Source organism: Panthera tigris, chromosome B2, assembly GCF_018350195.1.
Source record: "Panthera tigris isolate Pti1 chromosome B2, P.tigris_Pti1_mat1.1, whole genome shotgun sequence".
Classification (NCBI taxonomy): Eukaryota; Metazoa; Chordata; class Mammalia; order Carnivora; family Felidae; genus Panthera; species Panthera tigris.
Genome location: NC_056664.1, coordinates 112,228,402 through 112,372,580, shown reverse-complemented (window position 1 = coordinate 112,372,580; position 144,179 = coordinate 112,228,402). Strand labels below are relative to the sequence as shown.

The window sequence follows — 144,179 nt, the reverse complement described above, 5'->3', positions numbered from 1 at the left end:
ACAGATTTACCCTGTTATATATGTTTCATTTGGGATATTATTAAGTTATTTTGCATTACTTCCTAATCAGTGGCTTGATGATGGAGAGAAGCATTCTGCACTTGATTGGGTAATGATAAGACTCTATTTAAAATTTTCAGTAGATAAAACATAAAGGAAGAAACTCTAATTCAGTTGTCTCAGTGAAGTTGCCCAAAGGGAGCTCCTCAGACAGGGTTTCATTCCTATGTGAATCCAGTCTTGGGGAAACTCTTGTGAGGGAGAGTGTGGAGCAAGTTAAGGAAGGGGAAGGAGAAAGAAGCCAGGCAAGGAGGTGATCCTTGATCTGACTGTGGGAAGTTTAAATCTCAATGCAGGGTTGCCCCACCTTGACACAAAGGGACCAGCCTTTCTCATCTTCGTATCAGTATTGGTCATCTGCTGGGAATGAGGAGGAAGGTTGTGGGTGTAATAACAGTGGGGAAGGTGGTGATGGCTGTGATGGCAGTGACAATGGTGGCCATTGTGAAGGAGGTGATGGCGGTAAGAATTGTGGCTGTGGTGAAGGCGGTGATGGCAATGATGGTGGCTGTGGTGAAGGCGATGTAGGCAGTGACATGGTGATGGGGGTGATGTGACCTCCCTACGCTTCCTAGTGAAGTGGCACCAGAGAGCCCAAGGCAAGTGTCTGGAGACTATAACAGAGGTCAGTCTTTACCTCACCACTGGCAGCAGCTGAGGGAATGGGCACCCTGGCCGGTAACGGCAATTTGGGAGAGTCACCAACAGCACCCGCTAACAACATTTAATTCTTTCTGTGTTTAACTATGTCTCTGAAAATTTTGAAAGTCAATAAATGATCAAATACATATTGAGAGTCTATTATGTGCAAGATATTTTAAATTTAATAAAAATGACCTCTTAGTAGAAGTATGACTATCATTTGTTAAACTGTTGAAAGTTAACGATCTCATTTTAAGTCATCTTTTGGTCTCTCTGGGCTGTGTGCCGTGCTGACAAAAGCGATAAGTATTAAAAGGGGCTGGTGTGCTTTGGTAAAATCGTGCATATTCTATCTGAGAAATCCCTGCCTTAGGCTTCAATTTATCGAGGACAATGGTTTGTAAATTTTAGCATGCATCAAAATCACCTAGAGGGCTTTTCAAAACCTGGGTTTCAGTCTCCCCCCCCCCCCCCCCACCACCCTGGTTTCTGGTTCAGTAGGGTCTGGGATGGGGCTGGAGACTTTGAGTTGCTAATATGTTCCTAGATGCTGCTGCTCCTGATTGTCTCTCTATATTAGCGCTCCAGCAATGACATAGCTCTTATTTCAAGCTATCAAAGACATTTGAGACAGTCTCTTCTTAGTTCTACTTGTAGACACTCACACACACTCACACACACACACACACACACACACACACACACACACACAGTGACAGTTTACTTAGTTGTACTTGTTTATTGTTGTGTGCTTAAGTTTACAAGCTCTATCCAGGTGGGCATTGCAGAGACAATTAGAAAACTGAATAGTTTTCCTGAGGGTAACATAAAGATTTAGATCAGCACCATAGAATGAAATATGATGCAAGCCACATATGTAATTTAAATATTTCCAGTAGGCACATTAAAAAAAAATTTTTAAAAAGGGCACCTGGGTGGCTCAGTTGGTTGAGCATCGGTCTCTTGATTTTGGCTCAGGCCTTGATCCCAGAGTTATGGGATTGAGCCCCATATTGGGCTCTGCACTGAATATGGATCCTGCTTGGGATTCTCTTTCTCCCTCTCTCTCTCTGCCCTTCCCCTGTTCACGTGCACTCTCTTTTTCTCTCTCTCTCAAAACAAATAAGCATTTTAAAGAGAGAAAGAAAGAAAAAAGAAAATGGTGAAATTAGCTTAAAAATGTATTTCATTTTATACAAGAAACCAAAATATTACCATTTTAACGTGTATAAAATTAGTGATTTATTTTGTATTCTTCTTTTTGAAACTAGCTCTTAGAAGTCGGGTGTATTGTGCATCACAATTTTTTACTAGCCACTTTTCAAATGCTTAATATCCACCCATAGGTAGTGGCTACTATACTGAACAGTGCAGAATATGGTCTGCTTTTGCCAGAATTATTTAACTTGTGATCTGGTTAATTCAAGAAAAAGTGTGATTTCTCTCTTTTGTTGTCTAAATTATCCAATTTTCCTTTGGTAGGTAGAAATCTGCTCTTTAAGGTCTTAACAATGTGCAGTAATAATAAGAGGTCCACAAAGGCTGCTGAGGATACCAAAGAGTCTCTGAGTGTGTTTACCTACAGAATGCAAGGGAGAAGTGGCATTTTTCAAAATAAATTTATGATTTTGATAAATGAGTCAGGAGCCCTTTGTCATTAAGGACACAATGCTTCCCAATAATTGCAAATTTTGAGTCAATCCAGTGTACCAGGGGAAGACAAGATCGCCTGCTTTACTATAGCCATTCTACCAGCCTGAGGGGGTAACAAGGCAAGTCTGAGGACTCCATCACACATGGAAGCAAGCCAATGGGAAGCTGTCAAAGGTTGGTTCCAATTAGTCTGAGGTTAGCTAGAGGTTTAGCCTCATTTCTGACTACTGGCAGGGTGCTAAAACTCATGTAATGCAAATGAAAAAAATAATGAAAGACAATTTATATGTATAGGGCTTCCTAGAAAATGCCTTGATATGTGTTATTTCTCCCTTTGACTTGGTGTCTAGAGGTAGGTAGCATTTGTATTCTTTGCCCCCCATTCTACAGATCACTGGGGACAATGACTTGCCCCTGGTTGCATGGTTACTGGTGCATGAGCCCGGATTTGAATCCATGCTCTGATTGTCACCTAGTCCCATTGCACCCAGACACTGCCTGTGAAATACATGTAATGTGGGTGCCTGGAGCTGTGAGAGACGGAGAAAGCAAGACCTCAAGTCATTTTTACAATTGAATGATGTCAGATATTTCCTAGCATTTAAACAGTTTCTTTTTCTGGTAAACTGTAAGTGGAAGGACCTTCCAGTACTCTGACTTAACCTCTGGAAACTTGAAAAATTCTGGACCTTATATTGATGCTGATAATACACATATATGTTCTTTTCTGAGCTTTCACAAAAGCCCCTAATGTGAAGACCAAGCAGCTGAGAAATTGTCACTTGGCCTGCTTTTGGCAGAGCTTACCCACTCCTACTTACCTGGGCCTCTGTTACCTATATGTAAGACAGGGAACTTGAATTGGGATCCAGTGTCCCCTTGCCTCTCTTTAGGTAGGCTGTGTGCAAGAACTGAGAGAAGTTAGCCTCCCCTTGAGTGAGACATTTTGGCACAGAAGGATGAGATATTTCCAAGTTTTCAAATACAAAAATGAGGCCATCACACTGCTTTTTAATGTCCCTATGGCTTGTGGGACAATGCAGAATGCAAGGGAGAGGTAACATTTCTTTAAAAAAATAATTTATGTTTTTGATAAATATGAGTCAGTTCCAAACACTGTGCCCAAGCCTGGCTGGACATTAGAAACACCTGAGGTAAAGGCGCCTGGGTGGCTCAGTTGGTTAAGCGTCCACCTGACTCTTGGTTTTGGCTCAGGTCATAATCTCACTGCCGTGAGATCGAGCCCCGCATCTGGCTCTGTGCTGACAGTGAGGATCTTGCTTGGGATTCTCTATCCCCCTCTCTTTCTGCCCCTCCCCCTCATGCATGCTCTCTTTCTGTCTCTCTCTCTCTCAAAATAAATATACATTAAAAAAAAAGAGAAACACCTGCGGTAGAAGGTATTTTTTAAAATATGGGGAGGCCAAGGTCTATCACACAGAGATTCTGATTTCACTGATCTAGGGTGAGATCCTGGCACTGGTGTCTCAGGTGATCCTCATGTGAGACCTGAGTTAAGAGGCAGTGTAAAGTGAAATTTTAAGTTCATGTCATTCCTCTCATCCATATACAATTTTCAGGTTTTCTGGGAAACTCAAACTTCATCTTAGAAGTGCAATTTGAAGTTTAAAAAGAGGATAAATGGCTTTCTTATTTACGTCTGCAAATGCATTTGGAAGGCAGATGACACAGGAGATAATTGGCCCTGCTGTCTTGAAATGACCCTGGAGAACTGTGAGGCAGGACAAGCATTGTGAAGTGGAGACTGCTCACCAGCTGTTCCCCACTTTTTAAAAACTTGCAACACTACTTTTAATGCTTTGGGAGGAGCCCCACTGGAATAAAAAATACTGAGAAGGGGTAACCCCCTCACCCCTGGAGCACATTTTACTCTTCCCTCTCTCTGTTCCCCTCTCACACTCAGTTTCTCTCTGTTAACTGGGGGATTTATTTTATTATTATTTTTTTATGTTTATTTTTGAGAGAGAGAGAGAGAGAGAGAGAGACACTAAGCGTGAGTGGGGGAGGGGAAGAGAGAAAGGGAGACACAGAATCGGAAGCAGGCTCCAGGCTCTGAGCTGTCAGCACAGAGCCTGACTTGGGGCTTGAACCCAGGAATGTGAGATCGTGACGTGAGCTGAAGTCGGTCACTTAATTACTGAGCCACCCAGGGGCCCCAACTGGAGACTTTAAATGCTAAGTAGGAGTTTGGGACTCATAGTATTTGCCATTTTTGTAGAATGGAGCTTTATATTCTTGGTCCAGTTTTGGATAAGTGACCGATTAAGAAAGACCTGAGTTAAAGTCCCAACTGTTCCTCTTCCATGCTGTGTGTCAACAGGCAAATTCTTTACGTCTCTAGTTGCCAATGTCCTCATCTATAAAATGGGGATGGCAATATTTATATCATTTGGTTGTTGTGAAGGTTAGATTAAATTTTGTATGAAGACTGTATAACCCTGAGTAGGGAGACTTGCATTTAATGAAGTATCAATAAGGAACAGCTATTACTACTCTCCTATGAATTGTGAGCTTTCTCATTACAGTAAATAAACATATATCATCCCCACCTGATGCCCCACCATCTTGGTTTCTCCTAGTCCTCTTCCCCACCTGACTTCTCTTTAAGAAACCCCAAACAGGATCTCTCCATGTACACCAACCGTCTCTCCAACCCTAACAAATTTCTGCCATTATTTAATATGGCTCTGTTTCTTCTGAAGGTCAATGTTGCTTAATAGTAAAACTGCCCATTATAGCAATTTTACTTACTTGACCCCTCATTTTGCTCTATGTAAAATCCAATGTTTGTTTGTATTGTTGACTGGGTTTTTCCATTCTTTACCAGTTTGGCCAATATCGCTGGGATCTGCAAGTGTGAATCACACTTGTCCCCGTTTTCATTTCTAGATTTTTATACAGCAGTCAGCTGGCAACACTGATTTCTTGGTCTCCATAATGGCATATCTTGTTCAGTTTTCAGATATGTTATTCTCACCAGCTCCTGCCTGCACCCCAGCTACATCCTTTTCTTCGTCTCAAAACCAACTTTCTTAGGAAGGTTTGCCACATGAGGTTACCCAGATTATGTTTTTTTGCATTTCTGGGAGCCAACCATGAACACAGACCAGGATGTGAATGGTGCTCCCTAGTAGTTTGCTGTGACTGCTGTATAACCATATAATGGTGTGCCTTTAGTATGCCTCCAGGCTTATTCTCATGGATTTATTAAGAGCCCTTGTTTTCCAAAGTGGTTGTACCATTTTACATTCTCACCAATATAGGTGTATGAGAGTTCCAGTTTCTCCACATTCTGACTAATACTTGTATAATTGGGTTTTCTAATTTTAGCTCTTCTAATAGGTATATAGTGGTATCCCAATATGGTTTTAAACTTAAAAAAAAAGTTTATGAATGTATGTATGTATTTATTTTGAGAGAGAGAGTGAGAGAGCGAACATGGGAGAGGCAGAGAGAGAGGGAGAGAGAAAAAAATCTCAAGCAGGCTCCCCACTGTCAGCGTGGAGCCCAGTGTGGGGCTCGAACTCACAAACCAGGAGATCTTGATGTAAGTCAGATGCTTAACCAACTGAGCCACCCAGGTGCCCCTCCCATATGATTTTAATTTGTATTTCCCTAACGATCAGTGATGTTAAGCATTTTCTTCTGCTTGCTTGCTATTCATAAATCTTTGGTAAAGTGTTTATTCCAATCTTTTGCGCATTTAAAAAATTAGGTTGTTTTCTCAGTATTGACTTTTTTTTAAATATGAAATTTATTGTCAGATTGGTTTCCACACAACACCCAGTGCTCATCCCAAAAGGTGGCTTCCTCAATACCCCTCACCCACACTCAGTATTGACTTTTGAGACACACACATTACATATGTTTATACATAATATATATACTTTTGAATTTTGATAATGTCTCCTTGACAACTTGTAAATTCCTTAGAACAGAGGAGTTCCTTGAGAACAGAGACACATTATAATATGTAAATATGTGGCATCCATTTGAGATTCAAGTACTTGATCGATACTTCTTAAGCATTTCATGGTGGTGAGGACCAGTCCACATGTCTCTGTGACACATTTGGAGACCATGCTACCCAGAGTCAATACTTTTTAACATTAAGCCTTTGGATTAACCTAATCCTATTTAAAGAGTTCTGTATGCATAGCATATGTTATAGAATTTGCAGCAGAAGAAGTACTTTTAAGGTTTTGTTAGAGAATGAAAATTTGGTAGTTTCACCCAGGTGGTGAAATCAGGAAGCATTTCCTTCTAAATTATTAGCAACCTGCTTGGAGTACCAGTTTAATATTTCCAGCAGACTGTCTTTGTAGGTAATTTTAAATAATAAATAAACAATTTTAAAGAAACTAGTGTCTGTTTACCAAATGCAGAATGTGTTAGTCAGTTATATTGCCAAGGGGCAGAGCCATGGTTTCTGAAAATAACTTTAATAAGTTCAGACCAACTGGCAACCTAAACTGAATTATCTACAAAGCACAATGTCCTTTGGGATAAATGTCATTTGAAAAGTGAATACGAATAACATATTAAACCTCTCAAAGTAGTTCTGCCTTCTTCTCGGGTTGACTTATGTACAAGTTGGTAGCAGCAACTCCCTAAGCTGTGAGAAAAGATTATTCTATTGGATCAAATGATACCCCATGCAGCATTGGAACATACAATACTAGTCCTTGTAATTTGAGCTTAATTTCATTTTTAGACTTAATGGACAATCTCCAGCAGGTCAGTGGCACCTTGACGGATCCCCTAGTTCTTCCTCCCTCTTCTGGGCGGCTGTCAGCTAACCAGAACCAGAACTTCCACTCACTGAACCACCCAAGGAACTAGCTCAGTTTTGTTTTATCCTGACTCTGATGTCTCACATCCAGTGATCTTTCTGGTTAATATTTTAAGTCTATTTCCTTTTGTCTCATTCCCAGAGCCCAGTACTTTCATTCTACCTGAACGGCACAGCTTCATCTTGGAATTTTTTTTAACTTTGTTAACTACGTGTTTGCAGGCTCTACACACTTCATGAGAGGGGATTATTTTGTTGAGGCTTTCTTATTTTCCTGATATGATTTACATATGGGATTCTATGTTTTTTTCTGTTATTTGAATGTTAAATTAAACCACCAAAATCTTATAATAATCACCATCGTCCCATGGCAATTCAGAGAGTGTCCCAGACACTTTTCATATGTTATCTTTAATTTTGATAATAATTTTGTGAAATAGGTGTTAATTCACTCATTTTACAGATGAGAGAATAAGTTGTCTGCCCAAGATCACACAGCCACAAGTAAGTGGCAGAGTTTATTATCGTTCTAACCAGCAGCAGCAATAATTTTTCTTTAGTTGTTAAAGCTTTGTGCTAGAATTTGGAAAAAGTAAATGGAAGAACTTCCATCATTATCATCAATACATTTTGAAAAAAGTCTATTATACACATGGGAATATGGTGTAACTTAATTCTTTGACAGATTTTAAAAGATGTGAAATGGAGACTAAGAACTGTAAGGTCACCCGAACTTCTACAGTCTCTTGAAGAATCAAGTATTTTGACATCTACTATCATCCATTTTTTTCCAATTGGTAAAGAGAGAAAAGTTTTGTTTATTACATACATGAATTTCCAAAATTCGTTATTTTGATCTTTCATCTTCTGGAGTGAATGGGTACTTTTGCTATTAATTAATTTTTAGAATGATCGATAGAAATTTTACTAGTTTACAGATTTCATAAGTGTATATTATTTCATGTACAGGCATTGGAAAGTGGCCATTTAGAAGATTTACCTCCAGTCATCCCATTCAGATACAAATACAGAAGGCAACTTCCTAAGGCTGAAGGTAACCTTCCAGTAAAGTGTATTTCAGAAGCTGGGATGGACAATGCTATTATAATGTGGACATCATTGTGTGTGGGAGGTGGCAAGTTCAGATCAGATAGAAATTAATACCGTACAAATATATTAATTCCTCTTACATATAGAAATGAAAGAAATTGATATTGTATTACTGGATTGTAACAGAAGTTTATAAATGGCGAGTATATAATCTTTATCAAATTCAAGAGGGGCATAGTACTGGGGAAGCTTTTCTCAATGAATTGATATGTATTATGCATTCAAGTTATCCACCCCCCCTGCAAATCTGTGTTATGCACTGTATGAGAGCACTTCTGAGATATGTATTTGGAAACCCTTATATCCTCATGACATTCTATAACATCTCTTCACAGCACTTGCCAGTTTTAAAGTTGTCCATTTATTTCAATGATCAATTGACGAATGGCGAGCTCTCTCTCTGGACTGCAAACTTCTGTTTTTTGAAAATGTTTTATTTATTTATTTATTTATTTATTTATTTATTTATTTATTTATGAGACACAGAAAGACACATTCCAGCAGGGGAGGGGCAGAGAGAGGAGACACAGAATCTGAAGCAGGCTCCAGGCTCCAAGCTGTCTGCACAGAGCCCCACATGGGGCTCAAACCCACAAACTGTGAGATCATGACCTGAGCTGGTCTGACACTCAACCGACTGAGCCACCCAGGTGCCCCTCTTTTTTTTTTAAGTTTATTTATTATTGAGAGAGAAAGAGAGAGAGAGAGAGAACAAGAGAGAGAGAGCATGAGTGGAGGAGGGGCAGACGGAGAGAAAGGGAGACAGAATCTAAAACAGGCTCTAGGTTCTGACCCGTCAGCACGGAGCCTGATGCGGGGCTTGAACTCACACATCATGAGATCATGACCTGGGCCGAAGTCGGATGCTTAACTGACTGAGCCACTGGACTGCAAACTTCTTGATGGCACGGACCACACCTGCTTTGCTTACCATTGTATCTGCCTGACATGGTTTCTGGCACATAACACGTGCTCATGTACATAGTTGTTAAAAAATTATTAAGTGAGTGAACAAATTCTTGCTCTCCTGTGATTACAGTCTGAGAAGGAGGCAAGTTAGACACAACACCTATATGCCTTTTAGCCTCATAGGGGGAAGAGGACAGTGCTGGTGGCTTGTGTGCTCCAAGAATCTCTAAGTCCTCCCAGTTCTTTCCATGAAGTGGAAGAAGAGGGGTGGGATAAAGCATCTAGCATGTCCATTTACAGTCAGAGTGAGGAAAGTGCCTTTCAGCTTCTTGGGGAAAAAAAGGGATTTTTTTCATCTGAGTTGAGGGTAGGTAACCCAGGGTGTTCAGTACCATTTTTAGGAGACTGACTATGAGGCTCCATATTATAAGCTCCTGGGAGGCCACTCGCTTCTGCTGTACTCCTACCTAGCTAAGGGATCCCCTGTTCAAAACAGAGATGTAAGTTTCTAACGTGGAAATCAGTGGGGAAGTAAGCTCCAAAAAGGACTTTAGCCATATAGCCATAGAGCCATCTTAGATAAAATATTGACTACATTTTCTGTATATTGAGAGATGATTTGCAACAGGAAGCTAACTTGAATAATAATTCAGTCCAATTAAAGAAGGATGTATGGAAAAAAAAAGTAGTTTTAGCTCTCAGTGTAGGAAACTTCATGTTGGAGAGAGAACCTGTTATAAACAGGCTCTAGGTCTATATTTATATTTTAGAGGACATGATTAATTCTTAAAATAATGAACAAAGTAATAAAACTTGCATAAAATAAACCACATGTGCTAAAACTTGCTTTTCCCCCCAGACATATATTCAGGTAAAATACACAGATAACAGAAAGCTTTAATTCCAGTGAAGTTCTGGCAGCATTGACATCATGCATCATAACTTGGTATGTAACATTTTAAGTGATCTTAGTCTAAAAGGCCTTGGGAATGACATGTCAGGAAAAGAGGAGATGTACAGGAACAGAGAAAGCAGTAAGTTCCCCATGTGGATATCACAGTGCTCCAGATCACTGAAGTCTGAATGTGGGAAGAAGGACCCTGGCTGCTTCCATTTGCCATGGATCTGCTGGGAGAAGCAAGACGACCCTGGAGGCTTGTAGTTCTGAAGAAAGGGCATCAGGGCTCTCCCAGTTCCCTCCAGACTCTTTTGTTGTGCAGTTTCTCTCTCAATCCCTTTATCCAGGTTGTCATTTCTACTCTCCCTAGATTCAAATGATGATTTCAATGATTTCTTCACAATAATCCTTGGGTCCTGGCTCTGATCAGCAAACTGGTTGTTTGTTTCATTTTTCAGATATTCCTTTGATTGGTTCCTGGTTCCTAGTCTCCATATTTTGCATTTTTTTTCTAAAAGAACAGCATCTGCCACATGCCATATCAATCCTATAATTGATCCAAGTCCTTTTATATTTGATTAGTCTTCTGAAAGCAATGAGAGTGTCATTTGCTCTCTTAAAAAGTTATTTTCTCTGGATGTCTGTCTGAACTCCAATGCAGCTAAAATCCTTGAATTTGTGATGCCGCAAATGGGCACACCCACTGGAAAGAATAGATACTCATTTATATCCTTGTGTTATCCTCATTTGAAAATTCAATGGCTAAAATGCAATACTTACAAATTCTAATTCCCAAAGTAAGGGATTTGTGGACGTAATAGTTGACGGTTTCACTCCTCTACATGTGCTTCTTTGTGTTTCTGTTCAAAAGTGTATTCTGTTTGGGTGTAAGTTTTCCAAAAAATAAGCCATTACCATGAAAAAGGTTTAATTAAGTGCATAAAAATATGTTTAATTAAGTGTAACTAACTGGCAAATTCATTGACCTCTGATACATAGAGGAGAAAGTAAGCCTCATTAATGGAAATTGACATAGAATCAGAATTTCAGAACAAGAAGACATTTTTGAGCATCTGGTCTTACATTCTTGTTCTTTGAAGAAATAGTGTCTTGTTATTTCTCAGTCTCTTGGCTAGTAATGGAGAATAGATATGTCCAAGTTTATAGAGTTATTGGTATCAGAGCTGAAATTAGGCCAATTTCTCCAGACTCTTCAGTCATCATCCTACTTCACTGGTTACACAGATACATGGATTCATTTGGTAAACATGTGATCGTTCTGTACAAGCAGATCAGGTGAGTTATGAATAGGTGTGTAAGGAGGTGAGTAACTATATTTTTTCCCCATTCTTTTTTTTGTATAATGAAATTTTCAAACTCAAAGGGATCGTCTTGACTATGTTTGGAAAATTGGATGATGAAACTTCATGGGCCCTGTTAAGGTTTGTGTGAAAGTTATGTAGGTTCAAGTCTCTCCTCAAATTTAAAATCTTGTTTGTTAGTTTTTTTGAAAAGTGGACAGATGTTCAAGAAGTTTTCTAATAATTCATTTCCTGGTGTTGATGTAAGAGGAAGCCAGACTGAGCTTACACTGAAAAACTGATTCAAAGGAACCACTTTTCTAACAAAGTAACCTTTTATCTAATAAAAAAAATAGTTTTGACAGGGAGGAAAATGGTTATCAAAAGAGGCATGAATCTCTAGACGATACCTGACCATCTTCCAGCTATACATTTAAATACACATTTCAACAATCATTTAAAAGACAATGGTTTTAAGTGCACAATTTAAATTTCACATGCATGGAGACTTCAAACCATTCTGAATCTTCTTCTCCAACACGGTCCTCCAAACCTTCTTAGTCTTTCTTTAGCCCCCTATTCAGTCCCTATGTCTTCGAAGCTCACCAACCTTGCAGGTCATGTTCAGAGACAGCAGCTATGGGAGGCAAAAATGCCAGGCCTTCAACTTGGTCCAAGTTCAAGTGAACACAAGATCACATGAACAAGAGTGGACATGAGGTGTTTGCAGACATAGCATACAGGACCAGGTTAGCGGAACTTTCCAAGTAGTTCCTTTAGGTTGATTTTATGTCTAGGAGCACATGGGTTGTTTTTGTTTAAGTAAACATAAAATAATAAAACCACGTTTCAGGGCATTAAGTAGATAAATTGAAGAAAAATGTTTAACCAGAAATAATTATGCCTCATTTAGATCTCACGAGCTATTACTATTTGACAAAGCAGCTGCAGTTTTAAGTAATGGCCAAGTGGGAGCTATATACACATTCTATGGTAGGAGTTGATTATAAATACCGACCTTTTGCTTTAAGTAACATATTAGCCAATCCTTCCTTTGATGGAAAAATACGTACATAAAATCCTTTTAAAACCCCTATGGGGTATGTGTGTGTATGTGCGTGTATGTGTGTGTGCGTGTGCGTGTGCGTGTGTGTGTGTGTGTGGTGGGAACAGAGAAGTGAGGGGTACTGTGTATATGTGTGTATATTTAAGGGGTAGATTGGGGGGGGGCATGAAAGGACCCTAGTATAGGCAGTCTTTGTTGTGGTGACAACAATATATTGAATATTCCTAAGTTCAAATTGGTGAATCTCAAATAAATTCATGTCATAACAAGGCTCTTAACATTTTAACATAATTTTAGGAGGTTGAGTTGATTTAAAAACTTTCATGACTTGAACAGTTGTCAGATACAATGTAGCACACCTAGCTAAATTTGAATTTCAAATAAACAGCAAATAAATTTTTAGCATAAGTTTATCCCAAATATTGCATGGCATATACTTACACTAAAAATTCATCATTGTTTAGCTGACATTCGAATTTAACTGGGTGTCCTGAATCTTTATTTGCTAAGCCCGGTAAGCAATAGCTAAGTAAATATATGGAAGCCATTCCTTCAAAATTATTTAGTACAGCATAACTCGAATGTGCTATTTCAAAGTAAAGGAGCTGTTTCATCAACACTCGAGAAAGTTACGATCTGCAGTTGTGTCAATACCAAAAAGCTCATGTGCCTGACTTTTGCCTCCCCCTTGTTTTATTTTATTAAACAATACCACTCCAAAGCCCAATGCATTCACTTTGAGGGAGGATGCCACATTTTAGCTATTCCCTTATCCTTGAAGACAAAAGCTTTGAAAAATTAGGACCATGTTTGGGTCCTAGATACATAAAGTATGCTTGCCAGCAAAATGCAATGTATTGCTTCAAGCTGATTTCCCCCCTTTTCCTTGGGAGAAAAGTACAGCATCTTAAACTAAAGCACACTTCAGCCGTTCCCCCTGTGCTAGCCTGGTGCCAGCAGCCACAACACAGGGTTTTCATCTTGGCTTCAAAGTGTGGTGGAGGGAGTTTGGGGGAGGGGAGTGGGGAAGAAAAGGGAGGGCAAGTTGAATGCAAAAAAGGAAACAAACAAACAAAAAAGAAAAATGGAATGGGGTGAGTAGAAGGAGAAGTCTCCTATCTTTCAATTATCACGTCCCGTGGCCAGGCTGTGAGATGCAAAACCTTCACCGTTTTCCCTGTTGTGTATTGTTTTTGTTACTGCCACTTCCCATGCTGGGAAGATTCTTGTCATCCCTCACATATTTTATCCACAGAAAAGGCTGCCCTGCCCTGGGCTTGGTGATTGAGGCTGTGCCCCTGGTGTGCCACTCTATCACTGGTTCCCAAGGCTGTCTAGCCTGGGAAAAGCTGCGTGGACACGTTCCAAAATCAGCATTACATGCATCATTGTTCTTACCCTCCCTGATTAGAGTGCACACAATGAAAACAACAGCAACAGCCTCGTTTTCTAGCCCTCCTCCCCACAAGGCAGTTCTTAGTCTGTTTTTCTTTCTCTAGGTCTTCCTACAAGTTAACTGCTTCAGTGCTGGGGGAGTCCCAGACCTCACAGCAACTGCCCTGCCAAGTTGTTTTGTGCTTCTGGGAGGTCACTCCCAGCGCTGGGGCAGTGGGGAGGCGGGCAGAGCTTTCCTGTCTCCTGGAAATCTGGGCAAAGTAACTAACAGGGCGAAAAGTCAAAAGCTGTGTGTGGTGCTGCTGGGTCAGCTGTGGGCATGCATTCCAGGACAGCTCTTCACAGCCCTGAGGTTGGTTAGGGGCTCTGAGTTTCTCATCTGTAAAGTGGGGACAGATGTAAAGAGGTGGGGCTCCTGGTGGAGGTGGGGGTCCTGGTGTTTTAACTCTGAAAGCCACAAAAATCTATTTGCATCAAACCTGTTGGATTTAGTGGTTGAGTCTCAATTATCCATAGGAAACTCTTCTCAACCGTCTTTGGAGCTTTTGAATAAGATCTTTATAAACATTTGCAGGTATGTGGGGATACTGGGTGGGGAATGATAATTTTTACTTTAAAAGCTATTGGGCAAATCCAAGTCCTATTATAATAAATACTAAAATGAAAGTTCTGTTACAAAAATAAAAAAAGAAGGAAAAAGACATCCAATATGCAGCTTGTGACTTCTTCTTTATTTTAAATAGCGAAGGGTACGTGATATTTCAGGATAACTGAAGAATTTGTTCCTCTGGATTATATTGTAACATAATTGGTCTGGCTTTTATTAAGAGCGTGAGCGGATGAAGGGGCTATGTGAGGCTATGTGAGCGTGTGTCAGTACACTCAAAGCTGTAACTCTAACTGTTCACAGATTGCACACCTATCATGAAGCTGGAGAGCCCTTCCACACACCCAGAGTCACAGCCACAGTGGAGAAGGACTTTAATGCAGATGTGGAGACAGACATTATTTGCTGTGTTTCTGGTATCTGTCCTGAGACCAAGCATTATGTACATTTATGGTCTGGATGGGGGACTGGTCATGAACTTGCTTTCAGCCCACTCAGAAAGATGAAAGGCTGAGGTTTACTTTTGAGTCACTATCCTTGACTTTAAGTACTTTTAGGACGTAAAACAAATAGAAAATGACCCTAAGCATTGTGAGTTCTTAGAATGCAGAGATTCACTGGTGCTGTGCAAAGGTTTCCTCCTGGTTGAAGCTGGATGTCACTTTCCTGCTACTTTAATAAAGAGCCACAAGACTGCTAGTAGAAAACCAATGTCTTTTATTGACCTATACAAGTGAAGAGGCTTCCTTCCTCTTCCTCCCCCCCCACCCCCCGCTTCTTCCACATGAGGCCAGAGGCATGATGGCTGTAATTAACCATAATGCTGTTAGCCAATTTCTGATAAATTGTATTTTTGAGGTCCACACATCACATCCGTTTTCCAGAAGTTTGACTGTTGGCCAATTACTTGTCTCCCTGCAAATATCTATACAGGATGCCCAGTGTCTCAAAAACAAATAAGTGAGCCAAACTCCAAATCAAAAACTGAATTGTATCACTTGCCCAAGACATGATTTTTCTTACCAACCATAAAAATCTCACAATGAGAATTGAGGTAGAAAATCATAGTATGATGCTAGGGACAAGAGTAGATCTAGTCTGTCTACTAGACAAATTAGAGAATTTGAATTCTAGAAGAATTTGAATTTGAATAGAAATTGAATACCAGAAGCTGAATTGGTTCTGGTTTTCAAGGCTGTAAAGGTCCCTTTTGTAAGGAAAGCTTATTTCTTTGGACTCAGGATACAAGTAGGGAGGAAATGCAACATCATATCCTCTTACAGGCTTTTTTACTACTCCCAAACACTCTGAGAATAAATGTTTGTGGGGATGAGTTAGACTATTTACATTATTACATTGTATCAGTAGCATTTCTTTCCTTGAAGTAAAACTGCTTGCTGGCATTTGCAGTAGTATCTCATGTCGACTCTTCCTGAGTCGACATATGTAAGCAATCTCAGTGCAGGGATCTTCCTTGTCCATATCCCCAGCTGATCCTGAAAGGTTCTCACCAGAGAGGAGCTGTCAAAGCCACTAACGGAGCAGAATGCAGGCAAGAGCACAGGATCTGGTGCTTGAAATCTTGTAATTTGACTGTGGCTCCATCACTTGGAAACTTTGGGACAACCAACCACTTTCTCACTGTTCCTACTTCTCAGAACTGATGTGAGGATTAAATGAGATAATGGGTAAGAATGCCATATAAAGTGTAGTTAAATTTTAGTTGCTGAAGTCTTATCATTGTGTAAAAACTGTGAAAATGAGATTTGCCACTGAACCAAATTGATTTACAGTGTGTAATGCTTAGCGAGTTTTATTGTTTTTTTAAGTGTAGCTCTGCATTAGGCAATTGCTTTGAAGCTATTTCAGAGGGGGCTTTGCACACACAGACACAAAACATTTAAACTTTAACAATATCTGAATTAGTTTCCTTGGGTTGCCATACAAAGTACTACAAACAGGTAGCTTAAAGCAACAGGAATGTGTTCTCTTGTAGTTGTTAAGGCTAAGGTCTGAGATCAAGGTGCCGGCAGGATCATGCTCCCCCTGAGATTCTGGGTAGAATCTTCCTGACTCATTCCTAACTTCTGCTGGTAGCCATCAGTCTTTGGCCTTCATCAGCTTGCAGTTGAATAACTTCAATCTCTGTCTCCATGTTCACATGGCTTTCTCCCTGTATCTTTATGTCTTCCCATGGTTATCTCCTTCTTCTTGTAAGGACACCAGTCATGTTGGATTGGGCCCATTCTAATGACCTCATCTTGTTTATATTTGTACAGACTCTATTTCTAAATAAGGTCACATTTGTGGGCACTAGGGGTTAGGACTTAAACATGTCTTTTTTGTGGATACAATTCAACTGGTAACAATATCCTACAAAACAACCCAGTGTCTCACTGACTGGGGACCTGGCTGCCAGCCTCAAATTTGCAATTAAGTAGCCAATAACTTATAGGTAAAATGAGGGAGTTGGAATAGATCTAAGGATGCTTTTCAATTTTAATGTCCTGTAATCCTAGCATTAGCATTTCTTTCTAGAAACATGAAGGTTCTCTTTACTCGCTTACAAATCTATGTACACCAAAACCCAAAAGTCTGGCTGCAGAAGGAATGAGTGAACCGTTGTAATTTCTATGAGCCCAGCAAGCAGAATGTTCCTTCTTCAGCATCCTCAGGCCAGCTCTCACTTCCTTTTGCCTGGACTATTACGATAGTCTGTCAGCTTCCTTGAGTCTCCTCCTTGAAGAGCTGCCAGAGTGAGATTTTAGAAAACAACTTGATCATGTCACACCCTATATGACAACTGTTTCATGGCTCCCCAGGTATGCCGTATGGGATACCATTCTGAGCTTGGCACCCAAGGTTCTATAAGCAAGAACCAAACTCACCTACACAAGATTTACCCTCAATAAATCTAATGTATTAATTTCTCTCCCATCATTTTTCACATTTTCATACTTTAGCGTAGGATGTTTCCTCTGACTGTTAGGATTTCCCCCCCTCTCTTCTGCCTAGAGAATTTCGATTTATCCTACAAAGTCTAAGTAACGTCACCTCTGGGAAGTCATTCCTGACTGCCCTTCTCGGATGTAACCATTTTCTTTTCTGTATCACCATATAGTTCATATTTATTTCTAGTCTTTCACCTATCATAGAATTATAACATTGGTGTATGTGTGTGTGGGGGGGGGGGTTCATACTAGTTAAGATGTTGCCTAAGGTTTGGGTGATGTCCCTCCATCAAGGTATGTATCTTCTTTATTTCCAGGTGTCAAACACATAGTCGGTACTCAGAAACATTTTATTAAATTGAATTAAATAACCAGTTCTTGACAAGGAACTGAAACCAGCAGTCATGGTCAAATGGCTTTTTTATATGTGTTGTTGAATTAATGAAACAGGAAGGCGTGCTTTGGCACAGCTGTCTGGCATACCTGGGTTAAATTCTAGTGCAAACAGCTGCGTTGCTGTAACTTGCTGTAAAACATCCACTTCACACGGTGCCGTGTGCTGTGGGGCCCATGGAAGGCAGCCAGGCCCAAGGCTAGCAGTTACCTGAAAACACTTGGGTTAAGTTTCTATTGTCATGGTGGTTAGGCAGCCCCTTGTAATTATTCCCTTCACCTGGCAACCTTGCCTCACAGAACATATTCTGATAGGGCTGGACTCCCAGACAAGTTGCTCTTGGTTACCACCTTAAATGTTTCACCTCTGAGAGCTCTGCCCAGGTTGCTTGGAAGCTGCCTTGCAAATAGCCTAAGCCCATGTCACAGGACTGCAAGTTGTAAATTATCAACCACATTAAGAGACATGTTGGCCAACTTGGGGGCTGAGAACCCCAATGGGGTTATCGCTATGGGTGTGCTCACTTGTATTCTCCCATTAAATTGGCCTCTTTCTAATGCTGCTACAGAACTCTGGGAAGTGAAATACCAAGCTCCTGTAGAGAGTTCGGCAAGGCCAGGATAGGAAAAAAGGAAAGGGGTAAAGCCTTGGGCACTGCTGAGGGTGATGCAGGAGAAAGAAGATAGTGATACCAGAGTTGGAAGAAGCTGGGGGATGGATGCTGAGCCTCAATTTTGGTTATAAATCTTGTATGGGATGAGCTAATCTTTTTGTATATAGTCTCTGTTATCTAAAGAGTGGATGAGGGGCACCTGGGTGGCTCAGTCTGTTAAGCATCCGACTTCGGCTCAGGTCGTGATTTCACAGTTGGTGAGTTCAAGCCCCATGTCAGGCTCTGTGCTGACAGCTCAGAGCCTGGAGCCTGCTTCAGATTCTGTGTCTCCCTCTCTCTCTGCCCCTCCCCCATTCGCACTGTCTCTCTCTCTCTCAAAAATAAATAAACATTAAAAAATTTAAAACGAAAAAGTGGATGAAAAGACACAATTATCAATCCTCTTTTTTTTTTTTTTTTTGTCAATATGGACAGTCAAACCTCTATTCCAACAATAGTGCTTTCAAATACCACTAACTGGTCATTGATAAGTGCTACTGCCTGTATTTGTGTTTGTCTTGATTCTACAATGAGAGTGAAGCTCTTTGAGAGCAGGATCCATATCTCATCCCTCTCCGCTATACCTAACACCTGATTTTCCTACACCTGATCACACATGAAAACTTTTGTGATTAGAGAACCTTCAACATAAACACTGCAAGTAAGATTCCTCATAATCCAGGTGGGTAAAAGACCGCCTATGGCTTTATCCCATTACTGCTGTTGGCAATGAAAGTACAACAATTATGCAAACTGGAGACGCGTAATGGCCAGACTTTGGAAAACAATAATAAATCATAGTGGGTAAATGGATCATTAGAGATATGTTACCAGAGAGCTCACGATTTACTTTATCTTACATATTCCGGCTTGGTAAATGCATGAATTTGTTGAAAATTCATATTATAAAGGCCTACTAAGTGTAAAGCACTCTGCTAGGTCTTATTATTAAGGATTAAGAGAGTCAACATACTTGAGAGGCTGTTTCTAAAAGTTTTCTGTGAGGAAATGCCATACTACAGGAAGGAACATCACCTAAACACAGGACTCAAATCACTTGGAAAGGAGCGTCTGTCAGGGGGGCAGCATGGCCCTCTAAGTACTAATGGGTCCCCAATGATGTTTCTCAACCAACAAAGCTGACAAAATACAACAGACTCATAGAATCTACAAATCATTTCCTTCCTTGTGCAAAATGCCAGTGCCATCTGACTACCTTTCACACACAGTACACGATTTCTGGCACTCCATTATGTTAGGAAGCCTGCCTATCACAAAGACCCCTGAGTCCATCCCATGAAATGTCAAAAATATTGTACATATTAGTGATGGGCCAGCCTCAGAAGTGTTAGAGCTTTAGTCTGGGAAAAGATCCAAGATTTTGTAAGCCTATATAAACACTTTTGATCTTGAAAAATTGGTCTGTAAATCTTACAAGAACAGGTCTCTCCCAGGATTTACAGTATGATTTTGGTTTGGTGTTCCTTATGTGGTAATTTTTAGGGAAATTTTCTTATTTATACCTTTTTATTTTTACCATTCTGACCAGGAAAAAAAATGTACCGCGATATATGTGTTTTATAAGGGAAACAAATTGATTTTAATTTTGCACAAAAGTCACTTTATCTCTGAAAATAGGACAAGAATGTATCCACCAATCCTTATCTTACTAAAATTAATTCAACATTTCCAATGAATTATACACATATGCTATATTTAGGAAGAAAATAAATACACATTGGATTTCTCATGATGGATATGAACAAATGTGAACTGATATTAAAACTAAAACAACACTTTGTCAGCACTTTGTATATTGCTTTTAATTCACACTTATTTGGACATATGTGCATAATATTTTCTATAACATGCAAACACAATATGTGTATAGATAGAGTACATTTGATTTAATACATCACAGAGATCACATTTTCTCAAGCTCCATTTTAAATAAACCATGGAAACATTGGTTGTAAAGAAGATTCTACTACAGTTCAGTTTCAAATCTAGTAAAGTTTTGGGGAGGAGAGGTATAGGAAAGAATTTCGCCAGTTGTGTTCTTTTTTTTTTTAATTTTTTTTCATGTTTATTTATTTTTAAGAGAGAGAGACAGAGACAGAGACAGAGCGTGAGCAGGGGAGGGGCAGAGAGAGAGGGAGACACAGAATCTGAAGCAGGCTCCAGGCTCTGAGCTGTCAGCACAGAGCCTAACGTGGGGCTCAAACCCACAAACTGTGAGATTATGACCTGAGCCAAAGTAGGACCCTCAACCAACTGAGCTATCCAGGTGCCCCAAGCCAGTTGTGTTCTTTGGGGTGTAAACATGTATGACTTGAATAGTATTCTATGGTAATTTCTGGAACTGTCATCTAAACACATTTTTTCTTTCACTATAACACTTTTTAGAACCTTTAAAATGCAAATGTTTAGTTGGATTTTTCAAGTGGAATCTTTCCCAAGAGAGTAGGTATTCATGAACTAAATTTGGGGCATACTAATATAGAGGAAAATATATTATAACTGAGGCAAGAAGACTCAGATTCATGTCCTGATTCTGCCATTTACTTGAAATGTGGCTTTAAGAAGACTATTAAACTCTAAAACAAGTAGGCTAGATTGGATGATCTTCAGTGTTTTTTGTTTTAGCATTTTATATGAGGTTTCTACTTAGGGTTATATGCTATTTTCTTTATTCCCTGGAGGTCTAGCATAGTGCCTTATGTTTTGTTGGCCTCTAATAAATGTTGATTAAATTGAACATAGCCTTTTAAGTTTTACAAATCATTAATGGAGCCATTTTTTTTTTTTTTTTACTAGCTATGTTACTTTGAGCAAATCATTTCTTCTCTCTGAACTTGTTTCCCTGCTTATAAAATTTAGGACCATTGGATTTCACATCTTTTTTATTATTAGAAATATTTTTCATATTCCTGGTAACACATGGATATTTCTTCAAATGAAACCTTACACAGAAGTCCAATGTGTAAAGCAGATCGGAAGTGGAGCTGCTCTGGTTGGGTGTACAACCAGGTCCACCCTCCCCCATCCCAGCCTACCCTTGACTTTTTTTCTTGCCCCTGTCCTCAGGTGTGGGGAGGAACCCCTAGAGCTCCTCAAAGCACAATCTGAGAAAACATCTTAGATTTTTCTGGAAAATATATAGAACTCTTATTGCTGAGCCTTAATATGCATTGGGGTAAGTAAAATATAATCAACCCCCTCTCTACGTGGAAAAATTTTTTTACATTTTTCATGAAGCACAGTCTCAAACAAATGCCATAAAAATCAAGCGTTTATAAAAACTACAAATGACAGACCCAATTTTGGCTTTAGTAACATATTTGAAAATCAAAAACGATTTTTATTTCATATGTAGACAAGATTAACAACCTATAATAAATCCCTATTTATCCTTGGAGTAATCTTTATGGTCCAAACTGAAATAATTGTACTTTATCATGGTTTAATAGTCTTTCATCTCTATGATTCATATAACCAAGACCAGAAACAGGTAAATATTTCATGTAGATTTATGAAGTCAAAAATAGAAATTAAGTTATTAATTATCAGTGAATGCAAGGATAGCTAAAAATGTAGCTTAGCATTTCAAAAACATCTGGTTAAATGCTAATGAAAAAATATATCTGGAGAACCAGTAGCTGCTAGAAACCATCAGGAAACATTTCAGTGACATGTTTATAAGAGACCTTAGGGCTTTCTACCTGATGCGTGTATTTTTTAAAAGATAAACAAGACTGAAATTTGTGTCTGAAGAAGACAAGCTCTTTTTTAAAAAAAAAAAAATATTTTGAGAGAGAGAGAAAGAGAGAGCGCTTGGGGGAGGGGAAGATAGAGAGGGAGAGAGAGAATCCTAAGCAGACTCCACGAACCATGAGATCAAAATCAAGAGTTGGATGCCTAACTGATTGAGCCACCTCAGAGCCCCAGAAGAAGACAAGTTCTTGAAGATTCAAGGGTGAGTGTCACTGATACTGCAACAGAAAGAAACCCTGCATGAAGCCAAGAACCCCTACCTTTCTCCTCCTCTGCACTTAGAAGCTGTGGGAATTGTGTGTGTTTACAATCTCTGCCTTCCTCCCTCTAGATAGAGCAGAGTTGAGGCAAGGCTGGTGTGTGATTGATGCAATCAACTTCATCAAGCCCAGCTTTCTTATTTGCAAATGACACCAAATTTTCTAGGAGTTTGTTGATCTAGAAAACAAGTGGCATAGCATAGCATTTATTTCCATACTAAAATCCACACCAGCTACATTTGGGGACTGGGCTACAACAAACATCATTACTAGATCACTGTGTTATCCTGGGGAAATATTTATTCTATAGGTTATGATTCTGGGATCATGCTTAAAGTGAAAGTCTGGACTAAGGGAACAGAGCAAATACGAAGTATTCAGATGCCTTCGAACTGAGCGTCAGGCAAAAACAAAACCTACCTCGGTTTGAGATTAAGGGGGCAAGGCAAAATGGTCTGATTCAAAAAGAAAACCAGACTGTGCACTTGCAAATTTTAACCAATGTGTTCAAAAACAAAAATCTGGGAATTATTTTTTGTGCTAAAGAGGAAACATGTTAGAGTATGGTGCTTTGTTGAGCACAACATGGAGAATTCAGAATACAAGAAGATGATGTAGAATCCTTAGCCTCCATGTCTTACTCAGTGATGGTTAAGTTGTGCCCATTTCTGGCTTCACAAACTTGAGAGAAACAGAGAACTTGGAGGGTCTTCAAAGGTGATTAAAAGGATGGAAAATAAGCCTTTGGAAGAAAGGATTAAAGAAATGGGCATGAATTTAAAGGAAAGTAAAAGAAAAAGCCCTTTGAACATGCACATATTTGAATAATTTTAAAGAATTCATTTTCGTTTCTAGCTCCAGATTATTTTATGGAGAATTTCCTTTCAATAGAAGATCACTAATATGTTATAACATTTCCATAACCAAAGTAAGAGTAACCAAACACAGCAAAGAAATTAAACTAAGTTCCAGCAGTACCTACCATGGTTTTATAATTTTTATTTGTGTAGAACATGGAATTTGCCAACTTCTATTTGATGAGAAAATATGTTTATACCATGTTGTGAATTTGCTGTTGGATCTGCTTTTCTAAAATTATGTTGTGTTCAGAGACCATATCAGGTTAACTTCCCTATGTGTCAGTATCAGTCTACAACAGATCACTGGAAGGAGAATGCAAAAATTTATTTTTAAAAATCTGTATAACAGTTTAGAAATAACCCAGCTTTAAGGACTGGCTAGATGAGGCAAGTATCCAACAGAATCAAAGCCACTTTTCTATGGATTTATGCAATATAGCTAAATGGGTTGCTATATACGGATATGGGTCTTCCACATATGGATATGTGAATCTTGGTTTTTGGTCCTTGGCCTTGAGCGAGGTGCTTAAAACTTTCTGAACCTTAGAATTATCATCTGTATAGTAAGGATCACAATATAAATCTATGAAGTTATTCTTGGTAAGTGAAAGAAAATGTCTCATAGGATAATTATAAGAAATTTCATCAAGTATTTCAACAATGCCTAGTGTGCAGTAAGCACATAAGTGTTAGGTACGATGATGATGATGATGAAGGTTATGGTGATGATGGTGATGATAAAGAATCTAACTCAGTTCCCAGAATATAGTGGGAACTCAAAAACATTAGTTAAAGCTGCATCTAATAGGACATATTAAAAAGAAGTGGTGGGATTCTGCAACATAGGTATAGATATTTAAGTATTAAGTGAAATACATTAGAAATGTATAAAATCTTGAAGAGAACATTTGGAATAACTTACCGTCAAATTGCCAAACTGAGATGTATATTGAAAAATGGAAAGAGACAATGATAAAATTAATAAAAGAAAACTTACACATAGTATATATTAAAACTGAATTCTCATTACTCCAAGATACAGTAGAGGATAAACTTATAAATAGTTTCAGGGAGGGCTCAGCAAGTCACAGACTCATGACAGGCTAACACAGAAGCCACCGTCTCCTGCTGGAGGCTGCTCTCAAGGAGAATAACCATGTCATTGTAGTCTGACCCTGGTACACTGGATGGCCAAGGATGGCACATAGACTGGCAATTCCTGGTCATGGCTGTGACAGATCACCTTAGGCCATTGGTCCTTGAGGATGGCAGACTGAAACTTTCAGGGCAAGTTTCACAAGAACTCTTTGCATGTTGATTACTTAGTGGACACTTCCCATATACAAAAGGATAGGCAGCCTGCTTCTCTGTCCAGTTTGATATAAGTTCACCTTCTGAATCTAGATGTATTAAGTAGAAAGCAGAATAATGGAAGTATAAAAAGCCTTTCTCAAAAATGAGGAATTCAAGCTTAAAGACACAGAAACACGACAACCAGTAAACATAAGAAATGACTCTTAACAGTCTCCCGAGGCCTGTTTTGTTATTTGAGCAGATACCTTCATCACAGATCCACACTATGCATCAGATCACACATTTATCTTAGTATAGAAGAACTATAAAGATACTAAAAGAAGAAAGGATGGGATTGTGAATTCGTGATCTTTCTGCAGAAATGCTCATCACTTTGGTAACATTTGAGAGAAGGCAAGCAGAGATATAACCAAAGCAGCCAGGGGTGCAAAAAGTCAGCAAGAGAATTCCTTCCTCTAACTCCATACCCAGAACTGGAGACAATTCACACTTGAGAATTGTCTCCAAAGTGCCATTGCTATCCTTCCAGCCAGCTGGGGGAAAGACAGCAAAAATTGTAGCTGGTGCCTGCAGGCTTCCAGTCTGTAGCGGAGTTTCTTTTTGCCACACCTGAGCATTAAGCCTTACCAGTGTGCAGAGCATACTGTGCTATATTGTTAAGCCTCACACTCCCACACCAGAATGAAAAGAGCCACACCAGTGTGCCAGTACAAGCATTAGTAGATAACTGAAAGCACTCCCGTCAATCATCTGCATTCCGGTTGGCTTCCAAGTCTTGTCTAGGTCATATTATGACTCCTTTATTAGTGTTTAAGGTCACCAGGAGACAGGCAAGTGCATCCTATATCAGGAAGTGTAGTGAGCCTCAGGAGTGAGATATTTGGCTTTCATAGGCACTGTGGCCAAGACTCGGAAATCCAGGGAAATGAGTTAAGCTCAGTCAGACTCCAGGCGCCGTGCTGCCTCACAGCAGATAGAATGAAGTAGAATAATAGAAGCTTTCCTGCCATTCTCAACATTAGATTGAATTCCGGTCAGCCCTTCCAGTTGAGTTTCTGAAGACTGTTTTCTATTCAGCCCCCACACTGCAGGCTGTAACTCACGGGAAGGGGCTCTAGAGAAAGGTTGGCCCCAAATTCAGGCTGGATGGTGCCAGGGAAGCCCTCCTGCAGGAAGAAAGATTAAGGGGCGTGTGTACCCATTTGGTGGGTGAGTGCAAAATTTAGTGCCTACATTGGGCTCCCACAGAATTTACTGCCTTGCTGACTTAGATCTGGTGACCACACATAAACATGAATATTTACACATTTCCACACGCTTCCTTGCACGGTGACTAACCACATCTGTTTAACTCTAGTGGAGAAGGAAACAAAAGGCAGCAATGGTCATCTCCTCCACCCACTGGCGAGCCTATGTCCTCGTAAGATAAGCTCTCAGCTTGTCTGGTTTGAGCTAGGCTCGTTCTTTTCACAATATGACTCCTATTCAAAGTCCTAAAAATTCAGATGACCTCACTGCAATATGAATCGGTAGCCCAAAAACTTTTCCTTTGTGGTATGATAGTAAAACACAGGGCGGTGGAAAAGCTAGCAAAAGGCAGTTCAAAAAGAAGAAACTTTCTATTTCGATTAACTGATAAAAGTAAATATCACATTGGCAAAGTTGCTGGTAATGGATTACTACCTTCTCACCTCTAAGAATTCCACATTCACATGAAGAGGTAAAAGCACCAGCAAAATCTTCAACATATAGAAGGTTGAGACATAATGATGCACTGTGATATCTGTACTACTAGAGTTTATGTAAATGTTCATGCATTTGGTCTTTGATGTTGCAAAAGAAGAATGATTTTAAACTTAGGAGGCCATTTTTTTTCTGTTGATTTTATTTCATTTTTTTTCTTTAATTTTATTTTTTATTTTTTAAAATTTACATCCAAATTAGTTAGCATATAGTGCAACAATGATTTCAGGAGTAGATTCCTTAGTGCCCCTTACCCATTTAGCCCATTCCCCTCCCACAAGCCCTCCAGTAACCCTCAGTTTGTTCTCCGAGGCCATCTTTAAGAAAAAGCAAGAGGCATTTGTCACTGAGCCAGCCCTTTACCTCCTATCTGCTTTGTCCCAGTGTGCATACACATAAAGCTGGTTCTCAAAGACACAGTGGAGAAGGACTCTGAGCTGTTAGCTTTCAGTAGGCAGAGAATGCATGTGTAGCTTTTGCAAGGGTAGGGTCGTTTGCTTGAAGAGAAAACCTCAGCGTCTAGCAGATTGCCCAGCGCAATGTAGGTGGTCAATAAGTGTTTTCAAGTGACTGGTGAATGGAGGAGCCAACTAAGGCCATGACCACATGTCACTACATATTTAAAAGAAAGAACAAATGCAGAAATAAAATGGACAAGTTACTGTACAGAGATTTATGGATAGTTGACATTTTAAAGATGACGTGATTTTAAAGACCACTTCCAGGGCTAAAATTCTGCAACATTTTGTGAAACAATAGATTGAGTTTTCTTATCATGAGAGCTATTTAAGCTCTACTATTGAAGATATTCTATGGGGAAGAAAAAAAGATATTCTGTTACCCTCCTTTGAAAGACTTCAAGAAGTGCCAAGCCTTGAGAAGACTGTAGAAAATTTTCTATTGGTAGAATTTGGAAGAGCAAGAACAATAGAGAATGTTGTTTTCCTGATACAGCAGGGCTTTACTGAGTTAATGGCTTGTTTCGAAGTAATCATAAAGACTGCGTGCATGATGAAAAAGCTTTGTCTTGGGACCCTGCGTGCGCTACAGGCATGGGAGTGTTGTGGCATCATGTGTGTGAGCACTAGATGAAAGAGGTTTCAGAACGCTGCTCCTGGTGCCTAGGGACATCCGCTGCACACACAGACTCCAAGTCAGGGGACAGCACAGAGTGTGTGGCCTTGCCTGCTGAGCAGCAAGGCCCTGCTGAGCACATACAGCCCCCAGTAACCTGCCACCCAGGGCCTTACACTTTATCACACTCCAAAATCGTGACTACAGAGGGCTGAGGGCTTTGACATTTGGTCAAGTACTCATTTCTGATGATTTGAAACTATGTCAGGTAAATAAAATACAGCCTCTTGATTATGACCAGTGCTGTGGAGGGGTAGATAGGCAGGTGGGGGAGGGGTGGGGAGAATCTTCATAACGACCTAAAAACCCACAAGGCATTCTGGACATCAAACATCAATTACCAAGTACCACTTTGATGAGTTAAGAGTAAATGAATCAGAACCAGATGGATTAAATTCCTCTTGAAATATACACAGGATTAAAAATTAAGGGAAGCAGTGCTAGACACAAGCGTTTAAAATGAGAATCGGAGCATTTGCAATGAATAAACAAAATTCACTAAAGACATTTGACAATTAAGTGATTGTCTACCTCTAGACTCTGAATTCTAATCTGGGAACATAAATAGTTGGAGAGAGTTTTACGTGTATGAATATAAAAATGTTTACTAGAATACCAAAAGCGGGCAAAAGAGAAAAAAAATCTTTCAGCATTTATTTTATTTACTGGCTTAGGTAAATAAGGTAACATGAAGTTCCATAGAAAATATTTATTAAGTTACAAGTGTGTAGAAATGAACAGTTGCATATATGTGCATACAGACTGGCCCAGGCACTTAATTAAAGACACTTGATCATGTTTGACAGATCTTAATAGGTCCTTAAAACACGCACACACACACACACAAAGGCATCCACATGTCCATGTGATGCATCCTGACCCTGATGTGTTGATCAGTCCTTCAGAGAGTTGCTTTTCTTAGTGATTACTCACTGCCACATGACCCTCTACATGGGCTCCTTGTCCCACTTGCTTGTGACAGCAAACAGGGCTGAACGGCAGGCACTTCTCAAGCACAATCCCAGAATCTCAGTGCCCTCTGGATTCCATGCATGGGCTGCCAAATAAACAAACAAAGGGTTCCAATTTTATGCCTAGTAGCCTTGGTGGTGTTCCTGCAGCAGGGTTTGCTCTGTTTATTTACTCACAGTTCCGCAGAGCTCCCTTGGGAATGTCTGAGGCAAAGGTTTTGGATTCCCAGACAGTCTGTGAAAGAAGTAGTGATTCTTGCCTTATTAGCCCTATGCATAAAATTTCAGTTTATGCATGGATATGACACCAAAAAAGCAGGCAACAAAAAAAAGTAGATAAATTGGGCTACATCAAAATGAGAGACTCTGTGGAACAAAGGGCATAATCAACAGAGAGAAAAGGCAACCCATATATTGGGGGAAAATAATTGCAAATCCTATACCTGATACGATGTTATTTTATAAAGAACTCCTACAAGTAAACAGCAAAAACAACAAACAACAACAACAACAACAACAAAAACCCCAATCTGATTAAAAATGAATAAAGGACTTGAATAGATATTTCTCCAAAGAAGATATGCGGATGACCACGAAGCACATGAAAAGATGCTCACCATCACTAATCATTAGGGAAATGCAAATCAAAACCACACCGAAATACCATCTCATACCATTAGGATGGCTACAATCAAAAACCAGAAAATAGTAAGTGTTGATGATTATTGAGCCCTTACTGTGTCCTAGGGGCTATGCTAGGAATTTTTTAAATAACATGTCATGTAATATAGTAACATAGTAAGAGAGACTTGATTGCTCCCATTTACCCTTGAGGAAACTGAAGGTGCCAGAGCTTAAGTGACACAGCTAGTAAGTTTTAGAGTCATTGGACCAATTCTCTGACTCCAAAAATAGACCCTCAACCTATATGCTCCAGTGTTCCTAAATTATATTCTACGATCACCGACAGGATTCAAAATAGGTTCAGAAAGCAGATAATCAGTTATCTAAGTCTCTATAACCCAAACTGCAATTATCCTAAGTTAGTAAAAAGTTTTCAAAGGAAATAAAATGATACATATTTGAAGTAGAAGAATCACAGAATTGGAAAGGACCTTAGAAGTCACTTAATTTGGGGCTCCTGGGTGACTTAGTCAGTTAAGCATCTGACTCTTGATTTCAGCTCAGGTCATGATCTCATGGTTTGTGGGTTCAAGTCCAGCATTGCCCCCATGCTGACAGTGCAAAACCTGCTTGGGATTTTCTCTCTCTCTCCCTCTCTTTCTTCCACTTTCCCCTACTTGTTCTCTCTCTCTCTCTCTCTCTCTCTCTCTCTCTCTCTCTCTCTCTCAAAGTAAATAACTAAACTTAAAGAAAAAAGAAGTCACTGAATTCACTTTTCATTGCAAGAAATTCAGATGAATGTTTGCCAAGCCTCTGCATGAATACCCTCAATGCTGTGGAACTTACTACCATGTGTGGTAAACTGACACTATTATCAGACAGCTGGGGCTGGTGGAAAACTTCTGTTCCTTCTCAAAATAAATCTACTTTTTAGTGCCTTCCTTCCACTTTTTCTGGCTCTTTTAGAACCACACAAAATAATATAATCTCTGCTCCACAAGATGATCCCCACTTATCATGTACACTTTGGTCTCCCCATATGACTGTAAGGCAAATTATCCCTGGCATAGCTGGAGGCAGCACAGTACAAAGGAAAGAATATAGATTTTACAGTCAGAATGTCTGTTCACATTCTGGCTCAATCACTCATTACTTACGAGATCACAGGCAAGTTACTTAACTTCTCTGAGGGTCAGTTTCCACATCTTCATAAAGACTTATAGGACAGCTCTAACAGTTATGTGAGATGATAATATCAAATACTAGCAGGTAGTAAGCATACAACAATGATCAGCAATTATTCCAAGGTAATATTTTCTCTGGTAAAGGGGCTAAGTGTTTTGCTAACCTGAGTTATTCTCAGAGTGTTGGTTAAACTAGAGCCTTCTCTGGTCCATAGCACATGGGCAAGTGACCTGTCCTGTGGTTAAGTGGTACAAAAATAGCAACTTTTCAAGACAGATGTTAAATTTGCTATTGTGGGTGTGGTGTGGTGTGGTGGTGGTATGTGTGTGTGTGTGTGTGTGTGTGTGTGTGTGTGTGTGTGTGTGTTTAGTTTCTCCAGCTATATCTAACTAATTTATTTTGGCTACCCAGGCTATACACATTGATAGTCAAGTGTCCAAATAAATTGGGATCCTGGGATACTAGTGTCTGAGGTGGGGCTCAAGGTCAGGTTCTTTAACTTAACTCCCTGATAATCTGAAAGGTCTCCTTAGAGAACTTCAGGGAATGTCTGCTCTTTGTATAGTTCTTCTTAGGTTAGGAGAGTGGTTTTACAGAGCACAGCTTTCTTCAGACAGATGTCTTACCTTCCCTGTAGCTCAGGGCATATTTCCCAGTCTACCTCAAAGTAAAGAATGCTGTTGAGGTGGAAATAGCTAATTGCCTTCCAAACTGTGTTCTTGTCTTCTTCCATAATAACAGAACTGTAGCTGGCATGTGCCTACCCAGTCAGGACTGCATTCCTCAGCATCCTCTGTAGCAAAAGTTGGGTATGTATCTTGGCTCTTGCCAATGAAATGTGAAGAGAAAGGAAGTGCACAATTTCTGCTTCACTTGTTTTAGAGGAATTCCCTGACCTTGAACTTCTAATTTTCCCCCCTTTCTCCAGGAATTGTGACTTTGAATACCTTATTTGCAAGATGGCAGAGCTACCATCAGCCTGGGTTTCTGAATGGCTACAAGGATCAGAGTTGCCTGCAGGCATGAAATTCTGACCTTGGAGTTGTTACATAAGAAAGGAGTAAATTTATTTGCTCTTTGAGTCACATGATTGTTAGGTCTCTTCTTTTTTAAAATTTTAATTATTTTATTTGATATAGTTGACACACGATGTTACACTAGTTTTCAGTGTACAACACAGTGATTCAACACAATAATGATTGGCAATTATTCATAGCATAACTTATGCTATGCTCATGTAGTTCTCATAAAGCCACTTACTTATCCACCTGCTTTATTTAATGCAGCTTTGAAATTCCATTTAATTTCTGGAGACAAAGCAGTCAGTAGTTTCTTCTATATTCAACAAGAATTAATTATCTATTTTATTGGAGCCACTGTTCCAAAGAGAAGAACAGAGGAAAACATTCCTTTGTCCTAGGAGTAACTAGGACAGAATTTTCAGAGTTCAGTTTTCAGAATCTTCCGTGAGTTCACCCCTTGGGCAATACCAACTCAGACCTAATTTACAGAATTGGCTAAGATTAAACTCAAGGGCTGAAGGGGCAGAGCAGCTAGATATTTTCTTTGTTCCACCCTTCTTGTAGTCCCACAAAAACTACCTACCCCATAGAGTTGCTTCCTTGAGCTTCCAGACATTTCCTGTGTGTTTTACCATGAGAGACTGTGTTTCATCCAACCATGAAGGCTTTTTGCTCCTACTACTTCAAGCGTAAGCATGGACTATTTTGGAATGGAAACTATCAGTTTGGGGGGAAAGCCCTATTTCTCTGATCTACGCTCTAATTCTGGCAGGTCCTCTAGGCTTTCCCAAAGAGCCACAACTGTGAGCCTTGACGTGTTGTCTTATCTCTACTATGCTCTGTGCACAGGAAATCCTGTGTGAGGCTGGCAGGAGGACAGAGGGGATAAAGAAATCACATTCTTCAGAACAAGCTGGTCAATTTCCCTAAGTAAGGAGCTTGTCTAACATCCAGTGGTTTCCTCCGAAAAAGATAGTGTACTTTCTTAACTTACTGATAAGATTAGTGCATAGAATCACTGTCTGCAGATCCCTAGGCTACTTTTCAGCTTTATTCTTCCCAACTAGACAGGTACAAAGTGCAAATCTCAACGTTTACAATCTGTAAAATCATAGGATAACATATAATATTATTGTAATTGTATTGTAATCATTATTAAATGATAGAAATCTATTAAACTCAATGTATATTAAAATAAACTTCTGATCTTTCTAATCTGACTTCTGCTGCCCTCTGCCTTCACCCATCTCAGGTGGTGGTAACTCCATCTTTACAGTTTCAGGTTAACAACCCCCGCCATCTTTGACTCCTTTTATTCTCATCTCACAACCAATCCATCTGAGCTCTTGCCAGCTCTACTTTCAGAATCTTTCCAGAATCTTATTCCTTTGTACCATGTCCACTGCTACCAGTCTGGTGGAGCTGCCAATATCTCTTGCTTGGATTAAGTGCCCTCCTAACTCCTCTCACTGCCTCCTCCACTCACCCTCCAACACACACACACACACACACACACACACACACACACACACACACAGTCTATTCTCAACAGAGCAGCCAGAGAGATCTTTTGAAAATGGAAGTTAGGTCATTGAATTCATCTATTCAAAAACTTTTAGATGATTCTCCACTTTGCTCTGAATAAAATTCCAAGTCCATGAAAGAGTCAAAAAAGCCTTTGTTACCTTTCTGACTACATTGCCTACTACTCTCCTCCTCTTAGATCTCACCCTGGTGACTTCCTTGTTGTTTCTGGATCACAATAGTCATGCTCTTGTCATAGGGCATTTGCTCTAGGTCATTCTTTTTTTTATTAAAATTAAAAAAAAATTAATTTAATTTTTGAAAGAGAGAGAGATAGAATATGAATGGGGGAGGGGCAGAGAGAGAGGGAAACACAGAGTCCAAAGCAGGCTCCAGGCTCTGAGCTGTCAGCATAGAGCCTGACGTGGGGCTCAAACTCGTGAACCATGAGATCATGACCTGAGCAGAAGTTGGGACACTTAGCTGACTGAGCCACCCAGGCGCCCTTGCTCTAGCTCTTTCTTAATGCTCTGTCCTGAATGTCTGCTTGGAAACTCTCTCACCTTCCTTAAGACTTGGCTCAAGCATCTCCTCCTTCATAAGATCCACTCTGATGACCCATTTGTACTGCCACTTCCTTCTCCACCAACTCAACCTTTTTAATTGTTTGATATCACTTCTTGCCTTCTAACACAATGAAGTAATTTACTTACTGTGCTTATTGTCCCTCCCACTCACTACTAGAACATAAACTCCCTGAAGGCAAGATTCACTGATATACTTCCCTGCACCTATAACACTGTGGCACTTAGTAAGGACTTTCTATTTGTTTGGTGAAAGAATTAATGAATGAAACATACACATGATGAAGTTGATCCCTGGATGACTGTGAAGTCAACTGAGGTCATCAACTTCCCTAGAGACTGAGGCTACAGAGATTACTTTCATTCCTAACAGCAAGGATGTGGTGGCAGGAAAGCATTGGACCCTGAGGACAAGACTTTCCTGAACATGAACCAAAAAGTATAGAAAGGAATCTTGAGATGGCAGCCCTGGTAAACTCTCCTAGGTAAGATTTTGGGATGACTGACCCGGGAGGTTGAGAACACTGTTTTTGGAGTTAGGACTTGGCCTGCTGTTAATAAGAATCTTAGTGATGGAGAAAAGCGGTGTGGATCGAGTTCCCCGCCTCCTGCACAAATATTTCCTGGTCTGGTTTCAGGGTATCTCTTTCCTTGGGTGGCTTTACCATTGAGGGATTAAAGTGCTTGCGATTCAGAGCTTGGACTGCCACAGCAGTGCTGACGCACGTGCAGTATCTTGGATCTCTATTCTGTTCCTCAATCACATTCACCTTTGGGCTGAAACAGCAAACTTGGTTCGTGGAACCAAATACCCGAACCTGAGTAGCCCAGGGTGTTTGCTGTCTGTCCACTTCTCTGGTCCCAGGACTGCCCTGCCTCTGGTAGCATTAAAGCGAGGGGGGAAGGGCAAGGAACATAGAAAAGCAATGGCTGGAAGAAGGTGAATAAATGGGAAGAACAGATGGGTTGAAGACAAAAGAGAAGAAAATAGGCTGACCACCGTGTTGTTACATTGCTGTGTGTGCCCCTTACTCTCTGGCTTTTTCGTGCATTATGCTCTCTGGTGACACGAGGAACACACTATTTACTTTGCTCCATGAAATATGGAAAAAGCTACTTCATCATTCAAATTTGAAATCACTGCCAATAGGGGAAGAATATACTTTGCCAAAGTTTGCAAGCACGAATTGCTCTAAAATGTGAAGATTAAAAGGCTCTCAAATGACCCTCTGACCACTAACACGCTTTCCAAGGCATTCCATATTAGACTTCTAACCTAAAGGAGATGTATTCTTTTACATGTTCAACCCCAGGCACTCCGCACCACCTTTCTTAAGCTGGTTTCAGTCATCAGGAAATTTATGAACCGCAAATTAGCTTTGCTCAGTTGTCTTCTGAAAATGTACACTACAGGAATAGCAGTAATTGTGAGGCAGCAATGCAGGGACAGAAGGTTAAAAAACAAAACAAAATCCGTTTTCTCCAAAAAAGGAAGAATCTGCATGAAAGAGACTTTTCAGATCTAGGGAGTGTCCGGTTGAGTTCCCAGCAGCCTGTTGAAAGGCCCCGTGTTGTCTAAACAGCCTCCTGTAGGGTAATTGCCAGAGCAGCCCATATAAAAGGAACAGTGGAAAGGTGCAAAAGTCATTAACACGGAGAAATAGGAAGCAATCAGCAACACTTTAAACAAATTATTGCCATGAAATTACAGTCTCAGCTTGAGATAAGTGTCCTGGGTCTGTTAAAGCTATATACACCTCACTGGCTTAAATGAGATGAGGAAAGTTTTCCTCTCTGGTTATTTATGAAGTGTGAGACCAGGATGGATTGCGATGCCTGAGTCAAGGGGGCTGCCTACTTCTTCCCAGGCTTCTTGAAAACACATGCATTACCTGCACTGGAGCTGGGGCAGAGAGGCTTTTCAGATAGGCACCTGGACAAGATGCTACCTTTTTGGGTGAAATGGAAACGTATTGGGCCTCCCGTGTTTTATTCAGAAGTCGTTTTGAGGAGAAGAGTCCAAGACTTTCCGGGGTTATTAGCGGGAATGTGGGCGTTCGCTGCTGCTGCCAGATCTCGCTTGGCACCTGGGCCCTCCCTCCCACGCGTCCCAGCATCCGCCTGCAGTAGAGGGCTGCTTTCCCCTTTCCAAGAGTCTTGTCCCTCCCCAGATCCATTCCTCTGCGTGGAATGTTCCTGCGTCTTGGCCTTATTTTAAGTCCCATAATCCTCTCTGGCTCCGCTTTGGAGTCTGCTTTTCAAAATGCCCTCAGTTGGCAGTGACTCAGACTCGGGATGCTGTTTGCTTCTCCACCCACCACCCTGTAAAGTTCCGGATGAGGAACTGCTGGCTGATCAGGGACCTCCGGCCCCTGCCACCCCATCAACACCAGCCTGGACCATTGCACTTGGCCTGAGGTTAGAGCACCTCACCCCTTTAGGAAGCGTCACTCTGCATTACTGTTGTCTGTTTTTGAACCTCTTATCTGTTTGTCTGTGCTTGGACCCAATGGGCTATATATCTGGTGTGCTCCACAAGGGACCAAGATGTGCTCTTGGCGCCCTAGATGCTTGGATATGCAAAGGTGTTTTTGGGGTTTTGTTTTTTTGTTTTTTTGTTTTTTTTTTTTTCTGGCAGGCACCTTGTTTTTTTTCCCCTAGATGCCCTAGGCATGTGCCCAACACTCTCCCGTTATATTTGTTTCCTGGATGCATCATTGCGGCTCTCAGCAGCCAGCCCAGAGGTAGTGCTAATTCTCAGTTACAGTTTCTTTTTTTGCATTCTCATTTTAATCACAAGGAAATCTGTGAGAAAATAAAGTTCTGATTTTTTAAAAAAGATTTTAAGTTGAATCTTGGATGCTCGCTTTTGCTGAAAGGTGAGAACGGGGTTGTGGTACACTCAGTGCACAACGAATTGAGACTATAGAAAGAAGAAGACTTTAAAGGTATCATGAATAAAACTAATGAATGTTGATGTTATTGTAATAGGGACTCTTCTTATCTATACTCACAATTATCTATACTTAGAATCATGTTAGCATTGAAATGGAATGTAGAAAATAGTGTGTCTAATCTAAAAATGAATACAACAGTAACTATCTATACACACTTGAACTGTTGTCATCCAGACTCTTAAACCTTCTAGAAACTTTCAAACTTACAAAGAAGCCCATTCCAGTTAAAATAGCCCAACATTGTTAGATTCATTCATTCTCATATTTAAATGCCTCCCTGTAATATCATTCTACTGCATTGTTTTGCCTTCTAGATATTAGTAAAAATCAATTCAATCTTAGAGTTGAAAGAGACATAGAGAAAACCCTATTGCATATTACAATTCTTCAAATGTTCCCCCCTCTCCCCAAGTGAAGCCTCTCTACTTCTTTCAACTCTTCATTATGTGACATGGTTTCTGATTGTTCTACATTTTGGTCTGTACCTTTGGGTTCAATTCCCATTAAAATTTGGTGCCCAGGGGTGATTATGGTGACAGTCACAGACTTTGACTGCTAAGGAAGATTCACAGGACCCCAAATAGCAATACAATATAGCAAGAACATTAAAATAAAGATACCCATCATACCCAAAAGTTACCCCACAGTAAAGAGTCTGGAAAGTCTGGCCCAGGCTCTAATTTTCCTCCTTCTGTAAAGACCATTTTAGACATGCTTTCTTTTTAAAGCTGGAACCAACAATGTGGGCACAGAACACCTTGGAACCAGGGAGCTCAGAATGGACTCCTGACTGGACTTCTTATACATTGCTGGTCACATAGGCATGTTTCTTGCTGTGTAACCAGATGCAAGGACAAAGCCTACTAGGCTCTCGTCAAGACCAGGTACACATCATCAATCTCAGTGTTATCAGTAAACAATGTTGACAAACTGGAAGAACCACTCTGAAATTTGCCTTGAACTCATAGTTACCAAGCAACACTATTATTCAGCACATTTCACATCTTGGCCAGGGGTCAGATCTGTGTGGATACATCACTTACTTCAAGCAAAACATCCCAGGCCAACTCCAGTCCTGCTGGAATAACTCCTAACAATAAACCAGGACTGAACACTCACTTCAAAAAGTGAACTGACTGACTCAGTATATGGTAGGATAATGTCTGCCATATTCTGGACACTATCATCCACATATTATTTTAAAATAGTCTCCGTGAGTTTCTCTTTGGGTATAAATCCCTGATGCCTCCCTCTGTAGGTTCAGACTAAGGCTGAGCCAATCTTATTGAGGAAGAAAGTTCAACTAAAGCTTCATTTCCCTAGCCAGTAAGATCTGAAATAGGTCTTGTCTAGCAATTCAGAGCTATTGGGGTGATTTCCAAAGGGCCTCCTGTCTGTTTGCTTTTCCCTTATTTCTAGCATAATCTTAACCTTGTTTTGTATTCCCTTTCTAGCTATCCGATTCTTTGTTTGCACTGTAGTCATTCCTTAAGGCCCTAGTTGAAATGGTTGGGTACTAGTGTCCCACAACATTCTTGCCAGCTCCATCCATAATTTGGGATCCTGCTGAGAATAAACTTTTGTACTAAATTGTGACTCTAACACCCACTTGACAGGAGACTGCCCTCTTTTTAGCCCCAGGGGCAGAACTCTTTGGATGGCCCACACTAGCCTGAATCAATCCCTGTGGACCTGAAGTCTTAGAACATTCAGCTGCCCTCATGGGGCTACCCTTCTGCTCTTAATCAACAGAATTCTAGGTCCCTCCCTCTTACCACTTACTTTTATTGATAAAACCCCAGCATCCCTCATGTTTGAGCAAGGCTGGATTAAAATAGTTCAAACAAGAATAATCCTTGAGAAGGAAAGCTAAATTAACTTTGTAAACTAGCTGCAAAACAATCTTAGAATTTTAGAACTGGAAGACTCCTTAGAGATGATCTAGGCTGGTGGTTTTTAAAGTTTCTTTTCTTCTGGGGCATCTGGGTGGCTCAGTCAGCTAGGCATCTGACTTTCGCTCAGGTCATGATCTCGTGGTTCGTGAGTTGGAGCCTGGAGTCAGGCTCTGTGCTGACAGCTCAGCTCTGTCTCTCTCTGACCCTCTATCTCTCTCTTTCTCTCAAATTAATAAGCATTAAAAATGTAAAGTTTCTTTTCTTTTTTTTAAGTGGAATATTACATGTAAATTCACATGCAATTAATCAAAATATATCTGCTTGGAGGAGGGATTAGGGGTAGGAATTATAATCAGACATATAGGCTATTTGGGATCTCCTCATGCTTCCTCCTTTGAGGAAGCATTAGGGAACCCCGGTAGTGTAGTCTGAGAATTATTAATCTATTCCAATGCATTTATTTTATAGAGAAGTATTTGAGGATCACAGATATTAGAGAGTTCCATAACATTAGTCTGAATGCTGATTTTATTTTACTGTGTTTGTACCTCTTATGGTACAGGAAAGCAGAAATATCAGGTTATCAATTGACCAAATATAAATGACTTATTTATTTCCATTCTAGTAAATTTAAACAAACTTGCATTTTTGAGTACCTGCTGCATGCAGGATACTACCCTAGTGCTGCAGGAGAGGCAAAGGGGACCAAAACACAGGTGCTGCATTCTGGAAGCTCAAACATTAATAGTACATCTATAATTATAAATCCAGGTGTCAAAATTAGTTTAATAAAAAAATACAAAAAATGTTGAGCTTTTAAGATGAGTGTATCCATCAGGGTTTTCCAGAACCAATTTGTATGTCTGCTGCATACATATAATATATATGACATATATGTGATATATCTATATATTTATGATATGTGTGTGTGTGTGTGTGTATATATATATATATATATATATATATACACACACACACCCAGGGAGAGAGAGACAGAAAGAGAGAGAGAGAGAGAGAGAGAGAGAGAGAGAGAGAGACTGACTTTAAGGAATTGGTCCATGCACCTGTACAGGCTATAGGGTAGGCTGGAGACTTAGGAAAGGATTGATGCTGAAGCTTAAGTTTGAAGACTGTCTGAAGACAGAATTCTCTGTCTCTTGGAGGAAATCAGTCTTTTTCTTCTTTAGGCCTTCAACTGATTGGATGAGGTCCACTCACAGTTTGGAGGGTAATCTGCTTTACTCAAGTCTATTGACTTAATGTTATTCCATCTGAAACATACCTTCATAGGGACATTTAGAGTGGTGTTTGATGAATCATGAGGGTACCATGGCCTAGCCAAGTGACACATAAAATTAAGCATCATAGTGGGAAAACTATGTTTTGAAGGAAAAACAAGGAAGTCCTCAGACATAATATAGTGTTTGAGGGTTGGGAGTTAGGAAGTGAAGGCATTATTAGTGTGGGGAGTAGCAGGAACTAATACACACATCTGGGAAAACAAGAGGCCCTCATGACACTAAGTGGTCTACTTAAAAACCCAACTTAGGCAGTAGATTGTCATTATTCCTGATGCATGGACTGAAGGCAGTTCCATACAGACAAGTTTCAAAAACCATTGCATTCAAGTAGTAATTAGAATCTGATTAATTTTACTGAATTCTACTATTCTCCTCTTTCCTTGCCTTTAATTGGTTAATGTGTGACATTGTTTCCTACTCTTATCCATAGAAATGAGACTGACCAGCCACAAACTTTTCATTTGTACAGGAAGTAATTGCAAAATCTTTGTGAAAAAGAAGACTGAATTAGAAAGGGGAAGCCTTAGGTCTCCTTCCCAGTTTGCTGTGTAATTGTGCCTTATAAGAAACTGTATATATCTTACCTATTTTCCTGATCTTCCATAGCAATTCTCTTTCAAAGGCAGGCAACTACTAACTTTATCATATGTGAATTTCTGGGGTGAAAATTTTACTTACTTTTTATAGGCAGATTAGCAAGTCATTCGTATTCCTTTTTCCCCCCAAAGTTGTCCTTGTTTTTATTTTCAGTGTTATCAAATAGTTGTTTTTACTATTTGTGTGTGTGTGTGTGTGTGTGTATATATATATATATATATATATATATATATATATATATATAATTTCTAATTAAGAAAGCATTAAAATTTTAGTAACAGCAACAATGCTTTGATATTTATGGCAAAAATGTTCTGTGGTACTTTCTTGGGTAGTGACTGAAAGAGGTAAGGTAGATGCTTTTTATCACATTTCAACCATATTTTTAGGCTCTCCCATGTTCTAGCCTTTAGGGGAGTTCCTGGGAAAGAGATGGAAATTAAAAGTGGACTTATTTTTAAGGAGTTTGGCATGGGAAAAGTACTACAAGAGAAATAGGATCCCAGAACCTGGGGGCATGGGGCAGGGGTGACATGCTGTATTGGTCTCAGGTCGGCTGGCCACCACAGGAGAGGTCAGGGGCAACTTTACAGAGCATGTGATGTCGGCTGGGTGTTAGAGGATGAATGTGATTTCACTAGGAAAAGGATGGGATGGTCTTCCAGGCAGAGGAGCCAATGTGAGTACTGTCAGGCAGGTGTGAGGGTCCTGGTGTAATCAAGAAAGGCCAGCAAGTTCCTTACAGGGAAGGTGAGTGAGACCTGAATAGCTGGGAGGGTATGTGGAGGTAGAAGAGAAGGAAATGAGACTGAAAAGGTAGATGAGCCAATAGAGTCTGATTGCTGATCATTTCAATACTATTTTAATCTATTTTACACATTTATTTATTTAATCATTGATTTTTACAAAAGTGATGTTTGCTATCTGTAAAAATCGCTATTTCCTTTAAGCTTACTTGTTCTGTAAGGTAAAGGTGGTCAAAGACCCAAAGGTTGCAGTTCTCATAGTTCTATCTGCTTAGGTCAGTGCAGCCCTGATTAGCTGCTTTAACCCAGAAATATGCACATTTCCACCTCTCAGAGAAATCCTTATACCTTATCTAACTGAAATGGTAGAGACAACAGATGAATGCTAAGCAGCATTTGGTTGGTAGAAAGGAATTGCCAAATGTTTGCAAGTAAGTTCTTATCAGAGAGCCATTGCACTGCCTTAAATAGCTAATAAAAACAGTTAAATAGCAGTTTATAAGTGATTAAGTGCAACATAAATATTCTCTAGTACTGCAATAACAATTCCTATGCAATGGGAAACAACCGTATTTGTTTGAAATTATTTGAATATGAATATAGTCTTGAGTTATTTTTAACATTAAAAAAATATTTTATTATTGTTGGGAGAGTGCAAGTGGGAAAGGGGCAGAGAGAGGGGAACAAAGCATCCAAAGCAGGCTCTGCACTTATAGGCTGACATCAGTGAGCCTGATGCGGGGCTTGAGCTCACGAGCTGTGAGATCATGACCTGAGCTGAAGTTGGGTGCTCAACCGACTGAGCCACCCAGGTGCCCCTTGAATTATTTTTAACATTTTAAACCATTTTACTGAAGTAAAGGAAAGTAATAAAGAAATAAAGTTGGAAGTATCCTTAGGAATTCCTCCTACTATTATTTGGTTACATCCTCATTAATGGAATAAGCATCCAGTTACAACTACAGGGAAATAGATTCTATGTCTTTCACAAGTCTCTTAAATAATCTCCACAGATATAAGCATTTATTTCACTTCACCCAACTGTGCTATGCTATAGCTGAGATCTCTTACATCTTTTAATCAAATCTTAATAGGGACTGAGTATATTGGTTTGGATCCTCTGTAACAAGATCACTGTATCTGTTTGTTACTACTACCCGTCTTCCCTCATGCAAAAGAACACCAGTGCTCACTGGACAATGCTTAATTGTAACGTCCACTTCTAACCATCTCACTTTGAGAATGACACACACACGAGTATCCTTTCCACAGGTGAAGAAACTAAGCCACCACAGTAGGTCCATTTACACCAGCCAATCTTGCAAATCTCTTCAAAGAACAAAAAATTGTGTCTTTAGTATCTAAGCAGATCGACCCCTACATTAGCAGCCCCTGAGAATCTCAGACTATGGAATAATAAACAAGTCTCCCTGCTGACTGCTTTCTCTATGAGGTAAGTTGTAGAAGGAATGTGTAGAAGTTACAGAAGGAGCAATGGTAGAGGTAGACTATGGAATTCTGTTAGTGCTGGTGTATTTTAAAACTATTGCAAGGCCAAACTGCTACAGAATTTGTTCCCAGACTATCATCCGTGGAAAAGCTTCTATTTGTGTAGTCGTGTTTCAGGGCAATCAAGAGACACTCTTGAACCATTATGCAGTATATTCTTTTCTTAACATGGAAGGATCTTAACTATGAAGATTTCAAAATCAATTTGTTAAAAGTTCAGTCATGTTATTTTCTTAGACTCTAGGCAACAGAAACAGAAAATATATTGATTGAACTAAAAAAAAAAACGAGAAAACGAGAAACGAGAAAAACGAGAAAATGAGAAAAACCCCCAAAAATACAAAAAATTCAGAGGAATAGCCCATATCCTATCACATATTTAAATAATTCAAGAAAAAGTCTTGATGCTGCCTTTCCTTCCCCTTTATACCAATGCCCTGTGGTACTCGTTCTCATTTGTTTCTCAAGGTTATGATATATTGCTATGTTTTGAAAAGTATAATTACCCTATATTGTACCCAGAACTCCTAATAGAGATTTTGAAAGCACCAGCATGGTAATGGAGAGTGAGGTAAGAGAACAAGGGGATGGGTCCTGTGTGAAAAATGGAGGCAGGAGGTCCTGAGCATTGTTCTTCCCCCTCAAACTAGCAGGTATGTCTCAAATGTGCTCTAACCTTGTTGGGTATCATATGTGGTGTGGTTTGCAGAGGAAAAGCCAATGAAGCCCCACCAGAGAATCCATCTCTATCCATTAAAGCCTTTTTCCAGAGAAGGTATTTCTCCTTAGTTAAAATAGGATCTGGATCAAAGGAGCAGAATCTGAAGACTTGTTGGTGTAATTCTTGCTGTTCTAATAAGCCATGTGATTGCCCAGCTCATTCCATCAAGCTGTGTGTCTGCTTCTTCTTCTTACATATGTCTCTGAGACGTGACCATGAGATCTTCTTCTGAAGCACTTACATGGTTGTAGCAGCGAAGGTCAGAGTGCTTAGAGACTGAGGGATTTCATGTGCCTAGAAATATAGAACAATCTCCATGCTCTTGTTTCCGTGATAACGAGACAAACAAGATGGCAGATGCAGGATTCCTGTCCATTGTGTGTGTGTGTTGGGGGGAGGGTTTGGTGTGGGAATGAGGTGGAGAGTGGAGTGAAGGCAAGGAATGGGTAGAGGAAGGAGACTTAAGGAGGAGGAGGAGGCACTGGGAAGTAAGCCTAGGGCTGGTGTCTGGGGAAAGGAGAACCAATACCTCTTTTGTTGTCAGGAAAGCCCTGGGCACAAAGGGTGAGTTTGAGTTTCACTTCAGGTCAGTTCAGGGCATTGTGAAAAGGCAGCTCTCAGACAGTGAGCTTAACTGACTGACTCTGAGGTAATTAAATCACTACATTAGGCTGCTGACCATGAAAGCAGAAAAATACAAGCACACAAAAAATAAAGAAGAAAAAAAGCCCTTACATTTGTTTCTAATTATATAATTAAAATGTTTACTGTTCCATGTAATAATTATGTGGCTCATATTTGATCATGATGGAGTTTCTCTAATTAGTTAAAAGTTTTACCCATTCTTCTTGTGGGACAAAATTTGGTTTTATTTAGTCATTTTTCATTCAGGCATGTAAGGCTTCCATGCCATCTGACTTTGTTTTATTCTGGCTGGGGTCTTGGCAAATTCTGTGGTAATTTTCAGTTTTATTTCCTCTCTTCAGTGATGTCTGTAATTTTGGACAGCCAGTTACCTGAGGAAAGGATTGTTTCTTAGTCCTCCATTTACTTTCCTAATGTAAATTTTATTTCTCAGACTCCATGATGCATGGTAGGTGTCAAACCAGAACGGTCATTCTGCAGTGCTGAGAAGGTCCCCTACAGAGGACTTGGTGGCCTCCACAGTTCCATTGTGACTGGCTCATTTTTCCTCTTTGAACCGCTATTACCTTGAGCTTCCTGTAGCTTTAGATCTTGATTATTCAGGGGCTGATTCATTACATCGCAAATTATCTAGGCACTTTATTTCTCTTCCTCCTCATCTCCTATCTCCTTTTTATTTTTTATTTATCTTTGTGTTTTGGCATTTTACAGATGACCGCCAACAGTCATCAGAATAATGCATGTGGAAAGAAAAAGGACAAAAGGAAAACCAGTTACATATTGTTCTTGTTCATTGTTCTGGCTAATGGTGGTAGCAGAGAGAACGCTGAAGTTTAGGACTAAAATTAGATTTTACTTTTAGTTATGTAATTCAATGATGTATTTATTGTCTGTTACTTCAAATAAGTAGTTTGGTGGGATAAGTGGGTTTATAGCGGTATTGAGAATCATTATGAATCTAATACAGGACAAAGATGGATTTCTTTCTATAAGACAAGCACCACACTGATAATCTGTAATGAGGTGTCCAGAGAGGAAAACGAAAACAGCTCGAGCTGGGAATACAATTGGCTAGTCAGTCATAAAACGTACTAGTTCTCTTGGGAGAAGGGCGTTGTGTCACTTCCGGGATCCCGAAAAGTCTGTCCAATCAGAGAGAGCTCAGACCATAGAGGTGGGCCAGCTGGCCACACCACTGCATTCTGGGAGTCGGGTGGGGCCACGTGGAGGGGCGGCAAGATGGCGGACAGGTTCAGGTAGCTGTTGGATGAGTTGGAGAAACAGTTGGGGTTTTCGTTCTAGTGTACAGCTTCCATTTATCCTGGCTCTATAGTAGGCTACCCACTTCACAGAAGACACTTGGTACCTGTCAAGGTGACAGTAAACTGATAAACTATTTTTCCCCCTCCTCCAATGTGCTAATAAGAAAATATTACAGCATTAGCTCTAAACCCCAGGGCAATTGTGCCCCCCATGGGGAAGTAATATCCAGGGACAGTTTTATTTGCTACAGCTAAGGTCACTACTGGCATTGAGTGGTTAGAGAGCAGGAATGATGCTAAACATACCTGTACAGCACAGAACACTGTTGAGGTTAGGAGTTTCTGGATAGAGGCATCTGTTTAGAATTCCCTAATTCTCCTTCTAGGTAATAGAGACACTTGTTTAAAAAAATGCTGTTCTGGAGGCACCCATCCATCCCTCTCTCAGTGTGGTCAAGAAAACAAAAATATTCCAGAGAAATAGAGGCTCTTGAGGAAAACTCCTGGGTGTCACAATGGCATGTCTTCATGTGAAGTTAGTTTATGTAGTGATTACAGTCACCACTATGCACCCAGGAGAGCCCAACAGAGAAAATAAAGCATTTGGTGTGGTTTGCTGTAACTCAGTTGGCTTGTAGTGGGCAAAGCAGTGTGCTAGGTGCAGCCAAGTTTACAAAATCCTGGACATACAGTGAGTAAGAAGCCACTGACGCCAAGGACTGTGGTCAATGGGAGAGAAAAAGATAGCTAGGTAAGAAAACAGGGAGGTGAGGGTGCGTGGGCACACATCGAAGAGGCATATGTTCTGCACTTTAGGGGCTAGAGAAGGCATCATGAAGAAAAGATGGATAAATTGATAAATTGTAGTTAGCTGCTCTTGGTGGGTTGTGGCAGATAGTCACTCAGATCGGTAATAATCTTGTTTGGCACAGTCTATGGAGAGTGAAAACACAAACCTCCTTTACTGTCTCTCTGGGGATGTTGAAAGTTGTTTTTCCTCCTTGTCACATTATTTGGAAATGTGCCCTGTAGTGATTTCAAATGATTTATAATTAGCTAGGATGCTAATTCTAGCATCTCTTAGATTATTGTTGCTATCATACTTCATGCATTTGCTTTCTGCCTTCTCATTTTTAGCTTCTATAGAATTTCAAGAACAAGAAACTGTAATGTTTTCAGCATAATGTTTTGTTGGCTAAAATGTCCTGGCCCTCCTAAGTCTGTTGAAAAAAAAAATACATAAAGAAATTTATTTATATACAAAAGGAAGTAAAACTAGGGGGTGCTTTTATCTTGAAATGAAAGTAAGTTCACTAAGAGAAGTTCATATGTGGTTATTAATATAGAGAGATTGGTTTTCTTTTAATGTGGAAATAAGATTTTTTTTAAGTTCATTTATTTTTGAGAGAGAGCACAAGGGAGGGGAAGAGAGAGACAGAATCCCAAGCCGACTCCACACTGTCAGCACAGAGCCCTATGTGGGGGTCAAACTCACAAAACTATGAGATTGTGACCTGAGCTGAAATCGAGTCAGATGCTTAACTGACTAAGCCACTGAGGCGCCCTGGAAATAAGATATTTATTATTATTATTGAAATCTGGTTATTGACACACACCTCTGAATGCTAAAATAAGAAAATCTTTTTGACATAATTTAGTTGAAACTCTTGATTTTATAGGTGATAAAAATAGGGACTGGAGAAGCAAAGTGACTTGCACAGATCACCAGTTATGTCACAGTTAATTCCCTTTTTAAACACATCACATTATTAGAAGGCTAGAACCCTCTAGTAATAGACACAAACTTTTTTTTTTTTTTTAATTTGGGAAACTATCTTGGGAGACTTAATTCATGAGTGAAATTTTGAAAAAATGGAAAAAAATATCTTATATCTTACACTGGGCAAAAGAAAAAAGAGACCTAAGGATGTTTTGTTGTTCTGAGGGGGCATATATGTATCTGAGGGAAGTCTGTGCTTTTTCCTTGAAGGAAAATTTGTATGTCATCAGTTTATGAAAAAAGTCAGTCTGCCAAACTCATTGGTGATTCCTAAGAATCCAATCCATCTTAAAACTCTTCCTTAGACTAATTGACTGCATAATTTTATCTGTTCTACCTTCTAGTCACCCAGTGTCTTCAGCAAAAAATCTTGTAGCCTCAGGGGAGATGCGCAAGCACCAGACTCTCATAGTTTCCTTGGTTGCCATAACGAATACTACAAAACTGGGTGGCTAAAAACAACAGCAATTTATTCTGCCACAGCTCTGGAGACCAGAAGTCCAAAACTCAACATGTTGGCAGGGCTATGTTCCCTCCAAAGGCTCTCAGTGGATTCTGTTTCTTTCTTCTTTCACTTTCTGGTGAGTGTTAGCATCACTCCAATCTCCGCCTCCGTTTTCACATCACCTTCTCCTATGTGTCTCTGTGTGCTCTCTGTCTCTCATAAAGACAGCTGTCATTGGACAGAGGGCCCACCCTAAATCCGGGATGAGCTCAGGTCTTTAATTACATTTGCAAAGGCCTTTTTTCCCCAAGTAAGGTCACATTCACAGGTTCTGGGGATTAGGGTGTGGGAATTTTTTGGCAGGGGGGGGGCGGTGTTGGGGGGACACCATTCAATCCACTATACTTATCTTTCTACAAATAGCACAGTCAACTGTTCAGTCTTGCTGTCCCACAGCTGAGGTGACCAATTGTCCTGGTTTTCCCTGCATGACAGATTTTTCTGGAAGTGAGACTTCCGTGCTGAAGCAGAGGAAGGTGCATCCCAGGGAGACTAGGATGGTTGGTTACCCTGTAACAGAACAAAGAGCCTGAATGACCAATATCCCCATCCTGGAGGCTTGGAAGTCATTGTTAAACAATGTCGATGTCAAAGCACCAGAAAGCAAATGTCTCTGAGAAAAGGTGGGTTGTCCCCAGGTGCCCCTTCTTCTCCTTTTGACCTCTGCTTTGACAGCTGTGATGAGTGAGTCACAGGCTTCTGCTGGAAGGAGAGGCCTTAGGAGAGCAGTTCTGTCTGTCAGAGCCACTCTCCAGACTTCATTTCTGCTCATCTCATGACCAGTGACCAGTGATCCCTCAGCAAAGTTTCTTGTGGAGCTAGTAATGATTTACATTGTGCTAAAATGCCCTTCCTTTTTTCTCCCCCACCCCCTCCCTCATTAACCACCCCTTCAGCCTCCACAGCAGGAGAGTCAAGAGAAGCAGTGAGTAAAGCTAGGGCTTTGATCTTCTAAGAGGCAGTGTCCCTTTTTCTGTCTGTTTGGACCAGGGGTCACTGGGCGAGCAGCAGCACAGCTGACCTCTCTTTGAAGAGTTTACCACAGTCAAGGACACTGAATGAGGTCTGGCATCCACTTGCTGTGGAGATGTCTATGTGCAGTGGCCATCCACCTTGTTCTAATGACTTTGGTCTTGAGAGAATAAGATAAACCTGCCTTTAAACCAACTTTATGAGCTTCTGGCACTGCACATACCCTCTTCCGACCTGTAGCTTCATGGAGATGGGCTATATCTGGTTGCATCTTTAACCCCATTTTATTCTCCAGGCTGAAAAAGATAAGACTCGTAGGGGAACAGCTGCTTTGGATCAAGTTAGAAGCAGTAAATTAAAAACAAAGTAACATGAATGAAATGATAGGATCAGGACATGATCTTAATGATGAAATGACTACACTTTTTGCTTTTGTCACATTAATTTCATCTTTCATTTACACTGATTTTACACATTTTCATGATTAAAAATTTTAATACCTAATTCAGTGATTTACAAAAAACTCTTTTGATCATTATCACTTGTAATTGTGATGGTTTAAACATGCAACATGCAGTATTATGCAATAATTTTTTGTTGAAAGCAATTTTTTTCTTTTTTTTGGAAATGAGATATTTCTGAGAACCAATTTTCATTTATTTATTAATTTATTAATTCATTCCATCTTGATTTATTTATAGTGTTTTGGAGTGTTTAGCTTTGTATACTTTTCTTAGTGGTTCTCTGATTACACGTGCATATGTCATTTACAACAGTCTATTGGTATCAACTTATGTTTTACTACCTCCTTTTAAGATACAATTCCCTTTATATACATTGACCACCACAAAGATGGCTTTATTATTTTTGTTTTAAACATCAAATATGATATAGGAAACTCATGAAAAGAAGGATAGTCTATTATACTTGCTCATTTTGCCTGTTACCTATTTTTACCCATTCTCATGTTCTATTTTTCCTTTCTGGAATTCCAAGCCTTCTTCTGTTATCATTTCCTTTATGTATAGAGAACATTCTTTAGCCATGCTTTATGGCTGGATTTTCTTGTTTTTCTTCATCTGAAAATGTCTTTATTTTTCCTTTGTTGCTGAACCATATTTTCACCAGATATAGAAAAGAAGGTTGACAGTTCTTTTCTTCCAGGGCTTGAAAAATATTGTTGTGTCCTTTGGGGTTTTAGATGAGGAATCCCTTGTAATGTGTCATTTTTTTTTTTCTGGATACTTTCAAGACTTTTTTTCGTTTTTAGTTTTCAGAAGTTTAATTATGGTATGTCTTAGTGTAGATTTCTTTGGGTTTATTCTATTTGGGGTTCACCCTCCTGAATGTGTAAGTTTATGTCTGTCTCCAAATTTGGCAAGTTTTCAGTCATTATGTATTTGAAAACTTTCCAGCCTCACTCTCTCCTTTCCTTCTGGGACTTAAATGATCCAACTATTAGCTTTAAAAAATATATATTTTACAGATTCCTGAGACTCTGTTAATTTTTTACCCTATTCCATTTTTCTTCATATTGTTCAGAATAGGTAAATCATTTTGACCTGTCCTCAAGTTCAATGATTTTATCCTGTCATCTCCACTCTACAATAGAACATATCCAGGGAATTTTTAATTTCTGCTATTGAAGTTATTTCTATTCTTTGTAATTTCTATTATGTTGCTGATATTTTCTGTATTTTTCATTTGTTTCAAGAGAATTCATAATTGCTAGTTGAAACATTTTTATGATGGCTTCTTTAAAATTCTTGTCAGATAATTCCTTCTGATTCATCTTAGTGTTGCCATCTGTTGACTGTGTTTTGTCATTCAAGTTGTGATTTTTCTTGGTGTGATCCAAGATTGATTTCTTTCTTTCTTATTTATTTATTCATTGGAGTCATGGAACTTGAAGTATTATATTATGAAGCTCCTATTTAATCTTTCTTATTTAGCAGGTAGTCTCTTGTTGAGGTGTAGCTTGAGGGCTGGGTAAGTGCCTGTGTTGAGCTTCATGCTGGGTCCCACTGACACCACCCACCCAAGTGGAACACTTGTTCACACTGCCTTGTTGCAGACAAATGGGATGGTACTTCAGTTACCCCTCATCCCAATAACACCTTCCAAGAGAAAGTGGGGCATGGCATTTTTGTTTTTGAGTCAAGGTGTAAGCTTAGCTCCTTGGGCCCTGTTAACAACAAAGAAGAGAATGGAGGGTTGAGTGGGAAAGGACTCTTTCTGATACCTCTTACCACCTCATTGGTGCTGATTGGGGGGTAGAGGCTTAGCTTCTCAGGGAACCAACTGATAGACGGAGAAATGGGGAGCTAGACAGTGGACCAGCCTTGCTTTGCACTATCTTATTCTGTCTCAATTATGCCAGCTGGTTTTGTTTATTGCTCAGCCCCACCAACACTACCTGGGAGGGGAATCAGAATGTCTCATTCATTCACTTATTCAAGTAGAGTTTATTAAACACATATTATGTCTTCCAGACATTAAAGAAGATTCATAAGGTCAGTGAGGAACCAAGAAAAGGTTGGTTCTCTTCCTTTGTGGACCTTGCAGTCTAGTGAGGGAGATAGACATTAAAGAAATAAATTTCTAAATAAATATTTAAATCAGGAAAAGTGCCAAAAAGGACTTACAAAGGAAAAAGTAGAGATGTCTTAATACAGAAAGTGAATTTTATTTTTATTTATTTATTATTTAACTTCAAGTTAGTTAACATACAGTGTAGTCTTGGTTCCATGTCTTACATATAACACCCAGTACTCTTCCCTAAAAGTGCCCTCCTTTATGCCTATCACACATTTAACCCATCCCTCCCACCTCCCCTCCAGCAACCTTCCCGATGTTTATAACAACATTATCAAAAATGGCCAAATTATGGAAAGAAACCAAATGTCCATCGGCTGATGAATGGATAAAGAAGATGTGATATATATATATATATATATATATATATATATATATACACACAATGGAATACTACCCAGTGATCACAAAGAATGAAATCTTGCCATTTGCAACAATGTGGATGAAACTAGAGTGTATTATGCTAAGCAATATAAGTCAGTCAGAGAAAGACAAATATCAGAAAGTGAATTTTAATTAAACCTTGAATGAATGGGAGTTCACTTGCTGAAAGAAGTTCCAGGGAGAAGGAAAGAATAGCTGGTGCAAAGGTCACAAATTGAGAAGGACCTGGCACCAAGGTAGCACTGTCAAAGAAAACTTTAATACAAGGAGCATGCACAATTTTAAATTGTCTAGTAGCCACAATAAGAAAAAAGGGAGGGAGGGAACAAAGGAAGTTAATTTTAAAAGATACATTTTATTTAACCTCAGCTGTCCCCCAATGTTATCATTTCAACATGTGATGAGCCTAAAAGATTAATGAAATATTTTATATTCTTGTTTTCATACCAAGTCTTTGAAATCTGGCATGTCTTATGCACTGTAGCACGTCGAAATTTGGACTAGCCATGTTTCAAGTGCTCAAGAGTCACATGTCTCTAGTGGCTATTGGATTGGACAGCAGAGTTCTAGGGTATGATAGATCTCAGCTGAGTGATGGATGTGGAAAGTTTAAGCTCAAATCAGGGGTACAGTCATAATTTCTTTTTTCTTTCTTTCTTTCTTTCTTTCTTTCTTTCTTTCTTTCTTTCTTTTGAGAGAAGAGCAGGTGCAAGTGAGCAAGGGGCAGAGAGAGAGAGAGAGAATCCAGGAGGGGCAGAGAGGGAGACAGAGAGAGAGAGAAAAGCGGGGCTTACCTGAAGTGGGTCTCATCCTCACCCGAAGCGGGGCTTGAGCTCACCCAATGTGGGACTCGAACTCATGAACCATGAGATCATGACCTGTGCCAAAGTCAGATGCTTAATGACTGAGCTACTCAAGTGCCCTAGAATCATAATTTCTATGTCACTGAGGTGGTTGGACTTGGAGAGACTGGACATGGGGAGATTTAGGCTAGGCAGTTGCAATAGGCCAGGTGAGAGGAGACTAAGCAGTGAAGATGACAACAAGAGAATAGTTTGGAGGAATATTTCAAAGGGAGAATTACCTGAATCCACAAGATTCGGAAACTGATTTTCTGTGGTGATGGCTACAGTTCTGGTATGAGCATATTTTCAATCAGTGCTGTGAGCACTAGAGCAAGAGCAGGCGAGGGTAAGAGAGATGTTTGTTTTAGACAAATTGAGACTGAGGTGCCCATAAGATATCTTGTGAACTAAGACCCTGGACAGAAAGAGATAATTAGTGCTTCTCCCACAAGTCTGCACAGACATGGCTGAGAGGTGACTCTGTCACTGGGCCACTTCTCTACATGTCCTTGGTTTAGTACCAATTACCCAGGAGGCATGGAATAAAAGAATTGACTCCTGAAATGCCACCTTCATGAAACAACAGCAACAACAATAAATCGACCACATGATGACATGGACCGAGATGGGAATCTATTTCCTTTTTTAAAGTCTTTAAGTGCAAGATAGATGCTCAGGTAACTGACAATAGTTGTTTCGAGCAACAGAGAGGACTAGTTCATTTCTCAAAGCTTTTCCCAACCCATGAGTCACAGAGCTGCTGAGAAAGAAGAGGTTGTGTGCCTGTCCCTGTGTGGGGCACTTCTCCTGATGTCCAGCTGTGCCAGTGTTTCCAGCACTGCCTGCTGCTTTGCTCTTGACTCTGCCTCCTCTTAGTTACAGTTCACCAGCTGGGCTGGTTGGCCATAGATATAGGAAAAAAACAAACAAAAAACATGCAGCCTTGGCTTTTTAGGAGTAAAGGTAGCATTAGAAAAATAAATGTAGGATTTATTTTCTCAATGTTTACTTATTTATTTTGAGATGTGGGGAAGGGGCAGAGAGAAAGGGAGAAAGAATCTCAAAGAGGCTCCACACTCAGTGCAGAGCCCAACGCAGGGCTTGATCTCAGGAACTGTGAGATCATGACCTGAGCCAAATCAAGAGCCAGATGCTTAACTGATTGAGCTGCCCAGGTGCCCCTAGATGTGAGATTCTAAGTGCAGAACTTCCATTGCAATCTGGGAGCTCACTGAACATGGTATACACCCTCTGTTAGTGCTTCACATGGGAGAAGAGCCAGGAAATAGTAATAGAGTACATTTAAGAAGCATTTACTAGTATCACACCCTACCCTAGGGGCTTACAAACACTGTCCCATTTAATTCTCACAATACTGTAACATAATTACCATTTTCTGCTTTTTAATGATAAAGAAATTGAAGTTTAAAAAGCTGGGTACCTTGTCATAGGTTGTGGATCCAGAAAGTGTCAGAAACTCAGAGCTGAACCTAGTCCTAACTGATTGCAAAGCTCTCACTCTATGCTGCACTCTTCATGTTTGGGGAAGGCTTGCCATCTAAGGGCAAACATCACAGCTTGCGGATCTCTTGTGTAACCACTGCCCGAGGGGACACGGTACCGTATCGATGTGAGGATCTGATATGGTGATGTGAGCAAAGGCAGTTAGAAAATCTGTAGGTTCTAAGGTCTGACTCCCAGAATGAAGAGTTTTGGGGGGAAAAAGTGAAGGTGTGGAAGGGGGTTCGATGTTGGATAAAGGCTTGTGCCCTGCGTAGGCAGGTAGCTCTGCTGGTGAAATATAAGACATTCCCGGAGACTGAAGTATATTGGCTGAAGGATGCTTTTTGGAAGAACACTATATGGTATCCACTGAAATATCCTTCCACTGATCTTCAGGGGGAAAAATATCCCCCTCAATTCCTTTAGGAGAGGGAAATAGAGCAGAACTGGATGCTGTAAGAAAACTGAAAGAGTGGGACACCTGATTTGGAAGCCTAGTTAAAAAATTGCAACCAGTTCCAAGGGGAGAACTCTAAAGGATTATCTATAGCTATGTGACCTCAGTAACCTGCTTAACCAACCTAAAGCCTAATTTCTCTACTTGTGAAATGGGGAGAGTAATCATGACATTGTGTAGTGATTGTTGGGATTAAATGAGAATATACATGAACCACTTGGTACAATAAACCTAATTCTCCTTTCTCTTGCTTTTCTTGCCTTTCTCTGTCTTTCCCCTCCTTTGGTAAACAGCACTTTTGTATACTAGTGCCAGAACTCCTACAGTCACCACTATTTGAAATTTTTAGCTTTGAATACACAAGCTTTATTCGGTTGGAAACTTGTTGATTTAGTATGAGGCATCCCTGGTTTATAATCAGAATAATTCATGATAACCCATCTTAGTTACAGTGTTTCAGGCCAGAAGTCTTGGGGTTATCATGACACACCTCTTCTTGAACCCCACATCCAAAATGAACCAATCTTGTAGGTTTTATCTATTCAGAATCTGGTTACAGAATCACCTCTACAGCTAACACGCTGGTGATAGGCACCATCACCTTTTACTTGGCATTGAATAGAAGATTCCAAATTGCTCTCTTCTTTTCTGCCTTGTTCTCCTTTAGTCCATCCATTCTCAACACAGCAGCCAGAGGTGCCTTTTTACCCTTCACATAGAATTCATATCATGGTTTCTGCTCCACACACTCCCAATAACTTGCCATTTCACTCAGAGTAAATGTCAGAGTCCTTACAATGGTCCACAAGGCCTTATATAGGCTGGCTTCTTTGTTACTTCTCATCTTTCACCCTTTTCTACTGCTGTCCTCACTCCCATTCAGTTCCAGCTACATTGGTCTTGTATTTCCAGGACCGTGACCAGGCACCCTCCTATCTTCGGGCATTTGTACTTTCCTCTACCTGGGAAGCCCTGCATGATGGGTTGGTTCCTTTTTTATGCCTGGGCTGGAAAGATGCCTTCTCAGTGAGGTTGCCCCTGACCACACTGTTACAATTCCTCTCCTCTCCATTCTTCTTTTTGAAAGTGTTTGTAACTTTCTACCACTCTACTATATTTTGTTGAATTCTGAATGTTATCACTTAAGGCTTATATCACTGTTTCATGGCCTGCCACAAAGAAAAAAGATCACCAATTAAAATATTATTTACCATCAATTTAAAAATGCATCCCAATTTACATACATCAAAATATGGGAAAGGTATATGTTAAAAACTAATGAAACATAATACCCAATTTTCTCATTTAACTTTGTTTAATGCCTATTTTGTTACTATTTTGTAAACTCCATGAGAGCAAGGATTTCACTCTGTTTATTCACTGTCTAAAACAGGGCTTGGCACCTAGCAGGTCCTTAATGTATAGCTATTGAATGAATATAAGACATGACTCCCACCAAAACGTAAGTACAGTGATAAGACATGGACATTTAGAAATAGGCATTGCAGGGTGCCTGGGTGACTCAGTCGGTTAAGTGCCTGGCTTCATCTCAGGTCATGATCTCACAGTTCGTGAGTTCCAGTCCTGATGAGGGCTGTCTGCTGTCAGCACGGAACTTGCTTTGGATCCTCTGCCCCCCCCCCTTTCTGTCCCTCCCCTGCTTGAGCTCTCTCTCTCCCTCAGAAAGAAATAAACATAAAAAAAAAATAGGCATTCCATGATGAAGGTCAGTTCAGTAGCTTGCTTTTGCTTTGTGAACACCTCTAAGCAAGAGAGCAGAATATTCTTGCTAAAGCTTTTATTTTAATTACAAACATATTGTGTAGCTTAACCTGATACGTGTTAATAAATAGCATCAAGACCCACCTCCATTCTTCCCATCACAGGACCAAAGGATATTTAAAAAAGAAAAGGAGAGAGGATTTAGGAGTAGATTAAGGATTCATTTTCCTTCCACTATACCACACAAACTTTTTTTTTTTTTTTTTTTTTTTAACTCATGTGCCCACACTTGACCTCTTGTTTCCCTCTTTCACCCCGGACTTCTGTAGCAGCTCCATGACAAGGGCATCTAATCATTTCTAGCATGCGACAACATTTGGTTCAGATTCCCTTATCAGCATTACCTTTTCTTCTCTCCTATTTGCCCCACCTCCACCTTAAAGGGGACCTGGAATGGACCTCAGGGATCATTGACATGTCCACCACTCTTCTTCAGACACTTCATGCAGAAAATCTTTCAGAGATGTGATTGTGGGAAAGTAGACCTGGAAAATAACTGTCATCAAGACCTTTACATCTCTTAAAGGAATTTACTCCAGTGACATTGCCCGGCCCTAAATTTATTGTTCAAAAATTAAGAATCTACATATACAACTGTGGGTTTTATTACACATTTACAGGAAACTCATCTAAACTCCACTTATTTCCATTATAAATCAGTTCAGTTAAACAACTTGAGAACTCCAATTTGTATTGGAGTAAAAGGCAGTTTCAGTTAGATTTTTGAAAAGTTGTTTTTTTGCCTTTGAAAAATGTGTGGATAGCATTATGGTAGTTTTTAAATATGTTGCATATATTTGACGTATTTTCATTATATAAATGCATATTCAGTGATATGAGTGTTAACGTTCACAGCTCCAACTAAATGAAATATTAACTATGGCTTTTAATTAACACTTAGAAACTTCAAGCTTCAGAAAATGTTACCTTTTAAAATCAGAATTACTTCCAGATTTCTATAGTAGTCTGACTACAAAAATACTTTTAAATATACCAAATTATTGTGGTGGGAGCAAAATCTGAAATTTCTCTTTTTGTTGACCTTTGAAGACTTTAGGATTCACTTGAGAAAGTATCACTCCTTTGAAAGTCGAGCTATTTTCTAAAGCTCTGTGTAAATCAATGTTTGCTGATTCACTGTGATCCAGGGTACTTAATCAGAAGCAAGTGTTAGGAAAATTCTTCACATGAAAATGTAAATTTTTCCTGCCCCAACCCAACTTTGTAAATAAGGTGGCAATAGAAAACACAATGAATATATAAGCAATGTGTTCAGTTCACACAATTCTCAGAGAAATTTAGAAAATCAAATCCTCTATTTTTTATGAAGTTATACAATGAGATACATGTACTTCTTAATATTAATTGTGTAATTTGCTTGAATGTTATATTTCCTCTAATTTGTTTTCTGGAATATAACAAAGTGACAACAGACAGGTGGAAGAAATATGAAGGAATTTGAAACACAAAAAAATTGAGGTCATTCAAACAAGTATTGTATTTTGGCAAAATTTTTAAATTTGAAGTTTTCTTCATTTATTATAATGGTGTCTGCTCTGAAAACTGTTTTAATTTAAAAAAAAATGTTTATTTATTTATTTCTGAGAGAGAGAGAGAGAGAGAGAGACACACACACACACAGAACCCAAAGCAGGTTCCAGGCTCTGAGCTGTCAGCACAGAGGCCGATCCAGGGCTTGAACTCACAAACCATGAGATCATGACCTGAGCTGACGTCAGACACTTAACTGACTGAACCACCCAGGCACCCTTGTTTTAATTTTATTTTTTAAACCACTCTATTGTAGTATGATTAACATAACATTAATTTAATTAAAATAATTTTTTTACATTTATTTATTTTTGAGAGACAGAAAGAGACAGCAGGAGCAGGGGAGGGGCAGAGAGAAAGGGAGACAGAGAATCAGAAGCAGGCTCCAGGCTCCAGGCTCTGAGCTGTCAGCACAGAGCCTGATGCGGGACTTGAACCCACAAACTGTGACATCATGACCTGAGCCAAACTTGGACGCTAAACCAACTGAGCCACCCAGGTGCCCCTAACATTAATTTAATTTTAAATCTACCTCCAACCTTAAATGTTTTTACATATTGTTTCAACTGCTGCTAAATATTTTCTAATCATATTAAATTTTTTTATAAAGATAAAACAAAAACCAAATTCTAAAATTAAGGTGCATGTAACATCCTCTAAAATAATATCAAATATAAATTTAAAAGAGAAAGGCCCTGTGAGTGAAATAAATGTGTATCTTGATGACATTTTAATCTCAAAATGTTTCTCTTGAGCAAAGACTTATAGATACAGTTTTTTGAAAGTTTTAAGTTACCACAATCATCTTCTTTTGATGTTAGAATTAAGTAGCATTATTTACTACACAACATCTATTTCTTTTGTAAGTGTATTTTCTTTTTTTTTTTAATTTTTTTTTTTTCAGCGTTTTTTATTTATTTTTGGGACAGAGAGAGACAGAGCATGAACGGGGGAGGGGCAGAGAGAGAGGGAGACACAGAATCGGAAACAGGCTCCAGGCTCTGAGCCATCAGCCCAGAGCCTGACGCGGGGCTCGAACTCACGGACCGCGAGATCGTGACCTGGCTGAAGTCGGACGCTTAACCGACTGTGCCACCCAGGCGCCCCTGTAAGTGTATTTTCTAAATTTTGGCATGTTAGAAATCATAAGAATGTTTTATTTATGTATTAGACACATTTACTGAGTGAAGTTTATTTTGGGCAATAATATAATAATTTAATTTTAGAAGACATGGGATTATATGGTTTTCGAAGGAAGATATTTTCAAATTTAAATGTTAAATATTGATGCTGTAAAGTCTGAATATAATTACCAATACATAAGTTAATGAAAGTGTGTGTAAGAATCCCCCTCCAAAAGAGTACTCTGTAAAGTTACTATTATTTTCACCAAAATAGTAAAAAGACACTTTGACTATTTGATTATAATTATTAGACTGTATCATGTATCAGATTATAATTGGTGCACACTTTATCTTTTCAGTTTCTTAACTACATATTTCGGTAGCCCTTTGCTCTCCATAATTTTTATAACATTTCTATTGATTGATTAGAAAAAGCCTAAAAGTTCTAACAATACCATACTTCAAGATTTTGATGATATTAATAGTTGGAACAAAATGGAACACATGGAAATAAAGTGCAATTTAAAATTAATTACCTTTCTTTTATTTTTTTAAAAAAATTTTTATTAAAAAAAATTTTTTTTTAATGTTTACATTTATTTTTGAGACAGAGTGTGAGCAGGGGAGGGGCAGAGAGAGAGGGAGACACAGAATCTGAAGCAGGTTCCAGGCTCTGAGCTGTCAGCACAGAGTCGGGTGCAGGGCTCAAACCCACAAGCTGTGTGATCATGACCTGAGCTGAAGTCAGCCGCTTAACCCACTGAGCCACTCAGGCCCCTTAATTGCCTTCTTTTAAAGTGGTTTTATGGTCTATTATAAACCTAATAGCTATGTAGCTTACTAAAACATATCACTGATAAGAACTCCAATGTTTCTAAGTTAAGTGTATTGTAGTACATTTAAAAATGCAATTGTCCAAAAAAAATTTAGCTGTGAACTACAGTTACATTTTCGTGATGTATTTATATCATTAAAAACTCTTCAAGTAATCTTTACTATTTTGTTAGTGATATTTTTGTTGGTTTGATGTCTTTGTCTTTCTGTAAACTAACGAGGCCTTTCTAGTCGATACAGCACTAATCCAATCTTTTGAATTAACAGCTTGGGGTGCCTGGGTGGCTCAGTCAGTTCAGCCTTTGACTCCTGATTTTGGCTCAGGTCCTGATCTCAACAGTTCGTGAAATCAAACCCCTCCGTTGAGCCAAAAACAGAGCCTGCTTGAGATTCTCTCTCTCTCCCTTTCTGCCTCTCACCCTGCTTGTGCTCTTTCACTCTCAAGATAAAGAAATAAACATTAAAAAAATAAACAGCTATATTGAGATATAATTCACATACCATATAATTCATTTGTTTAAAGTGTACAATTCAATGGTTTTTAGCATATTCACAGAACTGGGCAACCATCGCCGCAATCAGTTTTTTAAGACATTCTCATCACTCCAAAAAGGAACCCTGTACCCATTGACCACTTCCTATTTCCCCCCTAGTCTTCCCAGCCCTAAGCAACCATGAATTTGCTTTCTGTTTCTATGAATTTGCCTATTCGGAACACTTCATATAAATGGAATCACATAATACTTGGCTTTTTGTGACTGGCTTCTTTCACCTGACATATTTGCAAGATTCATTCATATTATTGCATTTATCAGTACTTTATTTTTTCCACTGCTGAATAATTATTGTTAGCTATATCGCATTTTGTTTAACCATGCATCATTTGAGGAACATTTGTGTTATTTCCACTTTTTGGCTATTATTAATACTGCTGCTATGAACATCTGTGTACAAGCTTTTATGTGGACATATGTTTGCATTTCCTGGGGTATGTTCCCAAGAGTGGAATTGCTGGCTCATATGGTAGCTTTGATGCTAATTCTAATGCTAACTCTTAAAATTTTGAGGACTTTCTAGTCTGTTTTCCAAAGTGACTGCTCCATTTTACATTCCCACCGGTGGTGAATGAGGATTCCAAATTTCCTCTACTGCCTCACCAAGACTGATTATTGTCTGTCTTTTTGATTACAGTCATCCCAGTAGATATGGTGTTACCTCATGGTGGTTTTGATTTGCATTTCCCTGATGGTAACTTATCCGATTTTAGTCTAAACCAGAAAGGCATGCGTTTCAACAAACTAAACATATGTTTTCTAGAATCTTAAACATTTTTTATCAGAAAAATATATGCATTAAATATGTTCTTATATGGGCTATTTGGGCTATATGTTCTACTTAATTTTCAAAATGTGAAGATTGGGTTGGTGGACTAGGAGACTGTCAGGCTAAATTCTCATTTCTTTTTCTTTGTGGACATTTTAATCTATCCTTCTCATATAGTGGCCTACTCAATCCTAGAACACAAAATTGTTGGACTCTTAGAAGGAGTAACAACTACCATTTGGTTCAGTGTAAGTTTTTGCCTGTATTGATTCCTTTCATTACCACAACACTGGAGCAGGTATTATTATTCTCATTTGGAGTTAATAGAGTGATGTAATTTGGCCAAGGCCACACATCTTGTAAGAGGTGGAGTAGACATCCAAACCAAGGTCTGTCTGACTCCAAAACCTGTGTTCATCATCACTGCCCACTCTTGACTCTTAAATATTGTTGCTTACTTGGAAATGTCATTTTGTATGGGGCTTGAAATATTCTTTTGAAGTCCTATATGATTATTGCTCAAGGGAGTCTTCAAATAATATCCCACAGTGTGGTGTTTCCTACTTGAAATAGCTAATTGATAACTTGTTGTATATACTCTGGACCAAAATCTATGTTAGGCCCTCTGAAAAAAAAATAATTACTATTTATTGAGCTCTTACCATGTGCTAGATACTATACTATGTCTTTAATACATATCATCTCATTTAACAAGCTCTTAAATAGTCCTGAAGTGATTTACAGTCTAGTTGAAGAAATCAGACATATATTTGCATATAAAAAATTAAATTTAAAAAGAGGCAAATAATAATACATGACACCATTAAACAGCATGTGATTAATTTCTATATAAACAAGTGAATCATATAAACAACATATGCAATGTTTGGAGAGGGGGTATGAACTCTGTGGACTGGCCTAAGCTACTGTGGACACATTAAATGTGACTGTCTTACTGCATTAAATGGCAAAGTTTTCTTCATTTACTAAACTATCGAACATGAGATTTAAAGACACCCTTAAGAAGTCATTGCCTAGTGTGTTCATAGGCAGAACATCTCCTTTATCACCTTATATGGTAATAGCTTATTATTCATATAATCTTTAATGGATAGTATACACAGCACTTTCAATTACATTGTTCTTTACATCACTCCATTTAATTTTTGCACATCCAGATGCAAAAAGAAGACCTAGGAATATTATCTATGTTTTCCAGATGAGAATGTGCATCTCTGGGAATTCAATGATTTGCTTCTAGTCACAAGGTAAAAGAGAGATTAAAATTAGTTCTGGCGTTCTTTCTGCTGCTAATCCTTTCCTATGTAGAAAGAACCTAAATGCATGGTAGTTGACCATACTCTGTCCACTTCTGTAGTCATAATTTCCATATGGACACTGGAACACTTTCTTGGAAATAAATATAGCATAAAGATTCTTTGTTTTATGGATGTGGAAGTACTCCTAAAGATGGAAACTCAGGAAATAAATAAATGAATTTGTCACTAATGGCAACCCTTCAGTCACCAGCTTTGTTGAGATGTGCTTTCTGTCTGAGGTGATAGGAGGGGATACCGGCTGCTTTCCCAGAGGATACTCTTTGGTGTAATTGAGTAACCCGAGCATTGATAAGTTACCAGCACTCCAAGCCCTCTCCCCAGCCAGATGTGATCTGGATCTCCAAGTGTTTGCAGGATGGGCTAGTTGGAATTTATTTTCATCACCTCTAACCCCACCCCCAAGATTGTGGGCTTGCCTTTGTTGAACTCAGTAAATGAGGAAAATCTCATTGATTCCTCTCTTAGATTGTACCAGGGGTAGGAAGCCTGGGGCTGGTGGTGGGGGTCAAGGGTAGTTAGAGGTAAAGAACAAAGTCTTTCAAGATAGAGGAAAAAGGGTCTGCAAAGGGCTCTGGCCTTTCTAATGTGGAGGATCTGAAGAGGATGAGTTTCCATGTGAACCAGTACTCTGTCCCCACTATCGTCCTAGTAGGGGTCTGTCATGATAGGAAGTAACCGTGTCCAGAATTCGAGTATGCAGGGAAAGACTCCACACTGGACTAAGCTTTTGTAAAGTATGCTTTTCTTCATCACTCCTCAGTCAAGCCCCAGCTGATGCCTCTAGGAAACAATTATGATCACAGGAAAATCTGGAGGCATAGCAGTAGTTTAACCGCCTAAACTTGAGGGTCAGGAGAAGATAAACTACTTCTCTCTTCAATTTTATTTAGATATGAATTATGGTCATTTTTCAAAGAGATGCTTGTAGGGCTTACAAAAGCCAGTAGATGCTTTTATTTACAGTTATGGCCTTTCTCCTTTCCAGTTGTGACCATCTTAGGTACAGGGTAAGATCCCAGATGGAGTCTGAAAAAGCATTACTGTGTACATCTTAAGAGCATTGCAGCTAATTGAAAGCCTTGGGTAAATTACCAAACTCTCTGGCTCTCTGTAATGGCTTTCCATGTCTGTAAAATGGGGCAGTAATAAATAGTGCCTTACCTGGTAAGGACTATATTAAGAATGAAGGGTATGTTAAGAATGAAATGGTATTTGTGTTAGATGATTTTGCCCAACTCGAGGCAAGTACAAGTAAGCACTTGGGACAGTGCCTGGCTCAGAGTAAGTGGTCCAGACATTTTAGCTGCTCTTAGATGTTAATATATTTATATTAATATTATACATATACTATTTTAATTTTTTGTGTGTTTAAGATGGTTTCTCCAATTCTTTAACATATTCTTATAGCTGTTATAACATTTTATTTACACTTGTTTGTGTTTTCATTTAATTTCTGTCAAGAAGCAAGTTGAGTTTTGTGGGCTTCTTGTGGGGGTAGGGGTGGGGACAGGAATTGATTTTATAAACAAAGCAAGATTTTATGTTTCAAAGGTAGTTCTAAAAGGTTGAGTTCTGTATTTTAGACTCTTTTGCACCATTTGCTTTATTTATAGAATTGAAATACAATTGCTATTTTCATCTCTATGTAAACAATTCATTTTCTTAATTTTAATTTATATACTACATGGGGCGCCTGGGTGGCTCAGTTGGTTAAGCATCTGACTTCAGCTCTGTCTGTACGTTCAAGTCCCATCACAGGCTCTGTGATGACAGCTCAGAGACTGGAGCCTGCTTTGGATTCTGTGTCTTCTTTCTCTGCCTCAATCCCACTTGAGCTCTCTTTCTCTCTCTCTCTCTCTCTCTCTCTCTCTCTCTCTCTCTCCCCCTCTCTCTCTCAAAAAATGAATAAACTTTAAAAAAAAATTAATTTACATACTACATTTCCAGAAATACGCTGATGACAGAATGCAGGGTACATGTGCAGTAACTTTGCCTGTAGGCAGAGTTCGAACCAAGTCTCTCAGTCACCAGACAGTAGTGAAACCGCAGCTGCTATTCTTCTGGTTTTCTTTTTTCAAATATATTATGTTCATGCCTGGACAGACGGCCCCTGGGTTACGATGGGTCCCCTTATGGTTTTTCGACTTTGCGATCCTGTGAAAGTGATACGCATTCAATAGAAACTATACTTCAGATTTTGAATTTGGATCTTTTCCCGGCTAGAGAGATATGGTAAGACCCTCTCTGGTGACGCTGGGCAGAAGCAGTGGCAGCGGCAGGTCCCAGTAGCCACCCGATCGCGAGGATGAACAACCAATATGCTTACCACGATTCTGTCCCCATCCAACCATTGTTTCTCACTTTCAGTACAGGATTCGGTAAGTTACATGAGATATGCAACACTTTATTATAAAATGGTATTTGTGTTAGATGATTTTGCCCAACTTGAGGCTAACGTAAGTGTTCTGATCACATTCAAGGTAGGCCAGACAAGCTATGATATTCAGTAGGTTAAGTGAATTAAATGCATTTTCAACTTATGATGGGTTTGTTGGGACAACACCCCATCATAAACTGAGGAAGATCTGTACTCACATTGCTGCTAATTTAAAAGAAGATCTGGGGCAGAGTTTATGAGTTCTCAGATAATTTGAAGTTCCCAGCAGCTAGGGGACTATGGCAGATTCATTACAGGTTGGTTAACAGATAGCAGGAGGCTCAGTAAACTCAAGGAAAAACCAGAAGAGCTCCATTGCTATTTTTGGAGGGGGTCGGTATGAGGGGTATAAAATATAATATAATATAATATAATATAATATAATATAATATATATAAAATTTTACCATTTTAACTTTTTTAACTACAAATGTTCTGTGGCATTAGATATATTCACATTTTTGTACAACCATCACCACATTCATCTCCAGAACTTTTTCTCCATTGCTTTTTGAGGCAGCACTACACCAATTGGGGGACCTGGAGATTGAGAGTTGAGCAAAATAGACACATAGTTCTGTTCTTTTCAGTTTGAGAGGGATTTATTTTTTTTTCCCTTCAGACACCTGCTCAAATAGAGAAAACATGGATGTTATTTATTTATTTATTTGTTTATTTATTTAACGTTTATTTATTTCTGAGACAGAGACAGAGCATGAATGGGGGAGGGTCAGAGAGAGAGGGAGACACAGAATCTGAAACAGGCTCCAGGCTCTGAGCTGTCAGCACAGAGCCCGACGCAGGGCTCAAACTCAGGGACCGTGAGATCATGACCTGAGCCGAAGTCGGATGCATAACCGACTGAGCCACCCAGGCGCCCCGGACTTTAATTTTTTTTATTGAGCTTTTCATGTCCTCTTTTTTGTCTTACAGTATTTGAACATAATAACTTGGAAAGGAAAGTGGATTTTCGGATAAGTTTTTTAAGCATTATGAGGACTCAGATACATCCCTTCTGCAGAAAATACTAAAGTGTAACAGTCTTTACTTGTCACATTTTAAATCTATCAGAGAGTAGCTGAAGGCTGTTGTGTTCCATCTATGTGACAACCTCATTCCCAATTATATAGAATTGTGAAAATAACCCTGTTTTATTGTAGAAGACAATGTAGCCTCATAATATGTTGTAGGTTTATAATATGTTTTTAAAAAAATGTTGGCATTCAGAAGAACTTGCCAGATAATCAATCATATGAGTGATTAGACAAGGCAACCTACCAGGAGCAATGTGTGAAAGGAATGACTAAATCTTAAAATAGCTTAAAAATTAAAGTGAACTTTCAGTGCTGTCGATGGTGGTAAAATGGACATTTAAAAATATTACTAATGGGGGGCACCTGCGTGGCTCAGTTGGTTGAGCGTCCCACTTTGGCTCAGGTCATGATTTCATGGTTTGTGGGTTCAATTCCCCCTCAGACTTTGTGCTGACAGCACGGAGCCTGCTTCAGATTTTCTGTCTCTTTCTCTGCCTGTCTTCTGCTCATTCTCTCTATCTATCTCTCAAAAATAAACATTAAAAATATTAAAATAAAAATACTACTAATGGAGAATAAATTGGTAAACTTGTGGGGGAAATTATACACACACAGCACTTATTGATATATGTTACTGATATATTTGTATCATATATATATATATATATATATATATATACATATAAAAGAATAAATAGGTAAACTTGTGGAGATATTATATCCAGAACCAAATATTTTAGCCTTTTTTTCCAGTTTTATTGGGCTATAACTGACATATAACATTGTATAAGTTTAAGGTGTACAATCTAAAAATTTAATATATGTATATTGTGTGAAATGATTACCACAATCAGTTTAGTTAATATCCAAGAACCAAACACTTTAATTGCAATTCCATTTCTAGTGAATTATTTTAAGGAAATGAGTAGACAAAGATTAACACATTAAAATTATCACAACAATATTTAGAAGAGCTAAATGATAGAAACAGTTTTTTTAATGTACAAACATGAGAAGTTATATATTACAAACTAACCTATTTGACATAATATTATATAGCAATTATAACTTGTTAATAAAGGATTTCAATGACATGTAAAGAGTCTCATGATGCACAGACTGTTGAGTGAAAAGAGAAGAGTATAATTTTTGAGTGTAGCATCATCTCAACCATGTCAAAATATGTACATAAAAAAAGCTGATTATATCTGGACATGGGAATCCAGGTTTCTACATCTAGATTCCCACGTTCAAACCAATAGGACTTCTTTTTTCATACACCGAGCTTCATTTTACGAGAAAGAAATAAATCACAAGTAACTAAGTGAATGTGAAGAATTTGTTTAAAAGTGTACATCCCAGGGTAGGTCTGTGGGGCGTCAGTTTATTCTTCTATAGCTCTTAAAAATGACATGTTTAATGGTGACCCTAAGCCCCATTACATTCTAAGGCACTTCGGAACCAAGAATGGTTTTACTCAGTATAGTTTTCATACTAGATGAACATGTTGCCCTCCATTTTTTGGAGTTGGTGGTCTGTGTATGGGATATACACAACTCTGTGTAAGTAGAAGATCCAATTAACATAACACTGCATTCTGCCTTCTTTATGGATAATCTGGGGCTTAAAATCTTGTGGCCGCAAGCTTTATTGACTTAAAGAATTCATTTTCATTAATAATTAATTAATGGATCTCACATGGCCTCAAATAGTCTCCCACATGAGAAAGTCTACATCTAAATGATGAGAATACAGTAGTTTCCAAGTTTCTTTAGGCAACATAAAAATACCAATTCATGCCAACTGAAGGAACAACTTCCACCATTAATATGTTGGCAGTGAGAAAGGAGACAGACCACCAATGTGTTTCACACAGTCCACTGCGTTTTCCCCAGGAGCCTCTTCTGTGGCAGAGCTTCTCAGTGCTACCAACAGAAGACTGGCATCTCTCCAGGAAGTGAAAGGCTCCTTTTCATACCCTGTGCTGCCATATGTTTTGAGTTGAAATTGGTACTTTAAAGGTTTTGTGAAGTGGCCACGGGGCTTTCCTTATACATGTGCCTTTGGATCTGTCTCTAAAGACTAGCCCCCATGGTCCTTCTGATATTTTAACAGCTTTGTTTGCAATTTTGGATACATATTTTGGTCTAGGATCAAATATGAGTTCTGAATCGAAGACAAACACTGAAACTGGCCACCAAAAATGTTTTCCTTCAAAGCGTGTCCAAAACAGCAGCTTAATTTTGGCACGTTTCTGGATCCCATAGGCAGGACCTCCGAGCTTTCCTGATCCAGGTATTTCAAAAATCCTCTTTTCCAATTGGTGACCTGACGTGACATGTCAGAGTATTTTAAGTGACTCTCAACTATTCTGTAGCTTCCCTAGGTGTGGCCCCTTTGAATTTAACTGTGTTAGAGTGCGTGTATCATTGGGGGTCTGTGCTAGACTGGAACAAAGACAGTGGTTGTCCTTGTAGTGAACTTCTTCTAGGAGAGGAGATGCTTTCATTTAGCCTGTCAGATGGCAAATACTTTGCTGAATGTCTAATGAACAATGTATTCATTCCAGGGGGAATGAGCTTAGAGAGAAATGATGGAGGCCTTTTACATTTGAGTTAGAGGGATGTAGGTCTCAGAATCACAGTGGACCCAGTAGAGGGTTCTATGCTCAGCAGAATAATGAGTAAATAAATGAATAAGTGTACTTTCCATGAGAAAAAAAAATTGATGACATAGTGTCTGTGTGGGCAATATACATAGTACAAATGGACAGTTTGAGAAAATTAAGACTGTAGACGTGTTTGAAATAGGGCTAGATTTACACGCAGCAGTAGTGAGGAGATTGGAAGCACGTCTTAAAGGAGCAAAGCTAAGTCTACTGTTTGCAGTATCTGTCAGAACAGAAGTATCTATTGGTTGCAACACAACAATGCAAAAGTACCTTCTATAGGACAGAATGCCCTCCTTATTGTGACGAGGCCTTTCTAGTCATGAGCACGACAAAGAGCGCACACGTACACAGCACAACTCCAGTGTGCAGATGAGTTGTTTTCATGGATTCTTTCGAAACTCATCCTACCACGTCAAAATGTAGCTTTTCTTAGTACAGAAATAAAAATAATCCCTCCTTCAACTGAGTCTCCATTACACTTATCTTTTTTCATAAATAAATACATTAATTAATTCTATAACTATTTATTGAGAATTTACTCAGTCCCAGACACTGTGATCAGTGCTGGGAATACAAAAAAGACTTGATCCCTGAACCCAAGAGTCTTGGAGTCCAGGGAATAGAAGCAAATAGATAATTAAAATACAATGTTCCTGAAGTATCTCTATTGTACTTATTTGTTTAGATGTCTACTTTATTTAGATGACCGAATTTGAACTATGGGAGCACAGAGACTGGATCTTATATTTATTTGATTCCCTAGTATCTGGGATGCATCCTATATATTTAAATATATTTATTGAATTTAACTTAATTGAGTAAAGTCTGGCATATGATTTATCTTGAAGTAGTAACCATTACTTGTTTTTTGCTCGTATTATTATAGAAGTTACATATGTTGGAAGAATACTGCATTTGCTTGGTCCAGATTGATCCAAGCCTGATTCTAAAATGTCATATTAAAAAAAAACAACTCTTATTTTTAAGGTAATGATGTTATATAATGGAAAGAGATTGAAGTTTATACTGGATCTGGATTTCAGTTCTGTATAAGTACACCTTTTCTTAGACCCAATTGCCTTCTCTCTAAAAGGAAAATATAAAAAAAATGAAGTCAGGAGTTTTAAAATGAGATTAAAGTAGATAGTATATGTGAAAAACATTTTGTCAACAATAAAGTGAGATGAAATGTTAATGGTGAATCAAAGAGTCAATTAATTACATAGAAAGAGCTATTGGGTGGGCATTGTAGTAGGCAATTATTACTTTTTTTTTCTATTCATCATCTTCTCCTTGGGGAAATGCCTTTTCTCCATTTTTATGTGAGGCACATAACAGCCTCACTCGGATACTTTTTCACAAATGTCCACTACATTCCCTTTGCAAACTCTGGTACATCTGATGAGGACAGTGGGGGAGGGGGGGAGGGGATGGCACCTGAGAGTTTTTTCCAGGTAAACTAGTCTAGTTCCTACTGATTAAACCTAGAATTTTTTTGAGATATGTGGATCAATCAATACCCTGGTAACCTGCCCATCTTTCCCTTTCCCAAGGACTCTGTGATAAGTAAGTAACCACCAGATTTTTCCAGGTCTGACAGTCTGATCAGCTCTCCCTGTTTCTGCAGTCTGTTATGGTAATTACTCCTTTCAAGTCCACCAGGATTACATACTGCCATTGAAATCAGGACCCAACTGTGCAATAACATCCCCCCTCCCTCTATCTCTAGCATAAAGACATTCTGCATCTTTGTAGAGCTTTCTAAGGTAGAGCTTTCTTTCCCTAAGGCATTTCTTAATAAGGGGAGCATCATATGGGTCTTCCAAAGTGGGAGTGGGGCATGACAGGGGTGAGGGTACTTGGGTGGTTTACACATAATAAATTCACTCCAACACTTCCATCTTTTGATGTGTATGGACCCCTTATTCTTCCAAGAACAACTGTGATATTTCAGCCTCATTTACTGGTCCAATTAACTGGGTAAGGAAACTGCTTTACAGGGGTTCTCAACCTTGGTACCTATCTGGGGCAACTAAAAACTTTCTGATGCCCTTGAGGCACCTGTGTGCTCAGTTGGTTAAGCATCTGACTCTTGATCTCAGCTCAGGTCATGAACTCACAGTTCTTGAGTTCAAGCCCCATATCGAGCTCTGCACTGGTGGCACTGAGACTGCTTGGGATTCTCTCTCACCCTCTCTCTCTATGCCCCTCCCTGACTCTCACACACTCTCTTTCTCAAAATAAATTAACTTAAAAAAATTTTTTTTCTGATGCCCAGGCTATACCCCAGAAAAATTAAATTAGAATCTTTGGGGTTGGACTCCAACATCACCAGTATTTTTTGAAGGTTGTACCTGCCAAATGTGCTGTCAAGGTTGAGAACTACTATGTTAGGCTCAGGTAAGTGCACTCATATCAATATATTCAATCCTATCCAACTATATTTTGTCTTCCTTGGTCCAATCTATTTCTACCCATGTTTCCCAAGATTCTGCTTGTTATGGATTGAATCATGTCAACCCCAAATTCATATGTTGAATTTCTAACCCTCAGTGCCCCAGAATGCGATTGTATTTGGAAATAAGGCATTTACAGAGATAACTGAGATAAAATGAAGACTTATGAGTGGGTCCTAAACCAATATGACTGAAATTCTTATAATAAGAGAAGATTAAGACACAGACATGCACAGAGGAGAGACTATATAAAGACACAGAGAGAAGATGGCCATCTAGAAGCCAACACATCAGAATGTAATTAGCCCTGCTAAGACCTCGATCTTGGACTTTTCACCTCTAGAACTGTGAGAAAATAAGTTTGTTTTGTTTAAGCCATTCAGTCTGTGGTAATTGTTATGAAAGCCCTAACAAATTAATACACTCTTTGTAAAAATTTGCAAGATATTATAACTCCTTTAGTTAGAATGAGTTGGGTTTCCTTCAGGAGCAAATCTTGAAATTCTTCTAAACCACACTGGCATTTAACTCTCCTAGTGAGTCTGTTGGGAGTGTGTGTGTGCATGTGTGTGCACATGTGTGTGTGGGGGGGAGGTGCTGGGTGTTGGGGGGATTTGAGTAGGTTTTGAGGAGAATTGACATTACCTCAAACAGAATGTGCTGTGGGTGAACTCACTGGAAGATCTATACGTGAGGGAAAGCTTCCTTTTTCTTAGCAAGAGAAAGAGACACTTGGCTTTTGATCTAGAGCTGTAGTTTTCTTTCCTTTTTTGTGTGTGTTAATTTTTTTTTAATGTTAATTTATTTTTGAGAGAGGGAGACAGAATATGAGTGGGGAGGAACAAAGAGAGAGGGAGAAACAGAATTCGAAGCAGGTTCCAGGCTCCAGTCTCTGAGCTGTCAGCACAGAACCTGATGGGGGGCTTGAACTCATGAACTGTGAGATCATGACCTGAGCCAAAGTTGGATGCTTATCCAACTGAGCCACCCAGGTGCCCCAGAGAGCTGTAGTTTTCAATTTGTACTTTTGCGATGAGCAGCTAAGCCCTCATGTGTGTTAGAAATGCACAGTGTTGGACCCTACCACCTAACCTACTGAACCAGAGACTTAGGGTCAGTTCTAGCAATCTCCTCTCTGGCAGTGACTCTCAAACTTTATTGAGTGTCAGAATCATCCAAGATCTTGTTAAAAATAGAAATGACTAGATCCCACCCTCTAAATTTCTCATTCAGTAAATCTGAGGCAGGGCCTGCGAATGTTCTAACAAGTTCCCAGGTGATACTAATGTTGCTGGTCTGGGGACGATACTTTGAGAACTGCATCTCTCAAAGAATTAGCACCATTAGGACTGAAACGACAAGGGAAGATCATGTTACTGGAGTCCAGTGACTGCTGGGATTTTGTAGAAGAGTCTGCCCAGTAGGAAGGAGACAGTAGGGAACAAATACCCCAGTTTCTCTCTCCTCTCTTGCTCTCATCTCTGCCTCCCTCCCATTGGCAGAGAGGAAGACAGCTGGAGGAGAATCTAGTGATTCTCCATAGGGGTCAGCATTCCAGGACACAGGCAGGTCATAGAATAGATTTAGATCATAGGGCTAAGGGAAAATGAGTAGCAGATTGGGTCACCTGGGTGTGAACCTGGGACCCCACCTTCACTCAACTTACAGCTTAATCTAGTTCAGACTTTCAATTCAACCTTTTCTCTAACTCAACCAAAGTCAAAGAACTAGAGTCAGCCATAGAGCCAGCACTAGAACCAGGTCTTTTGACCCCATGCACTTTGCTCTTTTCACTACACCAGCAGGAGTTTAGGCTGATAAATCTGGATCCACCATAGGAAATACCCTGGGAGGTGTGTTTGTGATTCAATCTTTCTGTGTTGGGATGGTGGGTAAGAGTGGGGCTCTGGGAACTAGGGAAGCAGTTCAGAACTTGTTGCAAGAACTTGGATATGAAACTATAAAACACAGCACCAGGTTGGAGGCAGCAGGAGTAGAAATGAGGGAATGGATCATGAAAATCTTTGAAAGGAAGAATGGCTGGGATGTCTTGGGCAAGGGGAAAGAAGTATGATCATTTACCAAAGGTGAATAAATCCTGGAGAGGAGCCTAGTAAGGCACATGGGAGGGAAGAGTTTGCAGGTTAGTTTTCGCAACTGAAGCACAGTGAAGAGAGCCAGGGTTCCGAAAGAACAGAGAAACAGAAGTCAGCCCTGCTGCCTCATTCCCAGAGTGTGCACCCTCTGGCACTGATTCTAGCAGGGCTGTGTGTATTGCTCTCCCTCTCACTTTTCCAGCTGGCACCATTTGTGACAACAGCACACTCTGGAAGGACAGCTGGCCAGGCGTCAGGTGAAGTGAATGACAAAAGGTGACTGGTTCCCACAAGGCCAGTCCATGGTTCCGACCTCCGTATACCAATGTGGTTATCAGATCCACCTGGGCTTGAGTTTCAGGTCTGCCACCAATGACCAGGCAACCTTGGGCACATCCAGAATCTCCGGGAGCCTTTGAAGCCTCAATTCTGGACTGGGAGTAAAAAATAATATCCACCTTTTTTCTTGTTATTTTAAGCTTTCTAACCAAGTTGACCAACTTGTCTCAGATTTACAACAGTGACTCAGTGTGAAATAAAGAAAGTATTGGCATCTGGGTTTCCAGCCCAGGAAGTGGACAAGTTTTGACTTTTACATGAAAAGCACAAGGTGACTAAAAGAAGAATTTGTTAAATTAAATTGTGAGAGACTGGATCTTTGAGGAGAGAGCAATCACCAGTATAAGAATAGGTCAAGGGGCGCCTGGGTGGCGCAGTCGGTTAAGCGTCCGACTTCAGCCAGGTCACGATCTCGCGGTCCGTGAGTTCGAGCCCCGCGTCGGGCTCTGGGCTGATGGCTCGGAGCCTGAAGCCTGTTTCCGATTCTGTGTCTCCCTCTCTCTCTGCCCCTCCCCCGTTCATGCTCTGTCTCTCTCTGTCCCAAAAATAAATAAAAAACGTTGAAAAAAAAAAATTAAAAAAAAAAAAAAAGAATAGGTCAAGGTTTTAGTCAAATAGATTTCCCTTCCTGATATGCTTAAAGAATCAATAAATGTTATCTTTTCCCAAGGTGTGCTTAGATAACTACTTTTACATATAAATAGGACATTTCACCAGATCACACACTCATGGATATTTTAGGATCCTCTGGAATTGTCAAAAAGCAGGGAAAGTTTAGGTTTGTTACTTGGGAAGACTTCTTTTACAGTGAGCCTTATCACTTCATAATGAATATTTTTAAGGGGCTGGTTGGAAAGTTCAATGTTTATGCTATTTAAAAATTATACTAGCCATTAAATTCAAAATTTTAGTGTGGAGGCAATTTTTGCCTTCAGCAGGAAGAGTGATATTAAGACATTTTTTTTTTTACTTTCTCCATATTTTCCATTTATTTTTAAGTTTCTAATGATACACACGAGGTAGCCCAGAATAAGCTAAAAAAATGGCTGTCAAATGGTTTAAGTATCTAAGTTTCCTAGCACCTAAAGTCAAGAAGTAGGCTGCTCTTTGCTAGTTCTGCAGTGTTGAATGAAGCAATTATTAATGGAAAATGAGAAGTGACCAGCAAGTTAACCCATATTTACTGCAGGCAGATGACTTTTATGTTCAAAGCTGTGATTCAAGTAACTACTGGTATACCTAGCTTTAAAAGCAAACTACCAAACAACTATATGTGTTGTCTCATTTACCTTATTCGGCAACTTGGAAGTAAGTGATATATTCCCATTTTACAGATGAGGAAGCTGAGGGCTCAAAGAATTTAATAACTTGCCAATGTCATCAGGCTAGCAGGTGGTTGAGGTGAGCATGGAATTCAAGTCTGCCTGATTCTAAAGTTGGGGCTCTTTCCATTACATCATACTGTCACCCCGAGTGGACAGAAGCAGCACTGACAGCTATCTGGATCTGGAATGATGAGTTCCATCTGAAATGAGGGTGAACAATGTACAATTTTGGGGAAAGCTGATGGGAAACAAATCAGAATCAGCCCTACAGAGCAAGGGCTGGCTGTATTATATGGAAATAAGTGACAGGAAAGGACAATTCATCACTAAATAATTTTTTCTTGGGCCAGTCGTCTCCCAGGGTACTTGAGAATTCTGGTATAAAAACATTTCTTATGTTTACATCACTCGATCACACATGTAGCCCTGTTTATCTGTTGACATCTTTGTGTTAATTAGTATTTGAAACTTGTTTTTCATGGGACAAGTGACTGGGATGGGACAGAAAGAAATGCTATGCAAAGAGAGTAGATTTTGATGGTCTGAAAGGTGAAAAAAAGGTTTCAGAGAAGAAACTACCCAAGAATGGGAGGACAAGGTGAGGGGTCACAGTGAGAGACCTCTCCTACTCTCTGAGTTCCTGTGAGGGTATGGGGAACGGAGGGGCCAGGTCAGGGACAGGGGCCACCAAAGGTTTACGTATCCTTGGTGTTATAATTTTTAGCTAAGGGTGACTCTGAATTAGGGTTTGAGGCACAAATGATGGGAAAATCAGATTGTGAGCAGAGTAGGAATTAATCTTAGTAACTGTCCAGGTTAACTTGGAAATGGGTTGAAGGCCTGGAGCTATTGCTGTCCCTGAAAGTGGACCCTGGGAGCCGGCAGGCCTAGAGGCTGATAACAGAAAATCCAGGCAGGCGGGAAGATTGCAAGACCTTCACCAGCTTGTGGCACAGGTGGGGGCTGCCTCCTGGGGTGAGATGGGAAGTCAGTGAGACAGCATCATAAGACCACCCTGAAAAGGAAAGGATGTGCAGAGAAGGAAGACTAGGAAACTGAGCTTCATGCCTGCATTCAAAAGGAAAAATAACCTTGTTGCTGTGTAGTGAGGAAGGATGTTTCTGTTAACACGGAGAGCTGGGAAGAGCCACAGAGGCTGTGGGAGGCCTTCTGGCGTGTTCCGCTTGACCTCCCACTTGACTCGTGGCACCTCGCCTGTGATGGACACCAGGAGCCACTCCCAGGCCTCCACTTGTGAGTGTTGAAGTGTTAGTCCCATAATCCAGCCTACAAGTGGCCAGTAAGATGGAGTGCATGGGGCACAGTGCAAATTCCAGCCCCTTCGATAAGTCGTCCATGGTCTGGGGCTTGCCTGATCAAAAGGTGCAGACTGGAATTAAGATTCCAGATAAGCAGAATGAGTGTCTGGGGAGAGGCCTATTCAATTCTTTGAGGCCAACTGCTGCAACTTGTGGTCTTTATTTAACCCACACAGAGGCAGGGATTTTTTTTTTTTTCTATTTTGGCTAGTTTAGTGGACAGCTTGTGTCTCTAATGGCCCAAAATATAAATACAGTGCACACCAAAGTGAGGTATCTCCCCATGCAAGGCTGAGGGCCCATGGTTGAATCTCCTCTGGGAGGGCAAACTCTAAATATCATACAGGTTTAGTTACAAAAATATTGGGTCATGTTATCTGCTTCGCATCTGGATCACATATTATAATTGATTAACTGCCTCTGGGCCAGGATCCTAACTCACTTTTGCCTATGTGGTCTACTTGCTGGCCATAGAATCTTTCATGGGACAACTTGAAATGAGAAAATTATCTCAATGATTTATTGTTTAGTGCATTCTTTGAATATGTGTACATAAATGTAATTTGGGTAAAATAGATAAAAGAAAAATAAAATATCCTAGGAAGGAAATGTTGTAATATCTGATTGGCAAACCCGCAATGGAAAAATCTTGATTCTTAAGACTTTGTTCTCAGCAGTACAGAGAAGGAACACTGACAAGAGTCTGAGATGCAGTCCCAGAAAATACAGATTTACATAAATCAAGAATTGTCTCTGGAAGTAAAATGACTCTTCCTCGTTCACATGCTAAAGAAGCTTTCCCTTTTCATAAATGGACCTCCACCCACTGAAGCCCATGATGGAACACTCCTGGCAAAGCTTGTCTATATTTGCTTGTTCTAGAGCCAGAGATGGAAAAAGCTCATTTCTCAGATTTATTCACCAGTATTGTTTTTTCTCAGATTTTCCCTATAAATTTTATTCTAGGGAATAAGTGAATTCTGAGTTAATAATATCAAGTAATTTGCATGCAGTCATGTAATTTGTATTTCTTTCATTGGACATCTGAAAAATGATGGACCTGCTCAGATTTCTGGCTTTCCAACAGTTTCGATACATCTGATCCCTGTAAGAAGACAGCATCAGAGTGGCATGCTACTAAAGTGTTACTTGATTAGAGAATTTAAATGAAGAAATAATACCAGTTAACTCTCTTTAGAAAAAAAAATATTTTTGACTCCCGTTGTTCTTTTTTTTGTTTGTTTTTTTGCCAATTGTTAGTTTAGTTGAAGCATAGATTAGTTGAAGCATGTAAAAGAGACAGATTGCTGTGATGAACCCTCCTTTACTCGTCACCCACAGACATTTCTAAGTCTTCATTGGTCGAGCTTCATATAAACTCCACCAACCATCTTTCCCTTTATTTCGAAGCACAACTCAAAAATCATTGCATCTCATCCTTAAATATTTCAATATGCTTGCGCGTTTATTTTGTTTTATTTAAAAAAAATTTTTAAGTTTATTTATTTATTTTGAGAAAGAGTGCAAGTGGGGGAGGGGCAGAGAGAGAGGGAAACACAGAATCCCAAGCAGGCTCCACTTTCAGTGTGGAGCCAGACATGGGGATTGATCTCACGACCCTGGGATCATGACCTGAGCTGAAGTTGGACGCTCAACCTACTGAGCCACTTAAGCACCCAGAGACTGGTCGATATAATTTATTTATTTATTTTAAATGTTTATTTATTTTTGAGACACAGAGTGTGAGTGGGGGAGGGGCAGAAAGAGAGGGAGACAGAGAATCTGAAGCAGGCTCCTGGCTCTGAGCTATGAACACAGAGCTCGACGCAGGGCTCAAACCCAGGAACCATGAGATCATGACGTGAGCCAAAGTCCAACGCTCAACCAACTGAACCACCCAGGCACCCCAAGACTGGTTGATATTTAAATTGTGTCCCAAGCAGCTTTGCAGCACATGCGTGGCATAGTGCATGGTTAAATCCTTTAATGAAAAACAACAAACTTTATTTGAAATAAGGGAATTTGATACCTTTGTGCTTTATAACTGTCTACTGTTCGAACAGAAATCTGGAGGTTTAACATGTTTCTGGCAACCATGTTGTCCTTTAAAACTTGAAATAAACAAAACTTCTTTGATGAGGGAGTCTCAGTGTCATAACTGATGGGAACAGTGTAATAAAAGAAGCTGGCAAAACCCATGAAAGTTTTATGAAACAAATACTACCAAAATAGAACCACAAACTTCTGCTAGGTGATAGTCAACAAAATAAATGTGCTTTTCAATACTTCTCTTAGGAAAACCAAGCTGAAATCCTATATCAAATCTTGCTCAGTTCACTTTGTTGAAATTTCACTAAAAAAAAAAAAAAAAAAAAAAAAAAAAAGCTTTGGTTTTCAAAACTAAGGCAGTGTTCCCAAACTAAGCCAACGTGACACTTAGTCATTAATGGGATATGGACCTCAGGGTTCCTCCCATTTGTATTTGGAAATCAACACATACACAGGCATTGAACATTTCAATGGTAAATAAAAAGCATCACATTCCTCTTTCCCCAGGCCAGCTACTTTTACAGTTGTCTCTCCCTGGGCTCAGGAAAACAACTCAGGATCTGAGCTCCTGTGAGAACCTGTTTGATTCAAGCTCTGCCAAGAAAACACCAAGTCGTTTACCTTACACTACAATGCAGGCTGCCTGAATAGTGGGCTGATCAAAAGGGATAACAGGTCAGAGCACTGAATAGAACCACAAAGAAATCCATCCCTAAGTGCATTTCACTGGGCATCCATGTGTCCTGCTCCTGGTTTCAGACCTCTGTTTAGCTCCCCTTTTAAATAAGGCTCAGTTGATTTTCCAGTTAATTTAAAAGCAGTAAGAACATGTCAGAAAACCCGAAAGCAAATGGGACAGTCATAGCTTCCTTTCCCAAAGATGGTTATCAGCGCTATCAGACATCTCTGGTCTTCACCCCTGGGAACTTGCCTTTGCCTCCATTTGGACAGTGTCTAAGGATTAATTGGCAAGAAGCTGTCTCCTGATATTGAGTTTCTTCCTTCCCTCGCTGACAATCGAACATCACTCCCGCCAGTTTACTGTGATATTGTGGTGCTTGAGAGTGGTTCTGAAACAGCCCAGGCAGACCTGCCTTCCTCCACATTGTCCCGTACCTACTGTCCATTCCCAGGGACTAGAATGTGGTTAGAAAGAAAAACAATGGGCCTCAGTGCCATGGTGCAGAATGGCAATGGGAGGAAATGACAGAGACACAGGAAACAGGGAGAGAGGTTTTCTTACACAAACAAGCCCAGGGAGGAACAGACTAGCAAAACAAAGGTAAAACCGGAGAAAGCAGCCACTGGGCCCCGGGGAGAATGTGGTCAGGGCAGGGCCTCTGCCAGAGCAGTGGAGCCAGGGACCTTGGCGCCTGTGCCACCTTGGTGACCAAGTCTACAGGGGCTCCTGAAGTCTGAGGCAGTAGAGGGGCCAAGAAAGAAACCTAAGAAAATACTGACCTCTGGGCTTTAGAGTCTTGGTGAAGGGCTCACCCTGTCCCTGTGGGAGTCAGGAGCAAGCTGCCTCATCCCTCTGTCCCCTCCCTCCCTCTGCCCTCCCACACAACACAGTGGGGGAATATTCACAACTGTGAGCATAGCTCCTGCCTTGGGATGGGGACTACTCTCTGGAACAGCCTGCTCACTAGCTCTCTTCTGCCAAAAGATGGAAGTCCGGGCCTCTCTAACTGATGCTGCACCCTTGCTTTGTCCTTCCTGGTTAAAGAACTGGTTGCTCTGGGATGGATCCCTGCCTCAGTTGCTCCTGCATCTCCATTCCCATAATGCCTGGTAGGCATCCTTATAACAGATCCTGTGTGCTCCCTTATCATCCCTTGTTGCTTGCACAGCGCTGTGATCCGTGACCTCTGCACAGTGCCCAAGCTTAGTAGGTGCCCAGGAAAGGCATGGGACATGAAGTTAATTGAATCCTTGCCTGTACTCTTGCTCCCAGGTAGAATCTTCCTGTTCTGGGGCTTCTGATGCTGGCTCCTCCCTGATGACACCTCTTGGCCACTTGCAGATTCTACTTGCTCTTTTTTTCTACAACTTTCTTCCAGAAAGGGGCCAGGGAGTGTTCTGACAGAGCAATAGGAAATGCCTTCTGCCTACTCCCTAACTATTTTGAGGGTAGCATTTAGGAGTAGGACCACTGTCTGGAGAATGCTGCCATTTCTAATATTCCTCTGTGGAATTATTTTTGGAAGGTGTCCCCATCCCATCCCCCAACCCCCAGTGGAAACGATTCAGCCAGAGGCAGCTCCAAGGGTTGCTTGGGGGATGGTAATGGCTAGAGCTGTCCTATAATCTCCACTGCCCTCTCTCCTAAGCCACCATGAGTAAGACAATACATTTTTATGTGCACTATTTTTTGTGTGACTATTGCTATTTTTCTAAATGTGGTATTAATAAAATAATAATTTTAAAAAATCTATGCCCATCTGAGCTGAAGTTTCCTAAAAGGTACATGGAGACTTTAAGAGGTACTCTCAGAGACCAGGAGGATGTGTTTCAGAAAAAGTTTACCCTCTTAGAGAGGGCTTCGCTTTGGGGCTCATCTCCCCTTGAGCTATGAAGTCACATTTAGCATTTAGTTTGACATCCAGTTATTCAGTGACATCTACGTGCCCCCACATCTTGGTGTGGTGAAGTTATGAAGAAAGGAAGAAATGAGGCAGTAAATGGAGGTGAGGCCTGCCTCATACACTTCTGTCTTCCTCATGAGCCCTTGGCGGGGAAGAGAATTTTACAGGGGTTCTCAATAGATAGCAGCCACATTAAGTCATGGCCCATGGCTCATGGTAGAGTAGGAAGGGGCCCTCAGGTCAAGGAACAGTGGTCAACTGGATGACTTGAAGGCAGGTGCGAGACAGAGGGGAGTGATCCTAGGATGGAGGGGAAAAACCACCACTGCAGGTACAAAGTACTTGTGTGATTAGTTAACCAATGTACGTCCCTCTCATTGAATTATAAACTTCAAGTGGGCAGGGACTGTGTCCAGAGTTATTTGCAATAACTGTTTGTTGAGCAGGTGAATAGATACATTTATAACACTATTGATTTTTTTAGAAGTTTCTAATTTACGCATTCAGTCATTAAAAAAGAAAAGTTCACAAAATACATTGAATCTTGTCTCTGAGCTGAGCACTGGACAGACACCTTGGAGTAATGCAAAGCAAACAAATAAACGAAGCTTCCCCATCAGGATATGGTTCCCCATAGGATAGAGCTTGCCCACAGAATTCAGCGCTGCAAAAAGTTAATTCCTTCATCATGCTAAAAACCAGCCCCTGGAAATTCTGCTCATATTTACTGGACTTACTGATGATGTCTCAGTTTCTCTCCATTGGAATTATCTCTTTCTTGCATCTTTCCAAAAGATACTTAGGATTCTTAGGAACGTTAGTTCATTTATCTCTCAAACTCCCAGCCCATGTACAACAATGCAAGTTTGGTTGAATTAAAGTGACTTTCTTTTTTTTTTTTTTTTTTAGTGTTTATTTTTGAGAGTGAGAGAGACAGAACACGAGTAGGGGAGGAACAGAGAGAGAGGGAGTCACAGAATCCGAAGCAGCTTCAGGCTCCAGGCTGTCAGCACAGAGCCTGACACAGGACTTGAACCACGAACCGTGAGATCATGACCTGAGCTGAAGTCGGACGCTTAACTGACTGAGCCACCCAGGTGCCCTTAATTAAAGTGAATTTCTAAAATTTGGACCTGTCGTCTCCAGACATGTGAAGGTGGAGGTGGGTCTAGATTTGACAATAAGCTAATGAACACAGCACTGTTTTCAAAATGCTCTGAAAGCTGATAAAGCTGATTACCTCTTAGTCTTGGGCTACGACATACAGGGATTTTGAAACTAGAAAGAAACTTGCAAGTAACCTTCAAATTTTTCTCATTTTATAAAGAAAGGTAGAAGACAGAGTAAGAGTTAGCTTCTATTGTTAGCTCTATTACTCCATATATCTACCGATTCTAAAGAGATTATAGATATGGAAGTTTAAAGTGCCATGTAAATGAGATGCTTCTGGCAAGGCTGGGTGGACACTCATTTAATTTTCTAGTACCTGGGAAGTGGTTTCAGATAAAGCAAATCATGACTGTTTCTTTAAATCAGATGATGTATGTAAGGCTCCATTATAGTCCCAGTCTCGTAGTGAGTGCTCAATAAATGTTTGCTATTATTATTATGATTTCTTTAATATCTCAGAAAGTATCATCATTTCAGAGTACTACATGGACCAATTGCACTTGAAAATACACGTGTATTGGGTTTATACGGAACGCAATATGTGATGGGATATCTTTATCTTGATTAATACAACAAGCCAAAAAAGCGAGATTTTCTGGTTGAAGGAATAAAATCCATGCATTTAAATCTGGAATTAATCCCAGAGAGCAAATTTTATCCCCTCAATTAGTCTTCATCTTTCTTCATCTACATTACTTATTTAGAGTATCTTGGTTAAAACTTTGTTTTTAAGGATCAGATCTGAATGGATACTCAGTGGTATTTGTATAATCACTATACATATTTACATCAGTTTTCCTACAGAATTTGAGAGGAACTGAGATAATTATGATACTTCCAACTTACCCATAACATTTAAATAACTAGAATACAAAGAGGAGATAATTTTTACCAAATAGTTGGAGCTTCAAAAAACAAATTCCTTATTTAAAAAAAAAATCTCACTTTAACAAGAGGTTTGCATCAATTTTTTTTTTTTTTACTTCAAAATATTTTATTTCCATCATTTTTTTTTTTTTTTTTTTTTATCTAACAGCAGAAGCTGCTGAATGAAAATATTCATTCTCTGGATGGGGACATGCAAAGGCCATGTGAATGTGTAACTTAGAAGTGATTCTAAGGGGGGGAGCACCTGAGTGGCTCCATGGGTTGAGCATTGGGCTCTTGATTTTGGCTCAGGCCATGATCCTGGGGCTCCACACTGAGCATAGAGCCTGTTTAAGATTCTCTCTTTCTCTCTCTCGCTCTCCCCCTTCTGTCCTACCCCACTCACACACATTCTCACTCTCAAAAAAAAAAAAAAAAAAGTGATTCTAAGGGAAAATTATAAATAAACATCTCAGACCATTGTGACCCATTCTACTCTACAAACTTCCCAATTTGTGCTTTTCCTTTTATCCATGAACTGATGTTTACTTTAGAGCTGTGCTATTACTCGCAGTGCTTCTAATTGAATATTTGACTTCAACTGGATTTTAATTAAAATGGATTCAAACTGGAATGGGAGGCCTTGTGAGAGAGTAAAGCCCATCGCTAGATGTTTGGTCAGATCCCCGATGGCTGTACGCTGAGGATGCTGAAGAGAGCATCCTTTGGGAATTTGCCTATATGGCTAATAGAATCGTTTCCAATTCCTGAGATTTTATTCTAAAGATCTAAGTTAACATAATCATATTTATTTTTTGCATTTATTGTGTAACTATTCCATTTGTATGAGATATTTGGCATTTTACTTAATTTTATGCTGCCTGTTCCTTTTGTATTTATGCAGCTTCACACTTGATTTTAAAATCACTTGAGATTTGCTGGTCGTGCCTTAGGCAGTTGTCACCAAGACCCTCCCCACACCCTCCAACACAACTCACTGGAGGAACAGCCTCCCTAGGGGGAAGATGAGCAAGTCTGGAGTTAAAACAGGACTATAGATTCTGGAAACTCATTTTAGGGAGTTTGATGCAAGGAGGCAGAAAAGGGAACAGAGGGACAATAAGAATGATTTATATTGCTATTTAGGAAGCAGAGAGTGAGATTTGTAAAAATAGTCAAGTGTTTTCTCAAAGAAAGTGAAAGAGGCACATCCCAGTCAGTGACTAATGGGATTGCGTTGGCTCCATACAGCCTTGTTCACGATGAAAATGAGTAAGAGTCTAAACTGCCTAGTAGGGTTGTTTGACTGCTGTGTTCTCTTTTCCTCATGGCTGCTATTTCAGTGGAGTTCTTTGTTTTTCTTGGGTAGGTTCAGCTCATGAATATGCACCTGCTTTAATCCTCCCAGAGCCCTCCAAACTTACACGCCTTGTGAAAGTTGGTCCCTAGGTGTTGAGCAACGCTCAATTACCTGCATTTATGTCGCAGAGTGGGAAAAGTAACAGTTGGCCACTTGCTGAATTTCTTTCTCCATCAATTTCAGAATGATGTGGAGGCTAGTAAGGAGCTGTGAATCAAGTCTTTAGGTAAATGAGAGAAAGATTAACAGAGATGGATGTTAACCAGACTTACTGTGATTATTTTTGTGATATACACAAATATTGAATCATTATGTTGTACACTTGAATCTAATACATTGTATGTCAATTACATCTCAATTATAAAAAAAAAATGGAGAAACTTGGACCCTGAACTATGGAAATGTAACATTTTAGAACCAGCAGATGCCTTAGAGATTGTCTTGTTAACCGATTTTCTACCCTGATTGTGCGTTAGAACCATCTTGGTTGCTTTCAAAAACAATGGCAATATTGGGACTCTACCCCAGACCAATTAATTTCCTTGAATTGGCCTCAGGGAAACTACCTTATTTTTCTGATAAACAAAAGGAGGACTGCAGTTTCTGTTAATTACACCACGTTCCACAGCAAGTGGTGGCAGAGGGATACCAGTGCCTGCCTCAGGGCAGTGAGCTCCCACCAGGAAACATTTTGGTAAAATCTCATTTCTCTCCTTAATTTCAGTTTTTTTTTTCTTCAGTTCCAGATGGAAATAGTAATCTTCTATTTCTTTATGGCATTTCTTTGCCTCCATGGTCACCAAACACCAACTACATCTTTGAAGGATTTCTCTTGCAAAATAACTTGGAAACTCCAGGCTGTGTTGTTTATTTAAAGAGTCCCTGACCAGAGACACTTGGGATAAACCAAGATCATGTGGAGTTGATGAAGTTCCCCACATAAACACACACACACACACACACACACACACGCACACACACACACAAACACACACATCTTGAGCTGAAATTGACCAAGCTGGTGGGTTCAAAAGGGTAAGAAATTCGGTTGGAATGGGTTAAATGTACAGGAAGGCATTCTTGTCTTCTCCCCTCTCCCTTAATTCCAACCCCTAAGCTACACTGTGGTTAAGTGGGTCACATGAGAGCCTCCCAGGTGGCCCAGCCACCCTCAGGAGGAGACACTTGTGGTCCTCTGACCTGAGGGCAGCGTTTTCCATTACAGAAGTGAAATGAGGCTATAAGGCTGGAAAGGGGACATTGTTGTTGAATGGTGGCTGACTTTTACAACCCAGAGCAGAAACTCAAAGCTTTCAGTCTTCCCTTGTCCCTCCCTGCCACATTTCTTTTCACAAAGCAACAAATTCTGGCTGGTTATCACTTATGCTCCACCCCATTCTTCTAAGTTAGCTTTTGTGCAGGAAAATAGAGAACTGTTTTCATTGCCTTATCAGTGTCCCAGGAAAGGGGAAAGGAGCGTCTGGGCTGCTATCTGCGCCTTGCATAGGGACAATGAAATGCTGAAAACAGGCTCCATGAGCAAGGGGCTGCCACTTCAGCCCCACAGAGTGTCTGTAAGGACCAGGGAAGGAGGGGCTGGGCTTAGCCTTCTGCAAACATAATAGCCCCTGGGGTGGGCTGCCGCAAACAGGAAGGGTGTGGGCAGGATCTGAGTGCAGCTGCCATTCTGCTCATGCCCCCATTCCCACAGCCTTTGATCAGCACGCAAATGGCATTTTGTGCCCTGAGATAAATGCTCGGTCAGAGGGGGTGGGGGCTGTGCAGGGGGATAAGGATTAAAGATGAAGATGTTTTATAACCTGCCTTAAGGATGTGTGCTTTAAACCTGGGATCAAGGAGGTGCTAACTACAAGGGAACAGAAAGATTTTCCAGGAGTGCATTCATTCATTCCCCAGGCATTTTTTTCTGCACGCAATAAGTTCAAGGCATTGTGGGGCACCTGGGTGGCTCAGTCGATTGAGCAACCAACTTCAGCTCAGGTCATGATCTAGCAGTCTGTGAGTTCGAGCCTGTTTCAGGCTCTATGCTGACAGCTCAGAGCCTGGAGCCGCTTTAGATTCTTTGTCTCCCTCTCCTCTCTCCCTCTGCCCTTCCCCTACTCTCTCTCTCTCTCTCTTTCTCAAAAATAAATAAACATTTAAAAAAAAGTTCAAGGCATTGTGCTAGACAGTGTAGGAGATGCAATGGTGAATAATACACATGCTGCTTCCAGTCTAATATGGCAAATCTCATGTGTTGGAGAGGTTATTTGGAACGTTGGAAATTGTGGATTTGCGTAGCAAGAGGTGGGGTACTCTTTCAGCCTGGATATATTCTTCCCCACAATAGACTCAGACACTCACTGTCCCCACCTCAGGATTTGTGCTCTGCAGTTGATAATCACTGTGGACTAGGAATGCTTTGCACATTTGAAGTGGGTGGAGGCAGATTAATAAAAACCAGGGGAACTCCTTCTTAGCCTAATTTGCAAAGCTAAGACTCATACAAAAAATCAAATAAGCAAACAACAATAAAAACAATCAAAGCCTCCCAATACACAGTAAAGATTGTTATTGCACAATCAGGGAGATGTGGATCTAAATCAGTGAGAGCAGAGAGGAAGTGGCTTCTTCCAGCCAGACCAATGGCGGTGATAGTGATGGTGGGCATGTGAAGAAGAGCCTCAGGGAAGCCACGATTCCTAGACAAGGCTTTGAGTGTGGATGAGATGAAATTGAGGTGTGTGGTGATGGCAAGAAGTGCCAAGGAGACTGGGAATGGTAGAAAGAACAGTTTGGGGGCAAATAAAATATTATTAATAGGGCACAGTGGTGGGGTGAGCACATCTGGTAGAAAATAGCTCACTGTCGGTAAGACTATATATGTTTACCCCAAGAGGGAAGGCTGGAAAACAGTGGAAGGCTATTCTATAGAAGTCTTTGAATGCAGACTAAGACCTTAAACTGTGATCAGGCCACAGTCTATGGGGAAAACCCATCACTTACCAACCCTAGACTTTTCCACAGCCTGAAGGAAGGTCCCCAGGTCCTGTGGTGTAACTAACACCTTGCCTCTGGGCCACACACAAAAATGAGGGCACTACACCATGAAAAGTGAAAAAATGGCCAGAAACCTTTCTGAAACTCTAGGCAAAGATGTCTTACCATCATTGGTTGGTTCATAAGACAAATATCCCAGGGAGGTGTCTTTTTAAATTTGTGATTGAATTATAACTTATAATATATAATTAATTTATATTTAAAATAATTTTTATTTATAATTTAATAATGTCCTGGCATTGTTCCAGGCCGTAGGAGTGCGGCACCAAACAAAAAACTCAGAGTCCTGTCCCCAAGGAGCTGATATTCTAACTGGGGAGAAGCAGCCAACAAATAAATGTAGTGAGTCAGGGTTAGGAGGCAGATTCATGCAGGGTAAGATGTTGAGAGAGATGGTGGTGGTGGGTTAACTTACATAGGGTGGTCAGGGAAGGCCTTCTGGTAACTGAATGACATTTGGGCAGCAGCATGACTGAAGTGAAAGAAAAGCATTCCAGGCAGAGGGAACTGGGGGGGGAATTTGTCAGTTCTATAGTCAATGCAAGGAAGAGGGACATTGCCACGTCCACTTATGATGGATACAGGCACCTCCTCTCTGAGGTGAGGAGATGAGTAAGGGAAAGCCAGTACTGCATGCTTGACCTGGAAACAATCCCATGGCCCCGCTGGGGGTTTTGTTCCTTGGGCAATTCTGGGTGTTGTTTAATATAGCCTTCTTAGGATGGAGGCAGACAAAGTTTACCAAAAATATCTCCATAAGCCCTGATTTTGGTGAGCAATGCTGGATTAGGAAAACACTGTGGTTTAGAATGCTTCTATGACACTGAAGCTGGTTTTTGCAAGGAGACTGTGAATTTTATAGAGGATGGTGGATTGTTAGGGATGGAAAAGTGCTTCTTATAGGTCAGTTGTTTATTAATCCAAAAAAGATTTCTCCTTTGAAGTGAAAGGGCGGATCCATCTGTCTTGCCCGCTTGAGCCAACAACACACCAATGAATGGTGTCAGAGTTTTTTTTGGCAGAGGAAATCCCTGTTAATACACTACAAAATTTGGTATATTTCCCCATACCCTACAATTGCCTGCTGCTCCCCTAAATGTTATGTAAATATAGTTGGAAAGCTTTAAAAAAAAAAGCATGTATAATAAAAAGAAAGAAAATGTGGGGAAAAATTGGTAAGTGGAGTGAGTCACATATTTTGGTATACATATGTTCCTGAAAACTAGAAAGTTGAACCATAGAAGTACTTACTTCCTGAGGGCTAAAATATGAAGAAAAAAAGCAAAAAGAAAAAAATCCTAATTTTTAAAGAAACACTTAGGAATAATTCAAGAGACATTGCCAATTGCCAATATTAATTCAGGTTGAAGCTGCTTCCTCTTATAACTAGAATTCTTTTAAAATACTTTTATTTTCATAAGGTAAGGGAAAAGATGTAATCTAAAAGGAATATAAAAACTTTTCTCTATTCTTTTCCTCTTTTCTTGTAATGGCATTTCTTCAAGTGTGATCTTACCTGAAAGACCACTTGTTAAGGAAATGAGATGAGTTTGAATGCATTTTCTGGGCTGCTGTGGTGCTTTTCTGTTTTGGACCCTGAAGGATCTTAACTGTGAATATGTTAAGACCGCTCAAATAGCAGCACACGTGTCAACTATAAATGGATTATTAAGCTACATGCTCATCAAACAGGGAGTTTTAAACAAGAAAAGGAAACCTATTTCAAAGAGACTTTCTTTTGTTCTGTATTGGGTCCCTGGAATTAAACATTCATACATGTATACATATATATTTCACACATACATAAATCTCTAGAAAATATAAATTTCACTTTTCTTCTGCTTATAACCACTAACTTTTTCTCCCCCCTCCAAATCTCTTGGAAAATGGCCCAGGGCTGCTTTAATGGTTTCTTTGTTCCCTTACAGAGCAACAGACCCTTGACCATAAACTCCAGCCTGTGTGCAGATCTAGGTTCTGCCTTACACTTGAGGAGCCATCTGCCTGAAGCTTAGAACTCTGGGGTGACCCTGTGGCCCTTTGGTATCCTGGTTGGAGCCCAGCTGCAAGTAAGTGGGATGAATGAGAGCCAGGGAGTAAGGGGGTCTCTTCCCATCCGCCCTAAGGTGATGCTTTGGAAATAAATACTTTTGAAAATCTGCTTGACCTAATTGTAAAACCCAGGAGATGGAGTATAGAATCAACTGTCCTGAGTTGAGAATTTTCTTAATTTCTAGCAGGGGGAGGTCCAAGATAAATCAGATATTTTAGGTGTGGGTGAAATCCACTTGAACCCAACTTGCAACAATGGACAGAGGATCCTTGGGGTGTAGTCAATCCTTCTTTGGCTACTTTGTAGCTCTGAGAAATTGAATATGTAGCCTAACCTCCTTGAGCTTCTACTACCTTAGCTCTATAATGTGTGGCAATTTCTTCCTCCTACTGGGATTGTGAGGCTCACATGACACACTCTTTGAGGCCGCCATCATCATTCCAAGCACTTAGTGCCTGATACACGTTTGCTTCCTTTCTCTTGTCTATGAATAGGGTGTGGGCATTGGCTCAGGTGCTCAGGCTCTACAGCAGCATATTATTCTCAGACCCATCTGACACGAACACCTGATATTAACTATTTCAGGCTTAGTTATGAAATCGTATGAAATTCCACTTTCTTAAAATCAGCATTAATTTATTCAACATGGATATCTCTTAGACTCTGTGCTAAGCTCTGGAGATATCAATGAAGCACAACCCTCATCCTAAAGCAGTTATGAGTTTAGGGGAAAGTCCAGCATGTAACAAGGATTACTTGGAGTCAATCAGGCAAAGAGGATGGCAGGTGAAAAAGGTATTGGGGGGTCATTTTTAATAAGGACACTGAATAATTCAGATGGAGGTGGCTCAAGTAACATACCTGAAAAATATATTGCTCTTAAATATATTCATTCTAGAAGTCTAATTTTTACGAATAACGATGTCCCTTATAGTTGACTACAAAAATTAAGCCTGCTTTATCACCTTGTCTTATTATGTACTCTTATTTTTTTTTTCTGTAACCTCCAATCCTATTTACCAAGAAAACCACACTTTCTCCCACACCTTTTCCAATCATCACATCTAATGAATACAAGCACTCAAATAATTAACTTCACTTAGCTCTCTCAAAAGTGTAGATCTCTATGGGCATGTCTCCCAAGCCACCAAGATTGTGTTGAAGTCTCTGCGCATTATAAACACATATGTGTAAAATCACTGATTTAGAGGCACATGGATACATGCCTGGTCTCAACTGCATATAGGTGTCCAGTGTTCATTTAGATGTATCCAGCTTAATAAGGAACAAGCCTTAAGTGGGCCCATGGTCATTGTGTAATACTGGAACATGCTTTTGCTTGTGTTTACGATTATAATGGCTTGTGGGTTCAGGTTGTATTTATATAGCACTGTAACAAACAAGGTGAAAAATAAAAAAAAGTTCAACTAACGGGCTAATTGTGTGACCTTCATTGTATATTGATGATTTTATTATTTTCTAACTTGGCCAAATGAGTGAAGTATTTTAGTGGATGACAAGGACAGACAAGTGCTGGGCAAGTGTTCCATCTGATGTATGTTATTTTTGTTACAGCTTAACTTCTTGAAGATCTGTTTTATACAAAACCAGTGTGTCTACTGGCACAAGGCTTGGTATTTACTTTTACCAAAACGTAAAACTCCACATGCAGATTGAGACACCTGGCTCTGCAGCATCCAGGCTCATTTACAATACAATTGTGCCTTCTACCAAGGTTGGTATTGCTGGTGCAGCAACATTCGTGTTCATTGTTTTGATTTGTCATAATGTCTGGCTGAAGAGTAAGTACTATATTCCTACAAGATAGAGTCGATTGCTGGCTTCTCACAATAATTTTTTTTCCCCCATTTGAAGTGGCCTGTGTGAGAGGCAGATGGCTAAGTGATTCCATTACGCATGGCATCTCACACATCTTAACCAATTAGAAAAGGCTGTAGAGAATTACATGGAATTAATCCCATCCAGAAGGTCTAGGGACAGCCTCATCTACTCAAACTCTAGTTACTTGGTTTACAATGTCACAAGAGCCCCTTGATGGGATTAAAGCTGTGTATCTCTGGGCAGTTTGTCTATTATTTCTTGTGAACAGTGTGTGGGGGTGGTGGGGGGGCTACAACTGTGTCAGCATTTGTTGGGGGTTAACAGTAAGCTCTCACATTCATTTTATTCAATCTGCCAAGCCGTGAGGCCCTTTGAAAATGTCCACTTCTTTCATACTTGTAAAAACCATGCCATTTAGTTGACTTCTTTTGGCTTTTTTAAGTGTTTGTTTTGAAGTTTCATTTATACAGGAAATAGACATAATCACCAATAAATTTAACTTTAATAACTGAGACCCTGGGAGCCTTTCCTGGTTGGCAAAAAATTCCCTACATGCTGCAAATCCTCCTTATGGGATATCCTATTTCTTATCTGGAGTTGAAAGTCGGGATTAATCCAGATGATTAAGAAAATCTTTCTAAAAGATACCCTGCATCCTCTTTAAAATTAAACTCTCCTTGGAAGTTTCCTTTCTTTTCTTACTAAAATCATAATGTCAATGATAAAAGTAAAAGTACATCACAGGAATTTTGGTATTTTCCATAGGTATGTTTAAAACTCAAAGACAGTGGGATCCTCCCAATTTACTATTCCACAAAAAATGACATTAGAATATAATTTTGAATCTAATTATTAATAATTGATATTAATTTGACAATGTATGCAATATACTAAAGAAGTTGCAAGTGTATATAAAGAAAAGCTTTTGATTCTTTCATTTAAGTTATCCATTTGAAAAGCTCCCACATCATATATACCATATATATGTGTTTCAGTGAATACACACACACACACACACACACACACACACACACACTTCATCTTCTTTGTAAATTCCTAAAGCCAGACACCCTCCAGCAGATAGTGTTACTGAAGGTTTCTGTCCCTTCCTCTTTGCTTTCCAAGGCATGGAACTCGCACTTTCCTTCTCAAACAGGCAGATATGCTATAAAAAGTAACATCAACCATGGGAAATATAAAGGGAGAAGGGATATGCCATTAACAGGGATAAACATCTTCCGTTATGCAAATCTGCAAGATCCCTTTAAGCACAGAACTGCTCCTTGTCCCCACTGTGGGCCCTCTTTCCTGTCCAGGGACCTATGAATGGGGTCTTTCCCTCTTAAGTGACCCACCATGAGAGGCTTAGATAAGGCACAAAGTTGCCCTTACTAGACTTCAATCCCCCATCTCTGCAACAAAGTGGGAAAGTTATACTTTTGTTAGCACTCTATCAAGGAAAAAAAAACCAAGGAAAACATCCACTGAACAAAGCCTACTTTGTGTGCCGAGAAACCCTGATCTTTGACTATTGTGTCTAGTCTTGTTTATGCAAGAAATGATTTTTCAGTATTTTAGCAAAATTATCAGCAGGGAAATTTTAATATTCTATATGTTTATTTGGTTAGTACACTCTCCAATATCTAGAGGAAGAAAACATTCAAAAAAATTTCTTTAAACAGAGGAAAGAATCAAATGTTCATTTCTGAATAAGAAAGCTCTCACTGCGAAATGCCCCGATACAGTAAGAAATGCACTTTGCGCCAAACTTTAAGAAACTTACTCTATACATAGGATGTGTGGATATGTTCTGTGTTTATACTTTTTTATCATACAGTTTATGTATAGTTTAGTTTATATATTTATATATATATTTAAATATATAAAATATTTATATATTTAATACATATATTTAAATATATATATTTATATATACAGTTTATATATTTATGAAATATTATTATCTCAAGTCTTTTATGTGTGAACAAGTGCGACTATGAGACTCAATGGCTTTCTCTGACTAACCCAAAAGCCCAAGTAGGCTTTAAATTATATGTAGTGCTTTCAGCATGTGACAGAGGCAGGAAATTGAGGGAGAGGTAGAGAACGCCAAAGACAGAAGTGGGTTTAGAGATTCCATGGCCCAGGTTCTGAATCTCAGTTCCACACTTCACTCATTAATAGACCCTAGTAAATATTATTTTGTTTTGATTTTTGAGCTATGATGCTAGGATAATAACATCTCCCTTACAGACCTGCAGGTACTCATGTAAAAACCTCCATTGTAAAAGGAGGCATGAGAAATAAGCTTTGAAAGTGGTTGGTTAAGTACCAGAGGTAGGTAACTGCAGAATGGCTTGGTTTTCTTTCTATCTCCCCCGGAGAGGACAAGGAGTCTTGAAAAGACCTTTGCTCTATTACGCCAGTGAATTTTCAAACTAGAGTCTGTTACCCACTCAACAAGTATTTATTACTGACTCTAGGCAAGGCGGTATGTCAGATATTAGGAGAATTCTGGAAAATGATTCAGGAAGCGTCAAATGTTTGATCTGAATTTTATTCGAAAAAAGAATAGAAATGGCATGCATGTTCAATATGCTGGATATCAGGCTGACTCTTGATAGCACTGGTGTTGTAACTCGTGTACTCAGGTTAACTCGTTTTTGTGTAGAGTCAGAATATAGCTTCTCCTGCCTTCTCTGAAAATATTTTTACTTCTAAATGTGCCATTGATTAGGAATGTAATGGTGCTTAAATGTTCCTTTAAAAAATTCAGGCCCACTCATGTGTACTCATGTAAAACTGTACAAGCACACGACTGTGTTACATGAATGCTGGGCTCGATAAATGCCAGGTCAGGCCTGGGGATCTGCCCAGAATCTGCTCTGTTCACTATGTAACTACACAGCTATGCAAAAACAAATGACAAGCTACCTTGTTCAAAACAGTTCTTAAGTTGTAATTTTGAGTGCTTCTCTTCTGGCTTTTATATTTTTGAGAAGGAATGAACAGTTACTAACATATTCCTGATGATACAGTTTTTTACAATAAATATTTCCATCCACTTTTTCAGAGACTATGTTGAGACTGCAGGGGGAGCTATGCAAGAGTGTGGCCTTTGCAAAGACTTCTACAGCTGAATTAGGATTTTTCTCAGTACTGTGCAACCAAAACAAAGTACAGCAAAAAATGAAATACTGAGGCTGATTTCAAATTATTTTCTAAATCAAAACACTGGTTGTGCTTACTGATGGATTTGATAATAAGCCAATGTTGTAAATTAATTACATAGAAGAAATACACTAGTAGAATAATGTTTTGCCTGTTTCTATGCTGGGGTATTAAGTGCTCTTAAACAAGTACAGAAACCATGGCTTGAGGTATGACTTTCTCCAAAAGGAAGGCCATAGCAAGACAGCAGCAGAAGTAGTATAGGAGCTCTGTTTAAGGCAGTGCTGTTTTCCTTGTTTCTGGAGAAAAATGTAAATGTAACCCCCAGACCTGTAGTTTGCATGGTAACACAGACACAAGTGTTCTATGACACAAGTGAATGTCGAATAAAGTTCGAGTGAGATGGTCTCAATCATATTTTACCCATTTTGTGTATAACATCCCTTTTGTAAAGGCATTATCAAATTGCATGCATCTCTTCCCCCAGACTCAGAACCATCTGAGGATCTGCCCAGAATCTGCTCTGTTCACTATGTAACTACACAGCTATGCAAAAACAAATGACAAGCTACCTTGTTCGATACAGTTCTTAAGTTGTAATTTTGAGTGCTTCTCTTCTGGCTTTTACATTTATGAGAAGGAATGAACAGTTACTAACATATTCCTGATGATACCGTTTTTTACAATATCATCCTCTCTGGACAAGGCTCATGTGGATTCTTTTGGTTCTGTAGGGCTTATTTCTCCTTTCACTGAAATGTCAATTCGTGCTTAATTCTTTAAAAATCACAAGAAACATCACGTGGATATTCAAAAATGAAGATCACAAGCTTTATAAATATTCCTATGAGAACGTTTCCCTGCTGTGGTCAATATTTAGAGTCGCGTACATTCACAGTGTCCATCGTTATTCTATTGAGACCAAGGAGTAAATATCACTTCCTGTTTCCAGATCTTACAAGCTGAGAGGAAGGAAGGAAGAAATAGGGAGCAACCTGTTGGCTGCTGAAGCTGATGCTTCCCTTAAATAAGGATTGGATGGAAGCTATATGTTGCCTCGAAAAGCTTTTGTGCATTTGGGGGTGGGGTAAGGGTATTAGGAAAGCCTGTATTAGTGTAGTGCCCTGCATGGGTAATGATGTTCAGTTATTACCCCATTTACAGTCTTAATAGTTTAAATGTTGACCTTTATATTGGTGATGATTTACAGTTACTTTTTGATCTGTTGCACCTATACTAGACAATTAAATAGATGCAAATTTCCAACTAAGAACTAGGGATATATTTTGTTTTATCTTATTCTCTAGGACATTAGTGTGATAAAACTGTCTTCCTACTTGCCTATTCCTTAATACTGGTTGCCTGTTTCCTTTGATCCTCTTGGTCCAGTGAGGTCAAGTCATATGCCTCTCCTGAAATCTGTTTTCAGGTTAGCACTGGTGGTATCAGCCTTGCTGATGCTACTTTTCATTTCTCAATCTCTGGCTTTGTCTAGTGCTCCTTCTATTGCTTTCTCTACTGCTCTTTAGGACTTGTTCTACATTTTTGTTCATTTTCTGTTTCTAAGACTACTCCCTTCTGTACTTTTGCATCCATGTCCATAGGTTTTCAATAGGACTCTCGTGTATAGGACCCAAATAACCGCATATAAATTCTGCCATTTTTCATTTTGGAACTATGCCCCGCCTCCAAGACTAGGTTAAGATGAACAATAGATCACCTCTCTCAGAACTAGAATAGTCCTAGGGTGCCTGGGTGGCTCAGCTGGTTAAGCATCTGACTTTTGGGTTCGGCTTAGATCATGATCTCATGGTTTCCTGAGTTTGAGCTCTGCATCAGACTCTGCACTGGCAGTGCAGAGTCTGCTTGGGATTCTCTCTCCCTCTCTCTCTGCCCCTCCCCCACTTGCCCTATCTTTGTCTCTATGAAAATAAATAAATAAACTTAAAAGAAAAAGAATTGGAATAGTCCCTATTGGTCACCACACAGCTCGACTGAACATGAGCTAGTTACTAAACAGTGGAAAGATCCTTGATCATCCAGTCTCTCTCATCCTTCATATGAGACACTTTAAACAAAAGACACTCAGAGCTAATCATCTGAAAATCCTGCCAATGTAAAAATAAGCAAAACTTCAAAAACGTGTTAAAACAGGTGGAAAGGGATGTATGCTTATGCTTAACTCAATATACATTTGAAATCATTGTTTTCCTTTTACAAAATAATTATGTGGGGGCAAGAGTAGCCTAGAGGTTAGATTTGGTCTGAGTTCTTGAGGTATAAGCATGAAGAGGACTTACTCTGTGTTCTCGAGCAAGTCACTCCTTGCATTTATTTCCCTAACTCTAAAATGGAAATAATGCCTCCATCCTGAGGGTCCTGGGGCTTACTGTCAGAGAAGTGCTTTGGAATCCACCGCTGAAAGGCGCTCAGCAAGTTCAAAGCACTAATACTAAGAAAGGTTTATCATATTTATAAACCAGTAAATCCCTCCCACGGGTATAAAATGATTCTTACTAATTTTATTCCCTACACAGACCAGAAGAAAAGCTTCAGATTCTTCGATACCATCAACCTAACACAGTGCTCCAGCTGTGTCCAGGCACAAAACTCTTCCCATCCTCTTTTGATTTGCCCCACGCGCTGAGCCCAAGACAAAAGAACGCACTACTCACAAGTGTGACTCATGTGAAAATTGAAACTGCATGCTCCATTTTATTAAGGGCCTTGCTTTCTTTCAGTGGGTTAGAATAATTGGGAATAAAGATAAACACTGTAAAATAAACATGAACACGGAGTCCAATAAAGTCAGTTTGAATCAGCTGCTCCCCAGCAAACCTAGTGGACAAGTGGGGAAACTGCAAGAGGCAAAAAGCTATTGATGATCCCAATGCATCACTTCACTAGGTGCTTCATTTAAATACATGATTTGAATTAATAGAAACAATGTCTAATTATAAGACACATGATAATTGTAATAATCAGGGTTTATTCAAGAGAAGAGGGAGCCTAGAAGAGAAGAGGGCACCTGGCCAGCAGCATGGATGGATGGCAGAAAGGCTGAAGGCCCAACAGAAGTGATGTTATCTATCGCAGGTTATAAAGGGAGAAAAGAAGAAAGATCCAGACATTCAGTGTGTGCCAAGTGTGCCAGGCATCACGCTAAGCACCTTACGTGCACCGTGTCTTGTAATCCTAATAATGAATTTGCAAGATAGGCATTACGATTACTTTTATTGAAGCTGACACCTTGGGTCATTTTTCCAGGTACTAAATAATAGAATAAGAAAACTGTCTGGTTTCATATGACTCCCACTCGCACTGTTGATACCACATCCTGGCACCATTTTAGAAAACAACTCTGTTGATTCTGAAAACTATTGTTAGGTTTTTCATTATGATTTGTCACTAAGCACACTAAAATACTGTTAGTTTCCATCTTGGCTTAGTGTATCTCTTTCACCTCTCTGTGGCAATATTCCCTTTTTTTCAACAATATTTGGATTGAAAGCCTGTTTTTTCATAATTATATTGAGTTATGTTTTAAATATGTTATTGGTAGTGAAAATACACACGTCAGGTCTAATGATTGGTATTTCCCTTCTGTCCTGATTTATTGATAAGGGTGGAGAGGCATTGAGATGAATTTGAGAATTTTCAAGAAATCTTGGCAAAAGGTGTAAGAAGAGAGAACAATTTTTTGAACACTTCTTTCAGGAAATTTGTTCCAAGTTGTGTACTAGGAAAGGAACACCGTAGTTCTGGGAAATCCCATGAGGAGAAACTAGTGTGTGGATTGCTCTGAAGAAACCAGCTCTTGTCCCAACTGTTTGTGCCCTTCAGTGTCTGCCTCCAAAAAGTCTCTAGAAAGGAACTTGTGAGATTAGCTCAAAACTGTCCCCTGACCCACTAGTGCCTTGGCATTCTTTCTTTACTCCCCTCTCTCCACCGCTCTCTAGGTTACTTCTTTCTTCTCAAATCTTCAGTTTCAATTCCCTAGTAGCTTCTCTCTTGCCCTGGAGCCTGGGGCTAGGAATTGCCTTTGTTTCTTTACTAGACACTCACACTTTCAGCTGCTTTCAGGACAGCATCTGGGGTCTCTCTCTTCCATCTGAAAGACTAAAGGATGAACAAGGGCAGAGAGCCATAATGTTTCTTCTTCGGTGACCAAAGAGCACTGGGTTGCAATTCATCAAGGCCTGGGCAGGAGTGAGGCTCCCATACCTGGAAGTCCCTGTGGGGGCTTGATACTCATTAATTTAGACAAGTCTAAAACCAACAAGGAGGCTAGCCTTACCGTCCCCAAGTGTGTAGTCCTTGCGTGCACAGTGTTTTGAAGTAGCATTTGAATTGCACAGTCTTAAAGTGTCTTTTGCACTCTAAGATTCTAAGTATCTCTTTCACTGTAGAGAATGAGGTAAGAGAATGACAATTGAAGCTTGAACCCACTGCTTTTGAAACACAGCTTTGAGAAGATGGCCTGGTCTCTGGCACATGAAACTAGGTATCAGGAATATCTAGGAGACCCTGTGCTTAGGAGCTTGCTCTGCTGTTTTCGATTAAGATTTACTCCACATGGTGGAGCGCCTGGGTGGCTCATTCGGTTAAGAGTCTGACTCTTGACTTCAGCTCAGGCCATGATCTTGTGGTTTGTTGGTTCAGGCCCTGTGTCAGGCGCTGCATTGACAGTGAGGAGCCTGCTTGGGATTCTCTCTCTCTCCCTCTCTTTCTGCCCCTCCCCTGCTCGCTCTCTCTCTCTCAAAATAAATAAACTTTAAAAAAAAAAAAGATTTATTCCATGTAGGTATTTCCAATGTCTCTCTGCTGTCTTTTCTTGTTACCACTTTTATTTTTCTAATCTTTGGATCTTAAAATTCTTCTTTTCTCACCATCCCCATCTATTTTTATGCCTTTTGTTTCTTTCTATAATTAATCATCTTTTTTTTTTTTTAATTTTTTTTTTAGCGTTTATTTATTTTTGAGACAGAGAGAGACAGAGCATGAACAGGGGAGGAGCAGACAGAGAGGGAGACACAGAATCTGAAACAGGCTCCAGGCTCTGAGCTGTCAGCACAGAGCCCGACGCGGGGCTCGAACTCACGGACCGTGAGATCATGACCTGAGCCGAAGTCAGACGCTTAACCGACCAAGCCACCCAGGCGCCCCTATAATTAATCATCTTGAAGAAGAGCTTAAACTCATGAAGCAAAAGGTTTTCATCTATATCAGCCCTATACAATAGAACTTTTGGAGATGATGGAAATTTTCTGTATTTGCACTGTCCAATACAGAACTTGTTAGCCATATGTTGCTACTGAGGGCTATACTTGTGGGTAGGGTGGCACTAAACAGTGACAACACAGCAGAGACTGGGGAGAGAATTATAGAGAGGAACAAGGTAGAAAAAGGACTCCTTTAATTCTATGATTAAAGTCCCAGATTGCTTGCTCCCTACTCCTTACCCTGAAAAATGGCTCATGTGCATGAAACCTGCCAAAATAAACACAGCAAACACTTAGGAAACTGAAGTTGGTGCACAGTATCACATCTGCAGATTGGACTCTGAGAAGCACACAGGTGAGGGAGACCAAAATAACAGTACAAAGCTTTTGAAATTAAATTGACATTCAAACCACAGTCCACAAAATGGAGTCAAGACACGTTCAGGGTTGATTGCCTGCTAAAATATATGATTTAAAAAGAAACCTGATTCTTCTAACTCAATCCTCAAAATGTTAAGGAATCAATCCAAGTCCCAGAAAAACCATAACTCAAATGAGAAAAGACATGCAATGCCACGATCGCACAGAGGTTGGAGTTAAATGACAAGGTTGTCAAGCAACTGTCATGAAAATACTCCAACAAGAAATGCATGAAAGGGAAAATGAAACAAATAGCAATGGGAACTAATAGAAAACAATCGAACAGAAGACGTAAATTCTAACACATTGTGAATTACTTTGAAAGTAAATGGCTCAGCCCCTTTCCTCAGCTGCTGCTAAAGTGCTTGGTCTGACTGAGGAACCTTCACTTTATCCAGCAGCGCCCAATCTCCCCACCTCCGCCTCTGTCTGGGAGCTTGCAGGCATCTACTCGGGTCTCACCATGAAGGATGATGAGGTGTCGGTCAAGGAGGATAAGATCAATGCTCTCATTAAAGCAGTGGGTGTAAATGTTGAATCTTTCTGGCCAGGCTTGTTTGCAAAGGCCCTGGCCCAGGTCAACATCGTCAACATCAGGAGCCTTGTCCATAAGGTGGGGGCTGGTGGTTCTGTCCCAGCAGCTGGGCCTGCCCCCTCCACCACTGCTGCCCAAATGAGGAGAAGAAAGTGGAAGCAAAGAAAGAAGAATCAGAGGAGTCTGATGATGATGTGGGCTTTAGTCTTTTGACTAAATCTCTTCTTTAACCTGTTCAATAAAAAGCTGAACTCTTATAAATAAATAAATAAATAAATAAATAAATGGAAATGGCTTCAACTCACCATAAAAGGCAGAGAATGGCAAAATGGATTCAAAAAATTATGATCCAACTATGGGCTGTCTAGAAGAAGCTCACTTCAAATCTAGGTATGATACAGGTAACTTAAAGTACAAGAATGGAAAAAGATATATTGTGCAAACATTAATCAAAAGAAAGCTGGAGTGCCTATATTAATATCAGACAAAGTAGACTGTGGAGCAAAGAAAATTAACAAAAAGTGGTATTACAAAATTATCAAAAGGGTCAATTACCTAAGAAGACATAACACTCCTAAATATGTATGTTCTAAGCAGCAGAACCTGAAAAAACATGAAAGAAAAATTGCAAAACTGAAAGGGGAAATAGACAAACCCGTAACTAGAGCTAAGGCTTCTCTTAGTAATTGATAAACCACCAGCCAGACAATCAGCACAAAACCTGAACATGAATGTTCATAGAAGCTTTATTTGTAAATCAAAAACTGAGGATGGGTGGGAGGGAGAGAAGGGTGGGTGATGGGCATTGAGGAGGGCACCTGTTGGGATGAGCACTGGGTGTTGTATGGAAACCAATTTGACAATAAATTTCATATTTAAAAAAAAACCTGAGAGATGCCTGGGTGGCTCAGTCAGCTGGTCATCCAACTCTTGATTTCGGCTTGGGTCATGATCTCATGGGTTCATGGGATTGAGTCTGCCTCGGGCTGTGCACTGACAGCCCAGGGCTTGCTTGGGATTCTTTCTTTCTTTCCCTTTCTGCCCCTCCCCTGTACATGCGCTCTCTCTCTCTCTCAAAAGAAATAAATAAACATTGAAAAAATTAAAAAAAAAACACTTAGAACAACTTAAATGTCTTTCAGTAGGTGGACGGATAAACAAATTATATTACATCCATTGCTACAGAATGAATGTGAACCCCCAGCTTTCAAATTCATATGTTAAATCCTAATGTCCAATGTGATGGTATTTGAAGGTGGAGACTTTAGAAAGTGATTAGGTCATGAGGGTGGAGTTCTCATGAATAGGAGTAATGCCCTTATAAAAGAGAACCCATAGAACTCTGTTACCCCTTGCAGCATGTGAGGACATGGCAAGAAGATGGTTGTCTATGGACCAGGAAGTGGGTTCTTGCCAGACACCCAATCTGTAGACACTTTGATCTTAGAATTTCCAGTCTCCAGAATTATAAGAAATATATTTCTGCTTTTTAATAAGCCATCCAGTCTATGGCATTTTGTTACAGCAGCCCAAATGGACTAAGATGTCCATACAATGGAATACTACTCAGTGATAAAAGAACCAAACTGCAACAGCATGTTGGATATCCATTATGCTGCATAATGAAAAGTCAATTATATTCACGTTACCTTCTCAAAATGACAGAATTATACTGATGAATGACAGATTAGTGTTTGCTAAGGGTTTGGGTTGGCAGGAGGGCAGGACTATGAAGAGATGGTGAAATGGTTGATGATGATCTTGATGATTATCATAGTTCTACAAATCTATATGCATGATAAAATGTCATAGAACTATACACCCCCCACGCCCACCAAATGTGCATATTAAGACTGGTGACAACCCAAATAGTGTCTGTAGTTTAGTTAATAGTATCGCACCACCGTCAATTTGATGGCTTTGATAATTATCCTATGGTTATGTAAGATATTACTGAGGCACACTGGGAGAAACATCCATGGGAACTCTCTGTACTATTTCTGCAACTTCTGTGTAAGCCCTAAATTATTTCAAAACAAAAATATTTTTTAAATGTGGCGAGAGCAACCAATCAACTGAAATTTTAGTTTAGTTTGCTTTTTATAAATTTAAATAGCTGAATGTGGCCACTGGCTACAGTATTGGATAATGCAGGTCAATACTAAGTTTTGCCAAGTAACCTTTTTATTTTCCTTTGTTCTTATTCCTAGGCCTCTGAAGAGAAGTTTCATCTATGAAAAATTCACCCAACACATAAAATATAACCCATATTATTTAAATCTCCCTTAATCAAGTATAATAAATACTCTACAAAATTAGAGCATGATGAAATGCAAGGTTGAAAAGTAATGCATTTGGTCATTTTTCATTTTCTATCCCATTATGGTGACTATTGTGGATGGGAGAATATTAATTCCTCAGGTAAGTTGTAAAGGTTTTAAAATTCGTAGCCTTGTTTTGTAAGCTCGCTGAATAGGAAGAGGTCTGTAGTTGTTTAGAACCTTAATTATCTCTTTTTACTGACAAAATCTAAGCAGGTTACTACCTCCAAATCCCTAGGAATGAACAGTTGGTCTTTTGACTCTCCCTGCCAAAATAAGTGACTTTAAATCTTTGCCAGCACAGGTTAAGAGATCAACTCTTCTCTCAGAGCTCACTGAAGTCAAACTCCTCTGACTCGCAGAAGGGGTTTGATTCTGCTCTCCCTTTTCGTTCATTCTCTTCTACTTTTCCCCAAGCATCCTACTCTAGATAAAATATACAAGCTTATAATGAGGCAAATTCATTGTGTGCTGCCTCAATGATCCTCACTCCCTGCCCTGCTCCCACACAAAAGCTAGAGTCTAATCATAATGAACTGCCCCTGCTTTCCTGGAGACACTCAGGGGTGGAGACTCAAGGTTATTTTGGGACTGGTGGCTCTAAACCTCTCCTTCTAACCACTTCTCTCCTTCCTTGGTGATGGAAGCTGTTGTGACCTCTCGCCTTGGGGAAAGGTTAAGCCTGGTTGTCCGGAGATTTCCAAACAGGAATAATACTAGGATTCTCTTCAGTGGCGTATGGGGGGTAGAGAGTAAGCATTAACACTACCATTGTTTAGGATTGCCAGCTCACCATGATAATAAAGTGCACACTGACTTTTAGTTGTTTTTTTAAGCAATTTTTAAAGTTTATTTATTTATTCAGTGAGGAGCCTGACATGGGGCTCTATCCCACCAGCTGTGAGATCATAACCTGAGTCGGAAGCTTAACCGACTAAGCCACCCAGGCGCCCCCTTTTAGTTGGTTTTTATTACTGTTTGAAATTTTCTACAGATGGTGCACCCACTTGTTGCTTATACTAGGGAAAACTACTCTTTAACCCTCCCTTCAGAAAGCTACCGTTTTCTCCCGTCTGTGTCCAGAAGCATACCCTGCTCTCACCTTTCCAGACAAATGGAGGGAGACTCAAACATGACCCTAAAGTGTAAGTTCTGAAAGACAGGAGATAGTCTGATTCCCTCTTGGATCTGGAACAGGTAACACAAATGATTGGCTCTAATTCTGTGTTTAGGAAGTTATTGCTAAATAAATAGAGAAATGAATTAGTTTTTATTTCACCGAAAGAAATGACCACTTTTCTGTTTTCTTCATGCTAAGAGATGATCCCACGAAATAGATTTCACTGCACTTAACTGAAAAATACCTCTCAGGAGTGATAATTTCCATTTATCAAGGACAGTTTTCCAGGTAAAGGGGTACCTGTGAGCCATTAGCAGATCAACTCACACTAGCTGTGGGATAAGTGCACTGGCCTGGAAAAAAGGGATCCTGCCAGGGCACCAACAGCATCTATGATACTCTATCCCTTACACCACTCATATCCAGTTGTTTCCCACATGAAATTCACTCCATCCTGGAAAAGATTTTCCAAGCTCTTTGGTTATGATGTTTAGAGGTGGTGGTTAGCAGCTGACTTACATCAATGGCTGAGTCATTCTGTCCACAGTCATTTCATGACTAATGAATTAAATGGAGCTGATGAAGACCATGATCCATTTACCTTTTAAGTCTTTGAGGATGGTACCAATCTCTGCCTTTGCATCTGGAATATAATATTGTTTTTGATGTATTACCTTAGAAATTTCAGGGGGTAATCATTTTGGTTTTTCCCACTGTAACAGCTCTTTATCTACAAATCATTGTGAGGGTTTTCACAAACGTTAAGTACATGTATGCTGATTATGAATTTAGCAAGCCAGGAAATAACCACAGGGTAGATTCATGGACCCTGTGCACCCACTATGAGATGGACCCAGCCTAGAACTCTGGACCCAGATATGGCTCTTCTCTAACAGGAGGATCCATGATGGTACTCTGTGTCCTTAGGTATCATAGTCAACTCAGATTCCTGATTCAACAGCCCACTTTCCCCAGTGTATCTTTATTTGAGTAAATGGCCATTGGCCCCATTGTAGAAGGAGGGAAACACTACTGTATACACTTTCCATGGTGTTGCAAGTTAGGAAGCAATAGGTTATGGGTCTAAGAACTAGCTCAAGTCTGTAAACTGATGAAGGGATCATGATTTTCCACTGAGTGGGTAGACCTTAGCGTTCTGTTCATCTATTCATGATATATCTTGATTGCTGATATACATTAAGCAAGACCCCTATTGACTTGTCCGTCAATCTCATTCTGGGAACACCATTTTCCATTAGGTAGCTCCATAGGTCTCTTTGAACACAGCCTGTTAGTCTGTCTGCTGTGCACTTTGATAATCATGCCCACCTTGCTTCTGGCCATCTGGCCTGTGCTATTCTGAGGTCCTATCATCCCCATTGCTATCAGAGAACACAGTTCTATAGGAGGATCTCCTATCCTTTTAATCCTCACCTACATGGGACAGCCACTGCAGCTTCTCGACAATGCTGGTGCCCCTCTCATCCAGGAGGAGAGGCTGCAATATTGTGAAAGGAAATTCACCAGGGAAGAAGGCAGCTGTGAACCTCCAGCAGCCCAAACTCACAGCAGCTGTAAGCTGGATACAACAGGCTGAAGAAGGGAATCGACAGGGCAGCAATGGCATCCACTTCAAGGTCTTTCTTTTCTGCCCCAGATCCCTACTACATGGGTTTGCCTTAGTCCTTACAAATAATGACATTATCTGTTCACATGACTATTCCTGACCATAAAGGCTTTCTTTATGGTGTAACTTAGTTTAATCTCACTACTGAGGTGTTTTCTCAGTGGAGTTTATAAGGTTTTTCTGAATCCTGCATGAATAATGACCTTGACCAACTTATCTTTGTTTTCCCTGCTATAAAAATTTTGCAAATATAATCTTTCAATCCATATGACTCATGCCAAATGACTACTAATTTTCTTCCTGATTATAAAACATCCATAATTCTTGTAGTAAATTTGAAAAGTAAAGAAAAACATAATGAAAAAATAATCTTATCTGACTATCTAAATATAACCATCGTTAACAATTACATTTACTCCAGAGCACCTGGGTGGCTCAGTTGACTAAGTGTCCAGCTCTTGATTTAGGCTCAGGTCATGATCTCACGGTTTGTGAAATATATCTCCCTGTGGGGCTCTGTGCTGACAGCATGGAGCCTGCTTGGGATTCTCTCTCTCCCTTTATCTCTGTCCCTCCCCCACTCTTTCTCTTTCTCTCAAGATAAATAAACTTAAAAATTGCTTTAAAAATAAACAACTAAAAGTCAGTATGCACTTTATTATCATGGTGAGCTGGCAGTCCAAAACAATGGTAGTATTAATGCTCACTCCCTATCCTGCCATGTTCCACCGAAGACAATCCCAATATTATTTCTCTTTGGAAATCTCTGGACAACCAGGCTTAGCCTTTTCCCAAGGTGAGCAGGTGCGGGCACAGGCTCTCTCCCTCTCTCTAAAAGAAAAGAAAAAAAATTGCATTTACTCCCAAATATTCCTCTGTGTGTGTGTGTGTGTGTGTGTGTGTATAGGTACATATATATCCTATTTTTTTCTTAATGTGACTTTATGTGACCTTTATCATGCCATTAAAAGTAATATTTGTAAGACTCTTTTTAACAACTACATGATATATTGTCATATGATTGTACTTTTATTAATGTAATTAATTTATTTGAACACTCTCCTAATTTTGGACATTTAGATCTTTCTTAATATTTCAACTATTATTATAAATAACATTGCAGTGGGCATATTTTTTAAATAATTGAAGTATACTTGACATACAATGTTATATTAGTTTCAAGTGTACAACATAATAATTCAACAATTCTATACATTAGGCAATGGTGAACACATTTTTTTTTTTTGTCTGCCCTTCTAGTCACTTAATTCATACAGTATTCCTTTAGCTGACAGGTATTCACTCAGTCCCCATTACAAGCCAGAGGCACTGTGCAGTCAGCTAAGCACACAGCAAAAGACCAGGAAGGCCACTCTCTGCCCTCCCTGCTGCCATGGAGGTCAGGATCTGCTGGGGAAATAAATCTGGGAAGTACAGCAGGTCCAGGGGTGATGATGCCTACGAGGGGAAGTGCAGTGGGTCTTGTGTCTTTGTGAGCTTGGGTGACCACGACAAAATATTACAGACTGGTGGCCTAAACAACAGAAATTTATTTTCTCACAGTCCGGAGAGTGGAAATCTGAGATCAGGGTGCCAGCACAGTCAGGTTCTGGGAAAGGTTCTCTCCCTGGCTTTCGATGGCCACCTTTCTGTGCAGTGCTCATGTGGCCTTTCCTCGGTGCAGGTGTGCCGATAGAGAGATGTTTTTCTCTTTTTATAAGGCCACTAATTATGTTGGATTAGGAACACTCTTACGACCTCATTTAACCTAATTGTCTCCTAAAAGCCTTATCTTCAAATACAGTCCCATTGGGGGTTAAGGCTTCAACATACAAGTTGGGAGGGGCAGACATCAGTCCATAGCACCTTGGGAGCATTTCAGGAGAGAGTCTAGTTGAATATTTTTTTCAAATGTTTAAAAAAATTGGAGTTCTAGTAATTTGCTTTTTAATTTGGATGTACCCTTTTAGGCTTGCCAGATTTAGCAAATAAAAACAGAGAATGTTAAAAAAATTAAAATAAAATAAAAAATAAGATAAAAATACAGAATGTTCAGTTATATTTGAATTTCAGATAAACAGCAAAAAATTGTTAGTGTAAGAGTGTCTCTTACAATATTTGGTGTTCTTGGGGTATCTGGATGGCTCAGTAAATATCTGACTTCGGCTCAGATCATGACCTCACCGTTTGTGAGTTCAAATTCTGCATGGAGTGGGGCGCCTGAGTGGCGCAGTCGGTTAAACGTCCGACTTCAGCCAGGTCACGATCTCGCGGTCCGTGAGTTCGAGCCCCGCGTCAGGCTCTGGGCTGATGGCTCGGAGCCTGGAGCCTGTTTCAGATTCTGTGTCTCCCTCTCTCTCTGCCCCTCCCCCATTCATGCTCTGTCTCTCTCTGTCCCAAAAATAAATAAAAAATGTTGAAAAAAAAATTAAAAAAAAAAAACAAACAAATTCTGCATGGAGTGAGCTCAAGCTCTGCTTGGGTGAGCACGGGCCCCGCTTTAGGTAAGCCTTGCTTGTCTCTCTCTCTCTCTCTCTCTGCCCCTCCCTCACTTGAGCCCTGTCTCTCTCTCAAAAAAAAAAAAAAAAAATTAAAACGGTGTTCTGTTTTTTTCTCTGGCAGTCCTTTTCATGCTTCAATGTGATCAATGCTACTTTTTTTTATTCGTGTAAGGGATTATATCCTATGAATTTGTTATTCTGCAGGACACCAACTTAAATGTTTGTGTGTTGAATTAATATAAGGACAGTGAGATTAAGTGTTTTTAAAGTGTCCAGGTAAAACTGATTGCTACATTTGTCTGACATTTCTGTGGGAAGACACTTCAAAGAAAAGATAGTCTCCTATTTTTTGCCAAATTTGTAAGCCTCTGTTATTCTCTGACTAAAATTTGTATTATTTACACTACATCTGTTTCTTTTTTTTTTATTTTTTTTTTAAATTTTTTTTTTCAACGTATTTTATTTATTTTTGGGACAGAGAGAGACAGAGCATGAACGGGGGAGGGGCAGAGAGAGAGGGAGACACAGAATCTGAAACAGGCTCCAGGCTCCGAGCCATCAGCCCAGAGCCCGACGCGGGGCTCGAACTCACAGACCGCGAGATGGTGACCTGGCTGAAGTCGGACGCTTAACCGACTGCGCCACCCAGGAGCCCCTACATCTGTTTCTAAAGCATCAAGACATATATACTTTTCTTCACTTTAAAATAAAATTTTAAACAGAAGGAGGCTTGTTTAAGAAAAAGCATTCTCACTTCCTCAGTAATTCTTCATGGAACCCCCATTATGAAGTGAACATTTAACTTCCTTTGACAAGTCCCTACTCCTGGAAAACTACTTTTTATAAATACTCAGAACAATGTGGCAATGGTGTAGGGCTTTCAGAAGACGTGTGGCTGTACCTCTTCACATTAATCCTTTGTCCTGAGGCTGCCATTCACTGTATTTTAGGCAAGGTAGCTCTTATCTCAAGAGTAGGGTTTCAACTGCTAGCATACTTTCTGACTCTCGATCACTTTCTCTGCCTTAAAGGCTTTATAACTGTTCCTTGAAAAACACTCAAGCCAAGAAGGTGGCACAATTAGCATTTGCCTCAATACTCTCACAGAGGCTCTACCCAAGATAATTTTACACTCAGCCACAGACACATTATACGACTTTTTTTCAAGGGATTACCAATTGGAAATGAGAGCTGAAATGTATCCTATACAGTACAATCGTACATACAAAGTGCTAACGTCTTAAGAGACACAATGTCACCCTATCTATGGAATCTAGCTGCCCAACGAAATATTCAGCAAATATTTATTACATGGCAGTATCTGATTTGAATGTTGATGTCCTCTGAATTTCTTTACTGGTCTCCAAACTCCTTTTCAGATTTCCCAAGAGAGCTTTTCTTTCTCTTCTCACCTCTAAGTCCATAAACACAGCGCATTGTCTCGCTTATCATCGCTAAAGAAGCAAGGTCTACTTGAATGACCCAAGCTCCCAGCTAGTAAATGCTCAGTTGTAAACTGTTGGGGATGGAGAACATAAGAACCTAAAATTATGTTTTGCTCTTAGTTGGATTTCGATTTAATCATTTCGAGGAATGGGAAGCTGTGAATTAAAACTATTCTTGTGAAGGGTTGGAGGGAATACTTTAGTTTTCTGTATGCAAAGGAGGTATTTTTTTTAGAAGTCTGAATTACAAATGTTTTAATACAGAGTTTTAAGTAACAGCTGTTTTGCATGCACTCTTCTTGACTGGTAGTGACTTCCAACATCTACAGTCCCTTTCAAGATCTAAGCTTCATGGGGATAGTAAGTTTTGTTTATTTTGCTCATTTCTTTATTTCTAGTGCCGGGAGCAGTATCTAGTGCATGGTATATTCTCTTTAAATATTTGTTAAATGTATGAATAAATAAAATACAAGCAAAAAATGTACTTGATTTCACTTCCCAGTGTATAATCACGAACAAATGTTTGGTGAAGTAAGAGGGATACTCATAATTAGCACTAATTTCATTCCTACTGTCGAGGTGGGTGTTCATCGGGTGTTCATACCAACTCGTTCTAATTGATGTTTTCAGAACTCCCCTTGCCAAACATTAGTGACTTTTGTCCTGCCATGTTTACATACCTGAAACCAAGCACAGGCACTTTTTGAAGTTAATTAAAGATTCACTTATGTTAAACATTTCCGGATGATAGCAAGAGACCAACTTGGCAGACAATAGAAATAATCTCTAGTGCTTCCTTCTGTGATTTTTCTCAGACAGGTCTTGAAGGGTCTGGTCCTAATGGGATTGATAGAAGCGAGATGGGCGATTGGGAGATGCTGTGAGACTTAGGTTGCCTACGGCAGGAGAATGCAGGTGAATTCACAAAGATCACCAACGTCATCCTCTGCATAGCTGAGTGCTCATTATCCAGGACAAATATAAAATCCCCTTGCTGGCTTCGGCCTGCCAGCCAGTGCCTTTCTGGTACGCCTTTTACTTATTTTGTTGTTGGGTGTTTGAAGGCTAATACCAGCTTAAAAGATAACTTTATCAGATTGCTTCCCAATTTTATCACCTGAAATTACCCTTTTATTTACTTTCTCTCATGATATACTCAATTTTTGAAAGATTTTACCCACATAAAAACTGTATTTATAAAGTAATAATTAATTTCCCATTTCAGTTTTATTTTACGAAATTCTGCTTATCAAAGTTTGGCATCGGAAAGTGATAAGCTATTATATCAGGTGTTGATTTAGTTCCAGCCAAGAGCAAAGAGATTCAGTGTTAACTGGAGGAAGTTTATTATGGGTAAAATAGATGACTGTCTTTGGGCTCTTTGAAATATTCAAACTAGTTCCTGAGGACCTCTGGGGGTCCCAGGCTGAGAATCACATTAGACTTTACATTGGGACGAACTGGAGAGCTTGAAAGTCCTGGTGCTGAGACCCCATTCCAGACCAATTAAATTAAAATTTCTGTGCCCTGGCGTGACTTGATTTTTTTGAAATAATAAATTCATGTGGTTAAAAAAGTCCAACAATACAGAAGAGTGATTTTAATGCATGACTAGGGTTAAAACCACTACACGGTGTAGCATATCTAAAGCAAATGTTAAAAAGAAAACAAAAGTAAAAACCGGGAAAAGAAAGGAAAAAGAGGAAAAAGCCTGCCTTGGAGGATGCATCGGTAACTGGGAGAAAAGCTTTTCGTACTCTGGGTCTGGCCTCTGTCGGGCTAATGACAACTCCTGAACGTGAAGGCAGATGTGTCCCCTCCCCCCTGAAGCCTCTCCTTTCCCCGGGGCACAGTCTCAATAACAGACCAGGGCACTGCCAAATCCGACAGGAAACAGGAGAGTGAGCTCTGACTCAAGATGTCTCAGGATTAAATTCCCTGCATTCAATTAAATATGTAGGGGCACCATCAATATCTCAGTTGATGTTCTTCCTGCCAAGCGATCCTGCATTTGCCAACAGCTCTCTCATTCCCACACAGCTTTGGTGTCATCCCTTCTCTCAAGCCCAATGTTTGCTAACATGTCAATGACCACTAAGGTCGCAAAGTTGCCTAATAGCAGGGGTCAAGCCTCTGTGTGAGATTTCCTACTCTTCTGGTGGTCCCTGAGGCCCCACCTCTGGCCCCCTTGCTCCTGAATGGTGACCATTCAAAACCTCAAGAGAAGTGATGTGTTGATTAAAGATGTCCAACATTACCCTTGAGGCATTACAGATGAGCAAAATAATTCCAAGTGAAGAGAGATATTTTTGCTGGAAAATTGCCTGTAGGGAAAATTGCCTGCAAAGGACAAAATTGATAAGGAGAAATAAACAATAAGATGAATGTTAAACATCTTATGAAATGTGAAGATTCTGTGATTCAATATATTTCCAACTGTCTTATAAAAATAATTAGAGGAGATTTTCATATGTTCACTTGGATATATTTAACATATTTTGCAATACCTTATTGTTTTCAGAAAACAAATACCCATGCTTTTATGACTTTTATGTCTTTCTAAGAGCTGGGCATCGTAAGGGACCTTAGAAAATCATCAGACTCGGCCACCTGGCTGTGTTAGGGAATGTAGAATTATGAGTACCCTTAGAGGCAGCTTAGCTGGTAGAGAACGAAGGCATTGGAGAAGACTGGATCTGGGGTTAAACCCCCATGTTCTGCTCTTTACTAGCTACATAATTGAAGGCAAATTACTTACCCTTCATAAAGCTCAGATTCTATATCTGTAAAGTGAGACTCCTAATACCGGTTTCACAGAGTTGTTAGAAGGATTAAATGAGCCATGTCTAGAAAGCATTTAGTACCGACTCTCTTTAGGAATAATATACACATATTGCTATCATCATTATTCAAAAAGAAGATGACTTTCCCTTGTTTCAACAGTTTAAAATCTTGGGTGGAAAGGAATAGTGCAAAAGAGAAAAAAAGAAAAGAACACAAGTTAGTGCACAAAAAAGCTCTCAACTAGGAAGAAAGACAAAGGAGCAGGTTCTGGATTCATGTCAAGACTGTGGTCTAGTCAATGACCGTGTGACCTTTGGCAAGTTATTTAACTTTTCTGAGCCTCTTATTTCCTTATCTATACTACGCAATTATTAAACTAAATGAGTATTTACAGCTTCTAAGAGTCCACAAACAATGAGAATCCTCAAGCTATTTTTAATATTTCAAAAAACTCAATAAAATCAAAGTTTGTACCGTGATAAAACTGCTCAGATTAACTAAACTATCAAAATTCTTTGCTTTTGCAGGACTAAAAAAAAAAAAAAATCACCTTTGAATGATAACATTACTTTTCATGCAGATAACAAATGATGGTCAATAGTAACATTTCAGGAATTTGCAAGAGAGATAATAAAATGTATTCTTGGTTATTAGAAGGGCAGAAACTACTGTAGGACTTAAGATTTTCCAGTACTGTTTCTTTTTTTTTAATTTTTAAATTTTTTAACGTTTATTTATTTTTGAGACAGGGAGAGACAGCATGAACAGGGGAGGGTCAGAGAGAGAGGGAGACACAGAATCTGAAACAGGCTCCAAGCTCTGAGCTGTCAGCACAGAGCCTGACGTGGGGCTCGAACTCACGGACCGAGAGATCATGACTTGAGCCAAAGTTGGATGCTTAACCGACTGAGCCACCCAGGCGCCCCTCCAGTACTGTTTCTTATTTGATTATTTCATGGATTTGGTCGAAGCAGTTATTCCTGAAAATCAACGCAACAGGTTTTCAGTTCAAATTTTTTTTTCTTATTTCCCCCAAATTTCCTACAAAAACCTCCGCCGTGACAGCTTCACATTCCTACTTCTCATGTTTTGCCTTTGCCTCAGCAACCCCTCTCCTCCCAGGGCTACATCTTCTTCACAGTCCCACTAGCTTGAGACCCAAACTACTCCTCCATGTCACACTTTTGTCAGTAGTTACAGGTCTTCGGTCCGACCGCCAGCCTGATACTTCATAACTCATTTCCTACACCCGCATCTATTTCTTACTTTCCCATTTAGACTGTAAACTCAAGGGCTGATCATTGTTTTAGAGTCATTTCCTAGCCCCCTTTTCCCATAAAACCCATGAATTTTAATTAAGGAAATTGATTGTCACTGTTCAGGCATGAAAATCATTGATGCATGCCCAAACTAGCTGGTGATAGTTTGATGACAACCAGGATATCGATAGTGTCAATGTATATCCTATCAAAATACTTGTTAATAACTTATTAATAAATAGTACCAAAAAATCTGGCAGACATAACCATAACCAAATGGCAAAAAATTCACAGCACTGAGAATGGAACAAACTGACATCATGTACGTCGTTATGTGATACTCCGAGGAGAGCACAGTGTCACTGCCATGGTATTCATGCCAAAAAGCATACCTGGAATCTAATCATGAGGAGAAAGCAGACATATTTAGATGGAAGACTAGCCCACAAAATATGAGTCTTATACACCTAAAAAGTATTAAGTACATAAAGCACAAGGAAAGACTGAAGAATTATTCCAAGTTGTAGGACATGACAACTAAATACAACAATCTTAGATTGAAATCCTCAGTTTATAAAGTATCTTATTGGAAAAATTAGTAAAATTTGAATGGAGCCTATAAATTTGATGGTGGGAAACTATCAAAGTTAATTTTCTGATGCTGATGGCTGTTCCGTGTCTATGTAGTAGACTGTATTTATTTTTAGAAAATAAACACTAAAATCTTGAGGGGTAAGTGTACTACTTACTATTGAATGATTCAGAAAAAAATATGTATATTATATAGAGTAATTAATGTGATGTTAGATATCTATGTACATATTTTACATTTGTTACACATATAGTTTATTTATAGTTTATTTATATATAGTTTATAGGTATATTAAATATGTATATGTATATATATATGTATATATATGTATATATGTGTATATGTATACACATATATATATATGGAGAGAGAGATGTGGTAAATGCTGAACTGGCTAATCTGAGTGTAGGTTATATGGGAGTTCTTTGTACCATTCTTGCAACTTTTTTGTATATAACTTTTTTGTATGTTTGAAATCATTTCAAAATAAAAGGTTAAAAATTAATGGATTTCAGTACAACCAATATGAGAAATTAAATTAATAACCTAAGCCTGAGAAATTAACAAATATAAAAGATGTTATCCTAAGACAACATCCTAAAGTGTGATATAATAGAAATATCATATATAATAACAATTCTTTGGGGAAGAACCATAATCTATTGATAGAGAATAGGCTGAAATGAAATCAAAAGATGCTACAGTTTAGGCATAAAGAAAATCTCCTTTATTGCAACTTCATTGCTGACATTATATATGGTTATTCTTTGCTCATTCTGAAATGGAATACACTTGATCCTTGAACAATGCAAGGGTTAGGGTGCCAACCTCTGCACAGTCAAAAATCGAGTATAACTTTTGACTCCCCCAAAACTTGACTACTATTAGCCTACTGTTTACTGGAAGCCTCGTGGATAATGTAAATAGTCAATTAATCCAGATTTTGTACATTATATATATAATTAACCCAGATTTTATACACTATATTCTTTAATAAAGTCAGAGAAAAGAAAATGTTAAGAAAATAATGAAAGAAAATACATTTATAGTACAGTACAGTATTTATCGAAAAAATCCGTGTATAAGTGGATCCATGCAGCTCAAACCTAAGTTGCTCAAGGGTCAACTGTATATATGAAGTATGGACTTACTGGAGAAAAACATCTCTGGATTTGCTTGAAAATTCAATGTAATTATTTTCTCATATTTCTGAGTGACCCAGAACAAATGCCATGCAATCCCTTTGCCCAGCCCCATGCATATATTGTTACTCCATAGTAACAACTAGAACAGACATTCATTTTTTCACCTTAAACAGCATCTAATCCATAAGCAACTTGAGGAGCATAGTGTGGGATTAGTGTGCCTTTCTTACTGAGAAAAAGACAATGAAGGGACTGACGTGCTTCTTGGAGGAACCATACCTTTTTAAACCCTACCCAACAATGACAGATGGCCTGGTGCATTTAGCTCAAAGTATATTCTATAATGGTAATTCTCGAAGTGTGGTCCCTAGACCAGCGGCATCAACATCACCAAGGAATGTTTACAGGTTTTCAAGTCCTGCTCCAGACCTACTGAATCAGAACTCTAGAAGTGGGGCTCAGCAATATGAGTTTCTTAAATTCATCAGGAGATTCTGAAGCATGCTGAAGGTTGCAAACTGCTGATAACTCATCCACTCAGCAAGTTTCAAAGAACATTGTCTGCTAGGAAATACTCAGGCACCTGTGTCTCCTCAGAAAAGGGACTAATTCCCAATTTCCTTACCGTTAAAAGCCTTCAGAAAGAATCACCATAATTTAAATGGCTCGAGCTCTCAGGGAACTGCTTAATATGACCATAAATAAAAATTTAAAAACAATTAGAGAGGCACCAGAAGCTCTTTTTATCCTCTTGTGATCCTCTAAATGCACCAAGGACTTGCCACTTGGCTATTATAATTTTATATCCACCTCTATATTAAGGTTCTTGGTTTGTAGTGTTTGCTTTGGGAACCAAATGCCTGTCATTTTATGGCACCATGGAGTGATTAATAAAGGCTTTTATAATGCAGTGAATCGCTATGTGAACACATCCTGCTCATTAAATGAAAATGGCTCAATACAATACCTGCAAGCCAGCAAGCACTAGAGTCTCCTATGGGGGCAGAGGAGTCTGTTTGAAGTTTAAGATAAAGCAGGATTGGGAAGCCTAACAACCTTATGAGAGATGTGGCAGGGATGAACAATGGAGGGAAGCACAGGAGGGAAGGGCACTTCTGAATTCCCATCTGCCTGGAGTGTGAGTGGAGGTGGGTCACAGTGGAAGCGCTTTGCGTGCCATCGGATTCCTGACTGGTTCGGTACCCTGGGTGCAAAGGTTCAGAAAGGACACAAGAGCACTCCAGTCATATTCTGTTTTGGTGTTTCTTTTCTAACTCAGACAGTGTTTTAGTCAGTTCAGGCTACTGTAACAAAAATACCATAGACTGGGTGGGAGGCGCTTAAAGAACGAATGTTTATTTCTCACAGTTCTAGAGGCTGGCAAGTCCAAGATTAAGGCATCAGCAGATCCTGGGTCTGATGAGAGTTGGCTTTCTGCTTCATAGGTCTCCCTCTTCTCACTGTATTTTCAAGTGTGGAAAGGGGGCAAGGGAACTCTCTGGATGTCTTCTACAAGGGCACTAATCCCATTGATGTGGGCTGTACCCTCATGACCTCATCACCTCTTAAAGGCCCCATCTTCTAATACCATCACATTGAGGATTAGGTTTCAATGTATAAATTTTGGGGAGACATGACATTCAGTCGATAGCACATAACTTTGCCAGAATTTATGGGAATCTTGGGGTACCTGGGTGGCTCAGTCAATCAAGTGTCCAACTCGATTTCAGGTCAGATCATGATCCCAGCGTTGTGGGATCGAGCCCCACATCAGACTCCATGCTTATGATCCTCTCTCTCTCTCTCTCTCTCTGCTCCTTTCCTCAGCTTACTCTCTTAAAAAGGGGGGTGGGGGCGGAGAAGACAAAGTTAAAGAAGTTAGAAATCTTGTTAAATTTAAAGGAGAAGACTTTATTTAAGTAATTTGGATTGGTCATTCTCTCTTGCCAAAGGACAATCCCCATGGCTCTGAGATCTTTGAGAGTAAAATATTTTCCTTCTAGGACAAATTCTGCCTAAAGTTTGCTGTGACATCTGGAAAAAATCATTTCAACTCCATTTATAAATGACTTATTTCTCCATATTAGACAGAATTACCTCTTGTTAATAAATGGACACACTTGTGCCACAGGTCATAATTAGCAATTCCACTTAACAGTCCCTTCACTGGCACTCTAAGACTTGAAGCCTCACTGAACCAAAGTTCACACTCATCAGGTGGCCCCAGGCCTGAGACACAGCAAAGACTAGAAGTTTCACTAACGTGATGGGCAGTCCATCCAGGAAGAGTCATCCCCAGGACAAAAGCTGCAGTTCGCTTTTTCTGAGCCCTATAACTTCAGATCATTTAAATGGTGGCTCTGAGGAAGTACTATAGGCCAGTGCTCCTGGAACCTTCGGAGCCATAGACCTTCTATAGGTCTACTTCCAGGTATGCGGCTAGTTCTCCATATTCATCCCTGGTTGCCTATCCTACTGTTCCCGGGGCTCCACTTTACCTATCTCTTAGAAATTAAATCTTTTCCCTCCACTAAGGCTACCTACCTTAAATTCACACCTGCCTTCTTCTTTTTTTTTAATAAGTTTATTTATTTTGAGAGAGAGAGAGGGAGAGAGAATGGGGGAGGGGCAGAAAGAGAGGGAGAGAATCCCAAGGAGGCTCCACGCTGTCAGAGCAGAGCCGGATGCAAGACTTGATCTCACAAACTGTGAGATCATAACCTGAGACAAAATCAAGAGTCGGAAGCTCAACGAACTAAGCCACCCGGGTGCCCACTTCAAACATGCCTTCTAACGGAGGCCACCGTAAACCCACCATCAAGCCTTTGAAGAGAAAACAAGCTTTAATGAGTATTCCACTATATTGATTAGTTGAAATGATGTGCAATTTCTTGCTTATGCCACAGCTAGGAGAAGTGAATCCACTTCAGTTGAATTACATTCAATCTTTCCACCAACCTGAACTATTTGCTTTTCCTGGAATGTTCAGCAATATGCTATGCAAATTTTACCTCTGAGTCTTTGAGCATATTGTTCCATCATCAACAACAACATCATAGCTAAAATTTATGAGATGTCTACTTAGGCTTTCAAAAGAAATTACATCTATGTGTTCATTTATACCCCACCAAACTTTTTGGGTAGTTACTATTAATAACTCCATTTCAGATAAGAAGTCAGAGGATTTGTAAAACTTGTCCAGAGGTTTACAGCTACTTAGTGGTAGAATAAAAGTCAAATCTGGTTATTGTAACAGGGGTGCCCCACCCCAGCCCCCTACCCTGGTAACCCTTACTCAACCTTTAGATCAGGGTCAGGATCATCTATTGCAGCACACACTCTATGACCCCAGTTCAGGATTCCTCTTCAGGAGGCACCTCTACCCCATCACACGGCAGCGTTTTCTCTATATGTGTTACTCTCCTCTTGCTTCTGCCTGTGTTGGAGAGTGGTACTCATGTGGATCAGGAGTGTTCATGACACCTTATTAATATCTTTTAGCCTTTAGGATATCTGTGAGGAGTCATGTTTTTAGCTGTTCTGGTGAAATGTGCGGAAACTGCTGGGATTCCATCTGATTATTTAGAACAGGAGGCATTCAGACTAGAGGTAGGAAATGCTGGAAAGAAGGGCAAAGGGTGCTAGTTGGGGCCAGTTGAGAGTCCAGAGTATGTGGGCACATTATAATTGTTCCACTATTTGAAGCTGGGCTGCTTGGCAGGGTGTAAACCCAGTATTTAGGAGAGGGGGAATAGGATCCTACTCCCACATCTACCTCTCACTGGCTGTGGGACTTTGAGCAAATTATTAAAATTCTCTGATTAGCAATTTCCTTTGTGAAGAATCTTTTAGTTCCAAAGCTATATCATTTGCTTCAAAAATATACTTAATAACACTTTATAAGAATATGAAATAATTCTTAAAAAAAAGGCAAGGCAAATGAGAATAACTATTCTTACAATGAATTAAAAATTCTTTCATTCTCACTTAGAAAAAAAAAAAAAAGAAGAATGCATGACCTGGAGGGAAAAAGAATGCGTTTGCAAATGACTGCTTTTGGAGTCTTTGCATTTGCGGTTAATGCAAAAAGCAAAAAAGTACCTTATGGTCCTATTTAGTAATAATCCCAAAGGACTGAGTAGGCATACTGTACAGCCCTGTGATTTTATCAGCCATAGAATCTGAGCTGACAAGAGCAGTTTAGCAAACTTGGTGTTTCTCAGAGGTGTGGGCAACTCTCTAGACTCTGGTCTCCCATAGACTAACCAACCCCTTCCTTTTTAAGTTTGATATACTGCTTCTCTGTTAACATTGAGCCAATATTCTGGGAAAGTCTGTAAAACAAAAAGTCCAGGACGTGACTTGGACAGATTGCTGACTGTCTTTCACAGGCTGGATTTTATGAACTCTTCCATGTATGACAGTGTTTTGTTTTGGGTTTAATGTATTCGATGGTGGAGGGATACTGAACCAAACCATTGTGGTGAGGCTCACAAAGATTATTTAATAGAGTCCTAGGCAGGCCACAGAGAGGGATTCATTATGCGCCAAGAGTGAGATTCCAATGATGTGTATTCAAAATAGGCTATTGTCATTAAAAATTGAGTTTAGTGAGGTGAAAATGCTTCAGTTTATTAGCAGGTCATGCAGTAGGATGAAAAACTATCTAAAATAGACCATTGCTGCAATACAAATCATCAGGGATGAATAACTAGATACTAAACATCACCACACCTCTGCACGCTTTACAAGGTAAGCAATTCCTGCACACTTATATTAATCCATAGTTTCTAAATCTCTTCTTTCAGAAGCCAACAGTCCATTCAGTCCAAGAGACAACTTGGTGTTTGCTGCTATATGATCATGAACAGAAGGATCCGCTTTCTGCTTGGATGTTGGTGGGGCATGTAATCCTGGTCACAGCTACAATAGCTTTTACTTTTCAACCCCTCACTGTTTGTAGAAGATGGGATTTAGTATTTTGTTGGGGTATCAGAGGTAGCATAAACTTTGAACTTACTTTTAAGAAGTGCGAGATTTATCTGGAAAGAAAGCATACAGAAAAATAACTATAGTCTTTAATATCCTTTGAGCATCTGTTGTTTGTCAGCACTATATTAAGTGCTTTACATGCATTGTTTTATTTAATCTGTAAAGCAATGATGCAAGTAGATGTTATTATTATTGCCTTTAACAGTTGAGGACATTGAGACTTAGACACATTAAGCACCTTCCCTACATCACACAGCAATTAAGCAGAAGAGCTGGAATTTGAACTGAGTGAGGCACATCTGGCTTCACATCCTTACCTCCTAACTGCTCAAAAGACAATAAAACTCTCTTGCAAGTGATATGGAAACAAGTGCAAATGTGCAGACTGAGTTCATAAGTCTTCATCAAGACCTGGAATAAAGAAATAAAGTTTGTTAATAATGATATTTGAGAGATGAAGTTCGAATATTTTTCTTTCATCAGAATGGATATAAAATATCACCAGGAACGTGGTGAAGAGATTAACATACTAGTGAGTGTATTTTATGCCAGTTTCTACCACTAAAACTCATCCCCTTTATAATCTGGGCTTCCTTCCTTCCTGACCACACCATGCTTCCATCTCTGCATTTTTGCCCTCCTCTATGCCAAGAGTTACTGCCTGAAAACCTGAAAGAAATGAAAAAGGAGTCTTAGCGTCATTTGAATTCTGTCCTTTTCATCTGAAGAAGTGGCATTATGTGGATAAAGGGATTTAGTTTCTGAGGAACCAGCTTCTAGACTTGACCATGGCCACCTCCTTCTCACTGGCCCACTTTCCTCCACCTCAGACCCCTATGATGCAGGTGATGGAGCAGGGCCAATGCCTCCGCCACCCACCCGGCATTATCCAACCCCTTGAAATCTCTTGCGGCTTCCAGTTGTGTTCCCTCCGTATAGGTCAGGCTGCTCTGGCCCTACTATGGGGCTCTTTATCTGATCCCTGGATCTGTAATGAATCTCTTTCCTTCTTTCAGGTTCCCTTCATTTTGCCCAAACCCATCTCCTTACCATGTGCTTCATCTTGTTCTACCAAGCTTACCCCACTTTCATGGAAGCCATTCCCAGGTTTCATCCAGTAGGTCTCTCTATTGGGAAAAGTCTTTCCCTTGCTTTCATTTCTTCTGAGATTCTCCCTGATTTGAGTGATAATTGCTCTGTGTGTGTGGGGTGTGTGTGTGTGTGTACAATGCCCACAACAATGACAACTTCAGACAAATGTGGAAATTAGTGATAATTTATGGGCCTGCTTATATATTTATTATTCCTTGTACTTTCTTCTTGCACGGTTGGGTGTGGTAATATTCTTTGCATTGTTAAGTGCCCATATTGAATTTTAGATTTTAAACTTCTAGGGAGAGGAAGCTGTCTACTTCACTTCCTGCTAAAATATTTTCATCTGCACTGTGTGTATTTGGGCAACTGAATCCTATCTGGCTATTAGAACCAATGGAATACAATTTAAAGAAAAACAAGATAATACTAATTTTTGTACTGCTTATATGGAATTCATTTTTTTCTTCTTTCTGAGTTTTGGATAGCACATGTGAATTTTATGGTAGGGTCATACAAATCCTAAATAATTAAATAGAATAGTGTGAAGGGGTGAAAATTCCAGATTACATTCATTTTAAAATGAAAACAGTTGTATTGCTTTTAAGAATGTATAATAATATGAATCATGTACAAAGTATTAATAATATTTGTTCTAGGAGACCTACAATATTGGTGCAATCATCAGGAGGCTGTATATTATACTGAGCACCGGAAGAGCTACATTTGAGTCCCAAATCTGCCATGTAAAACCTTTATGTTCCTGGACAAATCCCTCAAGTCTCAGATTGTACATGTCCCCTCCCAAATCAGTACTGAGGATTCAGTGGGAACTATAAACAAAGTACTTAACCTGTATGTGTGAGCCAATGATAAGTATTCAAAAGATTTTTAGCTAATATTAATATTTTAACTTGCTTTTTGAAAGACGCTTCAAAAGCACGTGATTTTCTTGTTTCTGTCATTTCGATTACATTTGATTACATTTACTCAGAAAACTTTTTCTTCATTGTTCTTTGTCTGAATAATTCATATATTCTCTTTAAGAGATTTAGGGGATTTTTTAAAATTTATTTTTCAGAGAGAGAAAGAGAGAGAGAGAGCACACTTGCAAGTTGGGGAGGGGCAGAGAGAGAGTGGGAACCCAAAGCCAGCTCTGCGTAGACAGCAGAGAGTCTGATGTGAGGCTCAAAGCCACAAACCATGAGACCATGACCTGAGCTGAAGGCAGATGCTTAACCACCTGAGCCACCCAGATGCCCCTCTAAGAGATTTAAATGAATGTCACATAAAAAATAATAAATAAATGAGTGTAAGTTAGGTGGAATCGGGATAAGAGAACTTTTTCTCTGCTTCCTCAGTCCCACATATCCTATAATCTGTGTTGTATGGAACACAGAGCTGTAGAAACAGGAAGTATTAGTTTGGCAGTCTCTTGTTGGCATAGCAGGCTTACGGTGGCACTCAGAATCAAGACCCTCGTGCTTGGGGTTCCTCTTTTCTCTTCCATTGCAAGTTAGATCACAAACTGTCTCAGAATTCTTGTAAAAGCAGGAATTATGGCACTATGGGGGCACCTCACTGGATAGAGATAAGAGATGGGGTTTGGAATTTACACTCAGGACAACAGTGTAGACATACAGACAAGGAGTTCATCAGAGAAGAAACAGTGGTGCAATGGGGACAGGGTCTTTTCTCATAAGTGTGTTGCTTTGTTTTTTATTTAGGAGCTAAGAAAAAGGTCTATACGATGCCTGAAGACTCTACAGCATGTCCACCTTGGTAACGAGGGGTTGGGATCTTGCTTCCAATGGTTTAGGATACAGTAGTTGAGAGAACAAGTTGGATTCACTGCTAAACAATAAAAGAGAAATAATGCCTGATGACTGGATTCATTTCTCATTTCTACAGAACAACAACCTTTTCATGATTATCTGAATCTCACCACTGGTGGGTGATGGGACCCATTGAGGTCAGAACTCATCACCAAGGTATCTTTGAAGGCAGTATACTTCATTTGTGAGGAAACCATCAGAGACTGTGGAAGGTCTCAGGCATCTAAGCTTGTTTATGTACTACTTATTTATTTACCTCTGCTCTAGAATAATCAGTAAGAGTTGATTACTCTTTTAAGCAATGTTTCTGACACATTTAAACCCTTTCAATGACTTTTAGGATAAGTGGGAAAATTTTCCCATTTCTTTAAAATGTTTTACACATTCACCTGGTATTTCCCAAACCAGTTATTCTAATAAAAAGGCTTTTTAATGACTTTTATACACCTCAAATATGCATGTGACATTAACTGAAAACTTACATTTCCCTTCATTTTTGTTTTCATTAATAACATAAATCTTTTCTAAATACAAATTCTTTGAAATGAATTTAGGCAATGAAGTAGATGAATTAGATTGAATAGCTTGCAGAACCAAAGAAGCATTCTGATAGACTAGACTTTCAAAATATCTCCTTGTCTTTCATATTCATTTTACTTAGGGTACGGAGAAGCATGTAAAAGTTTGTCATTCATGTTTGGCTCCGTGACACTGAAAACAGGCAACACTCAAGTAATCTTGGGCAAATGCAACTCTACAAGTGTCTACTTCAGTCAATTTGCTAAGAAGAACTATCTTAATTAACATATAGTATATTTGACTGAAAAACCTTTGAAACCACCTTTACTGTAGGATCTGTAGAATCCTTCCAAAGGTCTTGTACATGTTCATGTATCCTGTGCACTTCCTTATCTCTCTATCAGAGTGAATTTTCTAAAAGGCAAATCCATCAGGCTTTCCTCTACTTAATGGTCCCTCTATGCTCATAGGATAAAGCCAACTACCTGCAGACCAGACTTCTTTGGGAGCTGGCTCCGTCGCTCACCATATTACCCTCCTGCCACATTCCTGTGGACTACTCTGTAGGTCGGTGAATATGCCCACAGCTTCACTCTATGTTCAAGCCATTCATCTAAAAACATGATTCCCCTCACTTCCTCTCTCCTTGGCCTGCTTGGGGGAATGTCCACTCTCTTTGCAACTGTTCAAACAATACTTCCTCTCTCAGCCCAGAAAGAACTGTCTTCCTTGCTTCTCCACCATCATACTTTTATAGCTTTCGCTGGCCACACCCTGCATTGTTAGGTTGCACCCTGTCTCCCCAGCTGGCTTGTGTTCCTTGAAAGAAAGATGTGGCCACAATATTCATTTTTGTGTCTGAGTGCTGGCCACTTAGTGAGTCCTCTAGAAGTGTGTATTGAATGACTGATTGATTAGGTGAGTAAACACAGAATTGGATTATAAATGATATTCTCTTACAAGAATAGCCGATGATTCCCTGCCTGTAATTGTCATCATAAACTGTTTTATAGACTGTCTCCATCCTTCCATTTGTGATACTGTTGCAGGTTTCAGGGAGTCCCAACAGTCTGGAGTTGATAGTCAGCAATTTGTCATTTTCTCCACGGCTCATCAGGCTTTCTGTGGTTTGACACCCTAGTTGTTTGCCCACTAGTATTAATAATAATAATAATAAATAAGTATATAGGAAATGTTGCTGCTGGGTGTTAAAGAGATTCCAGGCCACTCCTCACTTGGCCTTGAAGATTTAGAAACCTCTGTACTCAAGAACCACTTCAACTGGACCTCCTGGAATGGATTCACTCAGCAGGGGAGTGATTCCTTCAGGAATTGAAGGACTCCCTTCTTGAGTCTGGGTGGTAGAAAACAGCACAGCACGTGTGTGCATATGTGTGTTTGTGCATGTGTGTGTGTGTAAAAGTAAGGGAGCTTATCTTATATGTTAAAGAGCAAGGAAAAAACAATTGATAGCTTTCATAGTTGTTTGGCCTTAATATGACCCACACTAAACTCCTGGTATCTTTTAGTTCCAAAACTCCTGCTGCTTTCCTTGTCTTAGTTAATACCAACTCTGTTCTTCCAATTACCCAGACCAAATTCCTTGCATCTGATATTTGGGATCAGCCTCTTGCCCTCACCCCCACAGCTATCCCTTTGGTTCCAACCACCACCATATTTCACCTGGATCATTTCAATAACCTCCTACCTAGAGCCTCCATAATTGCCCATCTTCAGTATATATTTTTTAAGTTCATTATTTTGAGAGAGAGACAGAGTGCAAGTAGGGGAGGGGTAGAGAGAGAGGGAGAAAGAGAGAATCTAAGCAGGCTCCCACACTGTCAGTGCCCCCCATGGGGCTCAAACTCATAAACCATGAGATCATGACCTGAGCTGAAGTGGGATGCTTAACTGACTGAGCCATCCAGGTGCCCCAATATATTTTTTATTATTATTAACAAAATTTTTTATGTTTATTTATTTTTGAGAGAGAGAGAGAGACAGAGTGTGAGCAGGGGTGGGGGAGGGGCAGAGAAAGAGGGAGACACAGAGTATGAAGCAGGCTCCAGACTGTATCTGTGCTGTCAGCACAGAGCCCGTGGCAGGGCTCAGACTCACAAACTATGAGATCATGACCTGAGTCAAGTCAGACGGTTCATGGAATGAGCCACCCAGGTGCCCCTCCCCAGTATATGTTTAACACAGTAGCCACAGCAACCCATTAAAACATAATTCAACTCATGGTGCTCCTCTGCTTAAAGCTCTGCAGTGGTTTGATTTCAGTTCAGGTCATGATCTCATGGTTTGTGGGATCGAACCCCATGTCAGGCTCTATGCTAACAGCACAGAGCCTGTTTGGGATTCTTAATCTTCTCTCTCTCTGTTCCTCCTCTACTTCTCAAGAATAAATAAATAAACTTTAAAAAAAAGGAAAAAAAAAAAAAAAACAAACCTCTCCAATGGTTTGACATCTCATTCAAAGTAAAAGCCAGAATCCTTCCTGTAAGCCACAAGCCCCACGTCACCTGGCCTCCTGGGAACAGCTCTTCCCTGCCTCCCTGGCTCACTTGGTTCCAGCCTCACCAGCCTCCTGCTCCTTGAACCTCCAGGCACACTTTCACCTCATACCCCTCAAGCTAGCTCTCTCTGTGCATCAAATCTCCTTCCCTGCTTGGATAGATCCCTCACTTCCTTCAGCCTTCTTCTCAGTGAGGGCTTTCCCTATTTAGATGTTACTTCTCATCACCTCCTTCCCTTTCCTCTTCAGTATTTATTGTACAAAATTCAATTTTTCTCTGTTCTGTTTAGTGTTGTATCTCCAGTACTTAGAATAAACAATGCATGGTACGTAAGAGATGCTCAAATAAATATTTGCTGAACTGATTTGGGTATTTTAAAAACATTGTTTTCAGGAACTGAAAGCCCTCTAGTCAGATTTCTTCATGGGTCAGAGGTAAAAGGAGAAGGAGAATTAAAGGCTACAGTGTTAGCATCAAGAACAAAGTGTTCCAACATGCAGATTGCAGATTACACTGGAATTTTTTTTTTAGATCTCCTTGAAGTGAACTGTCTACTCTATTTTTAAATCTGTATTTTAAAAAAAGCAAAAAATGTGAGCATTTGTGAATGCAGTCATATGAGTTCAAATGGTATGAACCCAGAATAAAATCTCCAAGGGGGGGTTTCTGCAGAGGCACAGAGGACAGGCTGGGAAGAGGGGTGAGCAGACTCCTGGGGCCAAAGTGGTGTTAACACCGAGGGGCACCGGGCTCCCTGCTCTGACCAAGGGCCTCGCTGCTTCTAGAACCATCAGTGTTTACCAAGGCTGTCTGGGGAATCTGAAGTCTAAGCGAGTTTGTTGCTTCGTCTCTGGACAGATCGCCAGGCAGCAAGCAACATCTAGAGCCATGGAGCCAATGTGACTTGACAGGGAGACTGCGTGTGCCCACACACACTCCAGGCCTCCTGCTTAGGGGGTAGTTGGAATCACCATCCCCTCCCTCCTCACTGATCAGGCCACTGCTATTTATTATACATTAAAGCAATACATTTGGACTTTAGCTTTTAGGCCACATGCTTTCTGAGAGACTTTGAGCAACCGTGCGGCACTTACAGGTTTGTGGACTTGTTCCAATCTATTCTTGGGCACTTTAAATTGATAAGCTTTCTTAAGAGACACTCTTTTCTTTATAACTGATCTGTGAATGCCACCTAAAATCTGCCTCAAGAGAAATTATTACAGTGGATATTGGCTTTATGTTATTATTTTTGTCTGAAAGAACTCAAGCTTTTTGTCCCCTGCAAAAAAGACTCCAAATAGTTTTCAATATTTGATACGTGTGTGTGTGTGTGTGTGCAATGAAATTAAAGATGAATCAAAATCCATCATCAGATTTGGATGAATAAATTTAGAGAGGATTGAAATATTTTATTTATTTTATTTAGGCCTGCATGTTTTTGAGGACACATGAGCAATACTATGACATATGTTAAACTTTCCCCGGGATCTTACCGCAAACATCCACTTTTTCCTTTACACAAATGCCTCACATTTACTCCACTCTCCCAGAGAAGAGTAATAGATTTCAGTGCCTTGCAGGGAAAAGTTAAAGCAATTTTTACTTGGGAAAGAGTGGCTTTTGGAAGCTACAACCTTCCTTCTCAGGTATGTGATGGGCTGCATTGCTAAGGGATAAACATTCTAAGTTACTCCAAAGAGAAGAGTTAGGACATCAAGCGGGAGTTAGAAATGAGCAAGATTTTTGTGCTAATGTTGAATAAGGTTGTCTTAATATGGACAGCTTTATTGAAAAGTGGTGAGCTCTCTTGTTTCCGGAAGCTTATTGGCTGACAGACTCCAAGGATATTACAGAGAATATTGCTTGGGCACATACACAGCCGATTCTAAAATTCCATTGATGAAATAAGATGAAGTCAGCTGAAGGCTGTTTTTGTTGTTGTTTTGAATGATTATGTGAGTGCTTTGATCCTAAAATTTTGGCAATTGCTATTTTGAACTCAGAGGAAGGCCTTTGCCTTTTTTCTCTGTTAAGCCTTTTCTGGCTGTCTGGGTGGCTCCCCTACCCTGGAGAAATTTTCTCAGTTCTATGCCCACTTGCTAGGGTCGCTGCAAAAAGACTTCTTAGCCGGGCAAAAGGTAAGAGAGAGAAAGGAAATGAGTTGGTATTGTGTTAGGGACTCGATACACAGCATTTCATTTAAGCCGCCCTATACTTTATGTAATGTCATCTTTATCTTACTTAAGAAGAAACTGCAGCTAAGTGATGTTGCAAAACTTCCACAAGGCCACACAGCTGCTAAGCAAGCAGAGACTCACGTCTGGACCTACCCCTGCATGGCCTTCTCTGTCAGCTGTTCTGTTCCGATGTAGAGGGTCTGCACACAGAGGCTAGGGGCCTCTAACAGCTACTAAATAGATTAATCAAATTGATCAAATAATCAGGTCCTTTGATGATTTAACTGATTTGTTCGTTCAGTTGACATCTTTGATTTAGTTTGCAATATTGGATAGTTGTTTGGGCGACTTGTAGAAAATCTAAAGACATCTTTTAGGCTCAGTTGACAATGAGATGAATTCTTTATGAGCACAATATCAGAGTTTGACGTGGCTTATCAACAAGAATATACAGAACCTGGCATGTGGCTGTGTGTTGAGGGGAGGAAAAATGATAACAGATGGAAGCATGGATAGAAGGAGGCTGGCCCAGTGGCACAAGGGCCAACAAGGTGAATTCTTAAACTCTTAAAATCAGGAATCGTTCAAGTTGGAAAAGATTTTAGAGGACATTTCCATTTTGCCCTGTCCTGTTACTGAGGAGTAAGCTGTGCCCCAGAGAGTTGAACAGAGCTGCCCACAGGCACCCCCTGATTAATGACAGTGTCAGATGGGCCACCTGTCTAATGACTCCTCATCCAGAATTCTCTCCACATTCAAACAACCTGCTTTAACAAATGAGTGGTCTCCTAGGAGAGAAAAGTCAAGTCTTGACAGAAAGACACCAAATTAAAATAAGTGCAAGGTCATTTCAGTTAGTGACATCACTGACATTTCAAGGGTCTTGGGAGTAAGTTTAATTTTTTATTTATGATTTTAGGTCAGGCTGCTTTCAGTGTTTCAAGGTGAAGAGAAACGCTCTCACTTGTGAAGCAGTGAACATCACCAACACAAATATTATATCTGTCTTGGCAAAAAGGCTGCCAAGTAAATATTTGAATGTTTCCCTCCTGCTTTTCTTTGGGATTCTGTCTGTGTCACATTCTTAGCTGATAAAGACTGATAAATAGATCATCAAGAGTCACCCATGCTCTTTTTCCCCTACAGATAAGCATACTTATAAGCAGAGTATTTTATTTTTTGAAGAGCAACCCTTAATTTGGTTATCAAGGGAGGAAAAAAAGCCAGCATTTGCCTTACCTTCCATAGCATCTCAGCCCTCCTCCAGTCTACACTGCTCTGTAAAAGTTGGAGACAAGAGAGTGATTCTAAAGTTACATATATTTCTCTCTAACCAACTGAAAAAAGCAGGACTCCCCATCCTCTGCTCCTCTACAGGTCTAGTCTTGATAATTGCATTTCAGATAGATGGAAGATTAAATATTTAAACACACACACACACACACACACACACTGAGAGAGACAGAGAGAGCTCTGTAATGATTGCTTTAAAAGCTGCCATATTCTTAGCTTTGGGGACACCTGATTAGTAGAACAACTGGCTAGTAACTTTATTCCTGTCCATTAAATGGAAGTTGCTTGTCAATTCCTTGCATTCTCACTCTATTGTACCCTGTCCCACAGGCCTGGCCACTGTAGCCCTGAGAAGCTGACTCACGTTTCCATTAGGCAAATCCAAGTTGATTTGGTGGGTTGCCCTTTAGCCCCCTAATTGCTGCTTTGGGTGGATGAGGTCCCAGGTTTGGACCACAGTTTCTAAGCTCTCAGGAAAACTTGGCTTAGCTGAAAACTATCTGATAAAATGTCTCCTCAGAATAATTCTAGCTCCTTCAAATGAATCCTAAACCTCAGTAACCATAATGAATTGCATTCGGACGCTACAAAACCCCAACATGGTTCATACTCCATGATTCTGGAGTTCAATCATGTGAAGTTTAGATTCTAATCAGAGTTCTGGCCAGAAAGGAGCCTGCCAGCTTAGCCAAAGTAGTGGTATTTAGGGGCTCAAGGATCTGAGGATGGGAGGCTCATTTGGATATTGTAAAACATATGCATTCCATTTAGGACCCTTCTCCTGAGAATGGATTGCACTCCTATGCAGAAGGAACACGAAACTCACATACTCCTCTCAGCTGTATAAATATCATTTGGCAAAAGATATGAGCTGGAATGCCAACAGTCAGAATACAGCCTTTCATCTCTATCATAGCCTCAGTTAGGCTCTCTGCCTGTGTTTGACCTCCTTTCTGGGCTCTTACGCTTCATTTTAGCCAGTAGAATGCTACAAGGCAGTGGCATTAAGGATAAGGAGGGGGCTGCCAAGAGGACCTTAAAGAGCTACCATAGTAGCTCAGTGATGCAAAGATAGGCAGCGGGTCCTCTGCCTGCTGTAGGTATTGGAGCATTTCGCATAATTTCCGACCAAAATTATAAAGCTGTATTTGAGATGCTCCACAATTTAAGTCAAAAACTCACCCTCTCTGCCTTGACTGGTTCCCAAATGGGTCAGATTGCCCTTCGTTCCTGAACTGAAAAGGACTATAGTCTCTGAGTCTCATTTAAGCCCAGATGTGATACACATTTATTTCTGTTCAGCACCTAGTACACAGGTTATCAGAATTTTTTGGTTCATAATTCCCCCAGGGTCTCTGTAATTTTCTCTTATGATATGAAAAAACAGTTCAATTTTCTAAGTAGAAAGTTTCAAGTAACCTCATAGTCATAGTCTGTTCAGTGTTCACACACATCACTGTGTTTAGATACCTTGCAGTACCCCTGTGAGTTTCCTGTAGCACCCTGGACACCCCTAAGTACAGTTAGGCACTGTACTGCACACAGGGACAGTTTAACACTGTTACTTCCTGTCTGAAAGGAGCTAGGCAATCTAACAGAGAACATAATAAAAGTATGCTAAGACATGTTATACAGCAAAGCAAGATGGTATGTCATAATGAGAAAGGTATTTTATTGGTCAGGATGTTTAATTGCAGAAATAGAATCCCCTAGCCTACTTTGAAGAGAAAGTGTTTATTAAAGAGTATTAGGGTGCTTACATAATTTCTAGAAAGGTTGGGGCATCTGGCCAGCTCAGTCAGTTGAGAGTCTGACTTGTGATTTCGGCTCAGGTCATTATCCCCAGGATTGTGGGATCAAGCCCTGCATCTGGCTCTGTGCTGAGAGTGGAGTCTGCTTAAGATTCTCTCTCTCTCTCTCTCTCTCTCCCTCTGCTCCTCTCCCCTACTTGTACTCTCTCTCTCTCTCTCTAAAATAAAAAATAAATTTTTTAATTAAAAAAAATTTTTTAGATAGGCCAAGGAAGCAAAGTTGGATGCTACACAGCCAGAATTGTCCACCATCTCAGAAAACAAGTTAGTGAAAATTTCATTGTCGTGGCCCTTGCTATCTTCCACTCAGCACCTACACTCAGCACCTATGATCCTAGGTTCTGTACCTCGCTGCCTCAGAAGAACGAAAACCTCTTTGAGTGTAGCTGAGTGTAGCAGTTATGCCATAATGACCACTTCTGCTTTTCAAGTCCTGTGTGATCCCAGAGATTTACTTGGGGAACCTAAGGCATAGGTAGAAACTCTAGTGGAGGAGTTTGGGATTAGTGTTTTGTTTTGTTTTGTTTTGTTTTGTTTGTTCTTTGTTTTTTGTTTTTTTTTTTAGTTTTTGAGCTTCTTTAGTACAAAAAGGCAGTCCAGAAGAGGCCTGGAATGAGTGCCTTGTGATCTACAATCTGCCATATCTGCCATGGGTCCAAATGCATACAATGGTTGATAAGAAAGAGTAGGGATCAGATTTGGTTGTGAGATAATAGGATCGCTCCACCCATCATGGACATAGAATTGAACTGGACCTCAAGAAGCTGGTGGTATCTCAATAGCCAGAAATGTGGGTGGCCAGTTGCAATGGAAAAAAATAAGACAATCAAAGATTCAGAGACAGGAAAGAGTACGGTAAGATTGAGGAAATAGTGATCGTCATAGGGAGCATACGTTAGCAAGGAAGGAAGAAGGAGACATAAGGTTGGGAAACTGGGTTGTATCAATATGGTAAGTCTTATACTGGATGAAGAAGTCTCTGAGTACATGATAAAGGTTTTGTGAAGGTTTTTGACTAAAGACTAAATAGAAATAGAAAGGGAAAAAATCTTTGGCATCTTATTTTCTCTGTCAATATTCACTTTCCTGGATGACTTTATCTAACTCCCATGTCTTTAAAGGTGTCTAAATGCTAGAGACCTCACATTTCCTGTATTCAACCCTTCTGAACTCAAAACTTATATATCCAACTACCTACTCTACATGATGTAGATATAATTAGGCATCTCAGACTCAACACGTCCAAAATGGAACTCTTTTTTCTCCTTCCACCTTATAGACCTACTCAGTCTTCCCATCTTAGTAAATTGTAGATTCAAAGTTCTAGTGCTCAGCTAAAATCACAATGCTATCCTTGACTCCTCTCCTTCTCTCACACTGTATATTGACTGTCCACAAATCCTGTCAATTCTTCCAAAGACATCCAGAGCCCGACACCTTCTCATCACCTCCTCCACTGCCACCCCATTCTAAGCCACTATCTTCTCTTGCCAAGATTACAGCAATGGCTCCTAACTAACCTTTCAGCTTCCAAACATTCTCTACACAGCAACCAGAGTGTTTTCACAACAGGTTGAGTCAGATCATGTTACTCCTCTGCTCAGAATTTTCAGTGGCTTCTCAACTCATCAGGGTTAAAAGCAAAGCCTTTACAAAGTTCCATTTGACTCCCGTGATTTGGTCCCGGCAACTTCTCCGACGTCCCCTTTTACTCCTTTTCCCTGCTTCACTATGCTTCTGCCTCAGGCATGCTCACTCTTCCTCCAACATCCCAAGCACACCCTGCCTCTGCAACTGCTGTTCCTTCTGCTTTAAACACCTTTCCATCTGATAGCCCTGTAGCTGTCTCACACACTTTTCTTCAAAAATCTGCTCAAATACAACAATTTCAGAGTGGGCTCCCATTGTGCAAACTACACACCATCTATCTTCCTTATTTGCATTATCACCATTTTTATCACATAACATGTATATTTAAACATGTGTTAAAATATGTGTATTTAATTTGCTGACCCTTCCTATGAACTAGGACAGTGTCTGGCATATAGTGTTTCATAAATATTTGTTGCATAAATATAATTAATCAAGGGCAGATTCATAATGACGACATACCGTAAAATAAAGAGATACCTATTAGATTGTTTTTTACTTCCATATCTCCGGGATCCCACCCTATCACTCAATGCATGGTTCGTGTATGAAAAATCTGCCAAGAAAATCTTGAAAAAATATGAATATCATGTGAAACGATGTGTTCACCAGCACTAGATGCAGAACAGTATGATTTGGAGGCCAAATAGGTGGCAGTTAGAGCTCCATACCCTTCACTAACCCCTGGCTGACTACACTGCTCTTTCAGATTCATCTTCTAACCACGCCCTCACAACAATGTTAAGAGTCAGTTGGATGTGTTATTCTCACTTTAGAAATGAGGAAAATGAGGTTTAGCAAGATATAGCTACTTCACTTGGTCAGAAGTACACTTGGCCAGAAGGTACACTTGGCAACTCCAAGTGCATCTGAGAAACTCCCAAGTTCTTGGCCTTTTCCCATCACACCAGGCACATGAACCCTAATTAAAATGCTTTGCGAAGAATGGAGCCTGTTACCTACACCCTCGTCTGTTTTTCTCAGTTGAGCAGCTGTACCAAAGTAGCCAGTAACTTTTAGGTTGGTGCAGCTGCTGAGTTTGAGAGAAACTGATCTGGAATTTTTAATGTGTACTTGGTGTGGAAGCACCTTGTACATTAGTGCCTGATGCGTGAAATTCCTCAGTGTTTGGATTAACAGTGATTCAGAACACAACTGTGTTCACACTTACTGAAAGATACATTCTTCTGGGGGGAGGGGCGCGGGGAAGAAATATGGCAGTGAATGAATATGGACGAGGACTTTGAGGGAGTTTATCCACAGGTGCAGCACTGTTGTCCTATGTTTAAATGATTTGCATGCATTTCTTGAGAATGAGCTTTGTTTGGCCAAAGGAAGGAGATGGGCTTTCCTTAATATAGTTGTGATCTAGGTTAATTGAAGGAAGATCTTTCTGATGAGTGTTAAGGACTTCTTGGGCAGGTTTCCCAGAGTATGTGTGGCTATCCAGCTTCTGAGAGAGAAAAAAAGAGAGGGGTCTCTCCAGCCCAGCCCTGCAGACACAAGCCTGGATATAGCCAATCTTGCTCTGAGGACTGGAGATGGGAGTCTGAAGGCTGAGAAGGAAGTTTCTGGGAAAGTTAAGATTGCCCCTGTTTCCAATTGCCTGACACAGGAAGAAAACAGAGGGACAGATTGCTTCATTTGGAAAATCAGAGACAGAGAGATGACAACTGTATGGAAAGTATAATTAGGGAGGATTTAATAGTTTCCTTCAACAGATAGTTCAAGTACTAACATATACTCTATCAAAAGTAGAAAACAGGGAGCTTTTAATGTAACAAAGTATCATTCGGTGGCACAGAGATATCTGTGAAGGAAATTATCACCAGAAGGCTGGAAGCTAGGAGAGCCTGTTTCCTCTGGCTCTCGTGAACATGAAATGAGGGATTCGGGCCATCATCTGCATGATTGGAGTTTTCTATTTTCCCCCAATTACTGGAGCTCTCAGTCTCAGGTGGAAGGTTTCTGAACCTACATTTATCACTATCATCTGAAAGTCTCTGTTTGCTTTACATGGTAAATATAACCGTAGTGGTCTTGTGTTTGTACTTCCTGCAAAAAACCTTTTGGTCCAAACTCCTCACCTGAATGGCTCTTCTTTTCCCTTTAAAATAAAGATGCTCACACCTTACTTCAGGGATTCTGACTTAGTAGATTTAGATGAGGCTGTAGCAATTTAAGTCTGACACAGCTTGATTTTCAGCTACCTTTGGAACGCATGAAACCACAGGGTCCTTTTCCTGGGGGCGGGGGGTGGTGGTGACGTTCAGTGTGCCATTTAACAAACTCCTGCTCTCATTTGCTCTCTTAATGTTTTCCTAGCACTGCTGAGCAGCAAAAAATTCCAGTTCTCTGAAGAATCCAGTTAACTGGATTTCTGTGTGTTAATACTGCACTTCCTATTGATTTTTTCCCGACTCAGAGCCTGAGAATTTGGCAGGGAGTGGCCTTCAAAGACCCCAGCCTCTAACATCGGCAACCTTAGTATATCATGCCTCCAGTATAAACAACGCTGTCTCGTTTTTTTCTCTTCCTTAAAAAAAATGTTACCTGCATTTTCACATTTTTTCCTCTTTCAGTGTGACATTTCCTTCCCATCAAAGAATAGAATGGTCACGTCATCCACAGAAAAGAAAAAAATAATAAGTAAAAGAAAGGGTACATTGATGTGCCTCCTGAGGAAGAAGCAGGTCCCGAACAAGGGGAGACTTTGAGTGGGATTTCAGCCTTACTCCAAAACAACAACTCTCTTTACTCAGCAAAGAGCACAATATCCAACCTTTTCATGGAAGGATTTAGTATTCTTTTCAAAGCTACATATCAAAACCCCACACACAATGGAAACATTCTCTCTGACTGGGGCATTAAAGAAGAGAGAACTTGCATCCAGGCTTTCATTGCAGCCTCAGATATGCTCTCTGGGGACCACGGACTTAAAACCATGAAGAGGAGGGTAAGGGGCCATCATGCCATTTCCATTAAAAGCGGTTGTTGGAGGCCATTTTCCCACTTTCTGTCTCTTCTTCCCTATTTCAGAGTAATGCTTGCATTCCAGTAAAATGAGTCTTCTTGCAATAGGCCAAGCAACTCTGTTCTTTCCCCAATGCCAGTTGCTTTTCAAGTGGGTGGTGGGATAACTGAGAACATTTGTTACTGGGGCAGAGTCTTCAAAACCCATTAAAACAAAGCATTCTGCCCTTTCTTTTCATGGGGCTATTTTTCCTCTATATAATTCAATTTAATTTCTTTTGGGAGAAGGCCTGTGGTCAGTTAAAAGTCACAATCTCTCCATCTACACAACCAAAGTGAAACAGGAATGGAGACTTTTCCATTTAATACAGATTTCTGTTTGACTGACCTTATCCTGTGTATTAGGAAATGCATAGGGAAGTGTAGGGACTAGTACATATTTGTGTACATTTTGTTCTTTGCTGCAACTACTAACATGCTGTGATAGGCAGACTTCTAAAATGGCTTCCAGTGAGCCCTGCCTCCTATCCCTTATGCCCTTATGTGTAAGCTGGACCTAATGACTTGCTTCTAATGAATAAAATATGGCAAAAGTGATGAGATGTCACTTCCACAATTACCTTACAAAGGACTATGGCTTCCATCTTGTTAGCATGCTCTCTTATGGGTACATTCTGCTATCATGCTGTGAGGTGTTCTTTGGAGAGGCCTACAGAGAAAGAATAAAGTGAGGCCTCTCGGAAAGGAGCTCAGGAGGAACTGAATTCTCCAGCCAACAACCTGCAAGGAACTGAGTCCTGCTATCAACCACAGGAATGAGCTAGGTCACAAATCCTGCCTCTGTGAGCCTTGAGAGGGCCTCTCTTGACAGGGAGGGCCAGAGGACCCAGTTAAGCCATGCCTGGATTCTTGACCCATGAAGCTGTGGGATAACAAATGTGTCTTAAGCTGTTGTTTTGAGATAATTTGTTACAGAGCATTAAATAACTAACATACATGCATTGTTTTGTAAATTTCTTTGAGTGCACACATACAGAAAACCACGCAAATCATGAGAGCACAGTTCAATGAATTTCTATAATGGGAACACACACATATAATTAACCATCCAAATAAAAAAACAGAATATTGCCAGTATCTCAGAAGTCTTTTTTCAACTCCTCAAATCATTAACCCCCTTTCCAAGATAATCATTATTTCTATTTCTAAAACATAAAAATTATAGGTTAAATTGTCTGTTTTGAGGCTTTATGCATTTAAAATCAAACATGATATACCCATTTGTACCTGCCTTATTGGCTAAACATTATTTTTTTAATAGTCTTTCTTGTTGCTTCAGGTAGCAGGATTTCATTTATATTTATTGCCATAGATCACAATTTTTAAAAATCTATTCTACCATTGATGGGCAGCTATTTTTTTGTTTTTGTTTTTGTTTCTTGACTATTTACTAGAAGAAATGCTGCTATAAACATTCTTATATGTGTCTTTTGATAGATATATTTTGCTTTTCTGTTGGGAATGAAATTTGCAGAGCATTGGATGCGTTTTTTCTGCTTAGTAGGTATGTCAAATTAGCAGTGTATAAAAGTTCCAGCTACCCGTTGCCCCCACCCACGTGTTGTAGTGTCGGGTTTATTTTGCATCATGGCCAGTCTGGAGGTTATGCAGTGGAATCTCATTGTGATCTAGTTTGTATTTTTCTAAAAATTAATGACATTAGGCATTTTTTCATGTTTATTGATATTTGAATTTTCATCCATATAGCATCAAGATATATTTTCATCCTTTTTAATAAAATACTTATTGTCCTTAGTGTAATATTAAGATACATTTTTAAAAAAACATGGATATTTAATATACCCAGAACCTTTTGATGAAAGATCATCATTCCTATTTCATTGAAGTGGCCTTGTGTGAGTTTCCTAATGCTGTCCTAACCACGTGCCCTGCGTGTCATATAAACAGAAATTTATTTCTCACAGTTCTGGAGACTGGAAGTCCAAAATCAAGTTGTCAGCAGGGTGCATTGCCTCTGAAACCTGTAGAGAATCCTTACCTGCTTTTTTCTAGCTTCTGGTGATTTGCTGGCTATATACTTGACTGACTTTCTTTCTTTCTTTCTTTCTTTAATATTTATATATTTTTGAGAGAGAGGGAGCACAAGCAGGGGAGGGGTAGAGAGAGAGAGGGACACACAGAATCTGAAGCAGGCTCCAGGCTCTGAGCTGCCAACACAGAGCCCAACACCAGGCTCAAGAAATGTGAGATCACGACTTGAGCTGATGTCAGATACTTAACCAACTGAGCCGGTGCTCCCATACTTGACATTTCTTAGCTTAGCTGTGGCCTTTCACTCTCTGCAGCCTTCATCATGTGGTTTTCTCCCACAATGACTTATATCTGGGTTCAGATATCCCTCTTCTTATAAGGACACCAGTTATACAGGATTAAGGGCCCACCTTACTCCTGCGAGAACTTCTCTTAACTAATTACACCTGCAACCTTCCCCTTCCCAAATCAGGTCACACTCTAAGGTGCCAGGAGTTAAGACTTCAGTATATATTTTGTGGGAGACACAATTCAAACCAGGCATTTTTTTAATGTTTATTTATTTTTGACAGAGAGAGAGAGAGAGAGAATCCGAAGCCAGCTTCAGGCTCTGAGCTGTCAGCACAGAGACCGATGTTGGGGCTCGAACTCCTGAACTGCAAGATCATGACCTGAGCCGAAGTTGGCCGCTTCACTGACTGAGCCACCCAGGCACCCCAAGGCATTTTTGTCATAAATCAAATGATTGTATACATGTAGGTCTGTTTTTGGACTTTCTACTCTAATCCTGGGCTTTCTAATTTTTTTTTATTAGGCTATTTGTCTCTTCTTATGTCTATTATTATAAGTTGATCCTCATTCTATCTCAAATTTCCTATATGGGATAATTTTCTTTTTACCTGAAGAATACCCACGCTTATATTTTTGGTGTGCTTAGACTGGTAACAAATTCTCTGCTTTTGTTGGTCAGAAAACAGCCTTAAGTTTCCTCCAATTTTGATGAATATTTTTTTCCAAATATAGAATTTCAGGCTGGCACTTCATTTTAAAGATAAATTACATTCTCTTGGCTTCTGTAATTTCCGTTGAAAAATCAAATAGAAATGTTATTGTTGCTCCTGTAGGGGTAATGTGTCTCTTTTCTCTGGCTATTTCCTAAGATTCCTCTCTGTCTTTGATATTCCACAGTTTTATTCCAATGCCCAGTACTTCCTTCGTATTTACCTTGGAATTCCCGGGGCTTCTTGAAATGGTTTGATACCTTTTGTCATCAGTGTTGAGAAGAGATGGATATTTAAATACGCAACATTTGATGAATACTCAAATATTATATCTTCCTTCTCTTCTTTTCCCTCAAACTGGGGAGTACAAAGACACTTATGTTAGACCTTTTCTCTGTCTCATCAGCTTTAATGCTCTTTTCAGTGTACTCCACCCTTCTTTTTTATTGTGCTCCGATCTGAATGTGTTCGAATGTGTTCTAATGACTTATATTCTGGCTCAAAAATTCTCTCTTCTGTTGTATCTAAACTTCTGTTAAACCCATCTAGTGAGTTCTTAGTTTTTGTAATTTTATTGGTCAGTTGTACAATTTCATTTGGAGTTTTTTGGTTTTTTTTTTTACTACTTATGAGACCCCATGATGCGGGCTTTATATTCATTATCTCATTTGAATCCTCACAAATCCCTATAAGGAAGTTACTATCAGTATCTATATTTTCAGAGGAAAACAGGGGCTCAGAGAGAGATGAAAATGCCCAATGTCACACAGCAAGGAGTTGATGACACTGGAATTCAAACTGAGAAAGTCTGACTCAGTGAGTTTTTATAGCTAGGAAGTCAATTGTTCCTAGGAAGTGCATGATTATGATGATAATGGCAGCTAACATCTCAATAGGGCTTGTTACATGCCTGATATTGTTCTAAGCACTTAACATACATTAACTTACCAAATGCTCATAATGGCCTTGAGGTAGGTACTATTATTATTGCCATTATACAGATGAGGGCACTGAGGCTCAAAGAAGATAAAGCTTGCCTCGAGTTTCACAGCTGCTAGGTGCAAATCAGAATTCCAATCAAGGAAGTCGTCCCAAAAGCCCTTATCTACTACACCAAACCGCCTCCAGCAAAATCAGGGCAGAAATAGCACTTGGGATTGAGATACAGCACAGGCAAGGGAGAGAATGGTTTCCCAAATCTGATCACTGCAAAAGTAGAGTGCTGAGAAATGGAGAGGGTAAATAGAGTGCTTCACAAGAGTAGAGTGGGTAACAAATTATGAGTGTGACATAGGACAAGGAAGAAAAGAGAAAGGAATGATGGAGGACAGGACACGTTCAACAAATCATGACTAAGAACATGCTGCATAGATTTGGGGAGAGAGCATTCCTTGGAATGTGGTTTGCACAATCCTCGTGTGGGAAACGCAGCTGTCAGTGTCACAGTCAGAAGTACCAGAGGCTGTTTAATGTTGAGTCCTGGCAAGTCTTTAAGGTCAGGAGGTTCTGACCACTCTGGTGGTAGTGAAGGTTTGGTTGATAATTGCTAGGTTTGAAATAAGTATCGAGAAAGCAAAGACGTGGTCAGGATGGTCCACAGGGGTCCCAGCAAGGCAGTGGGAATCTGAAAGCTGGAACTGAATAAGTGAGGCTAAATTGTGTTAACTCTGGGCTGTAATTACCAAGCCACTTCCCAGACTTTCTCAAAACACAGAGATATATATTTAATAAGTGTTTTGGGGAGTTTACAAAAGGCATTTTGTTTGTAATAAGTGACATTAGGCAAAATTTTCCTGTCAGCAAAGAGGACTGCCATTTCTATTCCTGTGTTGTTGCATGTAAATAAATTGCTACTTTTATGTAGCCCTGTTTGAGATTCCTGTAAACACTGGGGATAAAGAGCTTGTTTTTCAGTTTTTTAGAGACAAACCACATGAAGAACCCAGGCACCAGAGTGGCATCTGGGCCCCTCTCCCATCCTGGAAATGCAGAACTGAAAATGACTTGCAGTAAAAGGTTTAATAAAGGATGCATATCTGTCAATTACCCTCTTCAAAAAGGCAGAATAGAAAGTATTCTACTTCTCTTTGGTAAAGCACTCCAACATTTAGCATCCTTTATAGTTCAAATGCCCAAATCTAAATCTTTCTGTTAAGACTGAAGACTTTCCCTGTGTTCTCAGGGGAAACAAAGAACATGAAACCAGATTGCAAATCCAAATTAGCTTCCTCCTTTAATCTCACTCATATTCTCTTTCAGCACAGGGGTTTACAACCATATACTTATACATGTATTTATTTAACTGTCTCTCCCTCTCTTCGTATTTATGGTCTAGAGCCCTCAGGGTGAGAAGCATGTCTGTTTTGTTCACCATTACATACCCAGAGTCCAGTTCTGTGCCTGCTCCATAGTGGGCTGTCAACAGATATTTGTTCAATAAATAAATGGGAGAAGGTAAGGTCTATAATTTTGGATCTACACTAGTTCTTTGTTTAATGCCATTGCATACAGGTAGGCATCTATTTAATGTCTGCCACTGCCATGTTAAACGCAGTCATCCTACTGTTTGTATTTTTAATGTTTATTTATTTTTGAGAGAGAGAGAGGGAGTTCAAGCCGGGGAGGGGCAAAGAGAGAGGAAGACAGAAGTTCCAAAGCAGGCTCCGCGCTGACAGCAGTGGGCCTGATGCAGGGCTTGAACTCACAAACCAGGAGATCACGACCTGAGCTGAAGTTGAACACTCAACTGACTGAGCCACCCAGGCCCCCCAGTCATCATAGTTGTGCATCAGCTCCCTTTATTGCATCTCCAGAGATTGTTCAAAATGATACTCGAATGTCTCTCACCTGGGCTAGTGAGGTCCCCAACTAACCTCGAGTTGTTGTTGTTGTTTTTCCATATCAGTCAATGTCACACAATTGTAAGAGTTTAACCTTTAGGGGCACCTGGGTGGCTCACCCAGTTAAGATTCTAAACTCTTGGTTTCAGCTCAGGTCATGATCTCATGGTTTCATGAGTTCAAGCCCCACATCAGGCTCTCAGCTGACAGCATGGCACCTGCTTAGGATTCTCTCTCCCTCTTTCTCTGCCTCTCCCCCACTTGCACTGTCTTTGTCTCTCTCAAAATAAATAAATAAGCTTTAAAAATACCACATCAAGGCTAGAATGAATAAGTGGTACTGATTCGAGCTGAAGACATGATTATGAACTCATGGTTAGCTTCATACAGATACCAGTGGATCTATATAGAAATAAATTCAATTATGTGTGTATACATGGTTAATACACATACATGTATTTCCTGGATCTGTCTCCTGAGAGGGGCTAGAAAGCAGTTTTATCCCAGTATCAATGAGCAAAATCCCCATTCAGAACTTGGTTACTTATATCATTCTGCAGTAAAATGAATCAGTGATCTTTGGGAGAAATGATCAGTCTTAGGACTTGGTTATAGAATGAACAAGATAACCTGGATCATCTTGCAAAGCTAGAAAATAAGGAAGTGCTCAAATGAAATGACACGGGTATGTCAAAGGGACACAAGAGTCTACTGAAAGAGCATTCAATAAGCCAGAGACAGTACAATTTATGAATCAAAATACAGTAGCATTGTATTATAACATAAAATATAAAACAAATATCCACCAGCCATCATCTCAATACATAATTGAACAAACAAATACAGGAGGAAGAGGGAAGAAGCAAATCTATACAGAAGAATTCCAAATAATTAATATAGACATTCTGCCCTCAAGGAAATGGAATATAACACCCCACTCTTTAAATGTGGATTATGCTTAAGGACTTGCTTCTAAAGAGTACATTAAAGAGAAACGTGGTAAATGCTACCTTAGGTTATTAAGATCAACACTACCAGTGATAAGTCATGTGGATAGCACATCTCCTTAATACGATGCTTTAAGAATGGCATCTTACTTCTCTGATCTTTCTCCCTGAAATTTATAATCCCAGTCTCATCCTGAGAAAAGCACCAGACAAATTGCAGCCGAGGGACGTTCCACGAAATACAAGACCTGTACTCTTTAAACTGTCATCACAAAGGTCATCACAAACAAGGGAAGTCTGAAAAATTGTCATAGCCCAGATGAACATAAAGAAATACAATGATTAAGTGTAATATGGTCTCTTGGATGGCATCTTAGAACAGAAAAAGGACATTAGGGAAAAGCTAATGAAATACAATAAAGCATAGAGCTTAGTTAATCATAATGTACCAATATTGGTTCACTAGTTTTGACAATTGCACCAATAATGCAAGATGTGGTAATAGAGGAACCTGAGTATGGGGCATATAAAAATCTCTGTACTATCTTTGCAAGTTTTCTGTAAATCTAAAACTATTCTAGAATTCAAAAATTTTTTAAATATTATAAACAAACAGTACATTTACCACATCTTACCCCCTTGAAACTATTAGTCAGTCATGGAGGTCAGGTCGGCTGTAAGCCCATGTCCTTGCTTTCTCTATTTCAACATGTATGATTCATATGAAATGAATGAGGCAAAACAAAACAGACACAGGAATGTGGCTCCTTACATTTGCTGGAAGTCACAGTTGTTCCTGATCTTTATATTGAGTCTTCAACAAATTTAAATTTAAAGAATTTAAATTAAATTCTTCAACACAGCAACTCTGTGAGTAAAGCTTTTGCATCACTTCCTGGTTGCAATTCATCACAAAAATGATGTGGCTGAACTAGGAGTAGCCCCCAATCTTCTTTCATTATTCCAAAAGCCTTCACTGAACACCTCATTTATTAAAAACCTAGAAGAATTCAAGGTAGTGATGTGAGTTCAAGCATCATAGTAATGAATAAAACAAAATACTTTCCTGCCCTCATGGAACTTCCATTCCAGCAGGGGAGACAGGAAAAAAAAAAATACCAACAACAAGCTACCATTAATTTATCAGGTAGTGATAACTGGCAAAAAAAAAATAATAATAAATAAATAAATAATTAAAAAAAAGATTAGGAGGACTTCTTGTTTCCACTCTGGTACATAAGGAGCTTAGAACAACTCTTCTTAACTCCTTTCGAGAAATGACTTCATAAGGGAAAGTATTGCCCCCCAAATTAGAAAGCCAGACACACACAGATAGAGATAATCACAACTTACGGCAGCAGAAACCCCCTTCTGCAAGAACCACTGGGGGCTGGGGGGAGGGGGTGGTGAACTATAATTGATGAATTGCTAGAGGCTTACTGTGGACAAGTCTATGGGTTAAAAACTTCCTGGAGTTGGGAAGAAAGGCATACTTCTGTGACTTTTACGTCTTGGGGCTCTACTGGGTTCTCCTCATGAAGATCAGAGAAAAAGCCTCTGGAAAGGAACCATTTTGAAATACACCAGAGTATTCTGTTCT

General features: G+C 39.8%; 2 long non-coding RNA genes and 1 pseudogene across 2 annotated transcripts; all 3 read left to right on the top strand.

Annotated features, from left to right (window-relative positions):
- The first annotated feature begins 45,055 nt into the window (after positions 1 to 45,055).
- On the top strand, positions 45,056 to 71,075 carry LOC122238735. The gene is made up of 4 exons (XR_006217859.1): positions 45,056 to 45,830; positions 47,800 to 47,987; positions 70,494 to 70,615; positions 70,769 to 71,075. It is a non-coding gene; the product is annotated as an uncharacterized LOC122238735 (long non-coding RNA).
- On the top strand, positions 64,340 to 69,154 carry LOC102963171. Its single transcript, XR_006217860.1, has 3 exons — positions 64,340 to 64,452; positions 67,696 to 67,839; positions 69,102 to 69,154. It is a non-coding gene; the product is annotated as an uncharacterized LOC102963171 (long non-coding RNA).
- A 28,802-nt stretch (positions 71,076 to 99,877) lies between the features above and the next one.
- Positions 99,878 to 100,314, top strand: LOC102952789 (annotated as a pseudogene).
- The last annotated feature ends 43,865 nt before the right edge of the window (positions 100,315 to 144,179 follow it).